A 144179-nucleotide genomic window follows, 5' to 3' on the forward strand; every position below is an offset into this window, starting at 1 on the left:
AGCCACGTTACACTCAGAGTCTTATCAAGTCAGTTAATCTTTTTCAACCAAATGTTACTGTGGAAGCATATTTTCTAGCAGCTAGCAGCATAACTTGGAAAACAAAAACATATATAAAGAAATATAATCTGAGGCAGGTTATGATAAGAATTAAAATAGAAAAAAGACAAAATTTCAAAAACAGAACAAAAGAAAGAAAGATTGTTTTTGCCTGGAATGTCCACCAATCCTCAGAAGATGTGTGACTTGTGCTTGACTTTGAAGGATGTGGGGAACTTCACTGTTTTAAAATTTGCAAGGAGATAACATATTTTAACTTTGCTGACATGAACTTTTACACTATTTTGGGTTGCATTTTCAATAAATTTCTGGCTGACTTTCCTCCTGTATGCTTCCTATATTCATAGATAGTCCAGAATTTTGCAGAATATCAGTCTTTCCTCTATCTTTTTCATTACATAGGGTTTCATTTAATAATATTTTTACAATTTCCAAGAAGAAGTTGAAGAAATATTCTGATTTCTTCGTACTTTTCATGGTTCAATTCAAATTGTTGGTAGAGAATACCATTCTCATTTCCCCTAATTTAATATTAATTAAATGAACCATGAACTAAGTAACCTATACATAGTTTTCATTTCCGACTTTAAAAGTTCATATTTGATTCATATTTACCAGACCGCTTTTATGAATGTACTACATATTATTTATTTTGTAATTCAACAGATTTTCTTGAGTCAAGAATTCTATACTAATCACAAGAGAACATGTACAGAGGTAGAAAAAAAGATTATTCAAAGCAAAACTTAAGATCATTCCAGCAAGAATATTTTTTGTCGATTATTTGAAATTTTGTCCCAAAGAATTATATTTAGATCATTTCCCAAATGGTACTATTGTAGAGTGAAAAAATCTGTACACTCTAATAATTGCAGAGATAGATTATCAAAACTTTTGTTTTATTAGATGCTGAAGAATATCATTAATTCTTCCAAGATATAATGATGCAATTTAAGGCACTATTATTGCAAAACATCAGGGACAAGTATAGAATTATCTTAAACTGTATTGGATTGAATTTAAAATTCAATTATCCCCACAGATAAAATACTAATTTTCTTTAACTGTGTTTTGTAATCTTCTTATGGACATTGTAAAACATTGTTTCTCTCCCTTGGGCATCTTCCCTTATTATATTTATACAGTGTCTCTGAACAAGCCTTTGTTTATTATTATTAATGTTTAATATATTTTAAATGGTAACCTAAAGACTTAATACATTTTAGAAACCTCCCTGAGCTCCTCATTACTACCAGAGAGGAGCAGTTGTAGAGAAGAATAAAGCTTACTGATGTGCTGCAGTACACAAGGCCCCTAACAATGTACAGAACTAAACACTAAGATCTGAAAATGCTATCACAAAATGAATGGTTCAATTTTAGTACAATTTCTATCTAGATTCATTCCCATTAATTTTAGCTTTATTCTTCCACACAATTGAAGTCCATTATGGGTAAACAGTTATATGAATAAACAGGTCTAATATAACTGTGTATTTCAGAAAGCTAAATATCCAACCCTTTGTGTGCTATTGGAAAATAGTTCTTTATTAAATTTGGTTTGTCAGGACTTGAAATTCCCATATAGATAATGTGAGGAAATAAACAGCTTCTGACGATAATCAGATTCACAGGTGTAATGAAACTCCAAACTATATTTGTGATAATTCACTATTCTTTTGTATAGTTAACATAAATTTCCTAGGCAACAACAGAATCCCCATGGAAGTTCCCTGGGCAGAAGCACTTGCAAGTTTGCCATTATAAGAAAATTGCAAATCAAAAATAAATGAGCTTCTCAGTGTATATATAAAAATAAGCACAAAAAGGAAATAAAACATTATAATAGAAGGTATGAAAATTATGATTTAAGACAAAATCACATAATTTTATGCTTACATATAATATAAAAATAAACCTTTATAATCCTAAGATATTACTTGATTTTTTTGTCAAAATTATTGCACATGCTTCAAGAAAAACAAACAATCCTGAAAAAAGCCCAGTAAATAAGAGCTGGGGATTTAGCTCTGTGGTTCTGGCTCCTGCCTCGCAAGCACAAGGTCTCAAGTTCAATCCTCAGTACCAAAAAAAAAAAAAAAGAAAACCCAGTAAATTATATTGAGCGTAAATTAAAACTGAAAACACATTAGAAAATTATTGTAATAGCTCTTTTACTACATAGAAGAATTCAGATGGGTCATGTGTGTTTTGTTAAAATTGCAATGAAGTTATGCAGTGTGAGAAATGATGGGATCTTAGTGTGCATCCAGGTGATTTTTAAGCCTGAGATAGAGGTAAGAAATTGTTATCTCTTAGATACAAGGCCAGTTTTCTTTCTTCACATTATAACACTTTTAGGGTACAAATATAATACTTGTCAGAGACACAATAAGATATTCATACAAGTACAAAACACACATGCAACCTGTGTACACAATTGAAAGGGTTACATAGAGTAGCAGTGGAATATAAGTAATGGTTGATTGTTATCAGTAAATAATACATACTAATTTACACTCTGGACTTTTTAAATCTGTACACACCCGCCAAATATCATGAAAGTTACTGTGTGTGTGTGTATTTGGAAGAGGTTACATATTATTTATTTTAATGAGTAGACCTATACATACTTGATAATTGATCACATTAAAAGGCTCAGTTGATACATGATTGCTAAATATTTATTGACTAGTAGTACAGTAATAGAATACATATGAGGATACAATTTCAAAAACTGATAGCTATTTCTAAAATCAATTATGATGGTCTGATTTTTGTATTTAAAATTGAATTCCTAGCAAAGCAGTAATCACATTAAATTTATAGGACACGGAAGATAATCCTCTAGGCTGTGGCTGCTGCTGGTCTTCACAGTGCTTTCAACTGTCAGGACATATTCAGACATACCAGTATTGTAAACCTGCAAGAAGGGAAAGAAATTGTGACAGTCCTGCTGACATGTTTCATCTGATTTAGTAGAACATGTCAGAACAACCAACTTACTACCTGATCTTAATTTATTTCACAGATGTGAAAATCCTTCTATAAAGTATAGAAATAGCCAAACTTAGAGTATTACATTCTGATAATGTAAGATTACATCATTTTGATTAACATCTAAGAGTGTTTAGTAATAATTATATATCTTTTGTTAAGCTCCCTGTAAAATTAATTTTTAACTCACCAACATTTTTATTCTTTCAGAGCATGGAATCTAAACTTTATTGAACAGTCAATCCAATTTTAATCTATATTTATACTTTCCTTTAGAGCAAATTTATTTTGGAAAATAAGAGATGAAATCATTGTCATTGATACATATGAGTTTGTTATTTTTCTCTTCTTGCAAATATTTCATTTTTTGTTTTTATTTTATTTTTAAAATTTCATTCTAAATTGAAAAATAAAGATTATATGTAAATTTATTGGGTGTCCAGTGATTTTTTGATATGTGTTTACAAGATGAAGGACTTTTCAAAAAATTACATATACATTTAAAGAGGGAGAGCTGAAGTAGATATAAAACTGAACTTTTCTAAAATACTCTTTAAGCTTGGAATCTGTACATCAAAAGCCTTAGTTAGTAAAAAGAATACATCAGGGCTTTTCTCAGGAATTGTAACTGACCAACGTGTTAGTCAGTCACTGCCTAAATCCCCTTTCCCATGTATTGATGGCAAGGCCATTAACAAAAAGATATTGCTCCCAAGTTAAGCCCTATTCTTTAAAAATATCAACCAATCATTTAACTGCACTCCAAAAATGTTTTCTAAACAGAGCAATGCAAATGCCCTGTGGCCTTTTAGAAATTTTCTTACTTTTGACTTTGGAGCTGCAATATGTTGTAGTATTGGCAAATCTATCTCCTTGTTTTCTGTCATTCATTCTGATATGAAATTCATCCCCAGTGCATAATAGTATTGTTTCACAAGTACCTCCATGCAAGGAAAGAGGGTACTTACAAATAAGAAATACAGGAATATCTATATTAAGTGTTTGCTACTGGGGTGAAGAAAATGAATGATCACGTGACTTTTTGTTGGCCATAAGTGTCAACAGTGTGCTTTACTTTCATTGTCATAGCAACTCACTTTGGAAGGAGGAATACAACACATTATACATATTATAAAAACAAATGAAGAAAAAATATTTTTTCTTGTGTATTGATAGTGTAGATTATTGACCTTGCAAAATCATCTGCTCAAAAAGATTTCTCATCCACCCTTACATGAATTAACATTTTATAAATATTATTTTACTTCCTAGTTACAGCTATAATATAAAAATTGCTGGTATATTTTTAAGGCAAATATTTGCAATGTTTTAAAAGTAAGAGCATAATTTTTGCATGCAAAATATGTGTAATTATATGCTAATAACCAGCAGAAAGAACATTTCCTGTTAATTAGAGCCCAATTTTTAGAAAAACAACATTAAAGTCAGATTATCTTTGCCAAGAGGCTATTTTAGTATCCTAGGAAATACTTCCTCAACAGGAAGGAGTGACTGGTATTGGAAATCTTGGCACAATTTAAACAAACACACATTTATGTAGCAAGGGTTTGCAGAGTTAGAAATTCCCTAAAATGAAGAAATTCAGTAAGAAATTCCAGCCGTCTCTCCACAGCAAGTTTCCCTAACCTTAGCAGGACTGACCTTTTGGGTCAGACAGTTTTTTGTGGTGGAGGGCTGTCCCATGCATTGTTAAGCAGCATCTCTGGTTTCTACCCAATAGATCCCAGTAGACCTTGCCAAGTTGTTCTAAGTACAAGTGTCTAGACCTTACCAGATATGCCCTGGGGACTAATCACACTATTGAGACCCATGGTGCCAAGCCTGAAAGACATCCTTTCATTATATTTATTGCACTGTGTTTCATACTCTGTAGTGCCTGCTTTTCTCCTGGAGTATAATTTAGATGTTGAAAGGGATCATACACTTTTTAAAGCCAAAAACAAACTCTTCCTGTTATCTAGGGGCTCTTGGGACTAGATTCTGAATTTCCATATCTTTATAGAAGAGACAAATAATTTCCTACCATGCTTCAGTTGGCATAATTATTTATCTCAGGAGCATCTAAAAGGAAAAACAGGTACAGTGAGACTCTGAGACTCCTACCTTTTTGTGTATTCAGACTAAGCAAACCTCATTACTGACTCCCATCTGTACTGTTTTTAAATAAGCTCAGAATCTCAGGCTTCCCCTCAAAAACCACTCAAAAGTATATATATATATATATAATACATATATATAATACTTTTAATAGATATATATTATAAAGATATAAATATATATGTATATTTGTAGCTTCAAATAGAAAAATGATGCCTTAATTATTCATGGAATTAAGTATTTTAAAAGTAGTTCATATTTAAGAGAGTCAAATTAGTAGTGGCAACATATAAATACATAAATATAAATAAGCATAAAACATTATTGTCTGGAGTACTCTTCAAATATTTATTCATTTATTGCTCAACATGCTTTTCTTTTTAAAAATTTTACTAAAATATAAACCTTTTATTTATTTTTAATTTTAGTTTTATTGGTACAATTTAGATAAACATAAGGATCACATTCATCATAGGGAATTTGTACCTGAACATATTGCATCTTTTTTTTTTTACTGGGGATGGAACTCAGGACCTTGTGCTTACAAGGAAGGCTTGAACATGTTGTTATCTTGAGTCCTCATTTTTGCCATTCATCTCCCTTATATTCAACCCCATATCCCCTCCTTATTTACAAAAGCTTTGATTTCAATTTTGCCTTCTTTTCTCATCTTTTCTTCTTTTTCCTTCCCTCCTTTCCCCTTGCTCCATTCCTAGTTCTGCTTTCCTTTTGAAGAATGTTTTCCTATTTCATATTATCAATTATACATTTTGGTCCCTATTTACACTTTCAGTTCCTCACACCAGAGAGACAATGTGATATTTACATGTGTGTCTGATTTATTTCATGTAAGAGTATAGCTTCAAAGTGCATCCTTTGAGCTATAAATGTCTCAAGTTTATCCTTCTTTATGGCTGAGTAATATTCCATTATATAAAAGAAATACATCTTTATCCATTCAATTGTTGATGGCCATTTGAGTAGTTTCCAAGATTTAATTATTACAAACTGTGTTGCTATGAACATGGGTGCTCATATATCACTGTGGTATGATGCTTTTACTTCTTTTGAGAAGATATCCAGAAGAGGAATAGCTGAATCAGAGGGGACCTCTACTCCTAGTTTTTTGAGGAATCTCCTCACTGATTTCCACAGTGGTTTCACCAGTCTACACTCCCACGAACAGTGGAGAAGAGTCTCTTTTTCCCCAAAGTCCAGCCAACATTTATTGTTGGTTGATTTCTTGGTATTACTCATTCTTTCTGGAGCGAGATGGAATCTCAGCATTGTTTTAATTCACATCTCTTGAAGGATGAGTGATGTTGAACATTTTTTCATATATTATTTTCCATTTGGACTTATTCATCTGAGAAATGTCTGTTCATTTCAGATGCCCAGTTTTAAATTAGGTCTTTAAATTAGGAGATCTGATTTTTTTCCCCCAAATCTTTGTATGTTATAGATATTAGTCCTTTATCTGAAGAACAGGTGGAAAAATCTTTTTCCACTCTGTGGGTTGTCTCTTCACCCTTTTAGTGATTTCTTTTGTTGTGCAAAAGGTTTTTAGTAGAATAAAGTCTTAGCTGTTGATTCTTGTATTATTTCCCTTGCAATTGAAGTTTTGTTCATGAAGTCTTTGCATACACCTCAGTCCTCAAAAGTTCTGCCTATTCTATCTTCCAGTAGATTTAGTGTTTCTGTTTTAATATTTATATTTTTGTTCCATTTTTATTTTAGTTCAGTGCATGGTGAGAGACATGGGTTTAGTTTTTGTCTTTGACATGTGGAAAGCCAGTTTTTCTGGCACCATTTATTAAAGAGGCTATCTTTCTTCCAGTGAAGGTATTTGGCCCCTTTGTCAAAGATAAGGTGGATGAGTGTTTTTGAAGTTGTTTCTGTACCTTCTAGTCTATTCTGCTGATCCTTAGGTCTGTTTTTTTTGCTAGTATCATGCTGTTTTTATCACAGTAGCTCTGTGGTATAATTTTGAGTCAGGAATTGTGACACCCCCTGCCTTGCCTTTGTTGCCCAGAATTTCTTCTACCATTCTAGGTTTATTCTGGTTCCAAATGTGTTTTAGGATTGTTTTCTCTAATTCTGTGAGGTATGCTATTGGTATTTTTGCAATCTCTATAACAGTTTTGGAATTATGGCCATTTTCACCATATTGACTGTTCCTACCCAAGAATAAGGGATATCTTTCCCTTTTCTGATATCTACTTCAATCTCCTTTTTCGGAGTACCGTAGTTTTTGATGTAGAAATCTTTTACTTCCTTCATTAGAACGATTCCTAGGTATTTCAATTTTTTTGGATGCTATTTTGAATGGTGTTGTTTCCCTAATTTATCTTTCCGTGAGTTTGTTATTCATGTACAGGAATGCTATTGATTTTTGAGTGCTGACTTTGTTTCCAGCTATGCTATTGAATTTGATTATTAAATCTACAACTCTTTTGGTGGAGGTTTTCTATGTAGAGTATCATGTCATCTGCAGATAATTATAATTTAACTTCTTCCTTTCCTATCCTTATTCCTTTTATTTCTTTCTCTTGTCTAAATGCACTGGCTAATATTTCCAGAACTATATTGAATAGGAGTGGTGGTAGTGGACATCCTTGTCTTGTTTCTGATTTTAGAGTGAAAGCTTTCAGGTTTTGTCCACTTAATATAATGTTGGCTGTTAGTTTGTCATAGATGGCTTTTATCAGGTTGAGATAAAGTCCATCTCTTCAAATTTTCTGTAGGGTTTTTTCATCATCAATGGGTGTTGGACTTTGTCAAATGCTTTCTCTGCATCTATTGGGATGATCACGTGATTTTTGTCTTTGGCTCTGTTGATATGGTGTATTACATTTATTGATTTGTGTATGTTGAACCATTCCTGCATTCCTGAGCTGAATCCTACTTGATCATGGTGTATAATTTTCTTGATGATTTGTTGAATTCTGTTTGCCAGTATCTTATTGAGGATTTTTGCATCTATGTTCATTTGAAAGATTGCCTTGTAGTTCTCTTTTTGGTTGGGTCCTTCTCTGGTTTTGGTATCAGCGTAATACTTTCTTTCTTGACTGATTTTGGAAGTATTGCTTCTTTTTTGTATTTCATGGAAGAGTTTGAGGCGAATTGGCATTAGATCTCTAAATTTCTTTTAGAATTCAGCAGTGAAACCATCAGGGCCTGGGCTTTTCTTTGTTGATAAATTTTTTATTACATTTTCAATTTCATTGATATTGGGTTATTTAGAATTTTTATATCTTCTTGGTTCAACTTTGGAAATTCATATGTATCTAGGAATCTGTCCATTTCTTCTATGTTTTCCATCTTATTAGAGTATAGGATTCTGGATTCCATAGAATCTGTTGTAATTTCACCCTTTTCACTCTTAATTACATGAATTTGACTCTTTTCTTTCCTTTTTTTTGGTAAGGTTGTCTAAGTGTGTATCAATTTCATTAATCTTTCAAAGGACCAACTCTCTGATTCATTGATTCTTTTAATTTTTTTCCTAGTCTCAATTGCATTAATTTTTGCTCTGATCCTTATAATTTTTTCTCTTGTGTGAGCGTTGGGCATAACTTTTTTTTTCTAGAAGGTTGAGGTTCAACATTAGCACATTTATTTCAGCTCCGTTTTCCTGATGTGAGAATTTACTGCTATAAATTTCCCTCTTAGAACTGCTTTCATTGGGTCCCATAAGTTACAGTGTTATATCAGTGTTATCACTTAATTATAGATACTGTTTAATTTCATTTGTGACCCATTGCTCAGGAGGGTGTTATTTAATTTCTATGTGTTTATGGGATTTTTTTTTTGTTTCTTTTTCCATTGATTTCCAATTTCATTGCACTATGTTCAGGTAATATTCCTGGGATAATTTCAATTCCTTTGCATTTACTTAAGCATTTTCTATTGGCTAGTATGTGGTCTATTTTGGAGAATGTCTCATGTACAGCTGAGAAGAATATTATTCTGATGTTGTGCAGTAGAACACACTATAGACATCTACTCAGTCAATTTGTTCACAAATTTGGTTCAGTCTTAATATTTGTTTGTTAATTTTTTTGTCTAGTTGATCTATTTGTAACAGTGGGGTATTAAGGTTCCCCATCACAACTGTGTTAGTGCTTATTAGATTTTTCATGTCTGTTAATATTTGTTTTATATAATTGTGTACACCTTTATTAGGTGCATAAATATTTATACCTGTTATCTCCTCTTCTCAAAGTTTTCCCTTAACAAGTATTTAGTGACCTTCTTTGTCTCTTTTGATCAGTATTGGCTTGAAGTTCACATTGTCTGGAATTAGAATAGCTACCCTGATTTTTCCTGTGTTCCTGTCACATGAAACATTGTTTTCCATCCTTTGACTTTCAGTCTATGAGTTTCTTTTTGAGTTAAATGTGCTTCCTGTATGCAGCATATTGTTGGGTCTTGTGTCAGCCAGACTGCTTCTTTTAATTGGTGAATTGAATTAAGACCATTTACATCGATGGTTATAGCTGATACGTATTGGGTTATCCTTGTCATATTGTTTTCTTGCTGTTGCTTTCCTGTTTTCCTTTCTGTTTAATTGTTTCTCCTGCCTAGTGGCTTCCATCTTTTGCTGTTCTTGGAATTGTGATTTTTCACTATCTCTTTCTAAAATGCCCTTCAGATCACTTTGGTTTTTTTTTATTATTAAATTCTTTTATTGGTGCATTGTAGATATACAGCACAATTACATTTCTCATTGGGAATTGTACCTTTACATAATGCATCTTGGTTCTTATTTTTTCCCCATTCCTAGCCCTCCCTTCACGCCCTCCATCCTTCCCTATTTAAAAAGACTTTATTTCCATGTTTTCCATTAATCAGCATTTTTCCTTTCCCTTCTTTCCTTTCCCCTGCCCCTCCCACTACCCCTACTCCTTTGGACCTTTTCTTCCTATTTTACATTTTCAATTATTCATTCTAATCATTGGTACATTTTAGGTATACAATATATTGACATTCATCATTGGAAATTTGCACCTTTACATAGTCTCTCTTGGTTCTTGTTTTTCACACTTGCCCAGCCCTCCCTTCAACCCCTCCATTCTGCCCTATTTGCAAAGATTTTGTTCCTATTTTTCCATTTTCTCATATTAATCCCACTCCCTTCTATCCTTTCCCCTAGCCCTCCCACTTCCTTCCCCTTTGCCCCTTTTCTTCCTATTTCACATTACCTATTATACATTTAATCCTTATTTACACTTCCAGTTTCTCACACCAGAGAAACCATTCAGTATTTATTCATGTGTCCTATTTATTTCACTTAAGAGTATCGCCTCAATGTGCATCCACTTAGCTATAAATGTCTCTAATTTCTCATTTTTTATGGCTGAGTAGTACTCCATTTTATAAAAAAACCACATTTTCTTTATCCAGTCTCCAGTTGATGGGCATTTGGGCTGTTTCCAAGTTTTAGCTATTACAAACTGCGCTGCTATGAACATGGGTGCACATATATCACTGTGGTATGATTCTTTTAATTCTCTGGGGAAGGTCCCCAGCAGTGGAATAGTGGGGTCAAATGGGACTTCCAGTCCTAGTTCTTTGAGGTATCTCCACACTGATTTCCTCAGTGGTTGCACCAGTCTACACTCCCACCAGCAGTGGAGCAGGGTTCCTCTTTCCCCACAGACCCTCCAGCATTTGTTATTGGTTGATTTCATGATAGCAGCCATTCTTTCTGGAGTGAAGTGGAATCTCAGCCTTGTTTTCATTTGCATCTCTCGAATGACCAGTGATGTTGAACATTTTTTCATGTATTTATTTGCTATTTCTACTTCTTTGTCTGAGAAATGTCTGTTCATTTCAGATGCCCATTTTTGGATTGGGTCTTTAAATTTGGGAGGTCTGATCTTTTCAAATTCTTTATAGATTTGAGATAGTAGACCTTTGTCTGAGGAAGAGCAGGTGAAGATATTTCCTACATTGTGTGTTGTCTCTTCACACTGCTGGTGGTTTCTCTTGCTGTGAAGAAGCCTTTTAAAAAGAAGAGATCCCACTTGTTGATTGTTTGTGCTAGTTCACGGGCAACTGAGGTTTTGTTCATAAAATCTTTTCCTACACTGATGTCTTCAAGAATTGCACCTAACCTCTGTTCCAACTGGTTCAGAGTTTCTATTTTAATATTTAGATCTTTAATCCATTTTGATTTTAATTTAGTGCATAGTGAGAGATACAGGTCTAGTTTTAATCTTTGGCAAGTTGAAGCCCAATTTTTCCAGCACCATTTATTAAAGAGGCTATCTTTCCTCCAGTGAGGGTCTTTGGCTCCTGTATCGAAGATGAGATGGCTGAGTGTGTCTGGCATTGTTTCTGCATCTTCTAATCTGTTCCACTGATCCTCAAGTCTGTTTCTTTGCCAGTACCATGCTGTTTTTATCACAGTAGCTTTGTAGTAGAGTTGCAGGTTGGGAATTGTGACACCCCTGCCATGTCTCTGTTACCTAGAGTTGCTTTTGTAATTCTGGGTCACTTCTTGTTCCAAATGAATTTGTGGATTGTTTTCTCAAGGTCCATGAAGTATGCTGCTGGGATCTCAATTGGAATTGCATTAAATCTATATATCAGTTTTGGAAGTATGGCCATTTTCACTATATTAATCCTTCTTACCCAGGAGCAGGGGATGTCTGTCCATTTTCTGCTATCATCTTCAATTTCTCTTTTCAGAGTGCCACAGTTTTCAGAGAAGAGGTCTTTGATTTCTTTCATTAGGATGATTCCTAGGTATTTCAGTTTTTTCGATGCTACTGTGAAAGAAATTATTTGCCCTATTTCTCTCTCAGTGAGTCTGTCATTTGTGTAGAGGAAAGCTATTGATTTTTGTGTGTTGACCTTGTAACCAGCTACTTGACTGAATTTTGTTTTTAAGTCTAGAAGACTTTTGGTGGAGTTCTTGGTGTCTTCTATATAGAGTATCATGTCATCTGCAAATAATGACAATTTGACTTCTTCATTACCTATCTGTATTCCTTTTATTTCTTTCTCTTGTCTAATTGCTGTGGCTAATGTTTGCAGAACTCTATTGAACAAGAGTGGTGATAGTGGACATCCTTGTCTTGTTCCTGATTTTAGTGTGAAGGATTTCAGTTTTTGACCATTTTGTATAATATTGGCTGTTGGTTTTTCATAGATGGCTTTTATCAGTTTGAGGTAGAGACTATCTTTTCCAATTTTTTGAAGGATTTTTATCATAAATGCATGTTGAATTTTGTCAAATGCTTTTTCTGCATCTATGGTGTTAATCATATGATATTTGTCCTTGGCTCTTTTGATATAGTATATTACATTGATTGATTTGCATTTATTGAACGATCCCTGCATCCCTGGGATGAATCCCACTTCATCAGGGTGTATGATCTTCTTGATGATCTTCTGCATTCTATTTGCCAGTATCTTATTAAGGATTTTTTGCATCTATGTTCATTAGTGAGATTGGCCTATAGTTCTTCTTTTCAGTTAGGTCTTTCTCTGGTTTGGGGATCAAGGTGATGCTTGCTTGAATTTGGGAATATTGCTTCCCTTTCAATTTCATTGAAGAGTTTAAACAGTAGTGGCAGCAGTTCCTCTCTAAATGTCTTGTAGAATTCAGCACTGAAGCCATCAGGACCCGGGATTTTCTCAGTTGGTAAGTTTTTAATAACATTTTCAATTTCATTGGTTGATATTTGGTTGTTCAGAATTTTTAGGTCTCCTTCGTTCAACTTTGGTAATTCATATGTATCTAGGAATCTGTCCATTTCTTCTGTGTTTCCATCTTATTGGTGTATAGTTTCTGGAAGTAGGTATTGATGATCCTCTGGATTTCTCCTGGGTCTGTTGTAACTTCACCCTTTTCATTCCTAATTGCATGGATTTGGGCCTTTTCTTTCCTTTTCCTGATAAGGTTGGCTAAGGGTTTGTCAATTTTGTTGATTCTTTCAAAGAACCAACTCTTGGCTTCATTGATTTTTTGTATTGTTCTCTTAGTCTCCATTGCATTGATTTCTCCTCTGATCTTTATAATTTCCTCTCTTGTATGAGCTTTGGGGTTGTCCTGCTCTTCTTATTCTAGATGCTTGGGGTTCAGCATCAGGTTGTTTAATTGGGCTTGTTCTGTCTTCCTAATATGCGTATTCACTGCTCTGAACTTCTCTCGTAAGAATGCTTTCATTGTGTCCCATAGATTCTGACATGTTGTATTGTCATTGTCATTTAATTGAAGGAGCTGTCTGATTTCTTCTTTAATTTCCTCTGTGACCCATTGGTTATTCAGAAGTGTGTTGTTCAATTTCCACATGTTTATGAAATTTTTTGAGTTTCTTTTGCTGTGGATCTCCTATTTCATCACACCATGGTCTGATAATATACAGGGGATAACTTCAATTCCTTTGCACTTACTTAAACATGTTTTATGTGTGAGTATGTGGTCTATTTTTGAGAATGACCGATGTGCACCTGAGAAGAATGTGTATTCTGATTTTGTGGGGTGGAAGACTCTGTAAACATCTGTTAAATTCATTCGTTCAACAGTTTGATTGAGTTCTAGTGTTTCATTACTTATTTTTAGTCTAGTTGATCTATCTATTTGTGACAGTGGGGTGTTGAGGTCCCCCACTACAATTGTATTAGTGCATATATGACTTTTCATGTACATTAGTATTTGCTTTATATAGTTGGGTGCATGAGTGTTTGGTGCATAGATATTTATGATTGTCGTCTCTTCCTCTTGGATTCTTCCCTTTACAAGGATGTCGTGTACTTCTTCATCTCTCTTAATCAGTGTTGGTTTGAAATCTACTTGATCTGCAAAGAGGATAGCTACTCCTGCTTTTTTTCAGGTTCCTGTCACATGGAGTGTTGTTTTCCACCCTTTAACTTTCAGTCTATGAGTTTCCTTTTGAATTAAGTGTGTTTCTTGTATGCAGCATATTGTTGGATTTTGCTTCTTGACTCATTCTGCCAATCTATTTCTTTTGATTGGTGAATTGAGACCATTAATGTTGATGGTTATAACTGAAACATATTGACTTGTCATTGCCATGACTTTTTCTTTTTGTTGGGTTCTCCCCCTTTACATTTAATTTCTTGTCATGCCAGATGGATTCATTCTGCTGTGTTTCCTGGGGTTGTGATCCTCAATGTCTGTTCCTAGGCTACTGTGTAGAATTCTTTGGAGTGCTGGTTTGGTATTCACAAAGTTCCTAAGGTGCTCTTTGTCATGAAAGTATCTTATTTCTCCATCCAGTTTGAAAGATAGTTTTGCAGGGTACATCAATCTGGGTTGGAGGCTGTTTTCTTTTAGGGCTTGGAATATGTCACTCCAAGCTCTTCTTGCCTTGATGGTTTGTATTGAGAAGTCTGCTGTGATTCTGATGGGCTTTCCTTTCTATGTGATTTGTTTCTTTTCTCTAACTGCTTGTAGAAATTTGTTCTTCTGTTGTGTTTCTGGAGTCTTAACACTTATATGCCTATGTGTAGAATTTTTTTGCTCAAGGCTATTTGGAGTCTTATATGCCTCACTTATCTGTATGTCAAGCTCCTTTCCTCTGCTTGGGAAGTTTTCTGCCATTATTTCTGGGAAGAATTTTTCTTATGTCATTTGCACTCTCTCCTGTTTCTTCATTGAGCCCAATCAGTCTTATGTTATTCTTCTTTGCATCATCTAGCAGCTGCTGGATTGATTTCTCATGTTCCCTTGTAATTTTGAAGCAGTTTTTCTTTTCCTGGTCACTAATTGTAATCTTATCTTCTATATCTGAAATTCTGTCCTCACATTGGCTCATTCTGCTGTGTAGACTTTCAATGGAGTTTTTCATGCCTTGGAAATCTTTGCATCTGTTTTATGGATTCCATTTGTTTGTTATGTTGGGATTCCATCATGTTCCTGAGCTCCTCTCTAGATTTATTAATCATGTCTTGCACTAGGGTCACAATTTCTCCTGTTATCTGAGAAATTATTTCTGATTTCATTTTTTCCAGATCCCCTTTTGTTGGCAGTTCAGTGGGTCCAGGTGGTTGAGTATCAAAGTGTTCCATCTCATTTCCCTTTGGGGTTGCTGTAGGTGATCTGGACGTCTGGTTTTGAGACTTATTTATGTGTTTTCTCATTTCAACCGGGGGGCAGGGGGCTGTTGGCACCTGCACGGATTACCTCCTCTGAGCTGGGAGAGGTGGGACAGGGGTGGGGAGCAGTGGTAGGGATGATAACCCAAAAGCCTTTTCCTGGGGCTGGGAGCAGCAGGAGGGTTGGTGGCCAGGAAGCCCCTTCCTCTGGACCAGGAGCAGTGGGATGGTGGCTCAGAAGCCCCTACCTCTGGGCCAGGAGCAGTGGGAGGGATGGTAGTCTGGAAGCCCCTTCCTCTGGGCCACGAGCAACGGGACAGAAGGTGGCCCAAAAGCCCTTTCCTCTGGGCTGGAAGCAGCGGGTGGGATGGTGACCGGGAAGCCCCTTCCTCTGGACCAGGAGCAGTGGGATGGTGGCTAAGAAGCCCCTACCTCTGGACCGGGAGTAGTGGGACTCAGTACTTTGGTCTGGTGGTCTGGTGTCCTCTGCATCTTTGTAGTGTGGAACCAGGTGGCTGCCTGTCTGCAGTGGGGTGATTTGGCATCTTCCACATGACTCAGGACCTCGGTAGGGGTCTGAGACCTGCCCTTCTCAGATCACTTTGTTGTGCTGCTTCATTGGTCATGAATTTCTTCAGTCAACATGCTTTTCAAATATTCCTTTATTGCTCCAGATAAACCTGCAAAATAAGATTATTTTTCTGTTTTACATGTGAGAAAACAGAAATATGAGACTAAACTGTGTCTCACACAGTTTCACACCTGGACATTCTGCCTCTAGAATTCATCGGCAATGAATTCCCTGTTCAGCCTGTGACTTTGTTATGCTTCATCTCAGTATAAAATATCTATGCAAACATTGGGAAAATATTTCATGTGCATCATCTTCTTTAACTCTCACAATAACTGCATTCTGTAGGTGTTATTATTTTCCCAGTATTTGTATGTTAGGAAAAAAAGGAGTTGAGTTCCTTGACTAGTCATATATCCATTAAAAGTGGAACTTAAGAGCAAAAGCTAGTTCTCTTTCAGTTCAAACTCATTTAACAGTTATGTATCTTAATTTTTCTCTAAATTTAGCAAATCTGTCAGATTACTTTTAGCTTTTGTTCAGCTTTGGAGGCATGAGTGTCCACATTCTAATAAATAAAAAGCAAAATAAAGGATAGATAATAAGAACTATGGAGACAGATCTTTTGTAAAAGGGATCAAAGGATGGAGGAACAGGCAAAAGAAAGGAGAGGAAGAGGAAGAAAAAAGAATTGAGATGTGGCATGCACACACGCCATCTCCCCAGGCAAACATATATGAATAAAACTTAAAATTAAAAAAAAAAACATTTTGCAGGTGAAGCTAGTATGTTCACCTATATTACATGAGACATTAATTTTTAACATTTTTATGGCTTTTATATTTTCCTAATGGAAACCCCACAATTAGGTGGGTACAAAACCAGGCCCAAAAGGAAAAGAGACATAAAACACTGATTAACTCAGTCTATATAACAAATGGAGCAATGAAATGAGGCATAATGAACATGAAAATTGATTTGCCAAATGTTAACTCTGAAAGCACATGGATTCCTTTTACTTTTCTGTGTTTATTTGTTGGTTAGAAATGTTGATGCTTTCAGTTCATAAAATGTCTATGGCAACTACTACATATGCCAGTGCTAACAGAAATAACATTCAGAGATCATGTGAAATTTAATAGATTTAATGTTTTGTACTAGAAGATAACATTTAATATATTATAATTTTAGTTTTATATCATAAGAATTAATTGACATTGGCCCAAATCATTGCTAATCTGAATTACATAGTGTATAGAGACAAGGTAGAGGGGATGTAAGGCCAGAACAGTGGCGTTATGCATACTATTATGCGATAAACATTTCCTCAGCAAAAGAGAATCTTTAGTGTGCCTTAAAGCAACTTGATTGCACAGTTATTCAGAGATGTGTTGGGGCGGGGCAGGGAGGATTTGGCATTAGGTTCAGGCAATACTAGGGTATGTGGTTGGTGGGGGATTTAAAAATGGTAATAAAACGAACTAAAAGGTGGTTCTAGCTTTTATTATCACTATATGCTAACAACGTTAAACAATAGAGATAATAAAATATCCTTTCTGAAGAAATTGTTAGTATAAATTCTAAACAGTTCTGTTTCTGCTGTTTAATTATATAATATATAATAAGTAATAATTAATGTATGCTATATAATACATAATATATGATAGAAAATATATAGTATATAATACATAATATTACATGTTATATAACATGTATAGTACATGTAAATTATATAAATTTCCATTTAAGAAATATTCTATACTACTTGAAGTTATTTGAAATGTTCCCAGTTAAATTAACATTTGTAAAGATGTAGAGCTATTTATATATGCTCTTTTTAGAGATAATTTCTTAAAGGTTCAGAATCATTGGATGTTGCATCCACTGCACCATGTATATAAAGCCACTATGATGGTAATATTCTATAACTGATGAAACCACAGTAATTGTAAAATTAGAAGAAACAAGTTAATTCAAACCTGTCATTCTATGGCAGCTTTCCTTTTTGGCCTGATTTTGTACTCACCTAATTGTGGAATTTCCGTTAGGAAAGTATAAAAACTGGGGTTTCTATTTGCCTTTAAAACTTTTTGATAATTGCTAGAAGTTTGAAAATTTCCAGAATAAAACCAAACACATGGAGAGTATTTTGATTTCTGGAACTTTCATGAAATTGGACTTGGTGAATCTCTGTCAAACTTATCCTTATGTTTAAGACTTTTTTGTAAATATTTGTGTATCTGAGGCTTCATGCAAAAAGAACTTTTCAAAATTAAGATTAATGAAAACATACTTTTATTCCTATGAGTGATGATAAGATGTCAAGTCTATGTTGTCTATTGAACCTAAATATATGAAGAATATTAATTTGATGCAGATAGTGACAGATTTGCAAAGATTCAATGCTAAGAAACTCCAAACCCATAGCATTTTATTCATTAATGCTTCTGGCCATTACATAGGCATAAGTTTCTCTCTTTTTATCAATGCATACTATCATGGAATTAAAAAGTGTTAATCAACTAATTTTCCTTGAAATGTTGTAATACCTTAATTTTTATAAAATTTGATATATGAAGTTCAATAAAAGCAACTTTTCACTTAACTGCATTTATTTTCTACCTATTATATTTAAATTATTTCCTGTTACTACTGAAAAAGATTTTTGCTATAAAAACACGAGAATATTAAAACAGTCCCCTCTGAGTGTTTAACACTAATATGTCTTTGGAGATAACTTATACTTAGTTGGAAATTAGAATATTCACAGCCAATAATGAGGATACAAAAGATTGTTTATACTATAAAGAGAGCATTTCTTTTCCTTGGATGTATTCAGGAAGAGGTTGGGGTCATTTCATGGAGTTAGTATACAGGAGATGCAAGCATAGAAAATTAACTTAGACTAAATGGATTTCCAAATCTTTTCAACTTCTAAACTGAAACATTTCTTTCCTGATACCTTCTCAAGTAAGAGAAAAATTTAATTGCGTGTTTGAGAAAGGTGTACACCTCATGCCAGGTAAATCTTGCTAAGTCTTTTTCCTCTGGTTCATTGATACAAAACACCTACCTACACTGTTCAGAGGATGAGAATGACCACTTAGTATACCCAAAGTCATCTGAGAAAATAATATGGCAATTGCACTGTGTGATAGTTTACTCAATGTGTCTACTTGTCCAAGCAAACTGTACTAAGATATATTTTTCCAGATAACCTCACCATTTATGTTAGTGAGCTTAGTAAAGTAGATAGCTCTCCCCAATTTGGGTAGGAATCATTCAATTTGTGAAGGATCTGAAAAACAAAATTTATTAGACTATTAAGACCTAATAACATCTCCTATAACATACTATTACTATTCTCTTCTACGTTGCTATTTGCAGCCCATATTCTGTGTTGTTAATCCTTGTTGATATTCTATGTTGCTATTCATAATCCATGAAGTTTTCCACACACACCAATTAAATTACAATATAGTAGAAAGACTGAAATTATGGCCCAGACTAATATGCTGTTTTGATAGAGAGTGAAATTGGAAGTTCCTCGCATGGCCTAGCAGAAGCTCTGTTCCTCACTCTATTCCTTTAAATCAGGCCTCCAACTAAACAACCCTCCTTATCAAGAGGCCCAGGAAGGGTTCCTACTTATCTGAGTTTCTGAATTGAGTTCCCTGTCATCCCAAGGAAGTACTGAGACAAGACAATCATATCCTCATGGAGGAGTGTGGGTGGAAGGCACTAGAGTATATCTCACTGATACTGCAAATCTTGCTGCCAAAGCCCCTGCTCGTCCACTCCGTTCTTAACTGCATCCCCCACGGGGCAAGCACACAGGCGCACAGCTTCCTCTTTCCACAGGCTGTGATTGTATACAACCCACGAACTGCTGCCCGTTTCATTTGCACAGTGATGACTGTTGTGTGTTTGACTGTTCCCATAACCCTAGGCTAGGAATGCCTTCCTCTCCAGTGCATGGATAAGCGATTAAGTAAAAGTAAAACATCACAGCATTTATAAACAGATTTGTCTCTCTTTCATTGGACCACTTGGTTATAAACAGTTTAGTCTATTTATAATTGGTTATTTACTAATTCGAGTGAAAAATGCCTCAAAATACATGCTAATTTTTTAGACTTTTGCAAATCTATCTATAGTGTACATTTTCTCATCAAATAGAATGTAAGAATTCATCATGATAAAAAAGTCTTATTTGTATGTCAACGCCTGTTAGAAGGGAAAGAAAATAAGAAAACAATGTTTGTCTTTGTGCATGTGTGCGCATGTGTTTGTATGTGTATATCTGTTCATTTCCTCACTGCTTCTGTATTTTAAATTTTGTTATATTAACTGAAGTTTATCAATTTATATTTTCTTAAATATTTACATTACTTTTGTATAGTCTCATTCTATCTTATTATACTATTTGCAATAGGTTCACATATAATTCACACGGTATCTGCCACATGTATTGAGATTTTCTATAACATTCTAATTTTCAGAAGTGTAAATGAATTATTAATTATAAGCCTGCATGTATATGTGTGTGCTCATGTGCCTGCATATGTGTATATTTTAACTGCTCAGTTTTTAAAATTGTAGTGGGTTTTATTTGGGGGGAGAATAATTCTCAATTTTTATTTTCCTGTATTAGCAGTAAGTTTCACATAAAAGACAAACTCCTATAAATGCTGTGGGTCAATTTGTGTTCTAGACTGAGTGTTACTTCCTTTATTATGTGTGACATGATCAAAGGCAAAAATAATTGTGTCACCTCAGTCATGTGCAATAACCATTTCACATCAAAAAGCAAACAACCAATCTGACTTTTACTATTACACGGTTCACAAGAAATGTGGTTACTAGACTTGAAGCAGCAAGGAAGCATGAAATGTATTGTTTAACGTTAGATGGGAAATTATTTGAGGAAGACAGAAAAAAGAAATTTTAAAAGGAAAGGAGAGGAATATTGGTTGAAAGAAAAACTGGAAGAAATAGTGTCTGTAAAGCTGAATTGCTGCAGGCATGGGACCTGCTGGTGATTGCCTGGGGTTCTGCAACATGAAATTCAGCAAACAGTAATTAATAAATTAAAGATTGTAACTCTAGTGCTCATCCAGTTTTCTTCAAAACAGTGGGAAAGCTTTGATGTGAAAGAATCCCTTTTATTAAAAGGGAGTCTTGAGACTCTTTAGACAAACATAGTATTTTGATCAAATTTCCCCAAAGGCCTTAAATATCTTCTGACTTGAAAGTTAATGCAGTTTGAAATTTTATAAAATCTTTGAGAAGAGTAAAATTGAATATTACCTAACCCACAGTAGGGATATACAACATAGGTCATTAGAATCAGGGAATTGTTAAATGAAGAGGTAATCTAAAACTGTAAAGCAGTGAGAAATAAGGCAAGCAAAAACAGTTTTTTTGTAATTGTGAACTGCGTGACTATAATTAAAACTTAAAACTCATTTTTTGGGGGGGAGTGTTGGATAAAAGGTATAAGGACATCTATGAAGTGAAGAGAAATACATTAAAATAATTTTGTGCATGAATCATTTTTTTAAATGGCAGTTCAGTTATTACAAATGAGGTTAAGAGATGCTTCTAGTGTGAACACTGCCAATTCTGAGGTAAATAATTTTTTATGACTCTAATCATTTCATGACCCATAAGTATGCTAGATGATTATGTAGCAATGTTTTCAAAACTCTATTTTTTCAATAAATGAAGAATAGATAATTGCTTGAGCTAAACTTAAAATTCCATTGTTTACTATTATACTGTGTAAAGTATTTAATTCAATGAATGTTTGTTGCACCTATTCTGCTCCTAAAATGCAATTATATTTGAAAGATTGGTTGTACTAGCATTTTAATCTTTGAAATTAAAAAAAAATTCAATCAAAGAAGCAAAAATTCATTGTCATTAAGAAATACGAATTAATGTATATGGAGCTATAAGCGGGGGAGAGTAGGTGTATAACAGAATTTTTTTTAAATTTTGGGTAGTGCACTGCATTTGAACAGCCACTGCAGGGTATCATTCTGAATGAGTTTGGGACAGCTGGAAGTACAGGAGGAAAGGAAGTCAGATGGTGAGCACTAGGGTAGTCAAGATTGGCTGGAAGGATGCCCTACAGAGGTCGCGAGTCATCCTGAACACGCCGAATCAGCCCACTGCAGACAGGCAGGTCTGCACACTCCCTACCGGGGTCGCAAGTCCCATAGAACATGACAAATCAGCCCACGCCCCGGCAACAATCCACTGGACCCCCTCCCCCCCGCTCCTCTGTACAGCCACCTGAATCCACACTACAAAGACACAGAGGACACCACTCCACCAGACCACGGTACTGAGTCCCGCCACTCCCGGGCCAGAGGTAGGGGCTTCTGAGCTGCCCTCCCACTGCTCTTGGTACAGAGGAAGGGGCTTTCCGGTCACTATCCCTCCTGTTGCTCCCAGCCCAGAGGAAAGGGCTTTTGGGGCACCATCTCTACCGCTGTCCCACCTCTCCCAGCTCAGAGGAGGTAATCCGTACAGGTGCCAACACCGCCCCCCCGCCCAGTAGAAATGAGGAAACATGCAAATAAGTCTCAAAAGCAGACTTCCAGATCACCTACAGCAACCCCAAAGGGAAATGAGATGGAACACTCTGATACTCAACCACCTGGACCCACTGAACTGCCAACAAAAGGGGATCTGGAAAAAATGAAATCAGAAATAATTTCTCAGATAACAGGAGAAATTGTGACCCTAGTGCAAGACATGATTAATAAATCTAGAGAGGAGCTCAGGAACATGATGGAATCCCAACATAACAAACAAATGGAATCCATAAAACAGATGCAAAGATTTCCAAGGCATGAAAAACTCCATTGAAAGTCTACACAGCAGAATGAGCCAATGTGAAGACAGAATTTCAGATATAGAAGATAAGATTACAATTAGTGACCAGGAAAAGAAAAACTGCTTCAAAATTACAAGGGAACATGAGAAATCAATCCAGCAGCTGCTAGATGATGCAAAGAAGAATAACATAAGACTGATTGGGCTCAATGAAGAAACAGGAGAGAGTGCAAATGACATAAGAAAAATTCTTCCCAGAAATAATGGCAGAAAACTTCCCAAGCAGAGGAAAGGAGCTTGACATACAGATAAGTGAGGCATATAAGACTCCAAATAGCCTTGAGCAAAAAAATTCTACACATAGGCATATAAGTGTTAAGACTCCAGAAACACAACAGAAGAACAAATTTCTACAAGCAGTTAGAGAAAAGAAACAAATCACATAGAAAGGAAAGCCCATCAGAATCACAGCAGACTTCTCAATACAAACCATCAAGGCAAGAAGAGCTTGGAGTGACATATTCCAAGCCCTAAAAGAAAACAGCCTCCAACCCAGATTGATGTACCCTGCAAAACTATCTTTCAAACTGGATGGAGAAATAAGATACTTTCATGACAAAGAGCACCTTAGGAACTTTGTGAATACAAAACCAGCACTCCAAAGAATTTTACACAATCGCCTAGGAACAGACATTGAGGATCACAACCCCAGGAAACACAGCAGAATGAATCCATCTGGCATGACAAGAAATTAAATGTAAAGGGGGAGAACCCAACAAAAAGAAAAAGTCATGGCAATGACAAGTCAATATGTTTCAGTTATAACCATCAACATTAATGGTCTCAATTCACCAATCAAAAGAAATAGATTGGCAGAATGAGTCAAGAAGCAAAATCCAACAATATGCTGCATACAAGAAACACACTTAATTCAAAAGGAAACTCATAGACTGAAAGTTAAAGGGTGGAAAACAACACTCCATGTGACAGGAACCTGAAAAAAAGCAGGAGTAGCTATCCTCTTTGCAGATCAAGTAGATTTCAAACCAACACTGATTAAGAGAGATGAAGAAGTACACGACATCCTTGTAAAGGGAAGAATCCAAGAGGAAGAGACGACAATCATAAATATCTATGCACCAAACACTCATGCACCCAACTATATAAAGCAAATACTAATGTACATGAAAAGTCATATATGCACTAATACAATTGTAGTGGGGGACCTCAACACCCCACTGTCACAAATAGATAGATCAACTAGACTAAAAATAAGTAATGAAATACTAGAACTCAATCAAACTGTTGAACGAATGAATTTAACAGATGTTTACAGAGTCTTCCACCCCACAAAATCGGAATACACATTCTTCTCAGGTGCACATCGGTCATTCTCAAAAATAGACCACATACTCACACATAAAACATGTTTAAGTAAGTGCAAAGGAATTGAAGTTATCCCCTGTATATTATCAGACCATAGTGTGATGAAATAGGAGATCCACAGCAAAAGAAACTCAAAAAATTTCATAAACATGTGGAAATTGAACAACACACTTCTGAATAACCAATGGGTCACAGAGGAAATTAAAGAAGAAATCAGACAGCTCCTTCAATTAAATGACAATGACAATACAACATGTCAGAATCTATGGGACACAATGAAAGCATTCTTACGAGAGAAGTTCAGAGCAGTGAATACGCATATTAGGAAGACAGAACAAGCCCAATTAAACAACCTGATGCTGAACCCCAAGCATCTAGAATAAGAAGAGCAGGACAACCCCAAAGCTCATACAAGAGAGGAAATTATAAAGATCAGAGGAGAAATCAATGCAATGGAGACTAAGAGAACAATACAAAAAATCAATGAAGCCAAGAGTTGGTTCTTTGAAAGAATCAACAAAATTGACAAACCCTTAGCCAACCTTATCAGGAAAAGGAAAGAAAAGGCCCAAATCCATGCAATTAGGAATGAAAAGGGTGAAGTTACAACAGACCCAGGAGAAATCCAGAGGATCATCAATACCTACTTCCAGAAACTATACACCAATAAGATGGAAACACAGAAGAAATGGACAGATTCCTAGATACATATGAATTACCAAAGTTGAACGAAGGAGACCTAAAAATTCTGAACAACCCAATATCAACCAATGAAATTGAAAATGTTATTAAAAACTTACCAACTGAGAAAATCCCGGGTCCCGATGGCTTCAGTGCTGAATTCTACAAGACATTTAGAGAGGAACTGCTGCCACTACTGTTTAAACTCTTCAATGAAATTGAAAGGGAAGCAATATTCCCAAATTCAAGCAAGCATCACCTTGATCCCCAAACCAGAGAAAGACCTAACTGAAAAGAAGAACTATAGGCCAATCTCACTAATGAACATAGATGCAAAAAATCCTTAATAAGATACTGGCAAATAGAATGCAGAAGATCATCAAGAAGATCATACACCCTGATGAAGTGGGATTCATCCCAGGGATGCAGGGATCGTTCAATAAATGCAAATCAATCAATGTAATATACTATATGAAAAGAGCCAAGGACAAAAACCATACAATTAACTCCATAGATGCAGAAAAAGCATTTGATAAAGTCTAACATGCATTTATGATAAAAACCCTACATAAAATTGGAACAGATGGTCTCTACCTCAAACTGATAGAAGCTATCTATGAAAAACCAACAGCCAATATCATACGAAATGGTCAAAAACTGAAATCCTTCACACTAAAATCAGGAACAAGACAAGGATGTCCACTATCACCACTCTTGTTCAATAGAGTTCTGCAAACATTAGCCACAGCAATTAGACAAGAGAAAGAAATAAAAGGAATACAGATAGGAAATGAAGAAGTCAAATTGTCATTATTTGGAGATGATATGATACTCTATATAGAAGACCCCAAAAACTCCACCAAAAGTCTTCTAGACTTAATAACCAAATTGAGTCAAGCAGCTGGTTACAAGGTAAACACACAAAAATCAATAGCTTTCCTCTACACAAATGACAGACTCACTGAGAGAGAAATAGGGCAAATAATTCCTTTCACAGTAGCATTGAAAAAACTGAAATACCTAGGAATCAACCTAATGAAAGAAGTCAAAGACCTCTTCTCTGAAAACTGTGGCACTCTGAAAAGAGAAATTGAAGATGATATCAGAAAATGGACAGACATCCCCTGCTCCTGGGTAAGAAGGATTAATATAGTGAAAATGGCCATACTTCCAAAACTGATATATAAATTTAATGCAATTCCAATTGAGATCCCAGCAGCATACTTCATGGACCTTGAGAAAACAATCCACAAATTCATTTGGAACAAGAAGTGACCCAGAATTACAAAAGCAACTCTAGGTAACAGAGACATGGCAGGGGTGTCACAATTCCCAACCTGCAACTCTACTACAAAGCTACTGTGATAAAAACAGCATGGTACTGGCAAAGAAACAGACTTGAGGATCAGTGGAACAGATTAGAAGATGCAGAAACAATGCCAGACACACTCAGCCATCTCATCTTCGATACAGGAGCCAAAGACCCTCACTGGAGGAAAGATAGCCTCTTTAATAAATGGTGCTGGAAAAATTGGGCTTCAACTTGCCAAAGATTAAAACTAGACCTGTATCTCTCACTCTGCACTAAATTAAAATCAAAATGGATTAAAGATCTAAATATTAAAATAGAAACTCTGAACCAGTTGGAACAGAGGTTAGGTGCAATTCTTGAAGACATCAGTGTAGGAAAAGATTTTATGAACAAAACCTCAGTTGCCCGTGAACTAGCACAAACAATCAACAAGTGGGATCTCTTCTTTTTAAAAGGCTTCTTCACAGCAAGAGAAACCACCAGCAGTGTGAAGAGACAACACACAATGTAGGAAATATCTTCACCTGCTCTTCCTCAGACAAAGGTCTACTATCTCAAATCTATAAAGAATTTAAAAAGATCAGACCTCCCAAATTTAAAGACCCAATCCAAAAATGGGCATCTGAAATGAACAGACATTTCTCAGACAAAGAAGTAGAAATAGCAAATAAATACATGAAAAAATGTTCAACATCACTGGTCATTCGAGAGATGCAAATGAAAACAAGGCTGAGATTCCACTTCACTCCAGAAAGAATGGCTGCTAGCATGAAATCAACCAATAACAAATGCTGGAGGGTCTGTGGGGAAAGAGGAACCCTGCTCCACGGCTGGTGGGAGTGTAGATTGGTGCAACCACTGAGGAAATCAGTATGGAGATACCTCAAAGAACTAGGACTGGAAGTCCCATTTGACCCCACTATTCCACTGCTGGGGATCTTCCCCAAAGAATCAAAAGAATCATACCACAGTGGTATATGTGTACCCATGTTCATAGCAGCACAGTTTGTAATAGCTAAAACTTGGAAACAGCCCAAATGCCCATCAACCGGAGACTGGATAAAGAACATGTGGTTTTTTTATAAAATGGAGTACTACTCAGATATAAAAAATGAGAAATTAGAGACATTTATAGCTAAGTGGATGCACATTGAGGTGATACTCTTAAGTGAAATAAATAGGACACACATGTATCAATACCGAATATTTTCTCTGGTGTGAGAGACTGAAAGTGTAAATAAGGACTAAATGTATAATAGGTAATGTGAAATAGGAAGAAAAGGGGCAAATGGGAAGGAAGTGGGAGGGCTAAGGGAAAGGATAGAAGGGAATGGGATTAATATGAGAAAATGGAAAAATAGGAAAAAATCTTTGTAAATAGGAAGTTATGTAGGGGTTGAAATGATGGCTGGGCAATGGTGAAAAATAAGAACCAAGAGAGATTTTGTAAAGGTGCAAATTTCCAATGATGAATGTCATTATATTGTATACCTAAAATGTACCAATGATTAGAATGAATAATCAATAATGCAACATAGGAAGAAAAGGTCCAAAGGGGTAGGGGTAGTGGGAGGGGCAGGGGAAAGGAAAGAAGGGAAAGGAAAAATGATGAGAAATGGAAAAAATGGAAATAAAGTCTTTGTAAATAGGGAAGGGTGGAGGGCGTGAAGGGAGGGCTAGGAATGGGGAAAAAATAAGAACCAAGATGCATTATGTAAAGGTACAATTCCCAATGAGAAATGTAATTGTGTTGTATACCTAAAATGTACCAATAAAAGATTTAAAAAAAAAACGATTGGCTGGAAGATGTGATACTTAAGAAATGAGAGAAATTAAGCATTAGAGAAATAAGTATTATGCAAGATGATAAATGCCAAACTTAAAGTCTGCATTCTTCTTTTAAGCAAGAGAAAATCCCTGAAAGCTTGAGTAGAAAAATAATGTGAAATGCTGATGTCCAGAGGATTTTATTATTTTTACTCAACTTTTTCTGACTGAGGGATCTCTGTCACATCTAGAATTGTAGGTGTTCATGAGTTAGGTTTGGCTACGTGTGTGTTCACTGGCTTGAGTTTGAAATCTAAGATTTTTCTGAACTAGATTTTCTTATCTGAGACTTCTCTGATGGAAGTCTAAGACTTACAGACTGATTTTTTTGAAATGTTCTCTTGTAATTATGTTAAAATTTGTCACTTAAGATTCTCAGATCATTCATCAAGGTACTTTTAACATTTAAAATGGATCTTGTTGGTATTTTATTATTATTAATATTATTTTACTAATTTATTATTCTGTTATCTACTTTTCTATCAGAATAGAATATATTTAGGATTTTGTTGAATCTGTTTATGCATCTATTGTCTTTTCAATTTTTATTCATTTCAAATTTATGCCTTAGGAAAAATCTTTGCCCTTTACCATGATGTATAGAGAATTTTCCTCCATTTGAGACATGAAGACCATTTGTTCTTTCTAGAGTGAGCAGTTTCAATCCTCAGTCTTTCTGACCCTAAAAACAGCCATCTTGGAATAATTTTCACCTTTTCACCTAAAAGATTTGCTTTGGCAACTCAGAATTTGAAAACAAAATTTTCTTGTTATCTCACTTAATACAGCTGGGAGTTAAGAGCCAAAGAATTCTCAACAATAGCTAGTGAATATTGATCTTTCTAGATGAGAAATGTCCAATAGAGTAATAAAGATATCTTTGAATGAAATTTGAATTTTCTGGTCACAACAAAGAAGAAAGGTGAAATTAAGTTTTATGATATAGCATACTTAGTCCAATATACCTATAATATTGTTGTTGAAGATTTAATTAATATTCTTTTGTTACATTCTTTTGTTCATGCTAAACTTTCACAATTAGGTGTATAGTCTGAATTTACTTCACATCTCAACTCTGAGCAGTGTTTGAAGCCACAGGTGGCTTATGACTACTACCTCAGACAAGGAAGCTTTGGTGCAATTTTCCCTCTCCTGGTAGAAGAAAAACTCACATAATAATGGAGGTATGAGTAAATTTTCAATCTACAAAATGAGAAAATTATTAAATTATTAACCCTGACTTAAAATCTGCATGATTCCAAAATTATACTGAAGAAAAATTCTACTATAATCCTACAGATTCATTTCCAATAAACATCTAGATAATTAGAAATCTTTTGAAATAGGGTTGAACTCTTAGTGTTTTCTTCTAGACCAGAAATTTTCTGTTCTGTTTATACAGAAAAAAAAATGGGCCAGTGAATTATCTATCATTAAGGAAGACTGGCTGATGTTTATGCCCCACAACTTTAGCTGAAGAGACACTGTCTGTGCTAGAGACAATTCACAGGAGGGCTCTTAGCAACTTTACACCCTGAGCCTGTCTCTGCTTGGGCTACTGTACTATACAGATACTATAGACTGGGTAGCGTATATAAATAAATAAAAATACAATTCTTATGGTTTTTGAAACTAGAAATCCAAGGTTAAAGTGCCACACAATTTAGTTCACTCTGGGGAGGACTCTCTTCTTGGGCTCACTATGCCCGTCCATGGAGACATAGAAAGCAAGATCTTGACTCTGTCCTTCTAAGGACACTGGAGAATCAATATCTGATTTAAAACCCAAGGTCCACCTAATACTAAAAGGCCTCTCCCCAAGTATATAACAAGCTTATTGATTTTGCTAATATTTAGGTTTATATAAATTTATTTGAATATCACACAGAAGTGGTAAAATTTTTGCCTTGGATAACTTCTTAAATATGGACTGGAATTTTAAAAGGGACAGACCAATAAGTTTTCCTTTTCTTTCTTTCTTTTTTTTATGAGACCTTGCTGTGTGGCCCAAGGTAAAACTTTTAAATGCTACTGTGATTCTTGATATCCATTCTTTTAATTCATAATATTTCTCAAAACTGAAAATTTCAATTAATCTCTGTTTCATTTATCATTTAAGTGCTTCCTAATTCTGACTTATTCAGAGTAATACTCTTAGAGAGGCAAAGAGCAGAACTCCTTTATCTTTCCCTGAGATTTTTCATCTCTCAGGCTAATTGTTACATGGCTGTCTTTGGATAAGGACTTATTTATAGGCAGAACGGAGTAATTACACCATGACTACATTTGAGACCAAGCAGCCTGATCTGGATCATGGTTTCCGGTTGCTTAAAGCAGATTATTTTCTTTTCAAGGGGCATTCAAAATAATATCATCTGTTCCTTGATTATTAACTTCCAATTATTGTCATTTTAGTTATTATTTTTGTAACTCATCCATAAACAAAGACTTCTATTTGAACTTACTGTTTATTTGTTTAGAAATATGCTGTTCGACTATTCTTGTCATCATTTATTGTCTTGCTTAAATCAGATCTTTTTCTTAGGTATACATAAGTCTATTTTTGGGGGGGGAAATTAAATATCTTCTCCATTTTCCAATCTCCAGGTGCCTGAGAAATATATATATATAACTGAACATATATATATATATAACTGAATGTATATATATTTTCCAAATATCTTCTCCATTTTCTAATCTCTCTCTCTCTCTCTCTCTCTCTCTCTCTCTATATATATATATATATAACTGAAGCCGCTGTGTTTGAGTCCTGCACTTGCTTTATTTTGAGAAATTTGCTATACTTTGATGTTACACTGTGTTCAGTCCTCCACCCCTCTGTTCCCATCAGGTTAATTCCAAAAGTGACAGTTTGTTTACATGGAGAAAGACACTTTGAGAATTCAGACAGTGTTATGAAGGGCAAACAAAATAACTAAGCTGTTGTATTATATTTTAGTTTACTCTAACTCTTGTGTTTTGAAATTGGAGAAGATCCAGTTGAGAGAGATAGTTTCTCCTCACCATAGTTCTTACAGTTTGGTGCAGTTTCTTTTGGTATAACATAATATAACTACCAATTGGAATTTAATGAAATTATTAACAATATTGTTCAGAAAAAATAATTTCATTCACTTTCAACAGCCTTATCATTAGTCTAACTTTTTTCTAGATTATAAAAATTGATTGATCCGTAGGCCTAATTTTCAAGTGTGTTTTTCTTTTTTATTCTCTCTTGATAGTTGTTTTGCTAACAATTTATATCGCACTAATCTTGAATTTCCAGGCATTAAGTTTTAATGTCTAAAATAACTATCGCAAAATTGCTTTCTTCTTATGGCTTGTGTTTAGGTATCCCCTCAAAGCCTCATGCTTTTCCAGAGGTGGTTAAATCTAGAATATGTGATTGACTCCTGGTGGGGCTGGGCCAGAGGGCACTAAGATTAAGGGTGTGTGATTACTAAACCACTAACATGAGTGATTGGTTTGGCACTGCCCTAATCCAGATAATCTAGATGAGATAAAAGGGGGAGAACAGGCTGTTAAACCCCCTTGTTACCTTTGCTACCTTGTGTATGCAATGTTGTTTCTCCTCCATGATGTCTTTTTGCCATCCCTGCCTTGGAGCCAGCCGATTATGGACTGAAACTTCCATGAACTGTAAGCTAAATAAGTCTTTTCCCCTTTATCTTTTGGTGCTGGGTATTTTTGTCTCAGCAACGAGAGAAAAGTGACTAATAAATTTCCCAAATGTCTTCCTTATCATAACCCAATAATATATGAAGAAATTGATATTGCCATTACTTGGTTTTACTAATTTTATTTGTGAAATAGTAATTTATTTTAAAAATATCTATGCCTAAATATGATTAGACTAGTGGAATTAGACATTGCAACAATATTAAATCTATTAATTATTTGTATTTATTTTATGTAAAATATAGTAGCTACTGATGGAAATGGTACTTTTTTTGAGAAATTTTGAGTGGACTGATGCTTAAACATCTACTTTTAAAGCTGTCCACAATGTACTAAACAAATCCCATAATTAAAGTACAAGTAGAGATCAGAGGAAAGAGAAAGACATGTGTGGGCTGTTAAGAAAGACTTCACATAAAACATAACATCAAAACAAACATTGCAGAAGTGATAAACTAAAATGTGGTATACTACAGTGATATATGCATATCCATATTTACAGAAGCACAACTCATAAAAGCTAAATCTTGGAAGTATACTATGTGTCCATCAACAGATGAATGGATAAGGAAAATGTGGTATTTATACACAATGGAGTAGTCCTCTGCATAAAAAAGATAAACTTGAGTCATATGAAAGAAAATGGATTCACCTTGAAACCATGATGTTACATGAAATAAATCCAACAGAAATTCTTAACTGTTGCAAAATTTCCCTTATATGAGAAAACCAAAATAAAGATAAATTAAAGAGCAAAGTAAAAGATAATAGGAAATAGGGAAGTAGATCTTTTGTTAAAGGGAAAGACTTCAAGAGATGGAGAAAGGGGAGAGGGAGTTGAGGGTAAAGGGATGAAAAAAGAACTAAGATGTCTATGTACATGTACAAATTCCCCATGATTTGTGTAAAAAATGTGTACTGCACACATGCATTAATAAAACCATTTTAAAGTGGAAATTAAAAATTTAAAAATAAAATGGATTGTGATAGACATGACAATGGGAAATAATTCTGAGCAAATTTCTATTGGAAAAATAGTTGAATACAAACTTGGAAATAAAGATACTGAATGGATTTTGAAAAATATATTTGATTAAATTTGTGCTTTTTTGCAAGGTTCAACTAATCTATGGAATGAAACATTAAAAGTGTATTTGTAAGGGCCTGGGATTTAGCTCAATGGTGCCACACCTGCCTGGCAAGTGCAAGGTTCTGAATTCAATTCCCAGTACTGGAAAAAAAAAGTGTATTTGTAGAATGAGGGGACCAGAGTTTGTTAACTAGGGATGAAATAGGAGTAAAGAGACTATTTGATTGATATTCCATAATCCAGGTAAAAAAGTTTTTTTTAAAAACCTGAATCACCACAAGTAGAACAGAATGAAAAAAGTGAATGCAATAGCTATTTATAAGCATAAAAGCAACAAGATATTCATGCCTGGAAGTGGGGAAAATACAAGAAGCCACTAGATATGATTCTTAGACTTTAAACCTCTATGTCTAGAAGTTTAATGGATCCATTAGAAGTTAAGTTTGAAAAAGGGAAGGTTATATAAAAATTGATATGCATTTTTGTTTATAATTCATTCCTCTATTATTGTGCTTGGAAAGAAATTAATTTAGCCAGATTAAAAAATTTCAAGTGAAACTATCCACCATTTGATTAACATTGTTCTAAGGGATTTTATTGTTTTGGTTTGTTTTGTTTTTTACCAATTTTTGGAAAGAATCATGATCAGGTGACATTTAAAATTGTTATTTGTTAAATGTGAACTGTGGGTATAAATGTTTATTCAAGGCTCTGCGAAATAAATATATTTTTATAATCTTCTGTTGGGACTCAAAACTATTGACAAGTGAAATGAAATTTTATTCAAAATAGACTAATTTCTTTTTCTCAGGTCTTAGAAAATGCTAGCAGCTATGTTTCTTGTTAAATATTTCAGTGAGAAAAGTAAAAATAAACAGGCCACTTTTTAAACACTGCTTTATTATAGTAAATAGAATTACGTGAAAAGTATCCCAGTTCCTGTTTTCTTCTTTAACTCTTCCATCTGTTATCTTTTATGCCTCATATCCACTGAATTTTAGGAAATTAAAGAGAATAACTAGACAGACCAAATGAACTTCTTTCAAAAATGGATATTTAAAAAATGCTTTGCTCTGAAACTAACTGAAATATTAATTAAGATTTTGTAGCTTATATAATTTGTGGAAAGCAGAAACTATTTCAAAATAAAATTAATTTCTCATCTTAATAGTTGAGTAACTGTCAATCAATACCTTAATTTTCCTAAAATTGTTTTCCATCTGTATAAATTTTATTAAAATAATATTTTTACCATCATTATCATGTGTATGTTAGTTTATTCACTTTACATTTTTTGTTATGGGCAACATGAGAAAAATACAGTTTGACATTGACAAATTATATTCATTCTTCATTTTATGCAAGAATATAATTTTAAATTTTATATTGTTTAGTTGTGGAAAATTCTAAATATGTGTTTCTAAAATGTTAAATAATAAGTGCTACTGCCTGAGGAGTGTCTATTAGTTTAAGAAATGAATATATCCAACAAGTATTTTAGGACTATTATCATGTACTACTACAAACCAAGGAATATCAAAATCAAGAAGATTCTGTTCCTGATATTAGGGTGTTTGTGGTTAAGTGCAGAGGAGTGTGTAATGACACAAATGGTGTGTTAAAGTGCTATAGAGGTACAAGCTGAGGGATGTGACAATAAGGACACTAATATTTCCTAAGACTATGAAGTTTCAGCATGGCATTTACGTTAAAATAGTCTTGAAGTTGAGTTAATGTGCCAGAAGTAGTGCCATGTGGTCCCTCTCCCAGGCACAGAAGAAGAGTACATTTCCCAGACTCTTTGCTCCCAGATGAATGTATGTGACCAGCTCTGGTGATGACATGTGAGCAGGGGTCCTTTAGTCACTTCCAAGAGGTAGTTAAAAGTCCCATGGGATCTTCTCTGTTTACTCTCGCCTCTGACAGCTGGAAGTGAAAGCCCTGTAGTGAGATGGAGGATCACAGAATGTAAGGGACTTGGATCCCTAAGCCTGAATTAAAAGGACTGCTCTCAGTCAGTAGAGACATGTCTACTGATGAAAGCTGATAGTGGGAAGTGAGAGGGGTAGGGGAAAGAAAGAAGGACAAGGAAAAAATACGAGAAAAAGAAAAAATGGAAACAAAGTCTTTGTAAATAGGGAAGGGTGGAGGGGGTGGAGGGGGTGGAGGGGGTGAAGGGAGAGCAGGAGAATGGGGAAAAAATAACAACCAAGATGTATTATGTAAAGATACAAGTTCCCAATGAGAAATGTAAATGTATTATATACCTAAAATGTACCTAGAATTTAAATGTAAAAAAATTTAAGGGGAAAAAAAGCTGATGGCAAGTATATACTCCATTTATACTCCATTAAGATGGTGGGTTGCTGGTCAGAGCCATTGTCATTCTTTTTCCTGTCTAATCTGTGATCTCCTAGTGGTAGGACTACAAGGGAATCTGAGGCAGACAGGAGGAGGTGAATAGTAGAACCAATGTGAACTGGTGTATCAGAGACATTAAAAGTAATTAAAATGTACAGTACATGGAGCTGGATTGTTGTAGTCATATTTTAAGCAACTGCAGATGTTGTGGTAGTGAGTTTGGGGATTATCGTAAAAGCAAATTGGAGCCAGTTGGTTTAAATGGACCGGCAGAACATTATCAAATTGAACTTTTTCTCCCTTTTAAATTTGCTTCTTCCTCTTCCTCTAGTTTAAAGATATCTCTGGGATAGAAATAAGAAGACTTTATTGTTGAATAAATATGTTGAAGCAAAAAAGGCAAAGGTGAAATTAGTGCAAGCATTTCTGGTTTATGATCACCAATGCAAAAGACTCAAACAAAAGATTTAAAACTAGGCGAAGCCATTCTTGCAAAGAGCAGGAATGGATAGAGATGGGATGTTTTATTTGTAATAGCTAGCACTTCTTGAAAGAGATTACCAGAAAGAAAGAAAACATTGTATTTAGGAGAGAATTTACCACAAAAATATGAGATTATCCCTAAAGATTTATGCATAGGAACCAGCTTCCTACTGGGGATCTACATAGGCTTTTTGATATGATCAAATTTATGAACTGTTTCTCATGAAAAATGCACACTCACCATAATCAGAGTGTTGATAGACTCTCTAAAGTCCTTCAATATGTGAGTCTAGTTTAAAAAGCAAAAATAATTCTTAAAATGAACATATTAAGAAAACACAGATGAATAGTTTCTAAGAAACCAGGGAAATAGACTATTTCAGAAAAAAAACAGAGGATAAACCTAAGTGTTAGGTGCTATTGGAGAGCCACATAGGTAATAATTCAAAATACATGATTAGGTTAATGTCTTAGAAAACATCCTAGTAACCTCAATTAATGTAAACATTATATGCCATAACATAAACTAAGACAAATAATATTAATAAGAATGAAAAATGGAATAGGAGAACTGGAAGATGAGGGATGAAGAAGAAGGAAAGGAGAAGGGGATAAATGAAAGGGATAAGCTGTAATATGTACATGGAACCACTCCCAAGATGATTGTAAATGGCACGAACAGTGCTAAATATACATATAAGATTTTGAAAAAAGACTTTATTTTTCATTTCTTTTCTTTCTGTTTTTAGAAAAAAAATTATTTCACTGCTCCCAAATAATATAAAAGCCATCTAGCTGTTGGTATTGGGGTAGAGTGTGATGAGTGGTGATTAGGTATTAAGCATCTCTAAGAGCAGATGGTCTTTTCAGATTATCTTTAGTCATAGAAGAAATGAATGGGTTAATGAGTACAGTTTGGTGGCAATATAATGACTAAGAGAGGAAATATTTCAACATAGCAAAGTCCTGGAGGACATTGATGGGTATGCACTCAACATCACAATTAGAGGACAAGTCTTATGCAATAGTTAAAGACGGAGGCTGGGACAGGAACACAGGAAAGTTTATAGGAGTGTCATAGCAACTATATCTCACAAACTCAGTGTTCTCTGTAGAGGAAGTGGCTTATTATCTTAGCTTGGTGGGCTCTACTGAAGATCAAATTCAACACTGATTTTTCTGCATAGTTCTTTACTCTCAATATAAACATATACTTTGGATATCACAAGTGTCAACCATAAGATATGGAAACACCAACTACCCTTCAAAATTTTCAAATACTTTCAGTGTATTAAAGATACATTGCAAAATTTTGCTGGTGGTAGGTATCATAAAGAAATATAGGAAATGATGAGATCTATGAATTTTGTTGTTTCCCGGTCACAGGTCAGTGTATTGAGAAAACATCAAAGATTTTGATTAGCAATACTAGGTACATAGAAGGCATCAAAGATAAAGCCAATACTAGTAAAGTGGAAAGGGCAGGTTCTTAATCAGTAATCCACCAATGAAGTGCAGTAGGATAAAGGAGCCCAGCATGACCTGAACCCAACTTTGTACAGAGGTACTTAGCACTTTAAGAGAGGAAAATGGAGGATTAAGGAGGCATGAGCAGAGGCTCAATTAGAGTCAAGAAGTAAAAATTACAAGACTTGGGGAGGGGGAGCCAAGTAAAACCCATGTTCATTGGTGCTTATAAAAGCGAGGCTCCTTCTGTGCTGGACAGACTGGGAGATGACAGGTGTTACCCACAGCAAACTGCAAATAGTTCTGACAGCCTTCAGTTTTCTCAGGCAAGTACTTTAAGAGGGCCTTGGATCACCCTAAGGGTATGACCTGGAGCTGTTAGAAACTATGTTAGTATTTTGTTCAAGTCTTTTTAACTCATGAAAGGGCTCCAGAGAGGCTTGCTAGAGTCAAGACAAGAAGAAATCTTTATGAGTGCCTGTTCCTGCTTCTATCTGTCCAAAGCAGCCACTATCAATATTTCCATTTTCTTCTTAATGCAAGTAACTGCAAATCCATCCTGGCTAGCCAGTCTATTCAATGCTTCTATTTCCTTTGAAAATTCTATAGCATCTCTCTTATCTTTAGCATTTCTTCAGTTGAATCTGCGATATCAGATGCTTCTCTTTTTGGTCTCTTTGAAGATATTTTTATGTTGCAATTTTTATAACACATACTTTTAGATGCTCTTTACCCATAAGTTAAAAAGTATGTCCAGTTTGTATGGACCTCAAACACAGCTGAATAAAGCTAAGAAGACAAAAATATCTAAGTCAGAAGAAATATAAGGGGTAATGAGTAGCATCCATGAGTAACAAACTATACTATGTACTTTGCTAGATGCCTCATAAATCATTAAATTTGCTTCAAATAACATTGTAATATTAATGATCAAGAAACTAAGGCTTAACTAACTAATTTGTCAAAAATTTAAAATTTGTAAATGTCAAATACTTCCAATTTACTCTGCTACCTCCCAAATATTAGTCTACCAGCTTCACTGATTTCCAAATTTCCTTTGACTGCAGTAGATTGAAATACGTTAGATTTGCCTGATTTTGAGAGAGATAGTATGCTATAATAAATGATGTGCTTGAGGTTCTTCTTTACAAACAAGTTCAAATCCTGCAGCTGGAAAGAAAAGGATCTGTGGTAGTGGAACATACACTGTCCCCCAAACTTTTGCGATAGCTAAAATGCAAAGATACTTTACAACATGCTCTACATTAATATAAACATTTACCTTTGATATAATCCCATAAATCTGCTATTATTTCTCACATAAGTAGTATTAAGAGTAAAAAGAAAATAACAAAGAGAACAAAAGTTACATCTATTACTTCCTCTATATTCTATATTTACGATAAGTTAATGCTCCCAAACAGCTTTGAAGCTTGTTAAAAGTTGAATTGCTCATATGATTCTCATCCATGTAGGAATAATTTTTAAATTCTCCATTTTATTATTGTTGGGAACAGGCCTAAGTAGTTCTTAGACTGAATAACAGCAGCAGAACTGTTTCTTTTGGATCTAACTTACTTCCACAAATATTTATTGAGTACCTATATTTGGAAGCCTGTGATTAACATTTAGAAAATGGTGGCCCATTCTGAAACTTTATTTGAAGTTCTATGATTTCTAGTTTCATCATTTGTTTCAAAGCTTAGGCAGGAGGGACTTGATACATAAACTGAGAATCAGTTTTTATCCCTATCTTGATTTTAATAGAAAGCACTTCAGATCTCAATGGGAAATGACATCGTAGCACCAGGTATGATAGTAGAATATGTATGCAGTGATTAGGAACTGTGTTGTTTGCCAACCCAAGAACATATACAACAATAACTGCCACAGATGTGAATGACACATTGGCATACACTTTTCGTAAGTGTTTGGGTTTCTCCTACTACTTATGTATTTTCCATGTAGCTCAGCTGCCAAATCTCACACCTCAAGGGTCAATCCTTCACTATATGTAGTTTAAGTAAAATTCCACATCTACTACCAAACTGATCCCTACACCAAGGGATTTCCAGCATTTGGGGAAAAAAAGCTGGGGGATGGACATATCATTTGGTACTGTCTCACTTACAAATGACTCATACAGGCATGTGGAGACTCTACACTTGCTAATGGCCAGTGCAGGCCTTCTTGAACTGTTGTTGCCATCAGTTCATTATGTGATCCCCATTACTGACAACAGGATTTGTGAACAAGGAATTAAATCTCCAAAACTTGAGCTTTTTTTTTTTTGCATTACTGGATTTTTCTCTGTAGGGACAATTTCCTGCTGTCACTGCTGTGTATTGTTAGGAAAATGATACCAAATTAAAACAGCTTGGGTATTCAATGCAAATTCACAGAGCTGCCTGGCACTGACTTACCTTGAAAGACATAATAGGGGAAACGTAAATCCAGTACCAGTGTAAGGCTTAGCAAAAGTAGTTCAAAAGGAAAAGACATCTTTTCCAATTTATTATTTTTGTTCTTTTAGAGTGCTTGTGAAAAGACATACATCATAAGGCCCTGTCTGGGCACTCTGTCCACACGTGTAAAGTTAAATGACCTGTTTGTGACAGTGACTCATTTGAGTTACAAATGTTTACATTTTTCCTGAGGATTATCTATCCTGCCCAACTAATAATGGCAAACCAAATCGTAATGGGAGTTCTATTTATATAAAAATATCAGAATGATTAGCAATTCCACTCAGGTGTCTGAGAGCTTCTTCTTTAGGGACTGATAAAAATTTTAGATGAAATTCCTGAGGTGTGTAAGTATGCATGCTATTGGATTGAATACAAAAAGCACAAAAGAAAAAAGTGGAAACTAAAAGATTAATGATAACTGAGAACCTGCAGCATGCCAGGGAAGGTGTTGTGAATTTGATGGACAGTATTTCACATAGTCATGGATACTAGAGACTTATAAATTGCTTCTAGTTGATAGATGAATAAAAGGTTAGCATCTGGGAAATTTCATAATTAAAATTTGTTTGACTTAGGCCCTACCATTGGAGAAAGGCCCAGGAACATTTGCAGGGATGCAAAATTATGAAAGCTAATGAGTCATTTCCTTAATTTTTTTTTCATGAAGGTAAAGAAAAAGGTATTGAGCAGAGCATGGAGAAAAATTATTCACTTTGATATACACTTGATGTATATCATATGTTTTGTTGATCAACCAACACCATCTAAAGGAAGAGTCAAGTCTCTAATTCCATGTAGTTCTTGGCTTTGCTGGATGCTAGTACTGAGTGGAAAAAATTCATATCTCAACCTGGTTTCATATCTCAGCCTGATGGAAACACCAAGTTAGCTTAAATTGTGGAGGATTTTATTTTTTAGGCAGTTTTGTTTTCTGATTGCTATCTGCTTTTTTCGGCTTATTATTTACAGAACATATATTAAGATTTAGTATAGAGTTATTCTAAGCACCTAAAATTATGCATTATGTATTAATATTAGAAGTTTGTTACAACTATTCTTCCACAGTAGCCATATTACTTTTATCCACAGAATTATGCCTCTCTGTTATCAAGATTTCAGATAATTTTTGATAACTATGTATACTAGCAAATACTCAAGTATTTGCTAGTTAAGGATTTGACCTTCTTTAGTTGATTCTAGAAAATTGCCTTGGGCATAAAGGAGTTAAAAATCAAAACATACTCTGATCATAATCATAAAATAATTCTTCAGATTCTGAGAGAATTTCTACCTAGCAGAGTTAATTTGTTTTTAAATAGTGTCTGAAGTAGAAAGAAGAGAAAGAAAAGTAGAAGATGAAGCAACAGGAAGAGATATAGCCCATTATATACATAGTGATACTCAGGATTAATTGAATAGTTCTGTGCAGTTACCATGTTAGATAAAGAGGGAGAGAAATACACAGGTGATGATCGCTGTGGACATTCTCAAATTCCTCATCACAGAACCTAGAAGAACATGACTCAGTTTCTAAGAGTGTCTTATCTACAGAACAACTTTTTTCCAAAAGGTTCCTCATTCAATATTTGAATACAAAACCAATTCAGAGACTTAAACTATATATCTGGTAACAATATGAACAAATCATATCACTTTAGATGTCAAATACATGCTAGGATTTTTTTTTTTGATGAAACATACCTTGCATGAGTTAGGAATGAATGTATAATTTCAGAAATAAAGTATAAAAATACTAATTAACCTAAGTGAATTTAAACAGTAAAATTTATTAGTTCTTTTGAAGGTTCAGTAGATCATTCTATTGATCCAATCCTCTATCTCCTCCCCCTAGAAGTTAATTAAACATGGATAGTTAATTATGGTCATATATTCTTTAATTTTACTATGCAAATATTTATCCCTGAAAAATTAATAGTTTAGATTTCTCTATTCTGTGCTCTTTCTGAGACAAACATTTTGTCTCCATTCTGTGACTTTTATTGTTTCACCTATTGTTGATTTTTGAAGATTAATAATGTAGTGTAGATGTAGTCAAATTTTGCAGTCTTTTATTCTAAGTCTATAGCGTGACTTCATTTGTTGTACACTTCACTGACATTTGGGTTCTTCGTTATTTTTTCTAATATAAAAGATGAAGTTCTGAACATTATTATAAACACCTTTTAGATATACATGTGTAAGAATTTTTGGGTATATATCTAGTAGAGGTATTTCAGGTGCATAATGTGGCTCACAATAAACTTTATTAAATTATGCCAAAGTGCTTTGTAATGTGATTGTATCAATTTATATTCCCACTGACATATGATTCTTGTAACTCTCTTGTAAAATATGTTTCCATCTTTATTTGACTTCTTTTGATTAAATTTTTCATATATATAGTTAAATATTCTGAATATTAGTTCTTAATTGCTTATATGTGCTTTAAGTATCCTCTTTAAAATTATGTGGCTTGTTTTTATATCTGCTTTATGGTGTCTTATAATCCATAGATATTCTCAATTGTAATGTTGTCAAATAAATAATTTTTTAATGATTTATGGTGTCAACTCTGTTTAAGAAATCATTTCCTATTCCAATGGTCTTAAAGCTGATTTTCTGTATTTTCAATGAAAAGTTTTAAAACTTTAACTTTGGCACTGAAGGTTTTAATATAGTCCATTAAAAAAAATTTGTTTAGTGGGAGGTAGGTATTCAGATTTTCTTCTTTGAATATGTAATTTTGTATGCTTTTATCTTTTTTTTTTTTTTTTTTTTGGTACTGGGAATTGAACTCTGGACCTTGTGCTTTTGAGGCAGGTGGCAGTACTACTGAGCTAAATCCCCCACCCTGCATATGTAATTTTAAACCATCTCTTAAATGGTCTGTTCTTTTCCTTCCACTTTATAAATTCCTTCTATCTTAAATTGTGTGGAAATAGAATGGGCTATTTGTCTGTTGTCATATGTCTATGATTACTATCATTTTTGCATAACTCTTAATATTAAAGGCAAATATTTTTATTACATTTCATGTTTTTTTTTACTTATATACATTTTATATTAATATATTAAGTGGATTCCATGAAAAAAATCTTTTGGGATTTTGATTTGAGTTGCATTGATTTTATTGATCATTGTTTCCAACATTGACATCTTTATAAAATTTAGAGAAATTTATCAAGGGCGGGCTATAGCTTTTGATTTAATTAAGAATTTTTAATTACTGAATAACTTTTTATACTTTCTTTATAAAGGATCCTCAAAAGACCAATGAATCAGAGTGGCCTCCAATCTAATTCTACAAAGTAGAAAAAGAGCTCCCACTGGACAATGGCAGAAGAGTGGGTATTGTAAGGCAGGAACAAAGAAACAGAATAGTAAAGGGGAACAGCTGATTGGTTAACACTCAGCTACTGCTGGTTACTTTTTCTAGTAAGGGTTAAATCAAAAGACTTCCTTATTATGCTGGGTCAGGTAGTCTGGAATCCTGTTTTCAGCACAAACTGATCTGGCCATTTTAGTATTCCTGGATAACAGAAATTTAATAAAACAAAAGATATTGCTGAACTAATTATTCTTCTCATAGAATATACTCACCTATCCACTCAGTTCTAAAAACACTGAATCTACAATGAAATATTTCAAAGCTACTTGTAAACTTTGAGATTTTATGTCAAAATACTAATAAATCTATTATAATGATATGGTATATATTAATATACAATAAAGTATCATTCTATAGTATTACAGTGTCTGCAGTTATTTTAAAGTAATTATATTGTTAATGTTATATTTTTCCAAGTACAATCAGATCTTCCAGAGCCAAGAATTAACAGATTGGTTATCAATTCCGAATTGTTTAACATTTTAAACTAGTGCTTTATCTTAATATCGGTCTCAATTCAACCTTGTTTTATTTTGACTTCATAATATTTTCGAGATAACGCAATAATGTATAGCTTCATTTAACATATAGATCATACAGTTTTTACTCTACAAATTAAACAGCCTAGTGTGGTTATGTTGGGTCCCACTCCGTTCATCATGGAGATGATGCTCAGGGGTTAGGAAGAGGCCCACCGCCCAGAGGCAGGGACTGGTGGCACAGGGGTTTCCTACATAGGCTCAGAAGCAACCATCTGCTGTTTGAAAAATCAGTGTGTTCATATGACCCATGTGCTCATCTAATTGAGTCATCTGAGAGGACGTTTTAAATTTTGCATATTGTTACTGAGTATTTTGCAGAATTATCTTTGTGCACTCATTGTTCTTGTTTATCTATCTTAGTACTGGGGATCAAATCTAGTGCTTTGCCTGTATTAAGCTCGCAGTCTACCACTGAGCCACACCCTCTGCCCCTTGCGGTTTGTTTTCAGCCTGACAACAGCTCACTAGAAGGGATATTGTTTGAAAATTTTTAGCCTATTTTCTATACAAAACAATTTGAAAGACACTTTTAAATACCAGGCTTTTATTCAGTGCCATAAATTTCAACTTTGAAAGATTTGTTTTGTGTTTTATGAAGACCCGTGGATGTTCCCTGTTTCAATTCTTCATTTCCATTTTCTCATTATGAATCAGAAGCAAATGGCCATTATTTCTCTAATTATCATAGCAACAAATATTTCTTTAAAAATTACATATTGGGCTGGGGATTTAGCTCAGTGGTTCCACCGCCTGCCTCGCAAGCACAAGGATCTGAGTTTGATCCCCAGTACCAAAAAATATCAATAAATAGGGGCAATCCACTTTCCAGTCCCCTTCTGTCTCTCTTAGGCAGAAGCTTTCTTTCTCCCAATAAATTTTTCCTACTCTTAACCTCAGTTGTTCCTAGAATTCATTCTTGATTTTAGAGAACACAAACTCGCATTTCAGTATCTAGTATGTTTGGAGTTACAGCTCTTCCCCTATATCATTTTGGAGGTCTTCCACCGAGATTACTGGTTGGAGGTAAAACTTTGCTTTTGTCCCATAGGTCCTAACTTTGGTCTTTTTACTTCATAGACTATAACTTTTCATTTCTCAGGCTCTGGCTATTTGTTTCACAGATTCTGGTTTCTGTTTCATACATTCTGGCCTTTGTTTTGGCTTTTGTTTCAAAAGTTTGTCTTTCTTATGCATGATCTTTTGCTAAAATTACATTTTATTCTTGTTTTGTATGGGTTGCGTTGGACTTAGTTGCTTAAAAATGTGGTAAAATAGGTCTCTTATAAAATCATCTCAGATAAAGACAGTTCAGGCTTTTATCTGTCCCTTACAGAAAGTCAAACAGTGGTTACTCTGCCAGCTAGTAACTGCCTGTAGGGCAGCTGCCACTCTCAAAGCAGGGGACAGGTTTCTCCAGTTGTCCTCTGGTGAGTCCCCACTCCCATTGACACCAATGGTGGGTGGGTGGAACATTGACCAGATAGGCAATTGGGTTCCAGATTTCGTGGAACTAGCAGAAGCTGAGGTGACGACTGAGGGGTCATGGGCAGGGCTACTTTCTGGCGGATACCCAAAGGTCCCTCGGAAGAAACTAGCTCCGAACAGCCCATCCGGGTAATCCACAGAAAATCTCCACATCTTGTCCCTATCTGGACTCCTCAGTGAGGTGAAAGGGGAACTCTGTCAGTAATCATCAGATATCCTCTGTCCCAGGGTGATCTGAAGCGATGCCCTCAGAGCCCTTCCTTAAGCCTCCATTAAGAGTTGAGCTACAGGTTTGGACTGCTTTCTCTACTACTAATAAGACAGACCTCTAGACAAACGTGCAAAACAAATCTTTGATAGAGTAAAAATACCTGAACCTTTTCTCCCCCTAGGCACTGTCTTCATCATTTATGTTTGTAGGGGAGGAAAATGCCTTTTCTGATAGGTTATGGACTTTGCAACTTTGACTGTGGACTTATAGAGTGCTATATGGTAATTTTTGGATGTTTAACTTTATTTGGATGTCTGAGCTTTATTTGGGCTTTTTCTCTTGGCTAGTGAGTTAAAAACTCCACTTAAGCTTTTCTCCAACTTGTTGGGAGTTCATTTGATAATCCCTAGTAGTCAGACCACTCCTCCTTGCAGAAAGTCAGACTAAGGCAACTCCCAACAACTGTTTTGTCTAACACTAGGGAAAATAACAATCAGTAACTTGCATTTGTGTTTTTACATGCTTACTAGAATATGGGACTATTTCGGTCAGTCTTTCTCTAGTCAGTCTTCATGCATGAGTTTAGGAACTTGATAAAGGTGCCTTTACTATGTAGATTGTGGCCACTATGAGGGCCTATGAGTTTCAAATACTTAGTGAATTTAAAATGGACCTTAAAGGAGTAGCCTTGTATTGCTGCTAATAAAAGTAGCCTAAATGTCTGGATAGACAACAGAAATGTCTCAGAGCTTTCTCTGCCCTAGGGCCCAGGGCAAAATCTCTGACTTATCATCTCTGGAGGTGATCTCTTTAACAGGAAAAGTGCCCTAATTTGACTATTCCTCTCTCTCTTTCAAGGAACTCGATAGCAGTGGTTTAAACCTCTTGGTTTGCGAGCAATACTTCCTTCTCTAAACATGACTGTTATGGCTGAAGTCAATTGTAACTTGCACTTTGAGAGTACCTACTGGAGTAAGGATATGAGTTCCCTGAGGAAGATATGATCGCGCACTGGTTAAGGGTAGATAGTCCAATCCAGTTTTATTTTCTGGTTCTCTCTCCAGATGTTAGCTACCTACCTTGGAGTGGTATAAACCTTGGGGGATGCCCTGGGGATGCCCTAGGGGGCACAGAAATCAAGCCGAGACTTATGGGAAGCCATATTTGTTTCTCTTGTTTCAAATTAGGACTCTATATCTGAACCTCTTACTCCTTTGGAATATATTAAGGAGCAATTTAGTATTTCTCTACACCCTGGTGTGTGTGGTGTGCCTACCTCCTAAAGCCTAGTACACAGAGGAAAGCACTATGATGCTATCTCACAATTAGAATTATACTGCAAAAGAGAGAAAATGGTCAAAATAATCTTATGTTGAGATTTTCTTTACATTAGGAAGTAATTCTTGCTTGTATTCAAATGTAAATGTGGGCCATAGAAAAATGAGACACCTCACCCTCAAGGCATTCAGTACCTCTAAGCCTAAGGCTACTGCTCACCCTAACCACCAGGTGCTGAGGGTGGAATTTCTAGGCCAGCTCTAATCTCCCTGAGACTATATACATTTCTAGCTAAATTGTTGAGGTCCCTCAAAGACAATATCCCTTGCAGGAAGTAAATGGAAAACATGGGACTACATGTGTTCATGTGTCTTTTTCTCTCAGTGATCTAAGACATTAAATGAGACCTTAGAAAGTTTTCAGAATTCCCTGATATGTACATTGAGGTCTTTAGAGAACTTACTCAGACCTATGGACTAGATTAAAAAGATTTAATGTTGCTCTTAAATCAAATATTGACTCCTAATGAGAGACAAGTAGTATTAAAATCTGCTACTACATGTAGAGACAAATATTATCTTAATTTTGGAAGCTCAAAAAGACAGGCAGCCAGGGGAACAGCTGGTTCCTACTGGGACACAAGCAGTTCCTCTACAAGGTCCCCACTGGCCTGCCAATCAGATACGAGATTAAATAGAAGACATTTTCAGGCATGTACTCATGAAGGTGTAGACATGAAAACTAACCCCTTCAGTTAATTTAAATTTTCAACTATTTATCAGGAAAAATAGGACATACCTACATCCTAATATGATAAAAGAAAATACTATAGTTTTTTCCAAGTCACAGTCTTGCAATATATAGATGGTATGCTGTTATGTCCCCCCTCAGAACAGCTTAGTTCTAGCCAAGACATCTGCTCTGCTAAATTTTCTGACAGTCAGGCGTTATAATATTTCTAGATCTAAGGCACAACTTTGCAGCCTTGAGGTAAAATATTTAGGCCTTATTATATCTAAGAGAACCCAAAGTCTGGGAGAAGAAAGAATTAAACCAATTCTTTCCTTTCCACAGCCCAAGACTCTAAAATAGCTAAGGAGATTCCTGGAAATTACAGGCTTTTGTGACCTTTAGATAGCAGGATATAGTGAGATTGTGTGACCCCTCTATTAGCTTATAAAAATCCCAAGAGACAGACACCTGGGGACCTCATTCCCAGACCACACTCTAGAAGTTCAAACAAGCACTTCTAAGTGCCTAACTACAGGACACAGTTTCAGTTTGTATGTTAATAAGAGGTGAGACTTGGCTTTGGGAGTGTTGCTCCTAATGGCTGCTCAACAGCCTGTAGGGTATTTCAATCATAAATTAGATATTATAGATTTAGAGTAATTCATTAAAAGGGTAAGCCCCTAAAAATGTAGTTAGAACACTTTCATTCTCTTTCAAGAGGCAAAAAGCAGCCATTTGGGTTCTTTGCTTATTGGTTTCATTTCCTGCTTGACAATGCAGTGGGAGTCAGTCATAGCTTTTGTCTCTGGAGACCTGTTTTGCTAAGGATCACAGATGCACTCTGGAAAAGCTCTTGATCTTAATTGTCCTTCTACACCTGAGATGGTTAAGATTTAGTTCTTGTGCCATACTTAAAGGCAGTCTTCTGTCCCTTCTTCACTGCCCTGCCCCCTGACAAATAACACCATTTGATTCAAGGCAGTTCCCTCTTCTGTGGCTGCTGGATTTCAGGAGAAAGCTTCCAGAATGGTGAGTTTCCCCTCCCTGGAATCCTTCCAGAGTAAAGCTGACCTTCATTTTTCTCTGGGCCATATAGAAAACTGGTCTAGGTTTAATCCTGAAACTCTCAAAAGATAAATGTAAAAGTTTTAGTTCAGATTTATCTGTCTTTCAGCCCCCAGGCAAAATTAGAGAATGGTAAGAACAGCTAACCTGGCTCTGGCCACTTCCGAGCACCTCTAGTCAGCCGCCAATGGCACTGGATGAGATAAAGTCTAAGGGGCACCTTAGATTGGGCACAGAACAAGAGGGATAAACAGGGATACCTTCTTTCCCTTTGTTTCTTTTCAAAATGGGAGAAACTGTCATAGGTAGACATCTGCAGGACAGCAGGTTGGAGCCTTGGCAGGCCTTCTTCCCTCACTGTTTGGAATTCATACTTAGCTCCAAAGAGTGTCACCTAGTCTCTCCTACATGCAAACCTGGCCTAAGTGGATCCCCACTGGAGATAGTTAAAATTACCTTTGATAATTTGTCCCTTTAGAGGGAACAATTACATGTGGCTATGGAACAACTATGGTCATCAAAGCAACCATGAGAAGCCTGTATAGTTGGGTATTCCAGTCAGAAAAACTGTCAGCTTACGGCTCATCCTAAAATGGTCTTTGCTTTCACAGGTGTAGATTTTTATTCCTTTTGATTCTTATTATAAGAGGTCTCTGTTAATTGATCTACAAAGTTCTGAGTAGTCCTTTTATAGTTATAAACCTAAAAATTATAAAAGGTTATTATAATTCAACTTGGCCAAATGCACCTGAGTGCACTCTCATTTACAAAAAATAAATAAATAAAAAATTAAAAAATAAATGAATAAATAAATAAATTACATATTAAAAAAGAATGTAAGCAGGTATATAAACTTATACCCAATTGTTTACAAAAGATATTAAGATAATATTCTAAATTATTACTTGATGATGTATGTCTTTTAAATTTAATATTTTAGCTAAGAAGATACATGAGAAAAAAATATGTTCTTTCATTGAGATTCATTCTCCAGAGCCCACCAGGATCAGGAAAGGAACTTCAGTAACATTGCTGAAAAGACTAAATTACCCTAAGGGGTAGACAGCTGTACCCAGCTCGGGAGTTTTGGGCTACATTCCAGACAGTTTATTAAAAAAAGCAAGGGGATGTCAGTTCCCCAAAGATCATACACTAGCTGTGCCTTCAAACTGTGATTTTAGCTCTGTGGTGCTGAAACTATGTCAAAATAGCCTTTAGCAAGATATGTACTATGTGCTGCAAGATGATGCAAAGTAAATACTCACTGTGTTTTGAGAACAAACTCATTAGTAGGGAAATACTGTATGATACACACCCAAAGGTTATTTGAGTGTTCACATAGGCGTATAAATGTTGATGTGAAATGTCATTCATAGGTGATGGTAGCTACACGTTTTTTCATTGACATAACTATTGGATTTCTGTTAACTAAGGGCTTTGTGAGATCTCCTGGTTTAGAAAAACATCAGGATAAATCTAATTATAAAGATATAAAATACATATAAAATTAATAAAATTACTGTAAAATTAATTTTGAATGACATTTTCTTCTTTGCAAATATTTCTACATTTTTTTGAAAAATATAACACTACAAAACAAGTAGTAATATTTTTAGCCCAAGTTCACAGGTAGGGAAATTAAGGATTTCACTTTAAATTTCTCAGGATGCTGACATGGAGATTTGTGTACAAAGTATTTATTTAAAAGTGTGCTTTGGGGCCCGAGATTTAGCTCAGTGCTTCCACCACCTGCTTCACAAGCGCAAGGTTCCAAGTTCAACCCCTGGCACCAAAAAAAAAAAAAAAAAAAAAAAAGTGTGCTTGGGAACAATAACCTATGGAAGGGAAGACAAAGAAATAAAAAGTTTAGAGGGAAAAGTTGGACTGCAAATTACCTAAGGAAGTCTCAGGGGGCAACACAGGGTAGGGGCAGGGAAGTCTACATTTGGGATGGGCCTTCAGGATGGCCTCTAAGAGCACTGGGCTGGTTCCTCCCCATGTGGGTAGGTCATTCCAGTGAAACTGGAAAAGACAGTTTTCCTTAGCTACAATAATCCCCAAAGACAGTGATAATTGACAACATTTATATGGTAGCATTTTCAGCAACTTGGGAGTAAGTCCCTTATTCCCAAAAGGGTTAACTGGGTAGCAAGATATCACATCTACCATGGAGGGCATAGAGTTAACAGACATTAAAAATTGCCAGACAAATCACATTTTACAATTCTGGAGTTTGTCTCTGTTATTACAGTCTTATAACTCCATGTTAGAATTTTTTACATTGTTGTTTTATTTTGTAGGAATTCCCATAACTTCACTCTTCATCCATAAATTCATCTAAACTGATCTTTAAAAGAGCAGTTGACTAGAAGCAAAGGAGTTTGTATTATGTAAGTAAAGTAATATAAGTAAAAATTATTTTCCAGAATGTTGATTTACTAAGCTGAATAAAATGTTCAAGTATGTAAAATAAAGTAGTGAGTATGAACTTGTCTATTTAAGAAGAGTATATGAAAATTTATAATAACAGTATTATTATTGTATTAAAGCAGTAGCTTGAAGTTAGATTAATAAAAAGGAGAATGTAAACTTGACAAGTCTATTATGTATCCCTAAATAATTAATTAACTAATTTCTCTAATTAGTAGTGAATAAACCATAAAGCATACCTGTATTCTTGAACCCAGAATAACCAGACAACACAGAATAAGTGTTGAAGAGAACCAGTAACTCATTTTTTAAGAGTATGCAGCAAGTCTTATGATTTGTGCTACATACCAGTTCTGTTTCTGTAGAAAATTAAATTGGCTAGGTTTGCTTGTAAACTGTTCACACTCTATGATTGGTCTAAATTCAGGAAATTATCCAACTAAAATTAATTAGTCAAAGATATAAAATTTTAAATCCAAAATGTTTAAATAAAATGGTTAGGGAAAATTCTTTTCTCCAGTGAAAAAATATGTTCACTTTGGTAAATCAAGCTTCCAGTTTCAGGGCTTCACAGAAGTTCATTCAGGCGGCATTCATTTATCACTGAAGCATGTGTCTCTTTGCCCTTAACAGTGACTATTAATTAGTGCCTTCACAGATGCCATCGATACAACCTAAGGATGAAAGAATTTGTTGCTTTTTATGGTGAGGGGAAGCATGACCTCAGTAAAACTTTGGCAATATTTTCGGTGGAGAAAAATAAAATCTTTTTTTTTTTTAAAGGAATTTAAAGTTTGGTTTAAGGTGGGTTGTTCATGGCAGATACTTGAACAGAGTTGAGTAAATATTAAGGTATATTAGTTAAAGATTGATGAAAACACCAAAGTGAGGATTTTGAAGCAAGGCATTCAGATTCAGATCATTGTAAAGTACAAACTGTCAGTGAAAGGTGTCTACAGAAAAGCTGATAGGATTCTAGAGATTTCCTAAAATGTATGATCCAATTCCTTGGGCAGTATTCTCCGGGGCTGAAAGAAAAGATGTGTTAATATAAATGGAAAAATGTGTCTCAGGGTAGATGACTTCTATTTCCTAGTGAATAAAGTACCAGTTGGTGTTAGAATATCAGTCCTGGGATTTTTAGAACCTCTATGACTAGCTGTGGAGAATTAGGTATGTTCTTTATTTTTCTATAATTCAATTTTCTTTTTTGTACTTATCCTACATCAAAGGTTGGCTATGAAGACTAAATAAACAACATTACAAAGACAATTTGAATTGTGCTTTGGACATAGTAAGTAGGTTATTATTATTTCCCTTGCTCCTTTTTGTATAATATGAACAATTCTACACATCTACCTCTTTTAGGCAAGGGCTCAGGGTCTAAGGAAGAATAAAAGACGAATTTCATTTGGAGGTTTCTTATCTTCGAGGCTTCATAAAATTCACTAATTATGTTACTTATATGTGTATTTCAAGAAAGTTATTTTTCACCACTCAGTTAACTAGTTAAAAGTATGGAAGATGGTCACAGATAGATTGCCAAATAGGAAGAAACATTGGAAAGTACCTAAGTTTCTGCTTCAAACAATGTCAAATATTATCCCAATCACATGCTGTTTTCATTGAATGCTAACTCACAATTGTTGGTTTTCTTTAAATTTTTGTATGAAATATAAGGCAGTAAAATATCAGTGTCATTAGGAGGAAACAAAGGGTGAATAGTATAACCAGAAAATAAAGCCCATATCTAGCTTATTTATTCTTTTATACATCCAACAAATATTAAATGAGTAACTGCTATGAATCATGCTGTGCTTTTTATGGTGGAGATAAAATGATAAGTGAAACCAGACAAAGTGTCTGTCTTGATGAAGACTAGGTCTCCTGTGAGAGGAAAATATCAGTCAAATTCCAAAACAAATAAATAATTTTTTTGCTGTGAAGGGACGGGAGAGCTGCAGGACTTTCTGGAGAAAATCTAAAGAGCAGGAGGCGTGCACTGAGTCAAAAAGGTTAAGGGTCCAAGGATGAATTTCCAAGTGTAGAGCCTGCGATGACTCCTGCAAAAAAGGCCCAAGAAAAGGTCAGTGTGGTGGTGTTGCTGAGAGTCGGGGAGAAAGGTGAATGAAACCAAGTTGTGCAAATTACAGAGATGAAATCCACCTGAATTCTTGGAATTTAAATTAAGGATAGTCCCCTTACTATAAAAGTCACTAGAGTATTTTAAGCACAGCTGGGAAAAGAGGATGTGAAAAAAAAGAACCCACATGATATTCAGCTTTAGAACAAACTCAGAAAGATTTAGGGAATAATTAACAAACGTATTAAAGGGTAATTCTTTCTTCTTTCCCATTTTTCACATTAATAGTTGCTGTATTGATGCTTTCGCACTTCTACAGTTGTCCTTGTGCTTATGCTTCAGGTTACAGGTTTAAAGAACTGAAGATTAATGTAAAAATAAAACATGGAAAATATAAATGAATAAATAAAAGTAAGCAAGGACAGAGAGGAAAGAGAAGGAAAGAGTGAAAGGGACAGAGCAATAGAAGGCAGGAAGGGAAGAAGAAAAGAAAAGAAAAATCACCTCGTAACATACAAAAGCAAAACCAAAATCACACCAGTATCTACTTACAGAGAATTTATTCATAGTAATAGAACTTGAATTTAATCAACTCTGAAAATTAAAAATTTCAGTATAGAGCAGTGAGAATTATTATGAAAAGAAAGTTGCAATCCTTTCTTTCCAGATTCTTTTTAAAATTCATTTTATTTGTATATGTCAAAATACATTTTTATGTCCAAAACAGTGTGTTTTGCAACTAGTTTCATGCGGAAACAAGGTCTGCTCAATACTACCAATAAAATCAATATAGCACAGTAGCTGTTCAGTTTTAGATACAAAGAATGAATAACCTAAATACAAAACACTAAAATATTAGAAACAAGTATTTAATCATTCTTCACAGGCACCCAAACTTAATAAATATAAACCATAGCATGCCTGTTGTGCAACCAGGATATGTTGCAGTCACTCAAGCTGGTCAATTATTTGCACATTTTACCTCCACTTTAGACCATGGAAATTTGCTATATTTAGAGCCACCATTCATACAGTTCAAATATAACCAAAAATATAATCCCACAACTATCCTTGTACCTTTAAAATCAAGAATCCTGAGCTTGGTAGTAAGAGCATAACCTTATATCTTCATAAAACCAGTCAAGAGAGAGGACTTAAAATCCTGCTTACCAAAACACCCTTTTCCCAATCCCAAAGTAATCTAAAACAGGCAGTAGAACACAATGACCTTTTAAAATGAAGGGGTACAAATTAACATTTAATATGGTATACAATACACTCAATAATACAATCAGCTACTATAAGCTTTACAATGTACAATTTATTCAAATGGCTGAACTGTTCAGTGGTTAAGGAGACAGTTATGTGCCAGAAGTATTATTTTTTGCATGGTTTAATGAAAATACAAAAGCTATTTGTCCAAATACCAAATTCTTAATATGCTTTGACTTATTTGTGCATGGAGTTTAGTTTTACCTTTCAGTATAGTAGGTCCTGTTAACAAGTTTTGAAGTAAATCTTTGACTTTATTTTCCTTGAATTTGAAGTAATTTCTAAAGAATAGGCTATTACAGAAGACTGGGAAAAGAGGAGGAAGCAATTTTCAGTGATTTGTAATGTCATGTCAAAGAAGCAATGCTGAATTTCTAAAATATTATTTAGAGTTCTTAAGCAAAACTTCTAGACTAGCAAATTAAAGTCATAATTAGACCTTTTTTTTTTTTTTTTTGAGCCAGGGTCTCACTATGTAGATCAGGCTAGTCTTGAACTCACTATGTAGTCCAGGTTGGCCTTGAACTTGTGGTGATCTTCCTGCCTCAGCCTCTGGAGTGCTTGGATTACAGACATGCACAGTCACACCCTGATGTATATAATTAGACATTTTTATAAATAATTTTACCAGCTCAGCAGTGGAACTTTCAATTTCTATAAACAGTCTTGCAGAAGTTAAATTTAATCTCACATTTTACAGAGAATTCTAAGTCAACATTCTGATTTTTTTTTTATCAAGGAAAATCTTATTACAGCACAAAACATTCTTTTCCTCTCGTCTTTTCCTGAATGGATGAATTCTGTGTCTGTGTCTCTTCTCTTGACTTTTAACTCTTTGCAACAAAAGTCTCGCAGTACCTCAGTCACTTTCTTTTTTTTGGTACTGGGGATAGAACTCTGGACCTTGAGCTTGAGAAGCAGGCAGTGACACCACTGAGCTAAATCCCCAGCCCACAATCACTTTCTTTTTAAAAGGATTAAGGTGAAATGTTGTGAATGTCAAACATGAAAAGATCTTCATATGATGTTAAAGAATATTACAAAATTAAAAATATATTAATTGATTTATTATTATATTTCTTGTTATGTTTGAACGAGGTGAGAACATTGATAGTATTCACTTTCTGTGGATTTTAAATGACTGTATTCTAATCACATTGTTAAACAGAGTAAGCTTAGTACCAGAGATTCTACATCATAAAATCAGGTGATCCAGGATTTAACTTTGCAATATCTAAATTTATCCTAGATTTAAATCAGGTCAAACTGTAAAGTTGGTGAGCTCTCAGTTCAAATCCTGGTTCTCAGCACTGTTGGGTATGTTTCATGACATTTATAAGCCAGTTTCTGATCAGTAAAAATGAGCATAATAACAATACTCATGGGTTTTTTGTGTGGATTGAATAAGATATTTCATATATAAGAACAATGGCTGCTATATGTGGAAATAATAAATTTTCCATATTATTATTTTGAAGTAAGATATTCCACTACTATAATTAAGCTGGCAATTAAAATAATTTGTTTGCATAGGGTATTATTTTAGCACCACTTAAAGGGAAGAAAAACATTGACTGGAATTTCCAGCTTTCCATTTCCTAGTTTTCTTCAAGTGGATAGAGCATCTTAAAGAAAGGAGGAAAAAGAAATTAGTAGAGAAAGGATATATTCCAGATTGACTTAAGGAATGTGGGATACAAGATACACCTAACCAGACATGGATGGTTTCCAGCATGATTCTATGAAAAATGTATTGTTTATTCACTAATTAACATCATCCTTTGGACATAGTTTGGGAAATTTTCTTTAATAAAGTTCCTTATCTTTTCCCTGAAAATAATTAAAGTAAATACATATGAAAATGATTATTTGATAGTTCCTGAACTAATAAAGTAATTTACTAAATGACAACACAATGCAATTTTGTGTATATATGCCACCTCTGATAACAATGCATAGTTTTGCTGTTACCCTTTGTCACTAAGGAGTAGTTAATCTTTTTTTTCCCCCAAGATCTATTAAATAAGTGGCACAGTTCTGACTCTATCCAAGAATTCCTTCTATCGTCATTCTTATTCTGAAATGTCTCATCCCGTCAGCATTAGATTTGAATCTTTCTTGAATCCATCACTTCTCTGTTTCAAGGCCAAAATGCCATTAATTTTTACAGTAATATGTTGAATGACATTTGAAACAATTTAAAAATACTCTAAACTTGCAAATAGCCATAATTTTTCTTTTTTATTGTTGAAGATACTGAGATTTGAACAGGTTAAATTATTGCCTGAGGTCTTCAGGCTAATCAATGCCAAAACTGCTTTAAATTCAGTCAATCTTCTCCTCATCTGAATTCCTTGAAGATCACTTCCTACCAAAAGGATCGTTGACCTCTTTTCCATCATTTTTACTAAGACTAATTTACTCACTTAGACACATTTGCTGAACACTTGGTATGTACTAGACACTATACTAGTTTCTCAGATATAGTGATAAAAAACATAAACCAGGTTAATATTCTCTTGTGCCTTTAGACTCTGTCATGAAGACAAAGAATAAGAAAGCAAATTAAAGAGTCAGTAGTATAATGTCAGATATTTATAAGTGTTCTTTCTGAGGAAAATAACTAATTTTTAAATAGTATGTTGATATATAATATATAATTTAATGCCTTTCTGAGGAGAAAATATTTTGACCAGAAAGTTAAATACTAAGGAGAAAGCAAGCATTCACATAAACAATAAAATAAGAATGTTCTGGGCAGATGAGACTAGCAAGTAATACATTTCAGATGAAAGAAACCTGTAATGAATGCTCAAGTAATGACACAAAGATCAGTTTGCAGAATAAATGAGAGGGAGAGAGATAGGATCTGAAGTCTGAGTGATAGTGGGTATAGTTCAGGTGGCACATTGACCAGAATGCAAAGTACAGAGCAGTTGTAAACATAATTGGAAATCATTAGAACTTTTCAAACAAGCCAGGTGTGTTGGCCATTTCCTATAATTTCTGCCTCTGGGAGTTCAGGCAGGAGAACTCAAAGTTCAAGCCCCACCTGGGCAAGTTAGCAAGTTAGCCCAACCATGTCTCAAAATCAATTCATCAATCAATCAATCAATCAATAAATAAGGACTGGAGATATATCTGAGTGTTAAGTCCCTGGATTCAAGCTCTAGTATTGCCAAAAAAATGTTTTTTAAATAAATTTTAAACAGAAGAGTCACACAGTTCTTGTTTTCTGATCTGACAACTTTGTAGGAACATGGAAAGTACAAAAGAAACAAAATGAGTTAAATTGGCTTTTGCAAAAACCTAGGAAATAGTTGTGACTTGGAGAAATTTTGCATTGGATGACTGAATTTCTGATGTACTTGGAAGGCAGAGTTGTTAGGATTTGCTGAAGAGATGTGGGTGGTAAGGAAAGATATCACATAAATGACTTTTTGGTAAAGAGAGAACACACACATACATGCACAAATATCATTCCTTCACACATACATGCAGAACTTCTGGACTACTTGCTTTTCAAAGCCCTTATAATAAAAATTAAAATTTGATTACTCTATGACACTGTTTCCAAAGGGTTCTGTAAAGGAGAAGCAAGAGGAGAAGGAGGAGGAGGAGGAGGAGAACCTTCAAAAGGAATCCTCTGAGAATTGAAACAAAATGTTACTAATAAAGATCATAATCAAATTAGTCAGAAGAAATGTGTTTAAGATTGTTCCACTTTTCTTGCAACATGTTAATGGAATTTAATATGCTTATTTACAGCGTGACTTTTAGAAGCTGAATATTATGAATACTATTAAGTATACAAAATTAATTGCTGAAATTTTTAAATGTATAGTGCCTATTAAGGAACCCCTTTTGGAGAAAAGCTACCAAAAATTATAATGTCAGCAGGTAATGTTTCACATCTACACAAAGTAAAGTGTACCCTTAAGTGTCTTTCAGGTTTCTTAGTGTAAATCTGAAATGAATATATATTGTACATATGCACTGTAATTTTACTGTATTTGTGAAAAGGAAAGATAAACATAGTAATAATATATACACACCCTTTTTGAAAGCATGAAAATTTATTTATTTATACAGATGAATACTCTAATATTTGTTTAGTTTTTGAGAGATATACTAAATAATGATAAGTATGTTTGTTTGGTCTTTGTATACTACTATCATAAGACAATATCAAGAGCTTTTTGAAGCATTTGGTTTTCAAGAATTATTTGCCTGGATGATATCTACTAAAATAAGCATTGCTGAATTTTAGATTCCCTAGGCAAAGTCAAAATAGTAAATATGGAATATTTTCCATCCCTTAAAACTTCCAATGATATATTTCTGTATGGCAAGATCTCTTCAGATGCCATTGGAGTAATTTTACAAACATATGATCAAAAGGAAAAAATCCTGGCAGTTTTTGTGTTATTTGAGTGAACTTCCAGCAATGTAAGGTGGGAAAACAATAATTTCATCTGAACACTGGTTTTTATGAATAAGCCTAGAAAAACTGAATGAGGCAAAAATAGCTCAAAATCATTTGTCAACTCTAATAATACACCCATGAGACTTCCAAAATTTAGATTTTTGGCAAGGATGGGACAGTGAAAAGCAAAATTCATACAGATACTTGGAGAAATCAGTATGAGGTAAAGCATGTAAGGGGTGATTTATTTAAATATAGGAGAAAATCTACAACTTGAAGGCAATATATACTTCAGAAAGAAATAGGCCTTATCCTAAGAAAGCAGAAGCGAGTAACATACTCTGAGATAACTACCTGACTGTTATCTAAATATGGAGTTGTAAAGAGGAAAGGAGAGGTTGTAGCATTTGTTATAGTTCCTTGTTACAGTAGGGTCCATTTTTTAATCATAATTGTTCTGGCTTGGGAAGACTGTACTTGGATATTGATAGGAATTTCATGCAAACTTTTTAATAATATAAAGAGAATTGATATTTTTACTGGATTGGGCCCAGTAAAAACATATTTTCAGCATATATATTATATATTTTCTTAACTTTATGCTTGAGCATTCCATACGCATTGGAGTGATTGATGTTAAGAGATATTGATTCTTAAAATTCTGGTGTAAAAATTTATTTTTGCTTATATTTTAGTGTATTTTAATTTTGAGCATTGAAATGTGTACTGATTTTGTGTGTCAATTTTAGAGAAGTGTAATTGGTCTTACATTCAGCAAATTTTTTTAAATTCACTTCTTGGTTGTGGAAAATTTTGTTTAAGATTGTTTGCTTTTTTTTAAAGAGTCACTTGATTTTCTACATAGCCAACTATATAATTTTCAAATCGGGCCAGTGGTTTTTTTTCCTTCTAATTTGTGTTTTTTATTGTTTGGCTCACTGTATTGCAGTGACTAGAACTTCCTGGCCTGTACTGAATGTGAGTGATGAATACTAATAGTCTATCATCTTTATAATCATAGTCTTTTGTAATTAATATCCTGAAGCTTTAATTTGCTAAATTGAGGTAGTACTATTCTATTACTAAGTTACTTAAAATTTTTTCCTCTTAAGAATGAATATTAAACTTTGCCAAATGTTTTATTCTCCATTAATTAAAATAATTATGATTTTTCCCAGCCTATTCATTTGATAGATTATGTTGATGTTTTGCAAATGTTTAACCAGGCTTTCCTACCTGGAATACATTCTACTCGGACATGGTTTATAATTTTAAAGTAGTTTTTCATTTAATTTAATATTATACTTTTGAACATTTTTGGAGTCTAAATGTATTAGGTTACAAGAGTCGTTATTAAAATATGGTAATGTTTAATTTTTTACAGAAAGTTTTACAATAAAAGACAAAACATTGCCATTAGTCGTCCTCAAAACATATCACCTCTCTTGTCCCCTCACTTACCCCATTGTTGTTGCCACTTGCCAAAGCAGTTCTGAAAGTCTTCTTTCGTGAGTGTTTTTAGTTCCCCTGTTGTCCTGAATGTTGTCTTAATGTCCTGAATCCGTGCGAAGAGATTTTCTTTCATGGTTGGTTTGAGTTTTGGGAAGAGACAGAAATCATGCAGTGCCTGATTTGGTGAATAAGGTGGAAGTAGATGCACTGTGATGTTTTTATTTGACAGAAATTTCTGTACCATAAGCTGTGTGTGACATGCAGTGTTTTCATGATGGAGAATGAAACCCGTTGGCCCATTTCTCAGGCAGTTTTCTATACATACTGTGTTTTAAACACTCTACTAAGCCCTGATAATATTCAGGGTTCACTGTAGTGTACCTGGGTACAAGCAGCTTGCACAGTTCTATTGAGGTCAGAAACAATCAGCACCACCATGATGTTGGATCTTGACTGGTACCCTTTGTTTCTCACAAGAACTAGACGATTTGCAATGAGAACTCTAAAACTTGGTCTCAGGATCATAACTGTAGAGCCGATTTTCATCTCTTATGATGACATTTCTTAAAAACATGGAAGTTGAAGCAGCACAATCACACTCCAGTGAAAATGACAAATGTCATGTTAATTTATTCTTTGTTAGCCATGGTTTATGGCCCAGTTTAAACACACACATCTTAACCATAGCTCTCAACTGACTGCAAGGAAAAAGTTAAGACCTGTCAAGCTGTTGCTAAGCTTTGAAGCAAACTGTATGGTACTAAAGATCCCTGCTTTTCTGTTGGATGGCATTGTATCTTTTTTTCACACTTTATACAGGTCTCTTTTCCTTTTTAGTGCTGTCTTTGCCTTCTTTATAATGTTACTGTTGTCCTCATGAAATTAGTTATGAAGTATTCCTCTCTACTTTTAAGAATAGCTTGGGTAAACTGGTGTTCAAAAATCATTTTTATTTATTTATTTATTTTTCCTTTGATGCAGAAATTTTATGTCTAAGAATCTTCCCCATTGTTATCCTAGAACACAAAGCTCTATGTTCCACCATTGTTTTAAATAGCAAAACATTGAAATCAATGTAAATATACAGAAATCTTAGTAAACGTATTATGGTACACCCATACTGTCAGATATTTTAGAGAAGTCAATAGAAAGAGATAGATCATTATGAATTGGCATGAAATGGAAACCCTCTGAGGTGTATTAATGAGAAAAGCATACCTATGTGGCGTAGTCCCTCATAACATAGATGAACAGGCATAGAACTCTCCTCTGTTTTTTTCTACTTGTCTGTCTCCAGCCCTCTGCCCTTCTCTTTGGTACTAGGGACTGAACTCAGGACCTTGCGCTTACAAGGCAGGTGCAGTACCGCTGAGCTAAATCCCCAGCCCCTCTCCTTCTCTTCTTCGCTTTCCATAAATGCGTAGAGAAAGATCTGGATGTGAACACGCAAACTTAAGGAGAGAAGAAAAAGATTGAAAAATAAAAGGGGAATTTCTATTTTTTAATTCTATTTTTTTTTTGTATTCTTGGTCAGTGGTAGCTGATAGCTTTTATTACAATTGGTACTTACAAATATCATTTTAATTAGTTATATGTGAATACATGCATGTTATAAAAATCATTTTTATTTAACAGACAGTGTATACTGATGACAAGAACTTCAAATAGAATGGAGCTTTGGTCACTTTTTCTTTGTAACTCTACTAGAAAACCAATAATCTTCTCGAAACTAGGGCTATTATTCACACACCTTTATTTTCTCCCTTTTAAATATTGGATATGAATTAGGATCTTCATTACTTTCTTGTAATGGGCACCTCAAAGTTGCTTATCATAAACACACATGTAATCTAGGAGGTTATGAATAACATTCCTTGGTTCATTTCATTGAGTTACCTCTAACATCTTTGGTGGAGTCTGCTTTTAGTGAAAATTCAGTTATTCCTTCTTTTAAACTAAAACTAGCCAAAACAAAACCTTTCTTTTTCTTTTTGCTACCTATTAAACATTCCCATTAATTTTTAAAATGCAAATCTCTTTCTTCACATTGGTCCTAGTTTTCCTTTTAACATCAAGGACCTCAAAGTCTAATATACTCCAAATGCCTTCTTAGTTATATCTTATGAATTACTTTTAAAGTTTTTCAGATTTGTTAAGGTAGAGGAGATAAAACCAAATAACCTGACTTGGCAATATTGACTATCAACCATATTGTATGTTTGAATATGAGAAGTAGTTGTATTAGTCACCTTTCTATTAATGTAATGAATTCATAAACTACACAATTTATAAAGAAAAAGGGATTATTTTAGATCACAGTTTTGGAGGATTGAGTCCATGTGTCACTTGTTCATTGCTTTTGAAACTGTTTCAAGGCAACACCTTATTGCAAGATGTGCATGTTGGAACCAAAAGGTACTCAAATTATGGCTATGATATGAAGAAAAAATAGAGAAGGGACTGGGGACCCCTTGTCCCCTTTAAGGCATGGCACTCAATGACTAGAAGACCTCCCTTTAAGCCCTATCTTTAAAAATTTCCACCACTCCAAATATGCTATGGACTGGCGACCACAATTTTAGCACATGGGCCTTTGGGAGAAACTTAAGATTCAAGCTATAGCATGTGTCCTCATCTCTGTTTATTATACAATCATTTCTAATTTTGTAATGGAGTGGTAAGTGATATGTAGATGGAGAAAGAGTTATAAAGCCATTTGCAATGAGCTAAGAAAAAACGTTAGAGCAAAATCAGGGAAAAAAATTAGAAGACAGAAAATAGAGAGCCAACACTGAAATCTGAAATAATGCAATCTTTCTCTAATGTGGTTTCAGGGAGTAAATCTTAGTAAATAACCAATAAATATTTATTGTATAAATTGATTCATATTAAATAACATGGTGTTAAGGAAAGAGCAGGAATATGAGGCTTTGCAAAATAAAACCATAGCCAGTCTGGTGACTGATAGGATATGGTAAGTAAAAAACTTTTTAAAGATCACAGTGAGGTATTGAGTCTTGGGATTATAGTGAATATTTGCTCAAGAATTATAAAACAGGAAGAAAATATAATTTTGATCTTTGTTACTCAGAGTATAGTTACAGGAAATTGGAAACAACAGACATATGAACTCATTAAAAATGTTAAATTTTACTCTCCCCAATGACCCTACCTACTGAATGAAAATCTGTATCTAATAGGATATTCATGTGATTCACACACTAAGTTTGAAAAATATCGGTATGACCATTAATCCCGATGTGCCAACTTCATTCTATTAAGAAATTGATAATCTAAAATAGGAAGAAAAGGTCCAAAAGGGTGGGGAAGTGGGAGGGGAAGGGGAAAGGCAAGAAGGGAAAGGAAAAATTATGAGAAAAGAAAAAAATGAAAATAAAGTCTATGTAAATAGGGAAGCGTGGAGGGGGTGAAGGGTGCACAGGTAATGGGGAAAAATAAGAACTAAGATACATCATGTACAGGTACAAGCACCCAATGATAAATGTAAATGTACTGTATACCTAAAATGTACCAATAAAAGAATTTAAGCAAAAAAAAGAGAAAAAGAGAAAGAAATGAAAGCATGTTCTTGTGTATGTCTGGGTGGGTCACGAATGCATGGCCTTGGGTGCTATATATGATCCCTCACTCATTCCTCTCTGGCACTGTTCTGCAGCTCTGCTTTCTGGGGCACCAAAAATCAAGCAGCTTTGTTGCACCCTTCTCTTCCACTATGAGGTGTCTCCTTTGGAACATGCTGATCATGTGCTGAACCTACTAAAACCATGAGCTAAATTAAGCCTTTACTCCTTTAAGTTGTAAGTGTTGGAAATTGTGTCTCAGTGAAAAAAAAGGTGAATAATACAAGCACTAAATGATTAGGTGAAAAAAGATAATGTAGATGTTATCATATTAAAATTAAAAAAATTATTTGGCAATGGCAAGCTGTTTAAATTACTCAGTGACATATTCAACAGCTCTGATGGCCATGGTTTAATATAATTTTTAAAAATTAAAACTAAACATTTGTGGAATGGATTTTAAAAAAGACAAAAAGTCTGGTTATAAAGAAATAAGAAGATAAAATAAGGGAGAACTGGCTTACTTTTTGCCCAGCATGTTTACCTGCACCTGACCCAGATCTCTGTGGTCAGTCTCTGGACACTCTCTGGTCCATTTCTCTTGTAATATAAATTGCAAAGTCCCCCTCTCCTCTAATCAAGATCTATCTGTGCACTTGAGTCCTGATGGTTTGGCAGGAGAAAACCCCGTTTTGGCCTTCCCTATTAGGGCTTAGCAGAGAGGGGCATGCTAAGCATTGCTTTCTTGTTGTTCCCTTGATCATTCCTAATTGAAAGTGAAACTTGGCATATATTGAGAGTGACTTCAGATGGAAATGGGAGAGCTATTCTAGACAGCAGGAATCTGGAGGCCATGCTGCTCCAGGTAATTTCTTTGCAGTGATTATGTAGAACCAGTCCATGTTACAGGTTTTTGTCACCTTGCTAGATGTTACCTGTTGAAGTGGAAAAAAGGAGCAGATATCCCTTGATAAGCTATACTCACTTTGTCATAGATTATTTACAATTGTTCAGCTTATACATAGAAGTTGTGTAATTTTTGACACAAGGGAAAAATGGAGCAATAACGTTTGAAGCAGATGTCATAGCGAATGTCAGAAAATGCCAACAACTCTTGAGGGTTATGGAATTTGTAATAGAAAGAGATGCTTCTTTGTTAAATTATGTACCATTTTGAGATAAGTGGTGTTTTCTGAACTGTAAATTTTTTACTTTTCTATGGCATATCAGTGTATAGTAATGGTAAAAGGATCTATGGTACTGGTAGTTAAACAATGTGTTCAGTGGAAGTGATCAAGCATGTTGGGCCCACAAAGCCCTTGGCCAGTAACAAAGATCACCGTCGTAAGTATCTCTTCAGCAGAAAGTAGATTGCAAAGCCGGATTGAAGCAGCACGAAGTTATCCCAATAACTTTCAAATCCCAAGTAGGTCTTCTTTGAATAATCTAAAAATAGTTAATATGCTAGATTTTGTTATCTAGTGGAAAACTCTGGACAAAAATGAAAACAATAGCAACAGTGACACCATTTAAATACTTTCACAAAGTGTTTTGTTACAAAACCTCTAGGAGTTTGACATGTTAAATGCAAACCCTGAAAACTAAGAAATGGATTTGGAATTTTGCAGCCCAATGCAATGTCCTTTTAAAAATGTTGACATAATAACGTACTTAGTTCTGACAATAATTTCACAATAAAAAATAAAAATCACTTTCTGGATCCTTTTCTACATTCTGGATTTCAGGATGAAAGTTATAAAAAAGTATTAGAAGACAGATTAACAGTTCAGAAATACATCTTTTAAAATTGATGCATCAAGATGAAAAAATTCAATCAGAAAAGCCAATCATTACTATAAGCACATAAATAATACTTTTTACAGCACTCATAAGCAAAACCAGCTAATATTTGCTAAAATATATAAATAATACCATATTATTTTAGAAAAAATTAGTACCTTTGAGAAAATGTTATTAAACCATTTACTTAATGCATATTATATATTAAACTTGTACAAATACCCAGCTATTTTCAATGACATTCCACACATTACATCTGGATGCCTAATTTGAAAGATAAAGAATTTGATCTAATTCCTTTTCCTTTAACTCAAAAGTAAGGGAACTCTATTTTTATTCACTCTATTCTTATTAGTACTTTTGTGGACACTGCTCACAGACACAGCCAGACATGTCAGGACATTATTATTTGGTACTTCATTCACTGGGAAAAGTCTATGGTTGATACAAGCAATATACTTTTTAAGGTGCTATTTCTCTGTTAATTATTAAACAGTTAGGATACAGAGAGGCAAATAAGCCACTTTATTTTGTGTTGATATCAATAACCATATAAGAAATAAAAACATTGAGAGAACTTATGAAGTTTCCACTAAAGTAATTGTGCATTCTTCATCTCCATAGAACCATTTTGGAGTTCAAAAACATTCCTGAAGTTTTATCTTAAATTTTTTAAGCTTCTTATATTCCAAAGATGATCAATATGGAATAATAAAAGTTTGCTTGACAAGATTCACAACACTTCTCTTTTGGAGTCGCAGCCAAGTGTCACATTAAAAACACAAATGGAAAAGAATTCTGGCAATGAAATTTAAACAGCCAAATATTCAGGCAAGTAACTATGTCCACAAGTTTTTAAGCAAACAACTTCAAAGACTTGGTGCCTCTAGCTCATTATTCTATATGCATGGAAGATCTGAAGTTTAAAATATGAAAAATGGAATAATTTTAAAAATGCTTAAACAATTTGAGACAAGAAATTCTTATATAAATACATATTTTATACATGTGCACAAATGTGCATATTACTCTCTATGAGGGATGCTTTACAGTGTAGTTCAAAAGGCATTTATTAAAGAACAAAATGATGCTTAAATATTGGAGGTCATCTTGTCTGAATAAGAAATGAGCACATTTATTTATGTATTGTGAAACAACAAAAGTGTACTGATTAATACTAATTTAAAGGGTAGGTTTTTCTCAGCACGTATATAGTTATAGTTTACAAAGCAAAGAAAAATATTGAAATGGGTTTATATAAGAAAAGAGTTATTCAATATGGCAGCAGTGACTAGAGTTCCAACTCCAATATGGAGAAAAATATCAAAACTTTATAAATCTCTGGGGTGCATTATAATTATGGCATCAATTTTAGAAAAATAGACTTCATGGAATGAAGAATGCTGCAATGAGTTCTCATAATAAATCTACTCATATATTTATCATTTTTCATGTTTTTTTCCCTGTTGGATATTTCTTCAACTGCAGGAGTTGCCCTTCTATTCCCAAGCCTGTAGAGATAGGATTGGACACAGTGTATATCCAACCAATGTGAACCAGGGGCCAGAAGTGCTTCAGTGAAGTACAGATGTATTTGAACTGCCAAAGCTTGCACTAAGATTCCTGTAGGCTTATTTATTTTTCTTAATATGGCTTTGGTGGTGCTGTTTTTAAAATGAGAGCTGGTTACAGAACTTGCAGTTTGAAATTCCTAAGCCATTTGATTTCAGTGCCAATCCATGAGCTGAATGTGTTCTGAACTAAGCTCCAGGAAAAGCCAAGGATCTGTTACCAGACCTGGATGCTAAGAGTCGCCAGGATGGCTGTTGCATGTTGTTGAAAAGGGTGGATCTTGCAGGAACTTTGCCTACTTTGCCTATTCTTGGCTTTTGACCTGGATCAAACTCATCTGGAACATCCCCCCAACATTTTTATAGTAAAGCTATTGCTCCTTCAGCAATGTTACATTTTACTAATAGACTGAGATTTGTAGTCAAGCTATAGCTACCCATAGGTTTTCTTGTAGCCCTTGAATCTTGATGGATTACATGTGTATTATTAACTAAGGCAGGAAAATGGTTGCTTCCCAGTTTTTCAGTCTGCTCTATATACAGTTGAAGCTATACTAAAACTGTTCAGTTATTAACATGAAGTAAGTTTTAGAAGCTATCTTTTTGTATTTTGAAAGATATGGACTCTTAAGGCTATATCTACTTTATTTAATTTCTAAGAAATTCTTATTTTAAATAGTTGATTTTGAATATTTTTTTATCTCTAGCAGAAAGTGACAGAAACTATTTAAAAATCTTAGTATCTTCTCATACTTTAAACTTTGCTTGAAATAATTTTATTTCTTTTGTTTCTTTATAAATTCCTTAAGATTTTCCATGTCTTGATAAATAAACATTTTTGTCATTTAGTGCTTTATTATTCTCTTATTGTTTTTCTATTTTATCAGTCTTTTTATATTTTGAACTACTGTAATCTGTGGCACAGAGGTCTACATTAGACACAGTTGAAGAAGATACAACATTTTCAAAAGTCATGGATTTCCAAAATCCTATCCAAGACTTGATATGGTGTTTTTGCAAAAGCCAACTGCCTGATCCAGCTAAACCTCCTCTTAAAGAAAAGGGTGGTGATGAGACTGTAGTTGCTGTTACTGTTCTACCGAAATTATTTAGCATAAATCCGTGAAAGCTGTTCTAGTTGGTGACAGAGTAGACAGAACAGTGAGATTGAAAAGTGATGAGAGAGTATTTGTGGAGCATTTGGTGCCAGCCTGCTAAGTCCTAAAGTGGAGACTGTTGTAGCTGTAGACATTCTGGTTGACTTTCCCAGAGCTAATCCAATGGTTATAGTCACCGTCATTATTGTATTTGTTCTTTCTAGACTGCACCCAGTGGCAGATTTGTAAGTATCCAAAAAAGTCAGTGTTACCTTCCTCCAAAGGAGTAAGCATGGATTCTGAAGTTGTAGATGCAGAGTTCAAAATGAACCTTTCACAGGGGGCTCAAACAGAGCTGTATCAGAACCTGCTATGTGGGAGTTGGTTCTGTAGAAAAGTTTTGAATTTAATACTAATGTGGAGAAGAGGTGGTGACAATCATCCTAGTCTTGGTTGTGACTATCTTTCAGTGGCTGTGGTGGTGGACCCTTGGGTGTTTGTCCTAACAGGTGCCTGTGTCACTTGGGTGGGTTCTGGGGCTGATACTGCCAGACAGTTGCAAGAGCTTCAAGACACTAACACAGTGCAAAACTCAAGCATCATCTGTTTCCAGACCTAAGCTGGAAGGATTTTCCAGCTTCCAGACTTCATACAAAATTACAACCTGGAGAACATCCTGACTTCATTTTGTACTATTCTTTATGAGTACAAAGTTAACATGAGTATGAGCTAAACCTTAATGCTCTTGTCTCTACAATAGTAAGTTACCATTAGACACAAGTAATGCCATTTGCTATTATTTGGATCTATATAGTGTTTTCTTTTTTAGTTCACAGTATATTCTCTATTACTACAAAATGTTTTGATTGAGGAAAGTTTTCTTGATGTGGAATAATTTTCTTTCTTTGTTTCCTCTGTACTTATGGTTTGAGTTAAGAAGACTTTATTTTTGATATTTCAACCTTCCTGGAAGTAACATACTTCTTAAAGGCTTAAAATTTTTTTCAATCATTATTAAAAATAAATATCACTATTATTTCTTCTGTCTTTATATTCCTCTTGCTATCCTTTAATACATTATTTTAACAAGTGGCTGTAGCATTTGCTAATGTAGGTTTATAAGCAAGTATCATTCTCTGTTATTCTCTTTATATAATTATATGTTTTAAAATAATTAGAGCAGAGGTAATGTTAGTCATCTGTAAAACAACAGTGAGCTAGTTTTTTCAATAAACAATTTAAAATTTACTTTGTAGATTGACAACCACAGTAAGCATTTTCATACCTCTTGAGCTCTATTTTTCCAAATCAGGACTGCACAAAGTATGTTCACAATGTCTGTGTACATACCAACAGCTTTAAAATTTTGGAAAAATTCAATTTTTAATGAGTTTCAATGCATATAGCTCTTGTTTTAGATGTCAAATATTAGTTGTGAGACTTTGGGAATCTTCTTTTCATTTTATTTCTGAAACTCACTTTTTCTTTCAGCAAAATCTTATCTAATATTTACCAGAAAAAGATTTCAAATATATGAAATTAGGTAATATTTTTTAAAAGCTTGACACTTAAGATGAGTTCCATTACTGTGCAATCCCCTAGGACGCTGAAATTGAATCTGTCTTAAATTTTAGCAGTGTTTCTTGGTTATGAAATATAAAACTATACTATTCACAGAGAACTGTAGTGGAATTCTTTCTTTTCTTTTTTAGTAAAAGTCTTCGAATTTAAAAAAATGAGATGTATTTCATACTTGGTGTTTCTTCCTTTCTTTATACAAATGGTTTCCATGAACTGCTATTTTAATTTTTCTTAGTTGTATAATGTGTGCTTCTTATATTGGGAAACATTAATTGCAAAGAGTTCATCTCAAAGAGCTGTTGCATAATTTATAATATATTCTTTCCATCTGGAGCTTGTTATATACTCTTCTCTAAATTTTAGTGAAATTTGCTTACATTAGCATTTATCTAATTAAAGTGTTCCCATTTGCAAAAAAATCATAGAAAAGGAACAACTTTAATTAGAATGAAAAATAGTTTGATTCAACTTAATATTATTGATCATCTACTGTGTATTGCTTGCTCTGCTTCAAGGTGTAGTTACATGAATATGAAAAACCAAATCTTTCTGTTCCAATGAAGCTTACACTGTAGTGTGGGAAAGTTGGGTAAAAAATCAGAAATAAGTAATATCTCAAAGGCTTGGAAGAAAAATAAAGTTGGGAAATGAAAAATCATAATAGGCACAGTGGGGACCAGCTTGTTAGTTTATGTAACAGCTGAATCCTCTCCGTAAGGAGAATGAATGGAAGTGAAGGAATAAGACATGATGATAGTCTGTGAAGCTGCTTCAGGTAATGAAGACAGCAAGTGCAAATGTGTTAGGACAAGACTGTTGTATATGAGAACCTGATCTAGGGGGACATATCAAGGCAAAATAAGGTGCAGAGTAGTGAGACATTATGTCATACAAGTAGCAAGTACCTGTATCTGCAGGGCATGGTGAACCATGGTTTGAGCTTTTAGTTTTATTCCATATGCCATAGGGAACTTCTGAAGAATGACTAAGCAGGTAGCTGGACATGATTTCTATCATGTGTGGATGACTGAAGGAACAAGTGTACAGAAAGAAAGATGCATTAGGAGCTTGCTGCATCATTTCAAATAATCACCAATGTTGATCTAGATTAGGAAGATGGGAAGAGGAGTGAAATAAATTTGAAGGTATTTTTCAAATCTAGGTGGCCAGGATTTTCTAATGTGAGTTTGTGTGTGGTATGTGAGGGAAAGGGAAAAGACTTTCTGAGTATCTTGCTGAAGGTGCACAACAGGAATTTATTGGCTCAATTAATATCAGAATGCAGACATAGGTTAGTTTTCAAATGTTGTTTAATCCATGTTCTGGCTCTGATGTCTTTGATCCTCTTGGCGGTATCCTCTCTCATTTGCCTTTCCCTGCACAGCAGTGAAATGACTGTAGAAATTGCAAATGTCCCATCTGTACATCATATTATTCATAAGGGACAACTTTCTTCCATCATCAAATTAAGGACATAAACTTTTCTCCGTTAGATCCAATTAGATTATCTGTCTACATCTGAGCCAATCACAAGGCACAGGAGAATGCCAGCTGGTGAGAGATTTCTACAGTGGCTCAACTGTAACCAATACTCTAAATTTGTCTTAAAGATTATTTTTTTCACATGAACTATCAGTTCAATAACTTAAGTAAACTAGATCACTATGTGTGATCTACTAATCTAATTGAGAGCTTGACTCACAATCTTAAATATTGCATGGTTTGTGTTAAAATAATATATTTATAGAAAAGATCATAGTCAAAAAGGAGAAAGTGTATCAAACTCAGACAGTGCATCCAAAAGAGTACCTAGACTTAGTAAAATTGCCTTACATATTTTGTATGTTTTTTGGCCTATTTGCCTGGTTTTCAATCTGTGCACATGATAATTAATATCATAAGGTCATAAGATAAATAAATGAATCTGGTCCCAGAAAAAAAAGAGAAGGGTGGAGGGAAAGGGGAAAAAGAAGGGGGTTGAAATGTGTTATGTACATGTACCAATCACCTACAGTGAATGTAATCATTATGTACTAAAAATCTATACTGATAAAAGTCAGAAAATAAATAAATAAAAACAGTCAGGGCTCCCAGGACAGAGGTAGGGACTTCCGGGCTGCCACTCCACCGCTCCTAGCTCAGAGGAAGGGGCTTCCAGGCTGCTGTTCCACCACTCCCAGCACAGAGGAAGGGACTTCCAGGCCACAGTTCCGCCACTCCCAGCCTACAGGTAGGGGCTTCCAGGCCACTGTTTCACTGTTCTTAGCCCAGAGGACGTGAGCCATGTGAGTGCCAATAGCACCCACCCCCCACCCCCGTCAAAATAAGAAGACAAGTAAACAAGCCTCAAAACCAAACTTGAAGTTCACCTACAGCAACCCTTAAGGGAAATGAGATGGAACACTCTGATACTGAACAACCTGGACTCCCTGAACTGGTGAAAAAAGAGAATCTAGAAATAATGAAATCAGAAAAAATTTCTCAGATAACAGCAGAGTTTGTGCTCATAGTGCAAGACATGATCAATAAATCTAGAGAGGAGCTGAGGAACATGATGGAATCCCAACATAGGAAAAAAATGGAATCCATAAAACAGATGCAAATAGATTTCCAGGAGATCAAAAACTCCAGTGAAAGTCTACAGAGCAGAATGAGCCAATGTGACAACTGAAGTTAAGATATAGAAGATAAGATTGCAATTAGTGAGGAGGAAAAGAAAAATTGCTTCAAAATTGTAAGGGACCATGAGAAACCAATCCAGGAGCTGCTAGACAATGCAAAGAAGAATATCATAAGGCTGATTGGAGTCAACAAAGAAACAGGAGAAAGTGTAGATGACATAAAAAAAAATGTTCACAGAAGTGATGGCAGAAAACTTCCCAAGAAGGGGAAAAGAACTTGACCTACAGATAAGTGAGGCATATAGGACTCCAATTAGCCTTGATCAAAAACAATCCACACATAGGGATATAATTGTTAAGATTCCAGGAACCCAACAGAAGAACAAAGTTCTACAAGCAGTTAGAGAAAAGAAACAAATCACATAGAAAGGAAAACCCATCAGAATCACAGCAGACTTCTCAAGGCAAGAAGAGCTTGGAGTGATGTATTCCAAGCCCTACAGGAATACAGCCTCCAACCCAGATTGACGTGCTGTCCAAAACTATCTTACAAAATTGATGGAGAAATAAGATACTTTCATGACAAAGAGCACCTTAGGAACTTCATGAATACAAAACCAGAGCTCCAAAAATTTTTAGACAATATCCTAGGAACAGACAATGAGGATCATAACCCCAGAAAGCAAAGCAGAATGAACCCATTGGGAGCAACAAGAAATTAAATGTAAAGGGGGAGAATATAACAAAAAGAAAAAGTCATGACAATGATAACTCAATATATATCAGTTATAACCATCAATGTTAATGGTCTCAACTCACCAATCAAAAGAAATAGACTGGCAGAATGGGTCAAGAGGCAAAATCCAACAATATGCTGCATCCAAAAAACATACTTAATTCAAAATGAAACTCTTAGACTGAAAGTTAAAGGGTGGAAAACAATACTCTATGTGACAGGAACTGAAAAAAAGCAAGAGTAGCTATCCTCTTTGCAGATCAAGTAGATTTCAAACCAACACTGATTAAGAGAGACAAAGAAGGACACTACATCCTTGAAGAGGGAACAATCCAACAGTAAGAGATGACAATCATAAATATCTATGCACCAAACAAGAGTGTGCCCAACTATATAAAACAAATACTAATGGACATGAAAAGTCATATATGCACAAATACAATTGTAGTGGGGGACCTCAATACCCCACTGTCCCAAATAGATAGATCAGCTAAACAAAAAATAAGTAATGAAATACTAGAACTCAACCAAACTTTTGACCAAATGAACTTAACAAATGTTTACAGAGCCTTCCACCCCAAAAAATCAGAATACAAATTCTTTTCATCTGCACACGGGTCTTTCTCCAAAATAGACAACATACTCGCTCATAGAACATGTTTAAGTAAATGAAAGGAACTGAAGTTATCCCCTATATATTATCAGACCATAGTGTGAAACTGGAGATCCGTAGAAAAAGAAACCAGAAAAATTTCATAAACACATGGAAATTGAACACAATTCAGAATTACCCATGGGTCACAGAGGAAATTAAAGAAGAAATCAGACAGTTTCTTCAATTAAATGACAATGACAATATAACATATCAGAATCTATGGGACACAATGAGAGCAGTCTTATGAGGGAAATTCATAACAGTGAATCCACAAATTAGGAAAACAGTAAGCCCAATTAAACAACCTGATGCTGAACCTGAAGCTTCTAGAAAAAGAAGAGCAGGACAAACCCAAAACTCATACAAAGGAGGAAATGATAAAGATCAGGGCAGAAATCAATGCAATGGTGACTAAGAGAATGATACAAAAAATTAATGAAGCCAACAGTTGGTTCTTTGAAAAAATAAACAAAATTGATAAACCCTTAGAAAACCTTATCAGAAAAAGATAAGAAAAGGCCCAAATCCATCCAATTAGGAATGAAAAGGGTGAAATTACAACAGACCCAGCAGAAATCCAGAGGATCATCAATACCTACTTCCACAACTTATACGCCAGTAGGATGGAAAACATAGAAGAAATGCACAGATTCCTAGATACATATGAATTACCAAAGTTGAACAAAGAAGACCTAAAAATTTTAAACAACCCAATATCCACCAATGAAATTGAAAACATAATTACAATCTTACCAACAAAGAAAAGCCCGGGTCTTGATGGCTTCACTGGTGAATTCTACAAGACATTTAGAGAGGAACTACTGCCACTAATGCTTATACTCTTCAATGAAATTGAAAGGGAAGCAATACTCCCAAATTCATTCCTGGAAGCAAGCATCACCTTAATCCCCAAAGCAGAGAAAGACCCACCTGAAAAAGACAACTACAGGCCAATCTCACTAATGAACATACGTGGAAAAAACCCTTAATAAGGTACTGGCAAATAGAATGCAGATCATCAAGAAGATCATACACCCTGATCAAGTGGGATTCATCCCAGGGATACAGGAATGGTTCAACATACACAAATCAATCAATGTAATACACTATATCAATAGAGCCAAGGACAAAAACCATATGATTATCTCCATAGATGCAGAAAAAGCATTTGACAAAATCCAAAATGAATTTATGATAAAAACCCTACCAAAAAATGGAATAGATGGTCTCTACTTCAAACTGATAGAAGCCATCTATGAAAAACCAACAGCCAATGTCATACTAAATGGTCAAAAACTGAAATCCTTCACACTAAAATCAGGAACAAGACAAGGATGTCCACTATCACCACTCTTGTTCAGTATAGCTCTGAAAACATTAGCCATGGCAATTAGACAAGAGAAAGAAATAAAAGGAATAAAAATAGGTAATGAAGAAGTCAAATGGTCATTATTTGCAGATGACATGATACTCTATATAGAAGACCCCAAGAACTCCACCAAATGTCTTCTAGACTTAATAGCCAAATTCAGTCAAGTAGCTGGTTACAAGGTCAACACACAAAAATCAATAGCTTTCCTCTACACCAATGACAGACTCACTGAGAGAGAAATAGGGCAAATAATTCCTTTCACAATAGCATCCAAAAAACTGAAATACCTAGGAATCATCCGAATGAAAGAAATCAAAGACTTCTTCTCTGAAAACAATGGCACTCTGAAAAGAGAGATTGAAGATGATATCAGAAAATGGACAGACATCCCCTGCTCCTGGGTAGGAAGGATTAATATAGTGAAAATGGCCATACTTCCAAAACTGCTATATAGATTTAATGTAATTCCAATTGAGATCCCAGCAGCATACTTCGTGGACCTTGAGAACACAATCCAAAAATTCATTTGGAACAAGAAGAGACCCAGAATAGCAAAAGCAATTCTACGTAACAGAGACATGGCAAGGGATATGACAATCCCCAACCTGCAACTCTACTACAAAGCTACTGTGATAAAAACAGCATGGTACTGGCAAATAAACAGATCTGAGGACCAGTGGAACAGATTAGAAGATGCAGAAACAATGCCAGACACACTCAGCCATCTCATCTTTGATAAAGGAGCCAAACACCCTCACTGGAGGAAAGATAGCCTCTTTAATAAATGGTGCTGGAAAAATTGGGTTTCAACTTGCCAAAGATTAAAACTAGACCTGTATCTCTCACCATGCACTAAACTAAACTCAAAATGGATTAAAGATCTAAATATTAAAATAGAAACTCTGAACCAGTTGGAACAGAGGTTAGGTAGAACTCTTGCAGACATCGGTGTAGGAAAAGATTTTAGGAACAAAACCTCAGTTGACCGTGAACTAGCACAAACAATCAACAAGTGGGATCTCTTCTTATTAAAAGGCTTCTGCCCAGCAAGAGAAACCACCAGCAGTGTGAAGAGACAACCCACAATGTGGGAAGAAATTCTGACCTGCTCTTCCTCAGACAAAGGTCTACTATCTTAAATCTATAAAGAACTTAAAAAGATCAGACCTCCCAAATTTAAAGACTGAATCCAAAAATGGGCATCTGAAATGAACAGACATTTCTCAGACAAAGAAGTAGAAATAGCAAATAAATACATGAAAAAATGTTCAACATCACTGGTCATTCGAGAGATGCCAATGAAAACAAGACTGAGATTCCACTTCATTCCAGAAAGAATGGCTGCTATCAAGAAATCAACCAATAACAAATGCTGGTGGGGCTGTGGAGAAAGCAGAACCCTGCTCCACTGCTGGTGGGAGTGTAGACTGGTGCAACCACTGTGGAAATCAGTATGGAGATACCTCAAAGAACTAGGACTGGAGGTCCCATTTGACCCTGCTATTCCACTGCTGGGGATCTTCCCCAAAGAATTAAAAGAAGGATACCACAGTGATATATATGTACCCATGTTCATAGTAGCACAATTTGTAATAGGTAAAACTTGGAAACAGCCCAAATGCCCATCAACTGGAGACTGGATCAAGAAAATGTGGGTTTTTTATTCAATGGAATACTACTCAGCCATAAAAAATGAGAAATTAGAGACATTTACAGCTAAATGGATTCACATTGGGGTGATACTCTTAAGTGAAATACATAGGATACACATGTGTAAATACTGAATAGTTTCTCTAGTGTGAGAACCTAAAAGTGTAAATAAGGACAAAAACGTATAATAATTAATGTGAAATAGTAAGAAAAGGGGCAAAGGGGAAGGATTAAATGGGAGGAGTAAGAGAAAGGAAAGAAGGGAAAGGAATTAATATGAGAAAATTGAAAAATGGAAATAAAATCTTTATGAATAGGGAAGCATGGAGGGGTTGAAAGGAGGGCAGGGGAAGCAGAAAAAATAAGAGTGAAGAGAGTTTATGTAAAGGTGCAAATTTCCAATGATGAATGTCATTATATTGTGTATCTAAAATGTGCCAAAGATTAAAATGCATAATTGATAATGCAATATAGGTAGAAAATGTCCAAAGGTATAGGGGAAGTGGGGTGTGAGTAGGGGAAAGCAAAGAAGGTAAACGAAAAATTATGAGAAATGGAAAAAATGGAAACAAAGCTTTGTCAATAGGGAACGGTGGAGGGGTGAAGGAAGTGCAGGGAATGGGGAAAAAATAAGAACCAAGATACTTCATGTAAAGGTACAGTTCCAAGAGAGAAATGTAAATGTGTTGTAAACCTAAAATATATCAATAAAATAATTTAAAAAGTATTCAGAACATCTGAAAGTATTGCAGCTATCACAATATTGTGATTACATCCTATCATCTGGTTAATTAGAATAATGTTAAAACTACCCAGTGCATGTGACCTAGTCCTCTTCACTTTAATCCCTTTGTTCACATTCTCTCTTTTTCTTTCAGGATCCTTCTCTCCTTAACCTGAACTGTCCATAATATAACCATCTGTAACTAGAAGAAGCTCTAGAACTTTCATAAATTCTTCTAAGAAAACTTCAGCATTCATTTATCTCCACATTCTTCAGCCTTACATTGGCTATAGCATCTACATAGATCTCTGACACATGATAATACTATATGCATTATAGTTCTATTAATAACTAATTGCATTGTATGCATGTTCTTCAGTTTAGTTTTGAAAGCCAAAACTGAGAGGTGAGATCATAATAAATATTACCTTTTTTTTTTTTGGTACTGGGGATTGAACTCAGATCCTTGTGTTTGCAAGGCAGGTGGCAGAACCACTGAGCTAAATCCCCGGCCCAAAAGTATTACTTTTACATTCACATAAAGGAATATTTTCTGAGAACGTTCTTATCTTTGAATCAGTATTTAATAGTTATCAGGATAACAATATGTTAACCCATTATAACATATGATAAATATTGATTTTAATTGATTGATCCATCAGCATAGTGTTTTACTAATTACTTATAAAGAATTTTTGCTATTAATAAAATTGAATGGGACTATAGATAATCTTTAAATTAGAAAAGACTATTTCTAACTAGACATCTATGTAAAAATACCCATGAAAATGTAGGAGCAGAAGAAAATTCAGCTCTATGCACAAAAGTCTTGATATTTGAATTTGGGGAAATAAACTAAAAACAGACATTTGTACAGGTGAAATGAAATATAAATTCATCTGCAAGAAAGTGCATAGGAGCCATATAAAGTGTGAAACTAAAAGAAGGGGCATATGGTTAAAGTTTAAGTAGTATTCAGAAGTAAAGAAAGAAATGTGAGTTTGGAGTTGGGTGAGAAGGTGACAATAGATTATAGAAGGTTGAAGGGAGGAAATTTGCTAGGCAAAAACAGTCTCTCAGGCAACAGCTCTCAGAAGAATGGATGGCTGTTTTTTGATCATTTTTCCATTATCAGGACAAGATAAGTACCATATTGAACTTAAAAGAGAAAGGACTTAATTTTCGTACAGAGTTTCAGAGATATTAGTCCATGGCTTGCAGGCTCAAAAACAGAAATATCATAATGGAGAGGCTTAACTCAAACTATCTTGAGCAGAATGATAAGTGAAGAGCCAGAGAAAAAAGGGACAGAGTATAATCCCTAAGGTCATGCCCCCATTGCCCATAGAGACACACAGAGAAGTGTGCTTTACTCATCTATACATTGCAAGTTAATCAAGTTGACCATCAAAATTAACCATCACAAGTTCACTGTTTCTCAACTCGACAAAAACATCTCCTTCAATCATTCTTAGTCTTCAAGTAGATACAATAATAATGTCATAATTTGGCCTAAAGTTATAAAACTATCATGTATACAACAACAACAACAAACCACTGATTTGTTTCTCAAAGTCTCAACAGTTCCAGCAATGTTCAAAAGTCCCATTCCAAAGTCTCCTCTGAGACTTAAGGCACACTCTTAGCTATAAATCCATGCAAATTTAAATAAATATAATTACATGCTCCTAAAATAGAATGGCACAGAGTAAACATCCCCATTCTAAAAGGGAGGAATAAGGGAATAGAAATCAATAGGAAGAAGGCAAGACCAAAGCCCAGCAGAGCAAATATTAAATCCTGTCCATATCTCCATGTCCAGCATTTTGGACATATGGTGGCATAACATGACCTCAAAAGGGCCTGGGAACTGTGACCCTGTTATGCTTGTGTCTAGAAGTTCCCCCAAAGCCTCACATGGTCATAGGTATGGCTTTTCAGGGTTAGTTGGATCTAGAGTGTGTGATACTGGGATTAAGTGTGTGTGTGGTTCTGGGATTAAAAGTATGTAATTACTAAATTAGTCCATGAGTATGGAATCGTTTTGGGTGTGGATAATGGGAAGATCTAGCCTGATTGTGAGTGCTACCTGCCCTAAGGGTGTGTGGCTTGGATCGAATATAAGAGAGAGAAAAAGGGCTACTGCCAATTGCTTGCAGCTTTGCTATTTCACTGCTTTGCTGGCTTCTACCTTCCATAAACTGTTTCTTCTCTGTAATGCCCCTCTGCCATTCCACCCCGCCTTGGAGCCAGCTGACTATGAACTGAAACCTCTACAAACTGTGAGCCAAAATAAACCTTTCCTCCTTTAAATTTTGGTGTTGTTGATTATTTTGTCTCAGTAATGAGAAAAGTAACTAAGAAGACCCCATGTCCTTGACAATTGCAGCCCATGTGGTATCTCTCCTGTTGTGGGAGAACTTACTGCTTGAGGCTTACCTTAGCAGATGTGCCAGTTTCCTGTCATCTTAAGATTCCTGGAGTCTCCATTGCAGGTTTAGCCTCACTCCCACAGCTTCCCACATCATCTTTCCGGGAGTTCTCAGTGGGTACACTGGTTATGTCATGTATTGTTAAGTTTTCCAGACCTTTGAAATCTGGGTGGAAGCCTCCCTGAACCCTCAATTCTTGCATTCTGCACTCCTGAGAAACCAGCCTTTCTTGTATGATGCTGAGGTCTGCTACCAGCTCTAGCAGAATCCAGCCCCATTGGACCATGATTGGAGTGGACTTAGAGTGCCTGGTTGGCTAAGAATGGTAAAATGAACCCTGGAGAGCTAATTCCATATGGGACCCTTCCCCAATGAGGGGAAGGGGGTCTTTTCTCAAGTGAAATATTTATACTTTTACAACCTTGAACCTGAAATGGGTGGTGTTTCAGTGATTTCTGAGGTGCCATGAGTGCATCTTTCTTCTTGATCTAATGCAATGTATCTGACTTCTTTTGAATGACATTAATCTCTTCAGCAACCACTCCTTCTTTGGCTCCAACCCTATACACATGCTTCTATTCTGGCCAAACTAAACTCTTCAAATATTTTAGTTTTGCTTTTTTCTCCTGATCCTCATTTTAAATCAGGCTAAAAGCAGCCAGCAGTATCCATAACACAGTCTGAATATTGGGTGCTCCTGAAGTTTCCTCTGCCATATTGGTTAGTCCTTTTTAAACTCAGCCTTATGCAAAGTCTCAGAAAATGAGAAAAATGTAAACAATTTGTTTCATTTTCCATTAATCAGTCTCCTCTGTTTAATGAGATACCTGGATAGAAGTTAACGAAAATTATATTCCTGCTGGAGGAATTTCCTTAGGTCTAATAAGGGAGTCTCTGAGAAAATCTCTCATTTATCTTCCAGAAAAAAAGAGGGATGAGAAACAGAGCAGACGAAGGGCAGTGAAGCCTTGGTTCTCCTTAAAAGGCTTAGCACACCGAAGTGCTATACTACAGTTTTCTGGCCACCAGCAGAAGAAAATGATTAAATTAAATGATTAAAAAGCCAGTTATGGTGTCACATGCCTGTAATCTTAGCACTCAGGAGACTGAGGCAGGAGGACCACCATGTGTTCAAGGCCAGTCTGATCTACATATTGAGTTCAAGATCGACCTAAACTACACAGTGAGATGCTGTCTCAAAAAAAAAAAAAATAAATAAAGACACCATGTACTTCCTATTTTATCTTAATGATTTTTTTTACCATATTTACTGTCACAGAAAGAAGAAATAACCAACCAATGAGAAACAAAGAGTATAAAAAAGCAGAGAGTAAAGAGAGGAGAAAAAAGAGCTTTGAAAGTTACTCTTTCAAAGCATCTAGTATTCAAAATTAGGTACATAATTATTTTAAAACTATTTTTTCCTGATGGGGAATTTATAGGTAAAAGACCAAAAATAAAGTGATAAAAGGGATAGGTTAACTTTATTAAAAGGAAAATTTTTGGCTTGCAAAATTATTGTTTAGAGAATAAAAATATAACAGATTGAAAAAATAAAGCAAAACATGTATCTGTTAAAAGACTTGTGTGCAAAGTATATGAAGGATTGTTAATGTCAGCAATGTAAAAAGAAAAGACCATTTTAGCAAATGGGAAAATTATATCGCAATATATTTCATCAAAAAGATATACTTTTGTTGGAAAATAAGCATTTGAAAGTATTTTTATCATCTGGAAATTCCTGACTGAAATGATAAGATATCGCTACACATGCCTTAAAATGGTTAAAATGTGAAACACTAACCATACCAATTGCTGGAAAGGAGGCAGAACAACTAAACTTATTGCTGTGGGAATTAAAAATAGTGGAGCCACTATGAAAGACAATTGGGCAGAACTAACAAACCTAAAAGTATTCTTATATAAAATCCATCAATCTTTCTGCTTGGAGTTTACCTGAATAATTTGAAAAGGTATGTCTATACAGAAACTTGAACAGTTTGTTCCTAATTATCAAACCTGGAAGAAATCAATATATTTTTCAAAAGTTGAATGAATAAATCACTCTTCATTGGTACAATGGAACATTACTCAGCAATAAAGATAAACAGTCATGTCATAGAACAAAATGGGTTAATCTTAATGTATATTGCTAAATAAAATGATTCAAACTAAAAAATGAAAAGGATATGTAAAATTTGTGTCAAGTTATATAACATTTTAAAAGAAGCAAAACTCTTAACAATAGTAACAAGACTAGTGGTTACCAGGAGTTTGTGGGGAGGTACAGGATGGTTGAATAGGTAAAGCAATTTCTAAGGTCAGAGAAAGGATTCTGTAATGTGTACTGATGGTACAAACATGAAAATGTATTTTTGTCAAAACACTGTATATAAAACTTTATAACATAAAAGAATGAAATTTGATGTGTGAGAATTTATTTTTAAAAGTCAGGTAGGATGTTGGGAGATCCCATGGTAGAATTCAGATGTGGTGAAAGAATGTTGCTGTATTACAAATGGATGAAAAACTTCAAAAATGTTTCTGACTTAATTAACTTTGAAAATGAATGAAATTCATTAGATTAAAGTAAAAAAAGAACAATACTGTAGTTGGTTAAATATATCCTATGATGTGCAGTTTGAAGTCTATCCTGTGGTACTAAAATTGATCAATCAAATGAATGGATAAGGATTGGTTGAATCCAATTTCTCATTGCTGGATTGGTAATTTGCAGCTAAATGGGAAGGAAACTACAATGATCTATTTTGTAATGGATCAGAAATGGAATTATCAATGTAATAGTTTAACATAGACAAAGATAATTACATACAGAAATACTTAAGGGCATGTGTAGGTACAGATGTTAGTATACATACTTACATTTCTTTGTTTTGTCACTTGGGAGGTCTTAGAATTAATGATGTACTTAACTAAAAACAATGAGCTTGTGTAATATCCAGATCTTAGTTTCGAATACTGTTCTTGAATAAAGGCAAACAGGGTTCCTTGGAGAGATGACAGATCTGAGACTGGGAGAGGAAATATGCAAGATAATCCTAGAATAGCTTGTAGTGCCAAAAAGCAAGTAAGTAACACAGAGAGGGGGGTGAGAGAGGGAGAGGGAGGGAGGGGGAGAGAGAGAGAGAGAGAGAGAGAGCGAGCGAGCTACAGGAAAATTACAGTTCCAAATAACAAAAATAAAGTTGTATTTAATTATAACCCAGTGCATAAAATGGATGTTAATGAGTCTATGCTGACATAAACAACTGAATGGATAGATAAGTAAGGAAGGGCAGATCCTATGTACAAAGAATTCTAAGTAAGTTATATAAATATTCCTCCCTCTACAGCATATCTCTCCACTCCTTAAGTGTGGACTATACAGAGTGACTGCCTTTCAAAGACTATAGTAGGGAAGAGGAGAGAAAGGCATGTTTTTATAGGAGCAATTTGAGAATCACTAAGCACTGTGATCAAGGTCAAGATCAGCCATGATAAGTACCCTTGATGGGATGATCCAGTGAAAATGGTACTTCATCTCCTTGATCTTCCTCCCCCAAACCTATGACCACAGACTAATTATGACCAAAAAGTCAGACAAATTCTATTTGAGCCACCACTCTCAAATCTACTCCTCAAAACTGTCAAAATAATAAAAAATAAGGAAAGTCTGAGAAACTGTCCTAACCCTAAGGAGCTTAAATCGAATGTGCTATTCTGGATGGAATCTTGGAAAAGGACATTAGGGACTTAGCACGTTAGAAACATAAGGGACTTTTAAAAAATTATGGACTTTAGTTAATAAAAATGTATCAATATTGTTACATTAGTTGTAACAAATATACTACATTAATATAAGACCTTAAGGATAGGGGAACCTGGTTAAAGCTTATGAGGAAATTTTCTGAAATACTTTCATAGTATTTTTAGAAATCTGAATTCTTTCCTAAATTTTTTAAAAACTTAATTTAAATATAATTTAAATCCCCATTCCTCAATAAAACTAACCAAAACAAAACAAAAAATTATTATCTCATAACATGTGAGTGAGTAGCTCTAAGTCAATTCATTGTAATGACAGGATATTCAATGCATATTAATTCTAAAAGAGAACATTGTACATGTAGTTCATTTGTCTAACCCAAACTAATTTTTTAAGAATCCAGAACAGACTGTCTGGATGTCAATGCGGTGACAACCTTGGAATGTGAAAACATCTGGATGGTAATTTTTTTTCTTATTATATTCTGCCTCTAACAATATCTGCTTTTGCAGGCTTTAAGACAAAACAGCATTATAATGCTCTGAATAAAAATAGACACATAATTTATTAAAATGGAATGGTTATAGTTCTGAAGGAATAAGCATTTGTTCAAGACAGCAGTTGTAATATTTGTTAGTGAAACCTAACCATTAATGATAAAAATACCTTTATACCTCAAGCCTGTAGATGTTTCTCCCATTATTGAAATCCTTTGAATGCCCTAAATAATTGAATGTTCAGAAGCCAGCAACTCAAATTGAAGTTAGAAGTGTTGTTTGTACAGGTGGTGTGCCTACTGGGAGTCTAAATTCTTACTGCTGTTGTCCATATCAATTATTCTGAAACTTTGTCTGTTTAGTGTCTGCCAGTTTTTATAACAGAAGACTCTTTTTAAAAATTGCTTACATGACATTTACAAAATTATTCTAAGTGAAATTCTATTTCCAAATAAAAGAATCAACAATGAGGAAAAATGCTTAGATGATTAAATATTAAGTCAGTTGTATGAATCACTCTGATTCAAATATTTAAATTGTGTCAGCTAAAATTTTTAGTAACATGCTATCTGCAGAAGTTCTTTCTGAGGCTTTCTTGTAAGATCAGCATTTTAAAACATTATTCTCCAGATTTAGAATTTTATTTATTTATTTATGAATGTAAGCTGGGAAATTTTGATTCATTCAAATCCTGAATTTAAAACAACAAAATTATATTTTAAAAATATATTTATTAGATAATTTGTATTATTGGAAACTTAGGTGACATTTACACAGAACAAAAAAAGAAAAATAACAATTATAAGAGAATTATTGAATATTCCTTAAGTAGAGATATCTCAAACTTTAGCTTTGTGGATAAAATAGGCTTAAGTAAGTAAATAAAAGCAACAAGAAAGTTAACAAAAGTCTGTCATTTGACTATGGTTTTGCGTTCATCCTAGAAAGACTGTACAGCTAAAGGTCTACCTCAGAACCATTTCTAATATCTTTGAACCTGTTTATAATCAATAATGATCATCCTTATTATTCCATCTTTAATACTGTTAATAGTATTTTGTATTATTACATTATTTTGGCTTGGTAATAAATGATTATATATTTTCCAATACGAAAGTAATCTTGGTATAACAAAGTGAACATTTCATTTTATTTTAAATGTTGAAATCCAGTGAATCATTTCAAGTATAAATGCGTAGCATCTTTACAAAAGGAAACAATAATATCATGTTTGATAGTAATTTGATGTAAATTTTGTTTAAAATATTAAGAGGTTTTAAATATATGGACATGGATTTTAATAACTCATGCACTATTAATTGTGCATTTGGTAAGAAATAGAAAGAATATTTTGATAATTTGCAACATTTAGTGTATTTCTTTTAATATAAAACATAATATAATAATATCAACCATATTTTATCCTAATTCCAAGCTTTTAATGTAATTTATGTATAGCATTATAGTTGGAAATAACTTTTAAATTTTTTTTTTTGGTACTGGGGATTGAGCTCGGGTCCTTGTGCTTGCACAGCAGGCGGCGAAACCACTGAGCTAAATCCCCGCCCAAACTTTTAAATTTTTAATATGCTATCATTTAAGATCTTTTTATGTTTGAGTGTTTCAAGAAAAAATCCTATTTAAAAATTCCTCAGATACTGTGAGGATGAATTTTTCAAAATACCAATATTAATACCTCAAAAACTAAGGATGGAAAAACTCCCAAATCAAAAATACATGTGTAAATACTGAGTAGTTTCTCTAGTGTGAGAAACTGGAAGTGTAAATAAGGACTAAAAGATATACTAGATAACGTGAAATAGGAAGAAAAGGGGCAAAGGGGAAGGGAAAAGTGGGAGGGGTAGGGGAAAGGAAAGGAGGGAGTGGAATTAATATGAGAAAATGAAAAAATAGAAACAAAGTCTCTGTAAATAGGGAGGGATGGAGGGATTGAAGGGAGGGCAGGGGAAAGGGGATAAAATAAGAACCAAGAGAGATTATTTAAAGGTGCGAATTTCCAATAAAAATAGTAATAAATATTGATCTTAAAATATTAACCATTTTGCATTTGGCCAAAGTTGTGGTTTTGGAGTGCTTTGTTAATGGTGTCAGGTTGTGTCTCAAATACTCTGCATTTATTATTTCAATAATTCTCAAACAACCTCATTTCATTTGACCTTAACGAAGGTCATAGAGCGTATAAGGTTCACGCTGAATAACATGAAAATGTTGTCAGCTTTTATTTTCAGTTATGAGCTGTACATAATTTTAAAAATTTGAAATCAACACACTGGATCAATTAGGGATTCAAAACAATCATTTTAATAAAAGACAAGAGTTCTTCTGCAACTGTGTAAGAATCTCTTAACTGAAAATATTAACATTGGTAAAGAAATGGCTGCTCTATTGGTTAGGGTTTAAAACGTGGATGAAGATTTCCTAACCAAGAAAACATAGAAATAAGAGAGAACAGATGCAAAAGAAAATAATGGTCATTATTTCTTTAAGTACTGGGCATGAGAAGTGCCTATCACATTCTACTAAAATGCTGGATCATGTATTTAATATGGGCATGAGAGGGAATACAATAACCTTTGGAGCTACAGTTAGATACCCCTTCTGCTAAAGAGGCCAGGAAACACCGATCAGAGATGTGGCATAGCTGGTGAGGCCACATAGGATTTATAAGTAGTTGTTGAAATTAAGGATTTAGAATGCTGTGTAAGTCTTACTCTCATTGATCTCTCTGACACCAATGTGTATACAGGATTTTCCTGGGTTGAAAAAGTTATCCATTTTTCCAGAACTGGAGGCTTCAGCCTTGCTCATTGGATTGGCAGCTGAGTTGGTCTGAAGAGAACTGTCAAGATACAGGGTTGCAGCTGTACAAAAAAGTAGGGAACCAAGAACAGTCAGTGTGGGAGAAGCTTCCTAACACCTCATTTTTCTTTTTCTGAAATGATACTCACTGGGCAAGCATTCTGTGTGGCTTCTCCAAAGGAGTATCAGCAGAGAGAATGTACTGGCCAGAAGCCCCAAGTGCCTGGTCCCCTTACTGTAAATTAATAAATTAGGGCTTTGATTTTTAAAATCAGCCCCTTGAGCTTATTTAATATCAGTAGGCCTCTTAGAAATAGACAACTAGCTTTCAGAGTCTGGAAAGTATGAAGACCAGACCCAGATCCAGGCAAATCTACCAAGGTAATGAGACTCTCAGAGGTCTTTTGGAAGGCAGCCTGCTGGCACTGCTAGCAACACACCCTCTTCTGCATGTTCTGAGCCAAACCTGATCATTTTTCCAAGGTGAACTCTGCAATGGATACTTTGTAGTGATAGAAAATTAAAATAATACTGTTCATTCTTACAGTCTGCTACATTTCAAAACATATTTTCAGAGATTATCACATTTAACAGAACAATTTTTAGTGTATTTATTTTTCCATTCATTTTTAGATGAAAAATATACCAGTAAAATTCAGATAGGTATTATGTACCTCACATTTACCCCATGTTAGTTTTCTTTTTTCATTTCTGCAATTCTAACCTCTGGATGAAAGCATGAGCTGTAGGTGTTCCTGAAGTTGGTGGAATTCTTTTTATTGATCTGGATGCTGTTTACAAAGAAAGGTGTTTCCAGTTTGTGAAAATTAACCCTGTGACATTCTGATGAAGGATGCACTTTTACATAGACTAAGTATGCTCCCCAAAAGCTAGTAAATGGTTAAACGTGTTTTGAAAAGAAACAGAGTAACGTTTCTGTTGTCTTTTGTTTGAAGTTTATACATTAAGGAGCTCCTTAGAACTTTTTCAGCTAGAACTGGATCTACCTTGATAACCCAAATCGTCTAAGTAAGTTTTAAAACTGTCCATAAAAAGCACCACCAAATAACAGGTTCTTGGCTAATTAAAAATTCATAACAAAGACTAGAAGAAATGAATGTACTCTGAATAATTATATGTTTGAAGAATCTGATAAACCTTATGAATCAATGAAGGTGATAAATTAAGTTAAAATTTTTAGGATTCCACTGTATCTGAACAAATTGTATCTAGAGATGATAGATGAATTATTCACAGAAATATTTTCAAGAGTTAGATAACCTTGCACATTAAGGTTTGTGTGTGGAGATGATGGGAAGTTGGCGGGGGTGAGATACAGTTAATTGAGTACATATGTTACTGAATTTTACTAGAAGAAAATTATGTAAGAGTCCAATGGAAAGATCAAGCTACATGCCCACTACCCATGCTTGAGATATCTCACAATGAAGAACTGTAAATCCTCATAATGTTCCCATTTCATTTGTAAGGATTAGCATGGAAATACCCTACCCAAAGAGGTAATTTGGCCTCAGAGACCGGATACTGTACATATATGTCCACTGGATCTTTTAAAAGTTACCAATGAAGAGCAGTTTGTGGATGGGGAGACAGTATGATTGTTTCGGAAGGAAGGGCAGTGTTTTACACACATACAAAGGGTCACTGAGGATCGTGTTGTGTTTAGATATGTGTTTAGAAACATTTATACTGCACTGCATTCAAAATCACTTTAGTTTTTCAATGCACCTAGTTTTACTTTTTGATATTTCTAAAATTTGCATTAATCATACAATGATTTTTTCATGTGCTACAGAAATATTCTATCAAGAAGTTCTTACTAGATTCATAGTATTTTATTATCTCTAAGAAGTGAAGATATGTGTTCATATTTGTCTTGAGAAAATGAGTCTGATTTAAGAGTTGGCAGTTGGTGGCATGGAAGGCAGACACAGTTTACAGACTAGAAGTCTTAACTGGTGGCCTAGGTTTGCAAAGACCCTCTTGGACAAACCAGTTGACTTCTTCTCCAGACTGCTTTCCTCAAGATCACTGCTTCTCTAAGGGCTGGGTAAATTACCCCAACTCAGGGGATACTTGTCAATGTCTGGAAACATTTTGGGTTATCACAATGTGTTGAAAGATGTGTTCTAGCTGTATCTACTAAAGAGAAACCAGGCATTTCAGGGTGCTGGTTAACATCTGTTATGCCCACGACCATTATCTAGTCTTGGTACAGAAACTGAAACACCCAGGTCTACCCTAAGTACCTCAAGTTCAAGGATATTGTTAGGAGGGGATGATACAAGTTCCTTATTACGAGAAAGAATGTTTATTTATTACATAGAAATCTTTAAGATTATTTCATGACAGATGTTGTGCTATGTAGAATTCTTAAAGTGGTGAGCAAACAAACATCATCTTTCAATTCAATAATCCTCATGGTCTGATTGGAGAACAGACTAGTTAATTGACCATCAATAGGCATAGTCTCAAAATGTTACAAATGTCATGCTTGCTAATGATTAAGTTTGTCTACAGAGTTAATAATATAGCAACATAAAGAATTTAACACAATGTTTATTTTTCTCGTGTTATAAAATCTCCAGACAAATGTCCCCTTATGTTAGTGAGGAGATACCAAGGTCAAATCACTGTGACCTTCTTGACATTGTCTTCATTTTTGCAAGATTATGTTTCAGTTTTTGCCATTGTACTCATTCCAGGCTGGAGGAAGGAGGAAGAGAGGGGAGGAAAGCTGTTTGCTGCCAAAGAAGAGCTTTCTTTAATAAGCTTTCTTGGAAAGGCTACCCATCAACACCCTCTTTCATCTTGTGGGACAATCGCCACATCCCCTTGGCTATGAAAGAGACTCAGTAAGGTATTTTATTCTTAATGCAGGGGACAATGCTATCCTCCATAGACTTGAGGTTTCATTAGAAAGTAGGAGGGGAAAGTAGGTGTTTGGTAAGAAACTGCAAGTCTCTGACACAGGGATTTTGAAGAAAAATCCTAGTATCTGTGAGCTCAGTTAATAAGGAGTAGGAAAGATTCTCTAAGGAAGTGATATTTTGGATTCTGTTGGAAATGAGCAGGACTTAGCAACTGAATGAAGAGCAAGAGCTCATCCTACTCCTAACAGTGAAGAAAGAGGTAGAGCTGCCTAAAAGCAAGGCACCCTTCTCAAGGGGTAAACCCCTTGTTACAAAAACAAGGTTATAAGTAAGGATGTCAATAGAAATCATTCCATGTAAAATGCTTAATTCTTTGGATATTTTCTCTTTTGTGGCAGTCATACAAAAGACATTTAAAAAAATTTCCATCCTTACTTTTTTTTAGAAAGAAAGATTGTCTCCTAATGATAAGTAACTTTTCAGCTACACTACAAAGCTCCCAAAAGTCTTCAGGAAAGGAAGCTAAAATGTAAGAGTTTGTTGATTATTCCTTGCTTGAAGAAAAAAATAACATCAGAAGTTTACGTAAATTCTATAGCTCTCCAAGAAAGCCCAGTTAATCTTCTTCTTTCAGGCTAAGTCCCTGATTTGGATTTATTTTTCAAACCGAGAGGTACCCTTAACAGTCTCAACAGGATTTTGGCCTTAGCTTCATAACAGAGACATTAGGCATTTTCATTTGTTGCATTTTCATTGCTCTTTTACAGTTTATTTTTATAAAAATGAACAAAATGCATAAGAAAGAGACTCACAGACCACCAGTTTCCATGCTATAAAGCTTGCACTCAGTATGCTTGTCTTTCTGTTCACACTCTCAGCCCTCTTCACAGATCAATAAACAATAATTCCCTTACTTGTACATGGAATTGTGAAGAATAAGTAGGCAGGACAATAATATTAAATGTGACCTAATATCCATTATTCCAGTGACACCTACTTAAAAAAAGGGAAGTATAGTAAAGGAATTCAAAGGTTTCCTGATGACCAAATGAGGAGCATCCTACACCATAACTAACAAGAAGGAGGATCCAAACTCCAGTAGAAGAGCTTCAAGAGAGATCACTTAAAAGGATTAAAAGCTAATATTCCTTCATCAAAAATGTATAGTGATAAATATGACCTTGGATTATCTGGATTCATAGTTACCTGTCTATTAAATAAATACAAATTATTATTCCCCCCAACTCTGAATCTGTAGTATAATCTTCACCAGTGCTAATAACCTGTAGGGAGTATTTCATTATTCATTTGTAACCATGACAATGATAGCACTGGCAAGAACAGAACAATTTCTTTGTGTGTAATGTATTCAGAATTGAAGGCTCTTAGCAAATACAAACCTGGTTGTATGCTCTGTATGTCTATATACTCTGTACACCAAAGGACTCTTAAAATGGTACCATATGTTTTATGGTGATCTCATCCAGAGGCTGAATTTATTTTTTTCACCCATTAAACCCGGGGTGTGTTGCTTTCTTTAATATACTGTGGAGGAAGTTATGGAGTGTTAGTTCCAAGTACATGCCTCCAGAAATCTTCAACACGTCACTCTTTCTTTTGGAAGGCCACCTCCATTACATGCAGAAACCTAGGGGCATCTTATTGAGAGTAAAAAAGATCTATGGCTCAGCTATTCCTGCTGTCCCAGACAATGACCAACCTAATGAGAAATCTGCTAACAAGAACATTTTAGACTATCTAGACTTCAGCCAGCCTATAAATAAATTTCAGACACATGAACAAATTTAGGCAAAACCGGCAGTATTATTTAGGTGACCCATAGATTCAGGCACAGTATTATGCCTTTTGTTTTAAGCTAAAAAGTTTATGTTTATTTCTTATATTGCATTCAATTGATATAGAAAACAGTGCAGAAAAGTTGAGTAATAGTAACCTAAAATATGAGACTCTTACTGAGCAAAGCAGCTAGCAAATAATGGAAACATGATGAGAAATATTTAGTAGATGGTGGAGAGGTGGAAGAAGATTGCTCTTGGAGGCTGAAAGAGTAGAGTCTTGCATTATAAAACAACAAAACTGTGCCAATCGATATGCTCCTAATAAATGTGTGGGATGTTAGCAAGATGATTTTCACACATAAAAGCTGACAGCCTTAGTTGGCTTCTTTTAGTGGGATATAAGGTAGTATGGGAGCAAAATTAGCCCGATCAGAAGTCAGCAAGCTTTATCAATAAAGGGCCATATACTATAGTCAATAGAGTTTGTTTTGTGACTGTGAAATCCGTGTTTCAACTACTCAACTGTGCTCTTTTAAGTGCAAAAACAGTCAGACCCAATATGTAAATGAATGAATGTAGCTGTACTTCAAAAACTATTTGTGAACTCAGAGTTAAATATAACATAATTTGCATATACCACAGAATATTATCCTTTTTTGATTCTTTGTAGCCATTAAAAAATGTAAAAAACAGTCTTAGTTTATAGCCCATACAAAAATATATGGTAGGCTGGATTTGGCCCATAGCACTTTCTTTGCCAAACTATGAGTTAGGGAAAGAACTAGATAGTTTTTAGGATAATTTGAAGGAATAAAAATAAAACATTTTCTCATCTTCTGCCTTTCCACTCAGTAACAGCCTCAGCATGAAAAATTTTGAGTACAAGCTCAAATAAAGGGTTTTGTTACAACACCCTTTTTAAAGACTTAATCAATGCCTAGGACTCTCTTTCACTTAAAGCAGTTTTTTAGAAATTATGGGTGTTGTCTCATAAGAGTCTGATATGGCCAAAGCAGATGTTAGTAAGAGAAATGCATGTCTTCCAAATAATTATGGATTTGGCTATTAGAATGGACTCAAGTTTTTGATTCACAGGAAGTGAAGAAAAATTAAATGAGTTGTATTTTTAAGAGATTTTTTCTCTTTAGTCCTGCTTTGTTAGCAGATGAGCAAACTTATACTAGAACCACCTTCATCAACTTCTAGCAAACTCCCAGATGTAGAGCTGCTAAGTTGATTCACAGATAATCCCAGCAATGAGCAACTCTTTCCTAGACTGTATAACTGTCCAGTTGACATCTAAACTGGTGAATGAGAACAAATATTTCATTCCTAGGTCACTAAATTCTAAAATGACTTATTGTGCAGTAACGACTACCTGATAAGAAATGCTTTGGTATTCATTTGTTTATATATGAACACTGGTTGGGAGGACTCAACTGGAAGAAGAAATTATATTGAAATATTCTTTACATCATATGGCATTTAGAACTGAAGACTATTACCGGATGGAAATCAGAATTGTATATAATAAAGGTTTTTTTTTCCTTCTTAAGTCAAATAATTGTTTAGTTTTTTAATTTTATCAGTACATTTTAGGTATATAATATAATGACATTCATCATCGGAAATTTGTACCTTTACATAATATATCTTGGTTCTTATATTTTTCCCATTACCCTGCCCTCCCTTTAACCCCTCCAACCCTCCCTATTTACAAAGACTTTGTTTCTATATATAAGCAGTATGCTCTACTGGATTTAAAATTTTTGAAGTTTAGTCCACTGGAATAAATCTCATCAGTAAAATCAGGCTATATTTTCCAGGTCACAAGATCTGCATTCTTATTTGAGAAAAAAGAATCTATATCTTTCTTTTCTATATTGAGTTATAGGTCTCAAAGTGTTAAAGCAGAATAAGCAGGAGACATATAGCCTGGGGTGGTTTCTTACCCAGAATTCTTTCCTAAGCAAATAAGAATTTAACTTGCAAACCTTTCTTTTAACATCCTTTAAAAAAATACGAGCCTCAGCCAATCAGAAACATCTAAGAAGCTTATTGGTTATACAGCCAAGGAGCTCCCGTTAGACCATATCCTAATAAAGCAAATGCCTCATCACACAATGCTCAAATCAAACAAATGCCAGCTGTAATTTCTTTATTTTGCTTGCCTGTTCGGTCTATAAAATCTAACTGCTCATGCTGAGGACCAGAGCTCTCCCTGAACCTCCTCTGGTTCTGAATGCTATTCATTCATGAATCGTTCTTGGCTAAGGTAACTCTGTTAAATTTAATTTGTCTAAAGGTTTTCTTTTAACAGTGCCTTTAGTTGTTAATATCCATATGCTTAGCTTCACTATATTTACTTTCACCCTAAAACACAAAGCCAAAACTCAACATGCACACATACAGATATATTCACACCTAAAAGAAAGATACAAAATGTAGTCCTTTTGGTGTTTAAGAGTAGGTACAATGTATTTAAAGAAAAGTCCCTTCTCTGAGGAGGGTAAAGTGAGTGTTCCATCTGCATGATTACAGCATTTCTAGAGGGATGTCTCATAGTTTCCACATATATTGTAAAGAGCAACATATTCAGACACTGTAAGTTTTGCAGCTAAACTCTATGAGAAGAAAAAACTCAGGATTGGCTAACAAGCAGATCAATTAAATAATCCCTAAATGAACTTGAAATCATTCTTAGCCTTATTTTCATTGCTGATGCAAAGGAGTGGTGGTATGGTCATGTTCCAATTTGCTCATAAAGTACCAATGCAAAAATACCACTGTCAGCCATCCCCGGTACAAAAAAAAAAAAAAAAAAAAAAGGAATACCACTGTCAGAATCTGTGGGTCCTTTAAAATCACTGTCAGCACTAGAGGAGGAGTGTAACTGTCTTAGGGATTTGGTTAGCCTGTGGGTTTCTGTAAAATTTAAACTGCTTCTCTAAAATAAGCAGAACCAATGAAAAGAAAAAAGAATTGGTTTTAAATGATCAAACTGGAAAAAGTGACCAGAAAACCCCTGTAGCCATTTAAAAAAAACATCTATGTGCTCCTAGCTGTCATTTATTGGCCACTCGAGAGAGGAAAGAAAGGATGTTAAAGGCCCTGGAGATATTGTAGCTGCATTAGCAAAGTACCAGAACACATGTAAAAGGCTTGTAAAGCATTTGGCACTGCAACTCTGACATATAAACTGTGTTACAATTGTCTTCATTTCCTCTTGTCTCTGACTCATTCGTGGTTTTGTATTCTGATGATAAAATACTGATCCAAAGGAAAATTAGAAAACATGGAAATATCCTGCATTTTCAGATCATTATATTTGGTGCAATTTTAAAATGAGAAGATAAGATCACTGTGCTTCGTTGGTAGTACTGAATATAATGTTTTATTATGGCTTTTACTTTACTACATTTACTTCACCATTGATTATGATTTCACATATTGCTATGTAGTCTTTTCTGAAAAATGGATAATGACACAAAATAAAGATTAAAAGATATTATGTCAATATATATTCAACTTTGTGATTTAAAAAATGGATTGGCTATGATTCCTCATTTAGCGATTAGTAGAAAATTCAGTGCTTGATTTATGTCTTAGGTAAACAATATTCAAGTTGAATATTATTAATATCAATTATATTATACATCCAGTCTTTATCACCATTAAACAGTCATATTAAAAGTTTGAGAACAATAAAAAAAGAAAAAGAAAATAGAAGGTATTGTTGGTTGCAAAACTTCCTAAGGGAAAATAAAAGGAATGCAAGAAACTAAGATAATAATTTAAAACAATTAAAGTATGAATTTTACTTTTAAAAAGTGAAACATGATAAGAAATCATACCTATTTAGATTATATTGTATCATGAATAACTTTGCTGTATGTAAATCTTTTGGACACTATTTTCCCCAAAAGTCCCTTTCCCGAGTCATTGAATGCCACTTCAGTAAATTTTGGTTAGATTACTAGGATTGGAAGTCCCATTTGACCCAGCTATTCCCCTGCTGGGTATCTTCACCAAAGAATTAAAAGAATCATACCCCAGCGATATATGTGCACCTATGTTCATAGCAGCACAGTTTGTAATAACTAAAACTTGGTAGCAGCCCAGTTGCCCGTCAACTGGAGACTGGATAAAGAAGATGTGTTTTTTTTAATAAAATGGAGTACTACTCAGCCATAAAGAATGAGAAACTAGAGATATTTATAGCTAAATGGATGGACATTGAGGCAATACTCTTAAATAAAATAAATAGGACACACCTGTGTAAATACTGAATAGTTTCTCTGGTGTGAGAAATTGAAAGTGTAAATAAGGACTAAAAGGTATAATAGATAATGTGAAATAGGAAGAAAAGGACCAAAGGGGAAGGAGAAGTGAGAGGGGTAGGGGAAAGGAAAGAAGGGAAAGGAATTAATATGAGAAAATGGAAAAATGGAAACAAAATCTTTGTAAATAGGGAGGAATGGAGGGGTTGAAGGGAGGGCAGGGGAAGGGGGAAAAAAATAAGAACCAAGATTATGTAAAGGTGCAAATTTCCAATGATGAATGTCATTATATTGTATACCTAAAATGTACCAATAAAATTAATTGGAAAAACAAAACAAAACAAAAATTACATTCTATAAAATTCTATAAAAATATATCTATGTAAACTAATCAGTTGTTGGAGACGGTTTTATGAATAACTGTGGTATTATACCATAGAAATAGTAATTGCCAAATTTATTATATCTTATATGTTATAAAACAAATCTAGTTGTACTTTTCCAATTATTCTTGGGGGATTTCTTTCTAAGTAATTATAAAAATCACAAATTCTTGAGTGCTCTAACAATTAATTCTTGGTAAACTACAAAGTGTCTTTATGGAAAGGTACAGCAACCTAAAGTAGTTCATCCTATTGCTACTTTCTGGATGTGTAAATTTATAAAAATATCAAGATTTATATAAGTCTGCATTATAAAACCCATACAGTAAAGGTACTTAGATATCTGCAGTATATTTAAATATTTATAAAGGACTCCTGAAGAAATAATAATAATGAAATAATATAATCTCAGTACAGATATAAAATCATTTTCAAATGTTACATACTATAAAAATCTCTAAACTAATTTTGAAAAGCAATGCGTGAGAAGTTGGTGATACAAATATGAATGGCTTTTTTGTGATATTTGTTAAAATGTGTAATTATAAGATATAGAGATTTAAATGTTGTCATATGCCAAACATTTAAAAATGAAATGAAGACAAATCTATGTTTAAAATTGGATTATGTTCCAAAAAGAGACTTCAGAGATAACAATTGCCTTGGAGATAAACTTTAATTAAGTTAACTCATCTAATGCATGAGTAAGAATAAAAGTCATTTTCCAATTTAGTGCAATGCCTTATTTTTTAATTTTTTAAAAATTATAAAATATATTAATACATCTAAAATTTTCTTCATGTCTTCTCCTTGGGTAATTGATAATGGCTGTAGCTTGGCCTTGGAATAAACAATATTGTTTAAATGGTTTAGTGATTATGGGAAGAATTTAGAGAACAGTGCTGAACTGAAAAACAATTTGATACTCTGGAAAGTAGGCAGGCATTACGGAAAATGCAACTTTTTTGTTAAGAAAAGTGGATTCCAGAAATAAAGATCAGAGAGAGTTGGACTTAGTTGAGGGCAGTGTGAAAAAGATCTGAAGGACAAAAGGTTAGCAAAACTATGAGTCATAGTGATGTTTTTAATCACTAAAATAGAATTTAAGGGCTTGGAATTTAGTTTTGTACTATTGCCCCAGATAATTGATACTTACCAATTTTTGGTCATTATTTTGAAGATCAGGTAAGTTGTGGTCAACCACCCTATTGATTATGCCTAAAGCAGGCTTTAAGCAGTGCAAGCTGTAAAGAGTCAACCCTACAATGGGCTTGTTTTGAGAATCTAGTCCTGCTGAAGTCTATGAGCAGAGGTCAGTGTGACTCTTTCCCAAATTTCATTCCCAGAGTTAAAACCGTCTTTACTAAAAAGACAAGATTAATTATTAACCATAACTTATATTTTGGCTGTTCTGTTCCTAATTCAAGAATGCTTTGTTTTTTCCTTTACAAGCCTTGCCTGCATCAGTAAAGTGTCCATAGCAACTCCACGTGGTCCCTCTAAGTAGTCCCTTTACATCAATCTAACTATGATGGGACCAATAAATATCGACAGCTCTGGGTGTTGAGGACCTTTGCTTGTTCACCCTTGCTTGCACGAGCATTGGTCATCCTGGCTCCCCATTTCTCTGTCTCTTTAATTCTGTCTTTGAGTTTTTCTTTTAACCTGTGTCCTAGCACTGAGGAGAAGATTGGAAAGGCTACCACAGGGATGGCTGATAGTAAGTAGTATGACGTTCTTCCTTAAAATGCTTACATAAACATGCTACTTCGATAGTAAATTCTGGGAGTTTGTAGGCCTAAGATTAAAAACCATTGCCTTAATTCACAATTGTTCGCTTCCAAATACAGTGTAATTAATGTCCATTGGAGAACAAGGAGATTTTTCTTCCAATCAGGCAAATTAATTTTCTCCCATGGCATTGAAAACTGAGATGCAGTGATTTACATACAGCTTTATCTAAGCAGGCTAACTAAAAATTCCCTTTAATTAATTTGTGTAAAACTTAATATTCTTGAATATTTAGATAATACATTTAAGGTAAATTTTTAAAAACTTAAACATGACATAAACTCAACTTTGTCTACTTAAATTTTCTTTCAAAAATATTTTTTAAACATGAAATTCTAGTATACTCCAATTGCAGCACCTTTCTGACCAAGGCAGAAACTATGTATTAATCATGGAAACTTCAGCAATAAATGCAACTAATTTAATGTCTATTCTGTGTTTGCCATTGCCAAAGACATGTGTGGTTGCACACATCTCCTGCAACACTGAGTCTTGATTCTGACAGTGTCATGGAGTCTTACCAACTTGAACTTTCAAAGCTTTCAATTAACCTTTGTCAAGAAGCTCGTGCTATAGAGGAGAATTTTCTCTTTACTGCTGCTTAATTTGGAGATTGGCTCTCATTAGTCAGTATCACAAAGACAGGAGTATTTCTGCTTATTGGGTACTATCATGAATCACCTTTGCAGGGTGATTACGATCTCAGTGGTTTCCAGAGCCTTTCATCATCCAGAATAAAGCCTAAATTATCACAAGTACATATTCCATTGTAGTCTTTGATAAATTCTGGGTTCTTCTACTTAGAATAATTATTAGCCAAAATAGTTCTGGTACTTTGTGTTTCATTAAATATAATTTAAAATAATAGATGTGGAATGAACTTTGTGTAAGAAAACAGTTATATGATCTAAAGGAGAGCAACCTGGGGGTAATACTTCATGGTTTGTGCACACTGTCCAATGCAATCCACTGAGATTTTTTTTTTTAGGTGAAATAAGTAACGATTGAGCCACATAAGGAACTAATAGAAGAGAGGTCCTCTGAACCATATATGTTTTGTTGGGAATCACTTCATTTTTATTACCTCATTAGATGTCCATTTTTAGTATTATTATTGTTTAAAGAAGAACAAACAAAAACATCTGGGACAATGAGGAAGTAACTAATGACACTGTTTAGTAAGAACTCCATTCAAATAAGTTTCTCTTTCCAATTTCCGTATTATTTAAGTTGGAAATACCTTTTGAAAAGTCAAAATGAGAGCTTTAAAAGTACTAAAGTATTTTGGAGATATGCTTTCAAAGCTCAGCATATGAGGGCCGCTTAAAATTTTGAGACTCAAAAGATGGTGTTGTTTGTTAATATGTTTATTTTGAATGATGCAAGAGTAGTGACAGAATACTATTTCCCTTTGTGTATTCAAATATCCTTATTTTTAAATTGAACCTTATTTTGAGATTTCCAACTGACTAGAATTAATTTGCAGTGATTCATTTAGGCCCTCTCAACTGGAGGAGAGATCTTTGAAATCCTTTTAAAAATACATTCATAATGTCTTGAAATTCTATGTAGTATGAATGAAGAAGCTAGTCTGAAGTAATAATCTTAATTAGATTTTTTTTAATATCCCACATAGACTCACTTTCACATCTTTCTACCTTTCTTTGTCTTATCTCCTAACCAATATCCATTAATAATCTCATAGACACACCAAGCCTACCCACCCCCGTCTTCAACCCCAAACACACTGTTAGGTATGTGGTATTGATATTTCCTTTTTCCCTCTTGCAAAATTTACCCTTAAAAATGAAATCATGGGACCGATAGAAACCTAAATTCTTACCCTCAGGAGTTTTTTCTAATTTAACATAGGTCAAAGCAGTAATTAAAAAAATTAAACTCTATAATTTTACTGCCCCAAATCTTCCCCTATGGATTACAGAGAGGTTTGGGAGACAAAGGGGTACCCACTACCATGCAATACTCATTTCTTGTCCTGTCCTCAAAAAAATCCTTCATTCTTGGTAGTAGATTTTAGTTTTGTGGAGAATAGGTGTTTTATTTGTATCTTTCATGAACAAGCATTCAGTGGCTAATAGGGCCTAATTTATGAATGGATCTGGTAGCCATTTGATGACTGGGGCATAGGTACTTATGTTCCTGAGGAAACTGCAAAACTGAAATTTGTGACCCTATGCTGGGCATTTTCCTGTTTTATTTTCCTGGATAAACAGTTTTTGAAAGGTCCCAATTCACTCCTGTACCTGACAAGTAATCTGCCCAATCAAATTTAAATATTGACCAATCTGGACTGACTAAGAATCCTGCATCCTTATTTCCATAATGGAAAGGAGTAAGAACCAGGGTGGACACTTTTTCTACATAAGCCACTACTCTGTTCCTTCACAGGGCACTTTTACTTTGTACCAAAGGCTCTATCTGACTTGCAGGCTTCTCCTCTTCTCTCTTCTCTTCTCTTCTCTTCTCTTCTCTTCTCTTCTCTTCTCTTCTCTTCTCTCTTCTTTTTCTTCTCCTTTCTTTCTTTTTCTTTTTCTTTTAGTACCCCCTTTATATTCTTAATTTATTCCTTAGTGAATTTTTGTTATGATTGTATTGAGTGGAATAATCATTGAAAATAATGCAAATAATTTTGACTGGAAATAGATTCCACAAAGAATGAAAATCTGTCTGCATACAGGGCAAAAAAATTACTAAAATACTATAATATGCTATTCAAAGAGTCTGCTGTATATGCAAACAAGTGCTGCCAGTTTTGTAGATTTGGGAAATTCACCTTTTTATTTCAAGACATTATGATAAATTCATTTTGTTTTACACAGGATCCTTTAGAGCTTTAGAAGATTTGTAGCTAAAATATCAGCCTAATTCAACAAATTAGCTAAAATCTTGCAATTAATTAACCTGGGTATTTTAGAAAGTTTTATTTAACCTTTCATGTTTGATCTGCATATTTAGTCTTGTGTTTTAGTGTTTAATTTAATGTACCAGTGGTTTTTGAACATGTAAGTCACCTTTTCGATATGCTAACTGGGATTATCTAAATTCGTGTGTTGAAGCCCTAACAGCCAAAATTCAGAATGTGACTGTATTTTGAGACAGGGCATTTAAAAAGGGAAGTACATTAAACTGAAGTTATTAGGGTGGGCCCTAATCCAATACAGTGTTCCTAGGTGTTCCTATAAAACAAGGAGATTAGGCCACGTAAAACAGATACAGAGGGAAGACCATGTGAAGATACAGGGGCAGGGAGGAGAAACAGTACTCATTGACAAGGCAAAGATAGAAACCTCATAAGAAACTGAACTTGCCTATATTGTTATCTTGGGATTTGGGGCTCCAGAATTCTTTTGTTTAATCTACCCAGTTTATTGCAATTTGTGATGGCAGTCATAGCAAGCTCATGGAAACTTTTAGCCTAAGAGTTAAAATACACATTTTTTTCTATAGCCTTCATTAAAAATACACATCACTAAATCTTTACTTTCCAGAGACCTAAATGATAACAGTTTGCTTAATAAGTCCAGGTTCAGATCAAAATACCTCATAGGGAGTAAATGTAAACTGATTACAACAGAAGGAGTTAAAGATAATGAACTTACTTATAACTTTGCTTAAAGATTCAAATTCTCAATGTTTGAAACCATTCAACTGTTCATTCATCATGCCCCCAAAGCCACTAAACATCTGTGCTTAGTAGAGTTTGTTGTGGTTGCAGTTGATACTAGTCTGCACATCCCCTTCACAACTTTGGAGGATGTGTCTGCTCTCGTTTCCCAGATCTGTGAATTCCAGAGAGAAAACAGCGTTGAGAGAAGAGACAGCCAGTGAAGAGTACCCGAGCAAAGGCTAACCCACCCAGGCGAGCAGAAACATCTGTTCACGTTTAGACAGATTGTCTTGTCTGCTCCTATAAGACCTGTTGAATGAATACAAGCTTCCACTATGGTCTTATTTACTTGTTTTCCCAAATGCCTTATGCATAGTGGGCTATCCTTTCTGAAAGAGCAGATCATTAAGGAGGAAGGAAAAAAGAAAATTACATGAGCTCATAATTCTCACTTCAGGGGAAAACATATTGGTTTTAGGTGAAACTTTATTAACAGAACAGGTACTATACTCCTTATATACCTCTCAAAATCTTATCTGAAATATATATTTACATTAAGCAAATAAATCAAAATACAGTTACAATGTCTTTCTCTAAACTTACGTGAGTGATATTGTACATATTGCGTTTTAGAAATATTCCCTTAATATTAATTTATGATGCTTAATTTGCCTGATTTATTTTGATAAGTTTGCCATAATTACAAAATCTGCATCAAGATCTCAGAAAAATGAAAGCAATTATCAGTTTTATATTTAAAAAGCACTGATTGTTATCAGGTTGAGAAATTTCCTGTAGATAGCACAAATCATCCTGTAATATTCATCTTAGAATGGCTTGAGATACAAAAATAATACACACACTACATAGCAAATGAAAACTGTATTTCTCATCTAAGAATTAAAATTTGATGTGATAGTGATTGACCGTAAAGGCTGAACTCAAAGAAACATAACTCATAAGGGAGATATTAAATACTCTGATCAATGTCTTTATCTGTTTTGTTCTCTTATTCTAGACATTTTCATACCATGTTTTTGCTTAATGTAATAATTAACTGGGAACTGAAAGCTTTTTGTGTTTGTTTGGATGGACTGAGTTCCACAAAAATTACACCCCCATCACCTATTCATGCTCAAATATAACAGAAATGTACATCTAGCAACTTCTGGTTCATACTATGAAGGTAGCATGTCTCTCTTTATTCCTGTACTTGGATGGAATGTTTTTCTTTTATTGTGGCCCCAAAAGAGAATCTGAACTCATTCTCAGGTGAAGATTGGTGGCAGTCATCTCATCTGATAGACTAATTTAAACCCTAATATTTAATTCACCATATGATAGTTCAGTAAGAGTGATATGTTTTGCCAGAATTGTTCATTGTTTTTCCTGTGGGAAGGAGCAGCATAAAACACATTCTTGATGCATGGATAAAATAATAAATCTTTTGAATAGTTTACCCAGAAAAAAAGTGATAAAATGCATTTCCAGATCTCAATATGGTTTTATTCTCCTGAATTATGTTCTGAATTTCTATTAGTTTCATAATCTGAGTGTCTTCTCAGAGTGACAATTGCTATTTGCAACATGTGATGTGGAAACCATTAATATTGGCATCACTAGTGGGTGTATAGTGATCTTGTGTGAACAACTTCAAATACATAAACTTCACTTTTGCTTCCAAACATTGCATTCTGATTTAACATATACAAGGCTTATAATAGTAAGCCACATTTAAGCAAATTTACTTCAAACTATGCATTTTTAGACTAGCATTATGCTTGACATATGGTAGTTAATAGTTTCTGACTGAATTAATAAAATTTGATCTGAGGTTAGCTAATTATATTGCATTTAAATTCAATTTTAGAATTTTAAATGAAAATTCCATTTTTAATATTTAATTTTTACAGAGCATTTTTTCAATGTAAAAATATAAAGCTTCCCAGTTCTATGCATTTTCAGTGTTCTGCATCATAATGCTTTTTTGAAAGTTGACTAAGAGTATGTATTATTTACCTTCTTTCTTCTTTCCCCTTAATAGTTTTCATCATGAGCTAATTAGGTTTATGTAGGGTAGGAACATTCCAACCTGCTTCTTTACATTCTCTCTCTTCCCCAAGTTGTTTATGACTTATTAACCTATATATAGAATTTTTCTGACTGCTATTCTTATGACTATAAATATATGAGAATATATTAATATTTTTATATATGGATATTTAAATATTAAAATTAAAAATTCATATTAGTCAGAGAGTGCTACTTTTGTTATGGTAGTCATTAATTATATGTGCTAAATGGGTTGACTGGCCGCTAAGCCCAGATATATGGCCAAGTCTGGATGTTTCTGTGAGAGAGTTTTTGGATAAGATTAATATCTGAATAGATGGTCATGGAGTAAATGTGGGTGAACCTTGTCCAATCAGTTGGAGACCTTAACAAGACAAAACCCTGCCCAACCATTAAGCAACTGGGACTTCTGCAGGTGACAGACTCAGAGGAAACAAAGTTTGGTTTGAAAGCAAAAGGAAAAAAATACAGGTTCTTTTTCAGTAAAATGATATTTAAAGATAAATTCACATGATATTGCAAGAAATACAAATGCAATTTTAGCAGACACTCTGAGGTGACTCAAGATATATCTTTTCTTTCTGTATTTTATTTCTTTTTGTTAAATTCTTTTATTGGTATATTTTAGGTATACAACACAATTACATTTCTCATTGGGAATTGTACCTTTACATAATGCATCTTGGTTCTTATTTTTTCCCCATTCCTAGCCCTCCCTTCATCCCCGCCACCCTTCCCTATTTACAAAGACTTTATTTCCATTTTTTCCATTTCTCAGCATTCTTCCTTTCCCTTCTTTCCTTTCCCCTGCCCCTCCCAATACCCCTACCCCTTTGGGCCTTTTTATCCTATTTTGTATTATCGATTATTCATTCTAATCACTGCTACATTTTAGGTATACAATGTAATGACATTCATCATTGGAAATTTGCACCTTTACATAATTTCTCTTGGTTCTTATTTTTCACCCTTGCCCAGCCCTCCCTTCAACCCCTCCATTCCTCCCTATTTACAAAGATTTTGTTCCTATTTTTCCATTTTCTCATATTAATCCCATTCCCTTCTATCCTTTCCCCTAGCCCTCCCACTTCCTTCCCCTTTGCCCCTTTTCTTCTTATTTCACATTACCTATTATACATTTTAGTCCTTATTTACACTTTCAGTTTCTCACACCAGAGAAACTATTCAGTATTTATACATGTGTGTCCTATTTATTTCACTTAAGAGTATCACCTCAATGCACATCCACTTAGCTATAAATGTCTCTAATTTCTCACTTTTTATGGCTGAGTAGTACTCCATTTTATAAAAAACAACAACAACACATTTTCTTTGTCCAGTCTCCAGTTGATGGGCATTTGGGCTGTTTCCAAGTTTTAGCAGTCACAAACTGTACTGCTATGAACATGGGCATACATATATCACTGTGGTATGATTCTTTTAATTCTCTGGGGAAGATCCCCAGCAGTGGAATAGCTGGGTCAAATGGGACTTCCAGTCCTAGTTATTTGAGGTATCTCCATACTGATTTCCACAGTAGTTGCACCAGTCTGCACTTGCACCAGCAGTGGAGAAGAGTTCCTCTTTCCCCACAGCCCCACCAGCATTTGTTATTGGTTGATTTCATGATAGCAGCCATTCTTTCTGGAGTGAGGTGGAATCTCAGCATTGTTTTCATTTGCATCTCTTGAATGACCAGTGATGTTGAACATTTTTTCATGTATTTATTTGCTATTTCTACTTCTTTGTCTGAGAAATGTCTGTTCATTTCAGATGCCCATATTGGGTCTTTAAATTTGGGAAGTCTGATCTTTTTAAGTTCTTTATAGATTCGAGATAGTATGTCTTTTAGGAAGAGCAGGTGAAGATTTTTTCCCACATTGTGGGTTGTCTCTTCACACTGCTGGTGGTTTCTCTTGCTGTGCAGAAGCCTTTTAATATGAAGAGATCCCACTTGTTGATTGTTTGTGCTAGTTCATGGGCAACTGAGGTTTTGTTCATAAGATCTTTTCCTATACTGATGTCTTCAAGGGTTCTACCTAACCTCTGTTCCAACTGGTTCAGAGTTTCTATTTTAATATTTAGATCTTTAGTCCATTTTGATTTTAGTTTAGTGCATGGTGAGAGATACAGGTCTAGTTTTAATCTTTGGCAATTTGAAGCCCAATTTTTCCATCACCATTTATTAAGGAGGCTATCTTTCCTCCAGTGAGGGTGTTTGGCTCCTTTACCGAACATGAGATGGCTGAGTGTGTCTGGTGTTGTTTCTGCGTCTTCTAATCTGTTCCACTGGTCCTCAAGCCTGTTTCTTTGCCAGTACCATGCTGTTTTTATCACAGTAGCTTTGTAGTAGAGTTGCACGTTGGGGCTTGTGATACCTCCTGCCATGTCTCTGTTACCTAGAATTGCTTTTGCTATTCTGGGTTTCTTCTTGTTCCAAATGAATTTTTGGATTGTTTTCTCAAGGTCCATGTTGTTGGGTTCTCCCCCTTTACATTTAATTTCTTGTCGTGCCAGATGGATTCGTTCTAGTATGTTTCCTGGGGTTGCGATCCTCAATATCTGTCCCTAAGATATTGTGTAAAATTCTTTGGAGTGCTGGTTTGGTATTCACAAAGTTCCTAAGGTGCTCTTTGTCATGAAAGTATCTTATTTCTCCATCCAGTTTGAAAGATAGTTTTGCAGGGTACATCAATCTGGGCTGGAGGCTGTTTTCTTTTAGGGCTTGGAATATGTCACTCCAAGCTCTTCTTGCCTTGATAGTTTGTGTTGAGAAGTCTGCTGTGTTTCTGATGGGCTTTCCTTTGTGTGTGATTTGTTTCTTTTCTCTAACTGCCTGTAGAACTTTGGTCTTCTGTTGAGTTTCTGGAATCTTACCAATTATATGCCTATGTGTAGAATTTTTTTTGATCAAGACTATTTGGAATCCTATATGCCTCACTTGTCTGTATGTCAAGCTCTTTCTCCCTGCTTAGGAAGTTTTCTGCCATTATTTCTGTGAAGAGTTTTTTTATGTCATCTGCATTCTCTCCTGTTTCTTCATTGACTCCAATAAGTCTTACGTTATTCTTCTTTGCATCATCTAGCAGCTGCTGGATTGATTTCTCATGTTCCCTTATAATTTTGAAGCAATTTTTCTTTTCCTTGTCATTAATTGCAATCTTATCTTCTATATCTGAAATTCTGTCCTCACGTTGGCTCATTCTGCTGTGTAGACTTTCAATGGAGTTTTTCATGTCCTGGAAATCTATTTGCATCTGTTTTATGGATTCCATTTGTTTCCTATGTTGAGATTCCATCATGTTCCTGAGCTCCTCTCTAGATTTATTAATCATGTCTTGCACTAGGGACACAATTTCTCCTGTTATCTGAGAAATTATTTCTGATTTCATTTTTTCCAGATCCCCTTTTGTTCCCAGTTCAGTGGGTCCAGGTGGTTGAGTATCAGAGTTTTCCATCTCATTTCCCTTTGGGGTTGCTATAGGTGATCTGCAAGTCTGGTTTTGAGACTTATTTGCATGTTTTCTCATTTCGACTGGGGGTTGGGGGGAGTGTTGGCACCTGCATGGATTACCTCCTCTGAGCTGGGTGAGGTGGGACAGGGGCTGGGAGCAGTGGTAGGGATGGTGGCCCAAAAGCCCTTTCCTGTGGGCTGGGAGCAGGGGGATGGATGGTGGCCAGGAAGCCCCTTCCTGTGGACCAGGAGCAGTGGGACAGCGGCTCAAAAACCCCTATCTCTTGGCTGGGAGCTTCAGGACTGAGTACCATGCTCTGGTGGTCTGGTGTCCTCTGCGTCTTTGTAGTGTGGCACCAGGTGGCTGCCTGTCTGCAGCGGGCTGATTTGGCATGTTCCATGCAACTCGCGGCGTTCTCTTTCTGTATTTTAAGAAACACCATGATCTTTAGTTGTAACAACACTCGGTATGAAAGCAGGAGCTTCTGGCCTGCATGTAGATAAGTACATAGAGGTGTGATGGAATCCTGATACCCTTAGCCACTTCTTTGTCTCTTCCTATAATGTGACATTTGGATGAGACATCTGGAACAAGCACTTGTTCTGCCACCTTGAACTACTACCTAACCTTATGGATGAAAGGAATAGGGGAAGTGGGAGGGGAAGGGAAAAGGAAAGAAAGGAAAAGAAAAAATATGAGAAAAGGAAAAACATGAAAAAAAAGTCTTTGTAAATAGAGAAGGATGGAGGGGTTGAAGGGAGGACAGGGAATGGGGAAAAAATATGAACCAAGGTGCATCATGTAAAGGTACAAGTTCCCAATGATGAATGTAACTGTATTGTATACCTAAAATGTACCAATATACTAAATGGAAAAAAAGAAATGAAACCATGTATAATGAAACAATAGTTTAGAAGGAGTTTGTGTCTCCAAGGACCTTTGGCACAAAATCACTGTACCAATCATGTGTCCTTTGCTGTGGGATTTGTTGCATATGAGAAATTAGACTTTAAATATATTTAATCTACTGCTATTATGTATCTCTATTGTTTATGGATCAGTCTAATTCTGATAGATATAATCAAAATTACTGAAAATGGTTGTGAATAATAGCCTAGATAGCATTTAACATTACAAAATTTAGAGTTCATTAAGACAACATGTAGATATCTACTGTTTGTAATTCTGCATTATCCATGCGTCTTTCTTAGTTAACAGCAGCCTAATTTTTCTTTAGAATGTCATAAAATTTTAATGTAATGCTCAATCAATATGTCCTGTCTTACCTGGGCTAATAGTCAGGTGATGTCTTTTAGTCTCCTGGGAACTGAAATCCTTTCTACTGTGAGAAGAAGATAAATGTGTTAAATTCTGATGCAACTAAATATGTAAATAATTGGGGAAGCACCTTGAATAGATTTCAGAAATTTCCTAGCCTACTTCATTTTAAATTCTACTGGGCTTCCAAGAGCTGGTGTGTGTGTGTGTGTGTGTGTGTGTTTGTGTGTGTGTGTATCCAGTCAAAGTTGGTTCTTTTTGCCTTAGAAGGAAGGAAGGAAGGAAGGAGGTGGATGGAGAGAGGGAGAGAAAAAGAATAAAATTAATCCAAAACTAAAGTAGATACCTCTAGGAACTGAACACATGTGTCTCTTCAAAATTTTCATGGTGAAATTCTGACTCTCAACATGATCCTATAAAGTGGCAGAGCCTTTTGGAGGCTATTTGGTCATGCTAAGGCCAGGGATTTAGCTCAGTGGTTCCGCTGCCTGCCTGGCAAGTGCAAGGTCCCAAGTTCGGTCCCCAGTACCAAAAAAAAAATGTTTCTTACATTAATCTTCTTAAAATGGGAAGATGTCTACTCCTGGGATACTATTTTCTCCTTCACTTTTTAGTAGACAGTGACCAAAACTTACATCTGGCAATATATTTGGAAATTTTTTATTACCATCTCCATGCTCAATCCTAGGATTCTGGTAAGAAAAATGTAAACATTTTTTCCTGATATTTTGCCATAAAAATTTTATCAAGCTAAAAATTGTATAGGACTTTAGATCTCTAAATCTTCCTATCATGAAAAATAAGATTTGCATACAAAACAATGTCTTGAGAGACAAGAGAAACCATACAAATAGACAAAAGGTTTTCTGTTAAAGTTACTGGCTATTATTTTGGATCATGTATGATGCTTCTTACATATTATTTTGGGTGAAAGTTGTAATAGAAGATGTTCTCAGCTTAAGGAAGACTTGGCCTTTCTCTTCTCTGGAGATCTCAGTACCAGAAAATGAGACAGATGCATTTTATATAAAAGAAAGTATTAAATGTGAGACACTGTTTTATGGAACAGACACTTTTTTATTGAGATTAATAAGATGAAAAAAATTTGATTAATTGACAACCTCCTGAATGAAATTACTGCAGCCTCCTATCCCATCAAAGGAATAGGTCATGAAGGAAGGGGGTTCTGAACTTGTGACCCAGGCCTACAGCTTAGTCACAGAGTGTACTAAGTGCAGCAGTGGAAGAAGGCTGCCCTCCAGGTACTTGTGCAAGCTCTACACTCCCTTTTGGATCAAAGGGCTCTGATCAGTGTCAGATAAAAGGGGTACACAAATGGGTCTGTCAGAAACATCCCTCCTTCCTTTTGCCATCTAGATTCTGTAGTAGTAGGAATGCACTGGATTTCTAGGTGATTTTAACTCAAGGCTTTGATAGAATTGTGGCCAAATGCTTGGTTAGAAAAAATATTTAAGACAAAAATTAATAAAAGCAATTGAAATACATACAAATAAGTGGAAAGATACATTGTGTTTATGGGGGAATCAATGCTAAAATGTTCATTGTCCTCCAAGTAATCTATAGATTCAATGCAATCCTCATCAAAATTTCAGTGATATACTTTACAGAAATGTAAAAAAATCCAAAAATTAATATGGAGTCACAAAAGACCCCAAGCTGACAAAGCCATTTTGAGCCAAAATAACAAATCTGAGGGAATCACAGTGTCTGGTTTCAAAATATATTACAAAGCCATAATATCCAAACAGCATGATTCTGGCATAAAAATACATTGGCAAATGGAATAGGATAAAGCTTCTGAATTACATCCATGCATCTGTGATCAATTTTCTGTAAAGTGTTAAGAACCTATAATAAAGAAACAATAGTCCCAGGGATAGCTCAGTGGTTCCGCCCCCTCCCTCACAAATGCAAGGTCCTAAGTTCGATTCCCGGTACCAAAAAAAGAAACAATAGTTTCCCGAACAAGCGGTGTTAGGAAAACTGGCTTTCTACCTATATAAGAATGAAAATGTACCCTTATCTCACCTGTTACTTAAGAATCAGCTCAAAAAAAAAAAAATGGGTCTGGGATTTAGCTCAGTGGTGCCACAAGCACAAGGTCCTGAGTTCAAGCCCTAGTACCACACACACAAAAAAGAAGAATCAGCTCAAAATAAATTAAACACTTAAATGTAGGACTTGAAATTGTAAAACTGCTCAGTGAAAACATAAGCAAAAATCTCTATGCCGCTTATGTAGAAAGTGATTTCTTGGATATGACTACAAATATACAAGCATCAAAGACAGAGGTAGAAGAATGAGAATGTGGCACTCTAAAAAGCATCTGCACAGCAAAGGAAATAATGAACAGTGAAGAAATGACTCACCGATTTGGACAAAATATTGCCAAAACCTATACAGATAAGAGGCTAATACCCAAAGCATGCAAGGGCTTCAAACTTCTCAATAACTAGAAAATAAATAACTGATTTTGTAAATGAGCAAAGGATCTCAGTGATAGCTCACAAGGAAGACAGATTACATATGGCCAACTGATATATAAAAAGGCATTCAACATCAGTAATTACCCAAATGAAGTCAAACTAAAAATGCATTGAGACATTACCTCATACCTGTAAGAAAATCTGTTATTAAAAAGAAGAAAGATAACAAGTGTTGATGCAGATGTGGAGAAAAGGAACTCATGTACAATGTTAGTGGGAATGTAAATTAGTAATTCAATTTGAGTAATAGTATAGAGGTTCCTTAAAAAAACTAAAAATAAGATTCCTATATGATACAGTAATTCTACTTCTGAGTATTTATCCAAAAAAATTTAAAAAACATCACAGAAATATCCATACCTCCTACTTTATTGTAATTTCATTCACAACAGCCAAGATGTGGAATCAAATTATCTATCAATGGATGAACAGATTTTTAAATCACAGACCCCCAAATGGCATACACTCTAACTGTAAAAAAGAAGGAAATTCTGCCATTTTCAACAATGTGGATGAATATGGAAGATGTTATACTAAGTGAAATAAGCTAGCCATGAATAGAACATACACATGATCTTTCTTATATGGAGAGTTTTAAAAAGTCAACCTCATGGGTTTGGAGAGTTAGATGGTGGTTACCAGAGGCTCAGTGGGCTTGCGAGGTAAGAGGGTACGAAAGAGGACATCTAGGTGAAAGGGTGTGAAGTTTCAGTTACACAGGAAGAATGAATTCTGTTGATTTATTACACAACATGGGGATTGTAATTAATAAAAACGGAATGTATTCCAAATGACTAAGAGTGGATTTTAGGTGTTCTCACCACAAAGTAATGATGAGTATGTGGAGTGATTGACATGTTGATATGTTTCAAAACATTTCAATGATCACCATAAACACAAACAATTATTACCAATAATGATTATTCAAAACAAAAAAATATATGGCTAACTTAATCTTGAGAAGGCATCATTTTGTTTACATGGTATATATCTGAGAGAAGCATAACTCAAAGGACCATAAGCTCCAGGGACAAACATGACATTTTTTTCCTCACTGTTTTAATTAATGTATTAAGTACCCTTGAGTAAATGAATAAATATTATAAATGCTTTGAATGCTTAATATGGCTTTCCTATTTACTCCTTTCACAATAATCCTGTGTGTGCTAATACACCCTCCTCCTCGAAGATGCTAAAAGAGCCGAATTTAGGTATGAGATTATCACTGATATCCAATAACTAGAATCATTGCTTAGTTCCATAAGAATACTATAACAAATTACTACAAAATGGTTAGTATTAAGCAACAGAAATGTATTGTTTCAATTTTTTGGAAGTTAAAAGTTGAAAATCAGTTTCACTGTGCCATGCTCCATCTAAGGGAAGGATCCTTCCTTGCTTCCTCCTTGCCTCTGGTTTATGATTCTTAGCATTCCTTGGCTTGTGGCAACATAGCTCCAATCTCTGCTTTTGTTCCCATATGCTGTCCCTTCCGTGCCTCTGTGTCTAGAATTTTCTCTTTATAAGAACCCCACTATTGATTTGGGACCCACAGTAAACCAGTATGACCTTAACTTGATTCAAGTTAACTTGACGCAAAAACTCTTTTTCCAAAATAGTCACATTCACTAGGGATTTAATGCCTAACACTTATAATAACCATGATGAAAAAATTACATATAGCATGTACCATTTTCAGCACTCATGTAAATTTATTTACGCATCCTTGTGGTTCTGTGAAATGCTTATTGTCATTATCTGCACATTGAAGAGTAGAGAAAGATTTTGTAACTTTCAGAGTTCCTTAGCTTGGATTTAAAACTTAGAGGACTAGTGGGCAGGCTAAAAGATACTTTGAAGTCCAATGCGCTACAGGAGAAAGGATGTGAAGTTTCAGTTATTTCTCAAATAAAATGGGACTCATCCAATAAAGCATTTTTTATTATCTCTTTTATAGTAGAATCTGTGCTTAATACTAATGATAAAGGCCACATATACATATGTTATGTGCAATATATATGTATTTTAAAAAGAGATTTGGGAAGATGGTTTGGGTCGGAAATATAGATTGCTTATCTCCTTGTTGCAACCTCGAATGGATTAGTTAATTTTTCTTTACTTCAGACTTATTAAGTGTCGAATATTAAACAAGTGTATTATTTATAAATTCCCTGGAATAGTAACTGGTATATGTATAAATATTATTCCATTAATTATCATCGTTATCAGTGACAATGAATTGTGAGTTATCTTTTTTACACTGGTGACCTTTTTATAGGATAAAATAAGCCTATAAGAAAAACACTATTTTAATATATATTTCACTTCCTTCTCTTACACTTGATGAGAATAACTTATTTTCTTCAAAACTGCCATAACACCTTGACTTGGAAGGAAATTCTTCCCTCTTCTGTCACTGGTGCAGGACTCCCCACTCCAAAAGTGGAACAGATGAAACGAGAAGTTAGATAGGTGTAGGGTGACTCATGAGTGCCTAAGGCTTCGGTCTGTGGCTGTCATCTCTCCCACCTTCCTGAGATTCCCTCAGTAGGTGTAGGAGGTGACAAAGCCGCAAATTCTTTGGGTAAGTGCAAACACAAATTTTTAAACTGTGAGTTTTTGTGTTATAATGACTCATACAGATGTGTGCAAACAATTACATGGAGCTCTACATTTGTTTAATTTCCAATCACAGATGTTTTCCTGACTATTGTTACATATCATAGTATGCTGTGTGAGCTCAGAAATTTATTCTTTCTAAGATAAAATATCCTCCTCAAATTTGTATGAGAAACTGATAAAATTGTTAAATTGCATCTAAAATCATTCCTTGTTTGTATCGTCTTTCTTTCTGAGTGCAAAACTAAATAAGAGTTTGTATTTTTATTTTTATATTGCAAAAGAAATGGATTATTGTCCTTAAAATCAACATGATGGTAATTTTCAGCTAGTGAAGTAGAAAATTTGAAAATAGATATGAGAATATTAGTCAATTTGATTAAAATGAAATTGTACTATCAGCTACTATTTGTTTGTCACACTGCTGTTAATATGACAACAAAGATAGTTACCCTAAAATAAACACATAGAAATCACTGTGCATTATTATATACTTACTAAAGTATATTTGTAAAGTGATGTTTAAATGCTGAGGTATGTTTTTATGTATTTTTTTCAGAATAACATAATCAAAGTATATAAAAAGTTGTTAAATCAGCTATCTCTAAAGTCATACGAAGACTTAAATGATTTGTAGCAAAGAAAAGAAATACTATGTGTACAGAAATAACCATTTACTTGTGTATACCTATTGTGAATATATATAAATGGTGAAATTCCAACAGACTGGAAAATATTGAATTTCTTTGTTCTGCTTCTTCAGGCCTTAGCTTAGGTCTAAAGTATGGTAATTTGGGGGTGGGGAGTCAAATGAGAGAAGAAAATTTCTGTTGCTGCCTTTAAGTGAGAAAACAGATATCATGCAGTAATTTCTAGTAGTGGTATATTCTTTCCTCAAATATATTGTCCTTTGCCTTTGCTTTCAATTCAAAAACAGTAGCTTGGGGACAAGAGCAAATTTAAAGTAGGAAAGGCAAAACCTCCCCCGTCTTAATGAATATACCAGGGAATGGGAAGGAATGAGACTTGTAAGGGCAGAATGCCATGGATACGTGGTGAAAGGATTCCCAAGGATACCACAAGAATTCCACAAGCATGGGCTTCCTAAGGAAGATGACTCTGCTACATATTGAAGCACTTAATGCAATTTAATGAAAATAAGCAGATGCTGCATACTGAGATGCACATATGTGTTACAGATTGAAGCTTTTCATCAGTAACATAATAACTCCCCTTAGGTTTCATAGTCCTCTCTCAAATAGGCAGACACATGTGATACCACTGGAAAAGATGGCTTTGCTCTTGTGAGATATGTCGTTGGATTAAGTTGATCAAAACAGAGGTTGTCCATTTTGTTTCTACTAGGGAATTGCTGGTCTCCTGACAAATTTAATTTACTTTTTCTTTCTTTTTTTAATAGAAGAGTATCATAAGTATATAAACTGCATAATGTGTGACTTCAATAGGAAAAGTAGACATTTTATACATGTAGATGGAATTTATTTGGCTATATAATTCATCGATTATATACTTTCTGAATATTCATCTCACAAAATATAGGTATGTGAGTTGTTTGCATGCATTTTCTAAAATACATTACTATTCCTAATAAGTAGGTATTTTAAAACCCAGAGGACTGTTTTATAATTAATACTAAGGTAGAAACCAGAGTCAAGAATTTCTTTAGCAGATGCTGTAACATTTCCAGCTTGGGTCTCTGGGACTAACCGTAGGTAGCACTATACACAGGCCACACTGAATATAGCTTGGCATGTTTAACACAATCATTTAGACCAGGGATCAGCAGAGTTTTACTACAATGAGCCAGATAGTAAATATTTTAGGATTTTCAGAACATACACACTCTGTCATAACTCTACCATTTTAGGTAGAAAGCAGTATAGACAGCAGGTAAATTAACAGATCTAGCTGTGTTCCACTAAAACTTTATTGACATTTGGCTTGTCAAACTGTGATTTAGCCATCACAATGTTCTTTAAAAATGTTAGTTTGCTGGGAACTTGTTCCATAAAACTTTTTTGTTTTATATTTCTTTCTACTTATTTACAAATTTTTATCATTATTTTAAATCGTTGCTGTAACCATATTTATTTATGTGGAAGATTAACCATAGGGCTTTCTCACTGATGTATATCTCTGGCATGCTCTTTCTTTTCTTCTTTCTTTCTTTCTTTCTTTCTTTCTTTCTTTCTTTCTTTCTTTCTTTCTTTCTTTCTTTCTTTCCTTCTTTGATGTTTTACTAAAGTCACTAAGTTTCCCAGGCTGGCTGTAAACTTGTGATCTTCCTGCCTCAGCTTCCCAGAGTGCTTGGATTACAGACATGTGCCACTAGGTCTGGCTATAACCACATTTCAACATTGTATACTTGAAATTGTTCTCAGAAGTTCATTCATTGAATGCCTCTAATTAAATATTGTATAATTTATATATCCTATTATATCTCAGAAAGTTTTAATTGAATCTAACCAGCATGTCTGTAGAACAAAATAAATTAAAATAGATGAGAAAAATGAGGTAATGCATTAGGACAGGACAGAAAATTATGACGTAGCAGGAGGAGATGCATAAAGCATAGGTCATGGGAGTCCCAGCATAAGTGAGAAGTGGAATACATATTTATCTGAAAGCCTTCTAAACAGGTAATGGAAATAAATAATGTAGGTCATAGTGTTCAGAGATAAAATTTCATTTGCAGTGCTGGAAAGGGGCAATATAGGATTCCTAATGCTGAGGACATTTTTCTTGTGGCCTCCATACAAAAACTATAATAAGGTAATTCTTACTCTTTCAAAAAGATATTTACATTAAGCATTTTGGTTTCTTCTGGGCACTCTCATTGAAACAAATTAAAATATTGGCTGAGTAATTACTTAAATATGACTTTATTTGGAAAAAGAAGCCTCAGTGTTAATATAAGGAATCCACAGTGAGGTAGCAATAAAATGTGTTAAACAAGAGGAATTGGGGATTGGAGCAGTAGTTTGAATTAAAATTCATTTTCAGTATACTCAGTATAGCGGCTTAGAAAATGTTAGAGGCCGAAAAGTCTTTGGAAAATAATTTAGGAAAAATCTCCATAAGCATGAATACATTATTTTATATGGTACATGTAATCTTTCACCAAAATTATCAAGCAAAATAATTCTTCCTCATAGCCCACTTAAGGAGAAAGAGAAGACGGGTCGGGCTGGGGCAGGTGTGTGGTTCATATTAAACCTGGGTTTCTACCCAGAAAAGAGGATTGAAGGGAATCAGCTAAACCCAGAGTTTAGTGAACAATGGAAAATTATAAATCACAAGGGAGGAGCCATGGTGTTTCTGAATAGGCAGAGAGAAATATCTACAACTTAGTTTTGAAATGTAGCAAGTGAATATGTGAAACAAAGAGAAACATAGAGGTACAATGGAAATAGTAAAAGCAAAACTCCTTATGATTAGAAAATGGTTCAAATCTAAAGAAAAGCATTAACACATTTCCAGGAATTACTTTTATAGGTAATTCTCTCAGAAAATACTCTCAGTAACAGGATGACATCCAGAAAGAAGATAAATAAAGAGCACTTGGGTGTTTGTTCTGATTAAAGTATGTACAAGCATGCATGCAGACAGATACAGTAGAAGAAAAATAAGCAGAAGCAAGAGTTCCATTAGAATACAGCTAGATTTTTAAAAAATCTGTCTGTAGGTAATTTATGGAGATGGTACCAGTTCCTTGTGCAGGGAGAGCCAGCATTTACATGGGAAAATTGCCTCCTTTTACATTTAGATTTTCATTTAGACTCTGGGAGAACGTTGATTCTGAATTTGAATGTGAAGAATATTAAGCAACTTCCCTGAGTATTTGAGTCTCAATGTATCCATCAGCTTTGAGTCTCACATTCCAGGTGGTCTTCCCTCCAACACATTCCCTCTTTCCCTGGCTCTCTCCAGTCCTGATAGTGCAGAGTGGGGATTAGAGGTAAAACCAAGCTTTGAATCCTGACTCAGCTACTTTATCTCTCTGGGACCTTGGGTATGTTACTTACCTTCTCTGCATTTCAGTTCCCATACCTATAAAATGGGGATAAAAGAACTTGCCTCACAAAGTACAGTGAGGATAAAATGAGATAATAACTGTCACAGCTGTCACACCATTAATTCTCCGGATTTGTGCAAAGTTGCAACATTGAATGATAAGCACATGATGGCTGCATATAGCATTGTTACAGTACTTTCCACCAGAAAAAAAGGAAGAAAGGAAGGGAGGGAAGGGAGGAGAAAGAAAAGGAAAAAAAAAAAGCAAAGAAAAAAAGAAAGCAAAAAGAAGTCTGTTGCTTCTACAAAAATATAGTTAAAATTTTGGAACCATTACATTTCTTTTTTTTACAGAGCTGGGGACTAAACCGAGGGACTTGTGCATGGCTAGCCAAGTGGTCTATCCATGAGCCATGTCCCCAACCCAACCATCAGAATTCTTTAGTTCTTTCAACTTTGTTTAATTATAGCCAAGACAATGAGAAATTGAGTTTATTTTCTGAAACTATGTATAGGAAAATCTTCACATACAAATGTTCAATTTCACCAACAGCTAATATTTCTTTCAGTGAGTAACATAATACTTCATAATAATGCTTCTTTTATAAGTTACAATTAGAATCCATACATGCTTGGCCTCCCACAAAGTAGTTTAAACTCTTGTTCCATATGGTAGTCAGCTTCTGTTACTGTAACAAATACTTCAGATAAATCAACTTAAAAAGTGGAAAGGCTTTATTGACTCACAGTATTGCAGGTTTCTATCCATGATCCATTGGCTCTCTTGCCTTGGGCTGTGGAGGCCCAGTGAATCATGGCAGGATCACAAGGTGGACAAGGATCATTCAGCTCAGTATTTGTGAGAAAGGAGACCAGGGTCCCACCATTCCATTCACCTTCCTTCAGGGACATAACCCCAGTGATCTAAAACCCCCTTCTTGTCTCCATCTCTTAGAAGTCCCAACACTTCCCAATACTGCCATTCTAGAGAACAAATCTTTAATTCATAGGCCTTTGGGTGCATTCCAGATCCAAACTATAGCATTCTACCCCAACTCCCAAATGCTCGTGTGCACTTCACTATGAAAATGTATTCAGACCTTTTCCAAGAGTCCTTGAAGTCACAACTGTTCCAGTGCTGCTCAAAAGTCCAAGTGCTAAGTTACCACAAGTTACTTCTGACAGTTACAGAAAGTTCAGAGGTGAAGCCCTGGAAACAATGTTACCATTCTAAAAGGAAGGAATGGAAACATAGTAAAGATCAAGCCAAAGCAAGACCAAAACACAACAGGGCAATGAATAAATCCTAAAACACTGTATTTGGCATCCAGTGCATACTGTGGCTGATGTAGCCTCTTGGACAGCCACACTCACTCTCCACTGGCCTTGCTGATTGAGATCCACAAGGCCTCTGACTCTTGGTATGACTTTGTACATACTTTATAGCTTCTCACAGGCAGCAAGCATTCCACACTCCTGGCTTCTCTAACTTCCTGAACTTTCCAGTACTACTATCAGAGCTCCACTCATCATCTTCTTAAGAGCTGTTTGCTGAGACATTAATTTAGCCATACACTGCCTCTCCACTCAGGCTTTCTTCCAAAATATTAGTGGAAATTTCCATGACCCATAACTCTTATATTATATATGCCTCCAAAACCAGCATCCTATGGATTATGCCAAGGTCTGCCACAATTGTGATGTCGTTGAACTATGGCTACAGTGGTCCTTGAATGCCTTACTGAAAAACACTCCCCATATGGAAGTGAGGGAGCAAGACAAACCAGGGTTCTCATCTCAAAGACTCTGCTCTTGAAAGTCTTAGAAACACATTTATGCTTTCACATTTTTGGCCCTGAAGTGTCTGGGCAATTCCTGCGGTGCCCTGAGTCATACTTTCTATGGTCCCAATACAGAGAATTTTGCTTCTTTTTACTGATGATAAACTTCCCATCTTCCTTGGAAGCAATTATAAACATGCTCCTTTTCTTGATTTTTTCAAATTGTTCTTTTGTTTTTTTCTTTTTATTATCACTGTCAGTTTGGCTGAAAGAAGCCATTATTAACCATACCTGTGGATGAATGACATGATAACTTGAAGTTCCTTTCATCAGATAAACTACAGAGGTACTTTGGCTTAAAAACTTAATTTGTTTATGATTTTGGAAAAGATGGCCATGTTTGTGTTTATTTAGGAAAGAAGGTTACGGTCATGTTTGTTACCTGATGCAGAGTTTGCGAACAAAAAGAAAATTTTGTCAAACATTTCTGTTTGTGAAGCAAATTGTTTGCAAACAAAAGCATACATGAATTGAGTTACCATTGTATTTTGTCACATTTACACAGCCTCCTACAAAAGCTGGGAAAAGGACAAAGTGCATCTGAAGTCTTTACCAGGGTGTTATATAAGTGGCCTCTAGTTCAATTCACAAAAGAATCCCCATTTCCATCTGAACCCTCATCAGCCTGGCCTTGACTATCTGCATTTCTATTACCAGTTTGGTATTCTGAGCCCTTCCTGGAATCTCCTGCTAAACTATACTTACAGCATTCTGGGCTTTCTCTAGCCTGGTTCCAAAACTTTCCAAACAAATCCTAAAAATAAGTCCTCCAGGATCCTGAACTTTGGGTATAATCGTAAAAATGACTTCACATTTTTCTTTGTTAATCAGCTTTCAGCTAATGTAACAAATACCTGCAATAAAATAAATAAATACCTGCAATAAAATAAATAAAAAGGAGAAAGCTTTATTGTGGCTCACAGTATTAGAGGATTCAGTCTATTACCAGTTGGCTCTGTTGTTTTCAGCCTGTGATTCCTGTTATATAGTCAGGGTTTGCAAGGGAATAGATTTAATACCGGGCTCATAATTTACAGGATTATTTTATAATATTGACCCAGAAAGTCAAATGCGGAAGAGTGCAAGAGTCTGTCCATACACTAGAGACCCAAAGAATCTGGCCAAGGGCCTGGATCCCATGGCAATGTCCCACATAAGTCCAGTTAAAGGCCTAGAGCCCATGGCAATGTCTCATACAAGTTCTTATGGAGGTTCTGCTCCGGGAAGGCCCAAAGGCCAGTATGGAAGCTAGAAAACCTGGATCCTCAGCGTAAAGTATCTGTCCCACCAGGCTGAGGGATCTGCACTGGAGCCAGGAAGTGATACTCAAGGCAAAGATCCCCTGACAAGAACAGCAGTTATTCTCAGTGACAGTGAGTACTCGAGCTCCTCCAACAAGAACAGCCAAGTTTGCATCAGCAAAACCAGCCAAGGCAAACCTCCCTAGGAAAATCAACAGCACAGGATCTTCCCCTCCAGTTCTCTTTTTATGCTGTTGGCCAAAATCTTCAGGTGGATCTTCCATGCCCAGAACCACCCTGACTCAGTTCAGCTTGGCGTTCCTAGTTGACCATCAGTTAGCCCACCACAGTTACATAGTACATGGTGGCAGGAATACATAGTAGAGGAGGTCTGGTCACCTCATGACCAAAGAAAGAGAGCTAGAGGAAGAAACTGAAGTCCCACAATTCCCATGGAAGAAATGTCCCCAGTGACATAAACACTCTTGCTAGGCCTCACCTTTCAAAGTTCCTACAACTCCCAGTACACAGCTCAGGGAACAAACCTTTGAAGTATGGATCTTTCTGGACATTCAGAATCCATCTATAGCAGTCCAGATCTTTATAGTTAATGCAAAGAATTTGTTACAGAACCAAAAACCCAGTCACAGTATGATGTTCTGTAATGTTGATTTTACTAAAATTTTAATCCCACCTAAGAGTAAACTTTTCTAAAATGTAGTATGAACTCCTGTACGTTTCATCCCTTCAAGCTCTTTCTGACCCTTTTCCTCCCATCCTCATGCTGCTGCTCCAAATCCAGCCCATTCTCCAGAAACTCTCATCTTTGTTTCAAATATCCTACTCAGGAAAAGAAAAACTGAAATTAACTGACTTCTTTTAGTATAAAGTTCTTTTCCCTCAACTTTAATTTCTCAATTCCTTTTGCCAAGAAGACTATCTGCCACATAGAATACGATTCTTGTTAATTGACTATATTGAAGCCAATGAGACAGATTACTGTTTTAATTGTTTTTAGATGTTAATTTCAGTAAGCAGTTGTTTGGCAACTGGTTTCTCACCAGATGAACAAAAATATATTTAATGCAGATGGGCAAAAATGAACAACACTCATGGACTGGACTTGTGAAAAACTCTCCCTGAGCAGTGTTTTCAAAATAAAGGCAAACCAAACAGATTTTTTAAAGTTGCTACTATGTTGCTAAAACTAACATCATTTTTCCCCATTGGAACAAAATTTAGTTGATAATATTGTACAGAGTAGATGAATTGTCATACAAATTATTGTTTGACTTTTCTTAAGACTAGTTTGTGGTCTCCTGTGTGTATGTGTGCATGAGTGAGTACACATAACAGAATTAGCTTTTGCTTCAGTGGTTGCATTATAGAGGGTGAACTAAACAACAGCTAGTAGCAATTATATGCGTGCATGTAAACACAGAAACATGCTATTTCTTCCGATAAAACAATGTCATGACTTTAATCTGATCAATGGAATTCAACCTTGAAATGTATAATTCTATAGGTAATTGCTATTTCTTGGGTATACTGACAGAGTACACTATTTATCACAGAATTTTTTTTTTTTATTAAAACCTCTAAACTACTGCAAAAGTATTCCAGGAGTATATCTGTTAATCTTTGCTCCAAATAATTTCTTTCCCCTCAGAGGTTTAATTTGTTTTACTTGCAGCCAATTAATAGCAGACTTTTGACTTTAAAATAAAACTCCCCCAAACAATTACAAACTTGCGAAAACAAAACAAGGTATTTGTTATTGGTTGATTTCATGATGGCAGCCATTCTTTATGGGGTGAGGTGGAATCTCAACATTGTATTCATTTGCATCTTTCAAATGACCACTGATGTTGCACATTTTTTCATATGTTTATTTGCTATTTCTAACAAATGCTGGCGGGGATGTGGGGAAAGAGGAACCCTGCTCCATGGCTGGTGGGACTGTAGACTGGTGCAAATGCAACTATTGTGGAAATCAGTATGGAGATACCTCAAAGAACTAGGACTGGAAGGCCCATTTGACCCCTCTATTCCACTGCTAGGTATTTTCCCAAAAGAATTAAAAGAATGCCACAGCTATATATGTGCACCCATGTTCATAGCACCACAGTTTGTAATAGCTAAAACTTGGAAACAACCCAATTGCCCATCAACTGGAGACTGGATAAAGAAAATGTGTTTCTCTTAAAAAATGGAGTACTACTCAGCCTTAATGAATGAGAAATTAAGAGTCATTTATAGCTAAATGGATGGACATGGAGGCCATATTCTTAAGTGAAATAAATAGGACATATATGTGTAAATACCAAATAGTTTCTCTGATGTGAGAAATGGAAAATGTAAATAAGAATCAAAACTTGTAATAGATAATGTGAAATAGGAAGAAGTTTTGTAAAGAAGGAGGGGTGGAGGGGTTGAAGGGAGGGCAGGGGAATGGGGAAAAAATAAGAACCGAGATGGATTATGTAAAGGTGGAAATTTCCAATGATGAATGTCATTATATTGTATACCTTAAATGTGCCAATATAATTAATAAAGTTTAAAATTAACTTAATGTAAAAAACACAAAGCACAATTTTTATAGCTACTAATACATCTATAACTTTCAAAAGATTTTGGTGTATTCATTTTCCAAAGTGTTAGATGGAAGTGAAAACTATTCCCAAGTAAAAATTCTGATGCTATGATTCAATTATTTTTATACCACTATAAATGATCAGCCATTAATATTCATAATAATCTACATAAGTTTCTTGAAATTTATTTTTCTAATATATTTGAGAATTTCCTCCTATTAAATAGTGAGAATGTGGGTTCCTCTCTATTCCGCAATATCACCTTCAAGATACTGGCTGTGACTTATACTTAATAACAACAGATGAGCGCAACATAAAACTTATCTATATAGTTACAATTACACCAATGCCAATGACATAGCCCAGGAAGGTGAAGAAAATGTATGTATTTATGATAAAGAACCTAGAAGTGTTTGCTGGACAAATGAATTGTATTTAGAAGTTGCTTCTTTTATTTCTTGAAAACACTAATGCTGATGATTTTATTATCTTGGTTTGGTAAGGTTTTGACAAAGGCTTCTTTAACTCGAATGTCCACACTGAATATTCCTCACTCTTAAGATACACCATCATATCTGAGCTGTGATTTTAAACAATGGGATGAAGAAAATAGGAAGTGATCCTCCTTTAGTCTATATTGCTCACTTTGTATATACCATGTCTCCTACATAGTATCTTTGTTTACCTAAAACCAGTGGTTTTAGGATAAAATGAAGAATCTTATTTCACTAAAGATTTAATTATATGAACATGTTGAGACAGTTCTATATTCAGGTTTTATAATCAAGCTAGAGGGAAAAATTACTCCTTCTGGGGATTGAAGTTTTGGCAACATTTTTAGATGGAACTGGTGGCTGTGATACCGGAAAGCCACTGAATATGAAATAACATCACTTAGGTTATGCAGCCCAGTGCTAGACTGTGCCAAACTCTAGTCTTCATAAATATTTATAAGCCATCTCTGCCATCTCATTAGAATTTAATTCAAAGATAGCAGGTGCTAGCAGAGATTGCTCAGGCTAGGCCAACTAACTTTGTTACAGTGTTCCAAGTTTTACATTTAGAAAAATCTGTAGAGGGCAGTCGCTGAGACTTGTTTGGTTTACTAATTTTATTTTTTAAAATGTTGCTTGCATACTACTGTCTGTGACAGAGAGCTGTCTTCGGCTTTGACACTAAAGGAGAGATTTTACAAATTATAATCTAGGTACATTTGTGCAGAGGATGAGAGAACACAGAGTGAACTGGAAGAGTACAGGTCCAAAAGCTCTGTCTAATGCAGACTGTTCACTAAGGCATAGTTGGACTTGAAGGATAAATAGGAGTTAACCAGGACACATATTTGGAAAGGGATGGAGAAAGACCACTCTGGAGAGCTGGAGAAGACAAATTAGGGCCCGGAAGCAGGATGACACTTGTTTCCTTTTGGAAATAGAGAAGATAAGAGTAGATGGTGCACAGTGATTCAGTAGGGAAGTGGTGCAGGATGAGACTAGCAAGACATGAGCTCTGCAAGTGTGAACTGACAGATCCTGGGACCATAATGCTAAGTGAAATAAAGCAGACACAGAGGCAAAATAGTGCATGGATTTTTTTATATGAGAAATCCAAAATATAAATAATTTTAAGAGCAAAATAAAAGAGAGGCAATAGAAAAGGAGGTAGATTTTTTTGGACAAGGGAAGGGGGTTTGGGGAAGAAGATGGAAGGGTGGATGGGCGGGGGGCAGTTAAAATAATCAAGACGATTATGTGTATGTACTAATTCATAACAATGTTACAATTATTGTGTATCTCAAAGACATATTCATAGTAAAATTGAAATGAAACTAAAATCACTAGCAGAGAAGCAACATAAATGAATAAATATGTAGTGGGTCAATAAGTGCTCTGGAAAAAAGAATATGATAAAGATGATATAAAAGAATGAATCCAAGAGCACTCTTTTACTATGATACTCAGGGCAAACCAGATAGCTGAAAAAATAGTGTTTCATTAGTAGGAGTTATCGGTATCAACTCCTCCCCAGAATTCAGGTAGATCATGAACTTAAATTAGGGAAAACAAAATGACTAAAATATGCCTCTCAATAATCTCTGACTAACATTTACAATTTCCTGCAATTTTGAATTTTATTAATAATCAACAGGAGTACTTGCCGCAACTGTAATTGTGTTACCTAAACAATTTACAGATATTTTTACTTACTAGTATTCAGACATCTTGGCATATCTTTATATCCATAATAACTTTGACATTACAAGTATTGTTAGATGGGTTGCTAGATCTTATTATTTTAATGACTTACTACAGAAGCTATATTACTATCAAACAAATTTTGTTTTAAAATATTTTGATAGTCTTATTTCAATACCATGGGTTACACGTGTAATTCTGTAGATTTTTAAAATGCATTATAAAATATTATTTTGAGAAGGTTCCAGGGACAGTATATGGGACAGGACGTTTTAATAGCCTCTGTGATGAAGGTAATAAGGACAAATATCCTGATGTCAGATTACATTTGATGTGCTTTAGAGACAACTCAGAAGCCAATGGGAAGAAAGAGAGGGAGTAGTGGGCAGAGGAGGAGAACAGATAGGGGCAGTATGAGCCCAGAAGGACCAATGGCTTTGCACATGTGAAAGGTCACAAAGGGTGTTGTTAAAAATTTGGATGATAAAGTTCAGAAAGCTTAATGATAGAAATAATTAAAAGCTAATTAATGCTCAAAAATTTTCACCAAACTAAGCTAATTGCCTTGCTGCCTATAAGAGCCATTCAAACGCATTGCTTTTCTCCATAGCACTTTGCTTGTTAAATCAAATGTTTCAGGGTCAGAGCTGTGTTGTATTTTATCAGTTGAAAATTAAACCATGTGAATTAGAATACTATCTAGAAACAATTTCCTTCTCTGTTTTCAATTATCTACATGCTGAGCTTTCTAAATTTGCATTTGTGGGTTTTTTTCCAGTAAATTTGCCTCCTTACCTCTTGTCTTAATTTATTTTACATCTGCAATATCAAAGTTTCAGGGATAAGGCCTGAAGTTAAATAGTAGCATTTATTGTCTTGTGTACAAGGAAAGAAAGCAGATGTATTTTTATCAGCGCTGTTATTATGTGATTCCTAACCCTGGTCTGCTTGGCTGGTCCTGCCCGTTCCTCACAGTATTGCTCTGTGAAGTCTCATCCTGCAGCTCAGCAATGCCACAAAGCTATCCATTCCCCCAGTGCAGATTCTGATGGATTTCTCTTTCTTATGACACATGAAAAATATACACAACAATCATTTTCATCAGTATTTACACAAACTTGCACAAAATCCAGCACATCATGTTTTCTCACCATCTTACCTTCTTCCTCCAGTTATGAAGATGCTACTCTTGCTGTGTTTATAAATTACTAAATATAATATTAGTTTTGCTACTAATTTAATACTTTATTCCCATAGAGCTTCCATAGATTCAAGGTTGAGAAGATCTCTACCTTATAGTTTAGAATTTTTTTCCATAATTTGTTTTAATATTTTTCCTCAACCAATACGTATCAGAGCTGCTTACTACAAGGCAATATTTTACTTTAAAATAAAGAAATTAGGTTTAAATGCCTAAATGAAAAAAGTGTAATGAATCATGAAGTGGCATTTTCAAGTTTTCTTCTTGGAAGCTAAGACCATTGAATGGACTTTCTGAAATCTACATACCAGCTTGGGGATCACAGATGGCCATAACAATGATTGGCTTTGCTCATTTACTTATCAAATATTTAACCAGTTGTAACAATTTATCAGATATTTTGGGATACAGAGGTGACTGCTTGGCAGGATTTATTGCCTTCATGGAATTTGGTGTAGAATGGAAAAGGTAGGAACCAAAGAAATTATAAATAAAATGCTCAATAATTATGAGTTATACCAAAAGTGTAATGGAGAAGCATTTATTAGAAAATAAGAGCCCAGGGATTTAGCTCAGTGGTTCCGCCACCTGCCTTGGTGTAAGTGCAAGGTCCTGAATTCAATCCCTGGTACCAAAAAAAGAAAAGAAAAGAAAAGAAGCATGACATCCTAAGAAGGTAGTGTTTACCCTGGCCCCTAAAAAATGCATACTGCTAACCTGGTTGGAGAGAAGAGAACTTCAGGCAGATGATCTGGCATTTACATGTATCTAAGAAAGGGCAAGGGATGGTATTAAGAAATGAATTTGAAGAAGTCAGCAAAAACAGAGCATGGAAGGCATTGTAGGATGGATTTTAGCAATTAGAAAACAAAAAATTGGCCCTAGTTGAGCATTATGAAGGACACACAAATAACAAAACATGCTAATTGATTATGCATGAGATAAGAAAGAGAGAAGAGTTAAAGATGACTCAAAATATTGGATACAGCATCTCTAAGGTAGGAGTTCTTAGAACTGACCTGGAGAACACCAGAAAAAAATTTGGGGGGAAACTGAAGATTATGATCTTAGTTTGAGAAGTTGATGAGCTATTCAAGTGGTGATAACAAGTGATTAGTTAGGTGTAGGAACCCAAAGCTGACTGGTCTGGGTTTAGTCAGCCCGAAACAGAAATAGGACAATAAGTGAGCAAAACAATGCCTTTGTAGACAATAAGCCTACAGGAAGTGGCATAGAGAAGAGTGCTGAGTGTTTAATATTCATAGTTGGAAAACTCATGGATATAAAAAATACTCATTTTTATCAGATTTCAATTGAGTATGGCTTCTTGTACAGAGATGAGACACAGACATGAGCATGTGCTTTGCTCTGGGTCAAGACTATATCTCCAAACTCTTCAACTGTGTTTAGTAATCAGTGTCTGAAATGCAAACTGGGGAGGGCTGGGAGTCCTTATGGGTTACATAACAGTGCTGCATCCTGGAGATTTGGTACGATCCAGATGCAGAGATTTCTGAAAAAAAAAAAAGAAAAGTTTGTCTCATTATTACAAGTTTTATTCCCACTGAATGGTTAATTTAGATAAGTCTTCTCTACATTATCTTAATTCATTAAGTAGAAAAAGAAATTTTGCTGAGAAGAGTAGAATAATAACAATGGACTCACAGTCATCCTTGTGTACCACATTACTGAATGTATTACACTCTGCCTCACTTTCGTGCAGAGGACAGGGGAACAAGTCAATCAGTCAGCTACCAACCTTGTGAGGTGAAATAAGGAAATTATTCCCAGCAAAATTGCCAGATGTCTTTTACTTTCAACTCTTATTTGATTGTTAATTGTGATATGTTGATTTGACTTGAGTAAGAACTTCTTGGCATATTAAAGAAGTTCCGAATATGTCTGTGGATGATTGACATGTAGGTCAATAGATGTAGGGGGAAAGACCGACCCTGGATGTGGCTGGCACCAACCAATAGGGTTGGAATCTAGATGAAACAAAAAGAGAAAGAAGAAGGAAATGTTCCCTTTCTTTGGAGGAGCTCTTGTCTTTGCCACTATTTTTGCATAATGGTCTCCATTTTTTTCAGTCTTCCAGAATAGATTCTTCAGTCTTCCAATGAAGACTCTTCAGCCTTCCAACACAGCTCACATGGTGACTCTACAATGGACTTCCAGGCTTTCAACCTTAGAGTTCTATTGGGTCCTCAAGCTCTGCAATGTGCAGATGGCTGTTGTAATTTCTTCCACCTCCAGTCTTGCAGGTGTGCACTGTTATTCTTCTACTTCTGATCCTATAAGCCTATCTAATAAACCCCTTAGAATAATTATGGTTATATTTACATTGATTCTGTTCCTTTAAACAACCCTAACTAATACAGATTTGGTACTGAGCGTACTTCTAGAGAAACATAATTGTACAGATGAATTTCTCTAATTGATTTAATGGTCTTGGAGTTGGCTCTCTAATTTGATTTACATGATCTCGTCTTTTGATGACATAAGAGTACAGATAGTTCATGGTGTGAATTGTTCAAAGTAATACACAACATGTAACTATTTGATTATCCTCATTCACCACTTGTAAAATGCAAGGAATTTAGTGATTTTATGTATAATACTTTTGGACATTTTTGAAATAATAGGAAATATGATGCTGGCTGATTATTCTCAGCATCTCTGGACAAACTACTAAAGGAAAATTATGAGCTTATGCATAAACAATCTAGAGATTTGTAATTATTAAAACAAAGTAATAAAGGAAAATAAGGAGCTCAAATAAGAAGCTCTTCAAATTCTCAGCTCCAGCAACAGATAAACAACCTAAAACTTTCTAAATGTGCTCTAATGGAGAATCTTCTGTCCTTTAGCTGTAGGGCTGAATTTGCTCAAAACCAAATACAAACTCTCATGACTCAGTTGGCTGAACTGTAGCACAAATTCCAATTGTTCATGCCCAATGGGTATTTGAAGCTAAAATGAAGGCACTGATCAGAAAAGAATGAGATCCCATAAACTGAGATGAAAATGCTTGGGAGGAACTTTACAAGGCTGGGGACTTTGACCTGCTACATTCTGACAAAATCATTTTACTAGAGGAACAGATTTCCTCATTCTTAGTGGCAGTAAGGAAACTAATCCTATCATGCTTATGGAAACAGTAGTGGCAGTGCCTGATGCAATTACCATGGAAGACAATGCTTTCACTCTTAAGCGAAGCACCATCTTGACCACTTTTGCCTCTTGGCCTAAAACTAAGCTCAAATGTAAGAAAGCTCCTAAAGGTGAGTTACACAGCATGATGTATGAGGAGGTCTGCTATACTCCCATATGATTTCTTAAATTTTCTAATTCTTGCAAGGAGAAATGTGAGGAATAAGTAGAAGAATGGATTTGTAGGGATGTTGGATTATAGTGGAAGAAAATTGGCTGAATTTCCTATTATGGGCCCATTATGCAGAAATCCTAAAGTTAAGGACATAGCTCATAGAGTTTAAAAAGGTGCAAATAGTTTATTTGGTTGGTTGGCTGAAATATGGATCAAAAGATGGCCCAGTGTTGATGGCTATATTCAAAGACACAGGGAAATGGGAATGCAGATGAACACAAATCTATCTCAAGTAATGAAAACAGAGAAGCACGGGCCCTCAAACAATTCTCAGACTTAAGCCAGTTCAGAAATTCAGATACCTTAAATAAAGAGAAGGCTAGGCCCCCTTGAGGAGAGACTCTGATGAATTACCAAAGAATTATACTATCAATATTCTTTCATCTTTGCCTAAAGGGACCTAAGACCATTTACTAGGACAGCCATACACTAGGAAAAAGGAAATGATTGGAAATTTTGGGGCATATAGATACTTGTTCTGAAATAATGCTTATTCCAGGAGATTCAAACCATCATTGTGGCCCTCCTTTAAGAGTAGGGGCCCATCAATGTCAGGAGATCAATGAAAGTTTAGTCAAAGTCCAACTCTCAGTGAGTCCAGTGGGTCCCTGTATCCATCCTGTGGGTATTTCCTCAGTTCCAGAATGCGTAATTGAGATAGATATATTTAGTACTTGACAGAATCCCCATATTTATTCCGTAACCTGTATTGTGGAGACTATTAAGGTAGAAAAAGCTAAATGGAAGCCATTTGAGTTGCCTTTATCCTGAACAATAGTAAATGAAACTCAATACAACCAACCTGGAGGAATTATGGAGATAAGTACAACCATCAAGGATTTGAAAGATACAGAGGCTGTCATTCCAACCTCATCCCCGTTTTATTCACCTATTTGTCCTGTGGAGATGATGGATGGAGCTTGGAGAATAATAATGGGTTGGTAGAAGCTTAATTAAGTGGTGACTCTAATTAAAGCTGCTCTACCAGATATAGCCTCCTTGCTTGTACTGAGTAATACACATTGTAGCACCTAGCATACAACTATTGATTTGGCAAACGGCTTTTCCTCCATACCTATCCATAAGTCCTACCACAAGCAATTTGCTTGCAGCTGGTAAAGCAAGCAAAACACCTTTATCGCCCAATCTCAAGGGTATATTATCTCCCTGGCCCAATGTCACAATTTAGTGTGCAGGGATCTTGGTCACCTTTTATGTTTTTCCACAAGGTATAACAGTGGTCCATTATATTGATGCCTTTATGCTGATTAGACCAAATGAGCAAGGGATAACAATCATTCTTTAATTATTGGTAAAGCAATTGTGTGCCAGATGGAAATAAATCCAAATAAATTTAAGGCCCCTCTACTTTAGTGAACTTCGAAGTGTCCAGTGGTGTGGGGCATGCAGAGATATCACTTCCCCTCTAAAGTGAAGGATAAGTTGTTACACCTAGACCCTCCTACAACCCCAAAAGAGGTACAACAGGACCAGGGATTTAGCTCAGTGGTGCTGCCACCTGCCTCGCAAGTGCAAGGTCCTGAGTTCAATCCCCAGTACCAAAAAACAAAAAACAAAACAAACAAACAAAACAAACAGAGGTACAACATATAGTGGGCCTATTTGAAATATGGAGTCGACACATGCCTCACTTGGTGTTTTACTCTAGCACATCAGCTAGTGACTCAGAAAGCTGCTCATTTTGAGTAGGGTCCAGAACAAGAGAAAGTTCTGTAATAGGTCCAGGCTACTGTGCAACCTGCTCTGCCACTGTGGCCATAAGATACAGCAGATCCAATAGTACTTAAGTGTCGGTGACAGATAGAGAGTTTCTGGCAGACCACTATCCGTGAATCACAGCAGAGGCCCCCAGGATTTTGGAGCAAGGCTCTGCCATTATCTTCATACAATTACTCTTCTTTTGAAAAACTACTCCTGGCCTGCTGCTGGGCCTCAGTGGAAACTGAATGCTTGACCTTGAACACCAGGTCACCACGTGGCCTAAGGCACCCATCATTAGCTAAGTGCTATCTGACCTCCGGTTACATAGGATACACACAGCCAGTTTGGTCTCTTCCACCTCTGACCCCCTAGGTGACCACTGTGATTCTTCCACTTATGAACTTGTAAGCCTACCTAGTAAATTCCTTTGTATAATTATGCATGTGTTTATATTAATTCTGTCCCTCTAGAGAATCTTAACTAATACATCAAAACCATAATGAAATAAAAAATACTACCACAAGTGGATACATAAATCTGAGATAGATGCTTGAGAAACTCTAAATATTGGTCAAATTTGTGGGGTTGATAAGCTGACAATTTTCTTCCTTCCTCCTTTCCTTCCTTTCTTCCTTCCTTCCCTTTCTTCTTTTAAAAATTTTGGTGCTGGAATTTGAGCCCAAAGAGTGCTAAGCTATATTACCAACCCCGATCCCCTTTTAAAAAATCTTTTATTTTGAAATAGGGTCTAAGTTGCCCAAGGTGACCTCAAGCTTGCAGTCCTCTTGCCTCAGCCTCTCTAGAAGCTGGGATTACAGGCATGAGCCACCATAACTGGTCACTGTTGGCTTTTTGATATAAGCATTCAGATGGTTATACATCCTTTAATGTTAATTCATCAGGGAAAACAAAAATGAATGCAACGAAGAATAGTAATGATAAATTAATTATATCTCAGCTCCTTTTAGGTATTTAGTATTTATTTCCTTTCATGGCTGAATGCATATACTCTATAAACATTTCTTCCTAAGACTTTCATGGATTCATAATATCCAGGTGATAACTTTCATATAAATAAGGTCATGTTACCATAGTAACAAATTGTTTGAACCAGTTAGAAACATAAGAAAAAGATAACTGGAATCCAGTGTACATTGTGACAGGGTAATAAAAATAACCTACAAATGAATTCATTCAACCATTCTACATTTGCTTATTTGAGCATCTACCACCCGTAGTGGCCCAGCTCTCTCCTAGCACTGAGAATGTCACAAAAAACAAAACACTCACATCACCCACATTTGTATGAAAAGAAATATTTAATGAAAAAAGCAAAAAATTAAACATATAGAGTATATAAGTGATTTTAAGGCTGTAAAAATGTACAGTAGGGAAGGGTTTAGATATAGAGAAAGTGTTTTACTTGAAAATCATCAAAAGTTTCCATTTTAGAAAATGCCTGGTTAGTGGGAAAAGGGGTCTTGCCAGAGGCTGATGAGAAGAATGGCAACAGAAAAGGATATTATTTTGTCCTTAAAACTGATCTATTCCTTTAAAGTAGACTCTTAGGAGAAGAAAACATTACTTAAATAAGGTAACTGATTCATTTTTATATAGGTGGATGTGATTGATTGCCTCTGTGGCAGTATTTCCTCCATAGGTATGAAAGAATGTTTCTTTTTCAAATTATGCAATCTGTTTATGGTGGTCAGTAAAACATTCAACATTCAGTAACCATCATGAAATAGAATGTGTCTCTATTTCTGTGGTTCTCTCCAAAGTGATTTATTTTCAGGGCAGCTCTGCAAAATGAAACACATTCTCTAATCCATATAAAGATAGAACAAGGAAGTTCTATGAACCTTCAGTACAGTTTGTGTCTAGATATTCAGTCCTTAGAAGTCTGAAAAATGTATCAGACTTTGGAATGGGCAATTTAAGTATTGATCCCAAACTGTTTGGAATTAGAGATTTCCCTCACAATTGTGGCTTAGTACTCAATAAGTGCTTTTAAGATTTCATCAGCTCCAGTTCACAAAATGGAGTTTCTTTCTTCAATGTCTTACCTTCCCTGCCTCTGTCACATAAAAAAAAAATGTAGCAACTTTCTTTTCCTGTTAGTCAAGCTGCTTAAAAATAACACATTCCAGCAAGAGCGGGCGGGATTACAAGCAACAGGACATTTGAGATTTGCCAAGGGGCCAGCATTTCCTGGCTCACAATGGCAGGAAAGGCTTTGCTTCATTATCAATGGGACCTGGAGGCTTTGATAGGCAATTGTTTCAAAAGCTAAACAATATTTGTAGTTGAAATATTTTGTGTGTGGTACAAGGATCATGTGAAGGAAAAATAGCATCAGATGGTTCAGACAATAGTTGACTCTGATTTTTTGTTCTTTTACTGGTAATATAGTAAAACTCAAAAAAAGGCTACTTGCTTTTAATAAAGCCTCTGCTGTTTTAGAAAAGAATAGTGGAACATCATGAACGATACAGATTTCCTTTTCAATAACTGCTGATTTTAAAATGTACTGAGTTAAAATAGACATTGACCAGAAACAATGGAATGGTTGTGAAATCACAGTCACTTTGAGTAAAGACATTTCTTTTAAAGATGCTGAATCCATCAAGTACAGTGGAATCAGTAATATGATTGACTAGCTAGAAATATACACTCCCAATTGATAGGAGTGAGCTAAGTTATTAAAGAATATATTCATTAAGATAGCTTTGCGCTGGGGATTTAGCTCAGTGGTTTTGCTGCCTGCTGCATAAGCGCAAGGACCCAAGTTCAATCCCCAGTACTCCCGCCCCCCCCAAAAAAGATAGCTTTACTCTCTGTTCAGACCGCTATTGGAAATATATAAAAAATATATATAGTCTGTATATATCTACATGTTATGTTTATATAGGTTTACTATGTATTGATGTTATAGAAATGTACATACTATGTCCATAATATATAAATACTCACCTGTATTTGTATACTTTATTGAATATTAATATATTGAATATTATATATATTTAACTATATAGTTAATTTCTCTGAAAATTCATTAGATTTAATTATCTTTCTGAAGTGTGGATCAGGAAAATGAACAGTATGGTAAATAGTAGGGTCTAAGTAATTACACATGCATTCATACCTTCTTTGTGGTTGAAATACTGAGAATTCTGACACTGAAAATGTTTCATGAATTAGTACATACAATTTACTACATATATATATATACATACTATATTGTACTGTACAGAACGTGCAATATGATTTATAAATATAAGGTAACATCATTAATTCCTAAAATGAAACAAAGAATTGTCTATCAGCTGGTATTTATAAAAACTTACATTCCTTTTCTGTTTTTGAAAGCTTATCAAAACATAAATATTTTTGCCTAAATATTTCAGAGCATCCTAAATTCTGAGGTTGCTACTTAATTAGCAAGACTTTATATAAAAGTTTTACAACATGATTAGGCAAATTTATAGAAAAGCATTCTGTAGTCCTACCACAATACTTCCTTGGGGTATCTTGGAAATTGGAGCATAGAGGTAGTGGGTGGAGTAGTGAGAGTAGTTTAAACAAATATAATTTCCAAGGAGAAACATATTATTTGACACACAAAATGGAAAGAAAAAATTTTATAATCCAGTTGAAGTTGTTAAAATTAAAAAGGAAATCAGGCAACATATTTTTACAAAATTAGTAACAATGTTTATAAAATAGAATTAGGTTCAGACTTAATATTTACTTTCACTCCAATACTGACTCCTAATGGAACTTAAAAACAGCTGGCTTTGTTGATCTATTGGTTCCATGTAAGATTCAGTAGGCACAGTCAGAATCATTAAAGTTCCATTCTCATCAGATTTATGCTTGAGAAAACTAAATATGGTATACTCATAGTAATTTATTATAGACATTTCTTTGTTTGTCTTAGATATATTATTGAAATGACAAAAGGGGATGAGATGAAATAGTATGGCAATTACACAGTTTAAATCTCTCCAATAATAGAGGAGCATTCAACTGCATCTTTCATTACCACCATCTGTGTTGTATCTATCGTTTTAAGATTAATAAGCAGGCAAGGTTTTGCTTGTTTCTTTGTTTATCAGGAATGCATACCAAAATGGTTTTTTCTCATTCCTGAAGGATATAGTAAAAGGAAAAACAGTTAAATTTCTTGCATGGCAGGGACATTCCCAAGGTCTTTCCTGGACTATTTTACTCTCTACAGTGGAGTCTCAGCACTAATGCATTTTTATTCAAAATAAAGAATGCATGATATTTTACCTAACCTAGTAAAAGATCACTTCAGATAATGAATATTTTCATCTTCTGGAATGCCAACTATAACATTGGCTTAATATTTAAGGCTAAATAAGACTCAGGAAGGAAAAAAATTGTGATTTGCCAGCAGTAATCCAGTGTTCTGAATTGCATCTCCTCCTAGTGGTCTTGTTGAGTAACCACTATTACAGCGTGGGCAGCTCAGTTCACTTTTCAATTTAGTTCAGTTCAGTTCAATTCAATTCAATTCCTCTTTGTTCACTTCTATGTAAAAAGTATTTGTTGAATACTAATTGAATGCATGTAGACTAGAAAGTGCAAAATACTCCCATTACCTCAAATGAATTAATTTAATGAACCAATTCTGTTCTGGTCAGAAACTCTTGGCCTCAATCAGCCCTGCTATCTTAGTTTTCACAGTACCTGGGACTATGGGTTCATGCCATCATGACCAGGTTGTACTGCATTCATTTTTATACTAATAATTAATTACAGAAACTTCCGTGCAAAGATGGAAACACTGTTGAAACTGAACCAGCATTTGGTAGACAATGCTACTGTGCTGAATGATTAGAGTCTAAATACTAAGTGGTTGGGAATGGTTCAATATAGTGTGAAGCATGATGTGAAGAATCACTTGTGCCCTCCTAAGCACTATGTTGTATTGGAAACACAATAGTTTTTGACTAGGAATTGGAACATTCCTTTCAAGTCTCGATTTTAATAATCATTTGTAGGATGTCAGATGAGTTACCGAAACACTTCTGTCTGTCTCCTCAGTTATAAAGTGAGGGGACAGACCAGGTAGTTGCTAGAGTCCATTCTTTCATTGAACTTCTGCAATTAGTTTTTAAACTTTTACAAGATAAGACTCAACTGGTACACTGTCAAACATTGAAAAGCTTTAAATAGTCTTTGAGTCTCCAAATGACTTTTCTGGTCAACAATTCTATTCTTTAGTAATTCTTTTCATTTTAGAAATCTTTTTCAATTTTAACATTACTTTAAAATGCAAAATAATGTAGTTTGCAATGTAGCATAACAATATATGAAATGAATGTGTTATGTGGTTATATACTTAGTAAAGATGATTAGCTTTCAAATATCCCTTTAAATCAAGAATAAATACTTAAATAACCTCTAATTAATCAATATAAACACTTAAATAGCACTTTAATAAATGATGTACAAATACAGTACAAATTCATGTAATCCTCTTGATCAAGTTAGGAATTATTATTCCTATTTGGAAAAATACACAAATTAAGTAATTTTCTCATGATCTGAAAATGAATAAATGCAGTGTAGGATTTTAAACAAGGACCTCTCACTGTACAGCTCATGCTCTTAACCTCTACAAGTCACTTTCTGTATTCCGTACTTTTAGCCCAGGAGTCACGTCTATAGATGGAACATTACCTTATACAAGCCCAACCCCAGTGTATCCTTGTTCCCAAACTGACAAATCCATTTTTTCTTTCAGGAAGTTGAAATAAAAACTCAGAGATGCATGTACATGGACCTAAAGTAGTTTAATGGCAGATTTCACAGGGCAAAGACTCAAGAATAGCTCCCCAGTGGTCTTGTTCAAACTTTCCTGGGGCTTCGTAATTAAGTTCTTCCTCTAAATTTATGAGCTATAACATTGGTTTCTCTTAAAATCTTTGATATTTTAGTTTTTATTTCTTCTTAGTAAAACACGTGAACTGTAAAATTAACACAAGAAACAAATACATCAAATGGTATAGCATAATGAAGACAAACTATGATAACTACTCATCAAAATAATTGAGCCCTATTTTCTTTAGAATTTATACCATAATTCAATGTTGAGTCCATTTTTCAATTTTTTTTTTTTTTTTTTTTTTTGGTACCAGGGATCAAACTTGGGTCCTTGCGCTTGCGCAGCAAGAGGCAAAACCACTGAGCTAAATCCCTGGCCCACGAGACCATTTTTCATAACTAGTCTTTTAAGCTTTTTTCTTTTCATTCTCAGCCCAGCCTTAAGTGTCTTTTTTTCTTTCTTTTTTTTGGTATCGGAGATCCAACTCAGGATCTTGGGTGTGGTGCTGCTGAGCTAATTCCCTGGCATTTTCTTGACTAAACTCTTTACCATGTAAAGATTAAAAGGTGGGCATGAAGGTAGGCACCAAGGGAAGGAGGAGGGAGGGAAGGAGAAAGAGAAGGAGAAGATGGAGAAGAAGAAAGTGAAAGAGGAAAAGGAGGAAAAAATAAGTGAGAAGAAGAGAAGGGATGAGGGGAAAGGAGGGGAGGGGAGAAGAGAAGAAGAGGTAGGGAGAGAGATACACAGTTGGGAAAAGAAAGAATTTTAGTAACTCCTTCAGTAACTGTGGATATTGTTCCTCGATATTATACAAAACTCAAAAAATATAATTTCTTAAAATCCTTTGTAATTTGGAAAGAGAAAATATAATTATCTTTTGGTACTGTTGCATTAAAAGCCCATTAGTCTAGTGTGTGTCTTTGAGTCGATCTATTATCTATGCCTGACAGACTAATGCCATACATCGATCACTTGAAAAATATTGGCTCACTAAATTGAAGAGATATATTAAATTGTGACATAGTTTACTACACCGTAGCTAAAAACTGTATTCCTTTATATCTCTACCAACTCTTCAGAAAAGTCTTGAAATATTGTGAAGCTGTCTAACGTATGGTAGCAAATAGAAACCTTCCAGACCATGATGTTTCACTCAGTCTTGAAGTTATTGCAAACAAACATCGTCAGTTCTCCTTGACATCACAGACACTTCTCTGTTGGTTTTTTTTAATGTCTGACAAGTATGCAAGTCTCAACAACCACTTTCTTTCTGTCATCCATTCTTTTAAGAAAAATGGTTTCATTGTTCCATTTGAAAAAAAAAGGAAAAGGAGCTGGTTCAGTTCCTAAATCAATTGGACAAATGCTTCTCAGGAACATGTCACACTGCAACTTGAAAGAGTGCTTTTGTGATCCTGCCATTTTATCACGAACATGTGACATAGATGCATGCTCAAGTTAAAAGTGTGACAAGATTATTGATATTTACTATTGCCTTTTGGATATGCTAAAGTAAAACTGATTAAAAAAATAAAATAGTGGTAAGAAAGAGTAAACAGACTATGACATGGGTTCCAGGGCTTTCATTGGTGATAGAACGTCTGAGATTTTACCCTCTGTAGTTTGCATGTCATCAGTGCAATGTTAATACAGTGAAATAGGTAAATCATATCTTACTGCTACTGTGAAAATAGTTTGATCTCCTCTAACCCAATAAAATTTTTGGGAACCTCTAGATATTCATGAGCTATACTTTGAGAGTCACTGCCAATGAGGAGAACAGCATACTGAATAAGATGAACCATAGGATCACATTTTAAATAACTGAACAAATAAAATTATGGTGATTTTTTGGCATTTATAATATTAATAATAATCTACACAGGCATGGATTGATTCTTTTTTTGGGGGGAGGGGTACCGGGGATCGAACTTGGGACCTTGTGCTTATGAGGAAGGAGACAGAAACATTGAGGTAGATTCCTGGCCCTAGAATTGATTCTTAATAAGGAAGACATTTTTAGTAAAACAGATTGAAAAATTTCTTTACTTCTTTTGTAATGTCTTAAAAATTATCTGCCCTTCAAAATAAAAAGCAAATAATAATAAAAAAAAAGGCTTTTTTGGCCTCCCCAAAGGTGAATTATTAGATTGTGTTATAGTATGTATTCCTATTCTATTCATATTAAATTTAAGACATGATTTGCTTCAGCTAATGAAATGTGAGCAGAAATGGTGGGTGCTGTTTATGAAAAGAAGTTTTAAAAATATTTCCTACTGTTATCTTTATATTTTTCTTTAGTTGCAACCATGGTGATTTTAAAGATTGAAAAGTATGCAGATCCAGGCATGGCCTAGTGACCATGTGACATGAGTATAGTATTTATTTTTGAAAGCCACTGGTATTTTTGGATTGCTTTTTACTACTGGATAATGTAAGCTGAACAGAAACCACCTCTATTAAATGTGATGTAACAGTCATAAGGGAAGCAGGATAAGGATGAGGTGGAAGAACCAGATAGCAACCTTGAAAGGAGGTCTTAACAGATTCTGAGTTAAGAAAAATGATGAACAAATTAAAATTCAATAGTTGAATTATCATTGAAACTAATAAAGGAGAGAATTCATGTTGACATAAAGGAAAAAGTTAGAAAACTAAATAATGTAGTTTATTTTTTTATGAACTGAAACTGTTTACTATGTATACTCCATGTCTGTGTTAGCTCTTATCAAGGATTATGTCAGAAAATCCTCAAATGACTTTTGACCATTAGTTTTGTTATTATCATTCAACTTATAAGAAAAGTAGGTTTACAGAGATTGGAACATTTCTTAGTTTAAGCAAGGATTTAGGATTTAATCCCAGTCTGATTTAGTTTTACATCTTAATCCTTCTGCTCCTTAAATGTGATATTTGCCCCTCTCTCTTTTTGTTTAGTTTTTTGGTAGTCAGTCACTCAGTGAAGCTGCATCAGTTTTTGTTTATAATAATGTAAGGAATTTCCTAATATCCCTCTCTCATTTTCAATCATTTGGTTGGGGTAGAATTTGCCACATTCACAGTGGTTGAGACAGTTGAGGGAATATATAAATTTAGCTATCTTGCAATAATGATGACAGAGTCCAGACCCAACATTTGAGAAAACAGAGCCAAGAAACAGAATCAGAAACCTCAAGTCCAAGGCCATTTCTTAGGTCTTGAATCAAACCACACCTCAAGTTAATCTCTTCCACAGATGCTTTTGTTTGGTGAAACTCCTTTTTTGTGCTTACATTAGTTGAGTTCAAGGTTTTTCTCATTTTCCTCTGGACCATTCATATTATTTAAGTCACTTGTCTTTTTGTCTATGTGTGTGTCTTTCTCACTCAATGGTGAATTCTCTCATAGCAGAGGCCAGGCCTACCTTTCTTCTTTTCCCCAAGACCTGGAAAGGCTGGCAATCACAGTATATTCTCAGAACATGATAGGAGACTCTTTCAATGACATAAAATATTTTGTCTGGCTTGATTTTATCATAATAAACATAAATATATTTAACTACTGTTTTGTCATTTGCTGGAGTGACATTTATCAAACTAATGATTATGATAATGGAATGATTGCAAATCCTTAGCAAAACAAGTTCTAAAACAGAAGAGTATGATATCATGGAAAGCAAGGTTGTACCCATCCATGTGTATGAAAAAGAGATAATTTTGGTCTCTGTTCCACTTATACATTAAATATGAGTGTGCTTCAACACATCTAGAAATGTGCCAGGTTGTTGTGTGAAGAATTAAGCTAGAGTGCTTGCCCTTGTCTTTTACCAACTGTTCTCACTACTCGAGGGAGTTGAAATGTGGTTCAATGCAGTTGGATGGAATTCCAAAAAAATTAAAATGCATAGATTTAGCAATTTATTTTTCATATTTTGTTCAAAAATTAAATAATTTCTTTTACTGATTCACTGTTAATCTACATTTTCCATCATATGCCAATTAAGAAAAACTTATTTAAAGATTTGATTCATAAAATCTTTCATCTTTCACAGTTGCATTCCTTATTGCCTAAGTCAGCTGAAATTTTTTATTTTTTTCCCGAGTTTTTGAACCTGTGCAGGAATATAAATGTAATATTGGGAGCACTTTGCATGATAATCTAATTATATAGCTTTGTTAAGTAAGTAAACAAACATCTTTGTTTTTGTTATCTTGCAATAGCAAGGGTAAATCATTTACTCAAAGACACCCAGTGATAAAACCAGGTCTTAAACTCATTTTCTAGTCTGAACCTAAAAATTCTTACACTTGACTTTTTATGTACATTGGAGTTCAATTGACAATATTTTCTTACATACTCTGTTTCATTTGGAATAAGGTATCTTTACTTTTTCAAAGTATTTGAAAAACAAACATACCTGACATTGGAAAATAATCTTTAAAAACTGTAAGTTATTTAGTATTTAGCTAATACTAATAATCTTTCTAGCATCATTTTATGTATTACACTTACTTTACTAAGCATTCATAAAAAGAGAGTATTTTTACAATATAGTTTAGTTTTATTTTCAGATTATTTAACCACCCAAAGCCCTAAATTCTAGAAGCCTCAAAACTCTCATATTAACTTTGTATATTTATAAGACAAATCTCACATATGCTTGTTTGAATCTTGGTTTCATAGATTTGAAAACAATCAACAATAGTAGCCCAATTTATTCAATGGCTATAACTAAAATTTGTTGAGCATCTACAGGAGATGGCTTTTAACTGAAGTTATTTACTTTTCCCAAGAAATCATTGACCCCAATATAAATCACTTTGAATGCTTGTGGCCAGTTTAAAATTTTTCAGAGTAATCAATTCTACTTCCATAACTTCGGTTAAATACTTAGTAAGAATCATGTGTGTCCCTAAGCCTAGGCATACCAGCACTACTAGTTATAACTACTGCAACTGCTGCAAAAGTTCTTACTAGATTGCTACTATGTTGAAGCTATGTGTGGATAGCTATGCGTGGGTACCTCCACATACACAGTTTAGATTACAAAGTGATCAACAGTATAGCAAATGAGTTTCACTATCAAATAAGTAACCCCCAAATAATAGAGAAGACTGAGATATGCTGGCCTGTGCTACTTATATAAATCTTCTCATGAGACAGCAGGATTTGATGAGTGAATAATGTTACAAGAGCTGTATAATAAGGTTTTAAATCTTCTGTTTGGATAAAAAAAGTGACAAGACATTTTAATTTTCATCGTGCAGGCTGGGCATTAAATTTGCACTATTGCAAATATGTTGTGCTCCTTATTATTTTCATTGTAGCATAGGAAATTGAGGACCTTCCAAATAAATTCATTCCATCATTTTAACTTCCAAAGTAGTCATATTCTAATTCCTTGGGTGAGATGTGCTTTTTGTTTTTTATATATTTTATGGAATTTAGCTTTATATTTCTTTTGGTTTAAAATAATTATAGCCTTCTGCTCAAAGATTACAATCATAGTTTCTCATATTTGAACTCACCTACTTCTTTTGAATCAAATAACAGGTCAAGATATTTGATTCTAATCATAAACTTTATTACAGAAAAGGATTTCATGAATAAATCTTACATTCTCTGGTATACAAGTGCAGCTACATAAATAATAAAAGATTGTTTTAAATATTCAATCAAATTAAGAAAACAAATACATTTATTGATATGTTAACACAGAATCTCTCAGCAGAAGAGTTTATAAGAAAGCTCTGTATTTTTAAAATTGCAGTCCGGCAACCCACAATGTGGGAAAAAATCTTCACCTGCTTTTCCTCAGACAAAGGTCTACTATCTCAAATCTGTAAAGAACTTAAAAAGATCAGACTTCCCAAATTTAAAGACCCAATCCAAAAATGGGCATCTGAAATGAACAGACATTTCTCAGACAAAGAAGTAGAAATAGCAAATAAATACATGAAAAAATGTTCAACATCACTGGTCATTCGAGAGATGCAAATGAAAACAATGCTGAGATTCCACTTCACTCCAGAAAGAATGGCTGCTATCATGAAATCAACCAATAACAAATGCTGGTGGGTCTGTGGGGAAAGAGGAACCCTGCTCCACTGCTGGTGGGAGTGTAGACTGGTGCAAGCACTGTGGAAATCAGTATGGAGATAACTCAAAGAACTAGGACTGGAAGTCCCATTTGACCCCACTATTCCACTGCTGGGGATCTTCCCCAAAGAATTAAAAGAATCATACCACAGTGATATATGTGCTCCCATGTTCATAGCAGCACAGTTTGTAATAGCTAAAATTTGGAAACAGCCCAAATCCCCTTCAACTGGAGACTGGATAAAGAAAATGTGGTTTTTTAATAAAATGGAGTACTACTCAGCCATAAAAAATGAGAATTTAGAGACATTTATAGCTAAGTGGATGCACATTGAGGTGATACTCTTAAGTGAAATAAATAGGACACACATGTGTAAATACTGAATAGTTTCTCTGGTGTGAGAAACTGAAAGTGTAAATAAGGACTAAATGTATAATAGGTAATGTGAAATAGGAAGAAAAGGGGCAAAGGGGAAGGAAGTGGGAGGGCTAGGGGAAAGGATAGAAGGGAATGGGATTAATATGAGAAAATGGAAAACTAGGAACAAAATCTTTGTAAATAGGGAGGAATGGAGTGGTTGAAGGGAGGGTTGGGCAAGGGTGAAAAATAAGAACCA

Source organism: Heterocephalus glaber, unplaced genomic scaffold, assembly GCF_053883595.1.
Source record: "Heterocephalus glaber isolate CG9 unplaced genomic scaffold, H.glaber_assembly_v1.0 deba00001586, whole genome shotgun sequence".
NCBI classification, from domain to species: domain Eukaryota; kingdom Metazoa; phylum Chordata; class Mammalia; order Rodentia; family Bathyergidae; genus Heterocephalus; species Heterocephalus glaber.